This window comes from Vulpes lagopus, chromosome 21 (genome assembly GCF_018345385.1).
Source record: "Vulpes lagopus strain Blue_001 chromosome 21, ASM1834538v1, whole genome shotgun sequence".
In the NCBI taxonomy this organism is placed as follows: Eukaryota; Metazoa; Chordata; class Mammalia; order Carnivora; family Canidae; genus Vulpes; species Vulpes lagopus.
Genome location: NC_054844.1, coordinates 16,764,297 through 16,908,475, shown reverse-complemented (window position 1 = coordinate 16,908,475; position 144,179 = coordinate 16,764,297). Strand labels below are relative to the sequence as shown.

Here is a 144,179-nt window from a genome sequence, read left to right as displayed (position 1 = left end):
GCTGAGCCACCCAGGTGCCCCACAAACACAATTTTCAATGTAAGTTCCTTTTAGTCTGTTTGACAAAAACAGGAACTGAGATTAATTGAGATAAGTATAAATGATTAATTAATGGATTGCAATAATTTTTTCTTAGATTCTGATTTTTGTCATCTACTATCCACAATCCTTACTATCTTTAATTGTAAACATTGATTTATCTCTAATAATTAAGATATATAAATTTTAAGAGGTCTATCTGCTCTTGCTTTAATAATGATCATTTCTCTTCTTGCATAAAAGTGGAGCAATGAATCATTTGAGATAAGGACCAACATATCATCAACAATTATTTGGTCTTATGGCTCTTTGCAGATAATTACTTTATTGCTATTATAAGATTATGTTTCTATGATCTGTTTTCAAATGTCTTTGTCCTCCCTAGATTTAAGATCCCCTGAAGGGGAGAGAACATGCCTTAATAATTTTTGTATATCCAGAAGCTAACATAGAATCTGAACTGTAGTTGGCTTTCAATACATATTTTTGTAAGAGACACTGAAGAACATAAACTAATCAAGAAAAATTTTGCCCATAAGGACGTTAAAAGGAGATGCAGTCTATTGAGAAAAGTATTCCATGTATAGAATTTATTTTTAATGGCAGATGTTTATTAAGCCTCTAATAGGGGGATCCCTGGGTAGCTCAGCGGTTTAGCGCCTGCCTTCGGCCCAGGGCTGACCTGGAGTCCCGGGATCGAGTCCCACATCAGGCTCCCGGCATGGAGCCTGCTTCTCCCTCTGCCTGTGTCTCTGCCTCTCTCTTTCCATGTCCATCATGAATAAATAAATAAAATCTTTTTTAAAAGTCTCTAATAAAGTGATTGATATTGTACATACACAAAAGTGATGAACCTTTTTTGTAGCTACATATTAGGGAAAGGAATATTTGAAAGATTATTAGGGAAATTCAGCCTTTACACTCACAATACATTTAGATAACTGCACACATTTCTTAGTATAACAAAAATATTTAATGCCTGTGAGAATGGAATAAGAAAAAAGAAAAGTATTTTCTGACAAGATTTCACTAAATCAATGTTACATTGAGCAATTTGAGATAACTTAGTCTTTGGAAGCATTCCCAGTCATAAGAACTAAGGCAAAAAAAAAAAAAAAAAACCAAAAAACAAACAAACAAAAAAACCATCATCATTTTGCATAGCATTCACCTTCTTTGAATTCAAAGTTAATAAACCATAATTCTCCTAATTTCTTTTTGAGAAGTAAGGATCATCTCTTTCAGAACTTTGACTGATTCCGAATGTTGCTACAAGGCTCAAAATGAATTAAGGGTTTGTGTAAGGATGCTTTGAAAAATAATGTCTGTGTATGAGGTCTGTGTGAAATTAGCAGATGACACTAGCATGATTAGATGAAAATGCTAATTTTATGATGCTTGTATCCTGCTGTTTAACGGTTGATTCTGACAATATTGTAATTAATTTTTTGCATCTATTTTGTTGAGTTTTTAAAGCTAAGGGCATAATTTATACAATTAAATAAAACCTTGATGTTTTCAATCAAAAAAGAAAAACACTCAATATAATATGGATCAGACCCTATGAAAAAAGCAAGTTGTTCATAATATAGCCACTTCAGTCTGAACAGTTAGTATCACAGCTCTGAATTTCAATTAATGGTATCCTTCAAAAGGCTCATGCTTTGATAATTAGTTTGGACCTGTGTCAAATTCATTTAAATGAGAAATCAGCTTTCAAAGACAAAAGATGCTTCAATTTAGAGGTCTGCTTTTAACTTTTTGAAAATTTGTCTTTTATTTTGAAAAATTTCAAATGCTCGGGAAAGTTGAGTGAACAATAAAATGAACACCTGTGTACCCATCACTAACACTGACTAGTTGCTAATATCCTATCTACCTGTTCCACTTTCCTTCTCTTTCTAAAAGACTGCTGCAAACATCAAGACATTTTGTTCCTAAGTACTTCAGCACTAACCATCTAAGACAAGGACATTTTCCTTCCTAGCAACAATATATTACATTTTAGAAAATTAGTATGAATTCAAAATCATGATACAAGCAAAATTTCCTCAGTTGTAGAGAAAATCTCTGTATAATTTGTTTTTATTCCACTGAGGAGTCAGTCAATATTGATGAACTATCATTGGTTATGTCTCTTCAATTCCTCACTATCTGTAGAAGTCCTAGAATTGATTCTTTGAAGGGTCCTGCCTTTTGTCTTGCAAAACAACCTGCATTTTGTATTAATAAGTGTTTTTATAACTTGACTTAGATCAAATATTTTTGACAAGACCATAGCATGGGTGATGTTGGGTACCTCTTACTATATCATAGCTGGAAGCATATAATGTTGGGTCTTTCCACTAGTGGAAATGCCAGGAGTAACACACAGACCTTTCCATTGTAAAAGCACATTCTCTCCTTTGTAGTTAATAGATAGTCTGTGGAGTGATCTTGTAAATATACTTTTTATCCATCATCACAAATTGTTTTAGGTCCTATTGATTATTCTTGTTAGAATCATTAAAAACTACATTAGCAGATAGAAAATCATAATTTTTGGATTCTGTTATTTTTTAGTACATTCCTCCTAACCCAACATTTCTCCCTTCCTCTTTCTTTTTAATATTACTGTGGATCTATGTGTGTTTGTTTTATTCAATGTGTTATCTGTCAGTCATTAAGTTTTTCACTTTGATAAATACTCATTAGGACCCACATTTTGTTAGGGGGAAGTTTCTTCCAACCAGTTTCAACTTCCATGTATCCTGACACCATTAGTCTTTGAGTATTTTTTTCTTGACCAAAAAGATATCCTAGGCTCACTTTTATATTCTGCAGATCTAGAATTAATCATTTCTTCAAAGAATCTTGTTTTTTTAAATGGCGAGTAGTTTCTTCAAAGCAAGATGTGGGTACTAGATCTGTAAAAGTTTTTCAATCCTTATGCATAATTACTTTTCTTCTCCTTATTTTCTAAAGTAGGACCTCTGATACAAATCTAGATAAAAGTTATAATAATGAATATCTTTGTCTGGGTCTGACCTAAGGGAAAAGTACATTTTTACCTTTGAATATGATTTAAAATGTAGGAATTTTATAATGCTATTAATCAGATCAGGCAGGTTCCTTTCTATTGCTGTTGTATTGACAATTTTATCCTGAATAGGTGCTGTTTTATCCAATGCCTTTTCTGTACATAACAGAAGAACATATACTTTTTCTGCTCAATGTTTTGGTGAGATTACTGTATTTGATTTTTTAGAAGTTATTTCAAATTTATAGAAAAGTTAAAAGAATTAAAATAACACATATATGCCCTTTATTCAGAATAGCTTATAGTTAATATTTTATTTCATTTTTAATTATTTGATGCATATGTATTCTCTTCATAATATATACATAGTTTCTTATTGAACCATTTAAAGTAGTTTGAGTACATCATAGTCCTTTGTCCCTGAATGCTCCAGTGTCTATTTCTTAAGAATAGAGATTACCTAATCAAAGTACAGTTACCAAATGCAGTAAATGTAACATCATTTGAAATACTTTCATTTAAGCTATCGTTCCTACTCCAATTTTTTCAATTCACCGATAATGTCATTAGTGCTTTTGTTCCCCTGCAGTACAGTACTAGTCTAGTCATTACGCCACTTCAGCCTTTTAGAATATGGAACATTTTTATAGTCTTATTTCGCCTTTTGTGACATTGAAGAATACAGTTCCCTCACCATTTATTAAGAGAAAGGTTTTTAATTTTTTTTTCTGATTTGATAAAGGTAATGTATTCTTGAATGAAAAATTAGATATATAATGCTGTGTTTTTCTCAGAATATTACACCTGAGGGATACATATTTGTCATTTGTTCCTCATTGCTGTTATTTATTTTGATCATTTCATTAAGGCCTGATTTTTGCACTGTATAATTACTGCTTTTATTTCTGGCAAACAGTAAGCAGTCTGTGGGAAAAAGGTTTAAGACCATACAGTTATTAGATGAAGATGATTTCATTATTGTCAAGGGTAGGTTTTTGACTATGTTAATGCTGGTACGCTTCAGCTGTCCCTTATTACCATGGCATAAACCTTCAAAAATCTCAGCTGAAACCTGAGATCTTTATCAGGTCTCTTAAATTCCAACTGCTGTCTTCTCAGAACTATGAATGTGTTAAAAACTTCTGTTCTGGTCTTTAGCATCCCAGCTGCTGTTTTCTGGTTTTCTTTGTTTTGAGACATGCCCTTCCTCTGAGCATCTTTGAGATCCAAACCGTCAAAAGAAAATTTCATGCCAATTTTTGGATTCACTTTTCAGCGCTTTCTTCTCTTCCATTTCCAGCCACTTGGAAATCGTAGATTTCACATCTCTGTTTCCTAGCTCAGTGTGAGTGGAGCCTCCTATTCATACCATATTGTCCTTCACTGACAATTAGCAGAGTTAGAAGCAAAGGTGACAAAAAAATAAAAAAAAAAAAAAAAAAAAAAAAAAAAAAAAAGAAGCAAAGGTGACTATGGAACTCATGTCCATGCATTTACCTTCTCTCAAGGATCACAGGCCTCAAGTTCTAACTGTGCTGCTGATCTACAAAACATTCAAATAAGTGTTTCACGTATTATACATTGTTTTTATACTTGTTGTGGCAGACAGGTTACTTTTATATAATCCATTCTCTAATAGATTGAAAATCTAAAAGATTGAAAAAAAAGAAGAAATATTTATTTATTTATTTGTTTATTTATTTATTTATTTATTTATGAGAGAAAGAGAGAGGGAGGAAGAGAGAGGAGTGGGAGGGGCTGAGAGAGGGAGAGAGAGAATCTCAAGCAGAGTCTCCACTCAGTGCAAAACCTGATGGGGACTTGTTCCCACTACCTTGAAATCATGACCTGAGCCAAAATCAAGAGCCAGTCACTTAACCAAACTGACTCACCCAAGTACTCCTTACTTACTATTATTTTCATAACAGTTGAATTATGCATATCCAGCTTCTTTTCCTGTAACCTAAACTGTTACCTATTTTAAATAATGAAAGTGGAGCCTACTAGGTCCAGGTCAACGACCACCTGCTCCACAGCCCAGTCCCCCTCCTTCTTTGGGCCAGGGCTCCTGGGAAGAGGTGATGGCAACTCCGCACTTTTTGTCTTAAATGGAGACCCTCGAGCTGTGAACAAGTCTGAGAGCATCTGCTTAAACTGGGGCACGCTGATGGGCTTCGCGTCCCATGGGTTCTTCCTGTCGGAGTCACTGCCTGCTGCACACGGTGGCCCGCCTTCATCCCTCTGGCTCGCAGGCTCTTCATGCTTGTCCTCTTCCCCGGACGTTGTCACTTGTACTCCAAGTTGTCTGATTGTGATAACTTGAATTGTGACAACTGCTTTACTAGATTTGGTCAAACAGAGAAATCAGTAGTTTAAAAGTGTCCTGATTGGGGTGTCTAGTTGGCACAGTCACATCCAACTCTAGGTCTCAGCTCAGGTTGTGATCTCAGGGTCATGATTTCAGGGTGGTGGGATCTAGCCCCATATGCAGCACAGAGTCTGCTTTATACTTTCTCTCTCTCTCAAATAGATAAATAAGATAAATAAGATAAATAGAGAATCAAAGTGAATTGTAATATACTAAAGGTGAAACGAAAATGTTAAAATATGTGAGAGGAAAATGATATATCTACAAAAGTATGATAACTAGATTAAAAACTTCCTTCTCATTAACAATAATAAATACCAGAGTACTCTCCCAGGATATTATCTAAGTTCTGAGAAACTTTAACAGCCTAGTATTTTATGATAGCCAAGCTATCATTCACAAGTGGAAACAATGAAGACATCTGTGAGTCATAAAATATTAAGCAAAGTTTCTACTCATAGTGTTTCACAGAAAGAACTCTTACAGAACATTAATGAGCATGAAGAAAATGAATCAAAGTTGTGGGGTGGAGGGTGAACAGAAAAATGCTAGTCCTCCCCTCAAATTTGATGTTATAGTATTAATGTCAGACAAAAGAGATGAGAGATAGGAATACAGCTTAGTAATCAATTGAAGAATCTACAAAGAAGATATAGAAAAATTGAACTTGCATACATTCAATAACATGGCTTAACATTTATAAAGCAAATCTGAAAAATTAATAGGGAATTCTGAAATACAGAGTCAATAGAGAGATTTTAATACTTTACTAAAGAAAATAAAATATAAAGGAGATTAAGAAATAAAAATAAAGATTTAAAATGGATTTATCTAATAGAAATAGAATAATTTCTGAAGCCTAATATGGAAAAAAATACATTTATTTTATGTACAAATATACTTACAAAAAAGAACATGTGCCTTTCACAATTATGTCTCTAGAAATTTGAAACAATAAATATTAAAGAGACTTCATTGTTTGACACAATTAGGTTTAGTGAGACATGCAATAATAAATAATATAGTAAAAAAAAAAATGCTGTAGGTTGCAAAAGTTTTAAACGTCCTGAAAAAAAAAAAATCCATGTCTTTGAGAGGGAAAAAAAAATCAATGGACATTACAAAATGGAACTGAATGCACTAATTTTAAAAGATATGACAAGATTTTGGAACATTGTGTTTTCAATCATGAAAAACTGAAATTCTATGAGCTAAGAAGTTAATACAGGAAACTTACAAGGACAAGAATGTAGCTAAAAGAAAAGAAGAATGAACATAATAAAGATAACAGAATTAAGAAAAATAGTCAAGCATACAATATACATGTGAGGATCATCAAAACCAAAGCTGATTTTTTAGAAAGGACAATACAATAGAAAAATCTTTAGTAACATTTACCAGGAAAATAAAACAATAGCAAAAGACTTCATTAAAATATCAAAAGAAAACAATAACGCAGATATAATAGATTAAATATATATTTAATAATATAACATATATAATGGAAAAGTTTATGTCAATAAATTTGAAAAATTTTATTCAATGGATTATTTACTGAAATAACATCAATGATCAAAATTCTTTCAAGAAAAGAAAGAGATCTTTAGAAACCTCTAAGCACTAAAAATTGTAATTATTAATCAAGCACCCAAGACACCAGAACCAGACCATTTTATAGATGATATTTACCAAAGCTTCAAAGGACTAATTATGTCCTTTCTATAAAAACTAAAAAAAAAAAAAAAAAGATTTGAAAACGTAAGAATGTATAATGCGGGGGCGGGGGTGGGGTGGGAGGTAAACATAGATCTTATACCTTTAACAAAAAAATTACTCAAAATGGATCACAGACCCAAATGTTAAATGCAAAACCATAAAGCTTCTAGAAAATAATGGAAAAAACCCTAAGTGACCTTGGGGTTTGGTGATGATTTCTTCAATACAACACTAGAACCACTAGCTGCAGGAAAGATATTGGTAAATTTTAAAAAAATAAAAATAAAAACTTTTGCTCGTTGAAAGACACTGATAAGAGAATGAGAAACAAACTATAGACAGGGAGAAAATATTTGCAAAACAGCTGTTAAGTATTGGTATCCAAAATATACAGAGAACTTTTCAAAATCTACAATCAAAAAAGAATTAAAAATGGTCAAGAATTTGGAAAGATATGTCTTCAAAGATATACACATGGTTTATAAACATATAAGAAGATGCTTAAAACTATATAGCATTAAAGAATTGTATGTTAAAACCAACAAGATATCATAATATTTACATACTTTAATAGAATGGCTAAAGTTCAACAAACTTCTCATGAAAACCCAAAAATAAGTTTGCAAGAGTGTAGGCATTGCATGACATTAGAAATGTAAAATGGTACAGCTGCTTTAAAAAACATGTCAACAGTTTCTTTTTCTCCTCCTCCTCCTCCTCCTCCTCCTCCTCCTCCTCCTCCTCCTCTTCCTCCTTCATCTCCTTATGTGGCGGTGTCTTACAAAGCTTAACATAGTGTCACTGTAGGATCGAGTAATTACTGTACTAGATATTTACTCAGTTGACAACTATGTCTACACAAAAACCTGCATGACAATCTTTATAGTGGCTTTATTTATAATTGCCTTAAACTAAAAGCGACCCAAATATTCTTCAATAGGTGAAAAATTAAACATACTGTGGTACATCCATATATAAAGCAGTGTCATTCAGTAACAAAAACAAATGAGCTAGAAAGCCACCCCCAAAATAGATGAACCTTATTGCATATTACTAAATAATAGAAGCCAGTCTGTAATGGTTATTATATGATTCTAGATCTATGACCATTCTAGAAAAGGGAAAACTGTAGTGTAGGGACAGTTAAAAATCAATGGTTGCCAGGGGCTCAAGGATCTCGGTGAATCTCAAGGAATTTTTAGAACAATGAAACTATGCTGTATGACCCTGTAATGCTGAGTATATGAAACGATGAAAAAAATAAAGAAACTATGCATGTTATAGAACTTTACAACACAGTGAACCTTAAGGCAAACTATGGAATGTAGTTAATAATAGTGTATTAATACTGGATTCATTAATTATAAAAAAAAGGCACCATACTAATGCAAAATATTAATAATAGGTGATACTGTGTACAGGGAAGGAGAATATTTAGGAACTCTCTCTACAACCTGCTAATTTTTTCCATAAATTTATAAGTGTTTTAACAAGTCTATTAAGTGAAAAAAAAAAAAGTACCCACTTTTATGAAAACCATAGAAGTGATAGAAAAGGTAAAGGGTCGTAGTGGATGGGCAAATGAAATATATCTAGATTTGGGGAACGATTTGACTTCTAGATATAAAGGTATAGTATAAAGCTATATCAATTCAGCGGGGCTGGTATTGGAGAAAGCTTTGCTAGAGCAATTTAATGAATGAAATCTGAGAAATGGCTCCATGGACAAATGGAACTTTAATTTTATGAACTGGGACATTGCAGACCAGCACAGAAAGGATAGATTCTTCAATGGTGCAGAGAATACTGATTTTCTTTGTGGAAAAGAGAAAGTTAAAATCCTATGTCTTAGGACATATGAAAAAAATTCCTGATGGACAAAAGAGCTAAATGATAAAAACTAAGTTTTAAATTTTTAGAAGAAAATATATCACCTGTCCTAGTGAAGTAGTTCTTAAGTAAGATTCAATGTCAAAACCTGAAATGATATTTGTAAAAATTTGTCTATGCTAATAAATGTTTTTATAAAGGATAAAATAAAAATTAATTAAAAAAACAGACTGGGAGAAAATAATCATAACAAATACTTGACAAAGAACTAGTAACTAATATTTCTAAATTATGAAGAAAGAATCAACAGAATAAAAAAATAACAAAATATCTAACAGAAGATCCTAGTGGGCAAGAGTCATACGAATAAATACTCAACCATTTTATTTAGAATATTTGGGAAAATGCAAAGTAAAACAGTAATAATATTTTACACATAACAGAATGGCAAAATGAAAATATTTGCTAACCCACTAAGCTTTCATGGAATGTGGAGAAACCAATGTTTCTAAACCATATGTATGTGATACATAATTTTATAATATCTAATACATTGGAAAAATGCACATTTTTTATCAAAATATTCCACTCTCAGATTAAGAAAATTACTACCTATTTTATCATTACTATATTTTTACTAATATGTATGGATTTGTGTGCCTAATGTAGCACTCTAAAATTCCTTTTGGTTGTAAAAGTGTATTTTATTTTGACTTTGTGTCAAGACAGGTCTACCAGGCAGAGAAAGCTTGTTCATCACAAAAATAAATAAAATACACATTTCTAAAATTACCTAGTGTCTATTCAGGAATCTAACTATTCTATACTATTGTTACAGTTCTTCAGTATAGTTGAAAATATAAATTGTCCGTTGTAATTTACTAATGAAGACTAAACTCTTCTAGCTCTTTATTTACATAGTTTATTTTCTACCAAAAGAGAAACCAGTTTTGAAGGGCAAATAATATTTTATACTTCTTCTTAAGAATACTAGGTAATAGACAAAAATCCCACTGGCATTTCCATCATTCACAAACAAGCTCACTCCTTCTGCATTTTTTTTGTATGGACTCTGACAATGTAATGGGTTTGTTAGCCTTTTATTCTTGATCTTGAACAAGAATCCTGGTGTGCCTGTCAGAATTGTAAGGGAAAGTATAAAGAAATTATGCACCATGATGCCAGAAAATGAGAGGCAAATGAGTAATTTGAAATGGGAGATTTTAGAGAGACAGAACAGAATTTGCTCTTCTTAAGAAAATTTACTAAGGCATTTAGGATAAAAAAGAAGATCTGAGTTAATATATTTCTTTAACAGCTGGACCATAAATAAAACTTATTGATCTTTGTATTTTATAACCAATGTTTTTTTATTTTACCTTCAAATACTCTGAAAATTACTAAAGTAGATTATTTGACTGTTATCATCTTTTTCAAAATATACTTATTTTGTCAATATAAACTATGTTGTGAGAGTACATCATTCAGGTAGTACAATAAGAATTAAATTCATTCTGACAGTTTCATGAATTTTATGATTTTATTTAATATATCCATTGTGATATATTAATATAAATTAATGTATCACTATAAACTATATTACCATACACCATATCACATTAATATTAACATATTAATATTCCTGTCCCATGTCCAACTTTCAAGCAGAGAATCAAAAAATTTTAGATTAAGTATTTCTGGTATCTTAAAATAAAACTTGATTAAAATTTTCCAAAATCAAGCTTACAGTTGCTTGAATAGTACATATTGTGTTTAAATTGTTATTGTGTTCAGGTGTAAATTTGTCTGACATATATCATTATTTTACATTTTCATATCTTATGCAAATTTGTGAGAGTACGTATTTCAGCTAAAAAGGCTTATATAATTTCACCTGAGTGATAAATTAGTTTCAGATTTATGATAAGGTTAAGAAATCTTTCAGAAATGAGTCATTTTATTTTGAGACTTGAGTAATAAATGCCATAGAAATTCCTCTTGAAACCATTGTGAAAATATTTTCTTTAAATTATAAGTAATATTTATCTCTTATCCAGATAACATGCAAAACATACATTTTGGGGGATTATATACAAAAATGTACATTTTTTTAGTTCTTTGGCATCTTTGTTAAGCCAAACACCTTGTTTTAAAATTAATTTTCCCTTTGTGTTTTTAGAGACATCTAATTGGCACCAAAAGTATTTCAGATATTGTTTAAATCTAGTTTTGTCTCTATTGTTTCTTCTTTTCTCCAATATAAAGAGCTCTTCTGGGGAATAAAAAAGAATATAACAGGACAAATTCAAATAGCCTAAAGTCATAATCTTGAAAAGAGAATGGGAAAATGTTATCTTTGCTTTGAGACTAGCAATGATTAAAGGTGTGCATTTATATTATACATTGATGTTAGTAAAGTGCTTTTATGTAAACAATGATGTTATATTTCATCGTGAATTTACTATATGTCAAGCATTCTGATAAGTAGTTCATCTGCAGTATCAATTGAATACTGAAACAACCCTATGGGTATTTAGGTACCACTATTATTCCTATTAAATTAATGCAATACTGAATTTTCGGTAATATAAAATCACATAGAGAGCAGAGCTAGTGAGTGGCCTGATTACTAGTGTTTATCCTGAAATTCTTATCCTTGTTCCTATGTAGGTAAGATGTTTCTGCCCTTCTCACTGATTTCTTCCAATATTTTTTTCTCTGGTTCCTGTAGGTTGAATATAATATACAGACTAACTTTTTTTTTTCTTACTCTCGTTTGTGTTTTCTGAGTTTCCTCAATTTGTGATTTGATGTCTCACATTCATTTTGGAAAATTCTCAACCATTATTACTTCAAGACTTTCTTCAGCTCCCTTTTCTCTTTCATCTCTTCTCTTCTGTAATTCTAATCACATGTATGCTATAATATTCGATAATATTATAACATATAACACTTCTTATATGTTTTGTTCTGTTTTGTTCATTATTTTCTCTTTTTGTTTTCTATAGTCTTCAGATTAAATCCGAGTGTTTTAGTGGGTCCATTTATGTGGGCTCTGACCTCAGTATTCCTCCAGTGGTATAACTTTTTTTTTTCCTGTCTCTACTTCATTCCCAGACTATAGTCTTTTTAATCTACACCTCAAAGACCTGACTTTCGTTAGATTTTTTTCCATTGTAGGTGAGACACCAAACCCAGAAGGCAATATGGTTTGAGGAAGGCACTTCCCCACTCTAGAAAAAGGCTCTGGTACAGGTCTTTTCCCTGGAAAGTAGCTTTTATTATGGAGAAGTTTTGAACCTGTGTCTGCAGTGGTTGTTAATTCCCCTCTCCTGCCAGAACCAACCATCAGGAAATCTTTCTTAGATCTTCATAGTGATAAATTGAAGTTTGTAGCTGCTCCCTCCCTCCAAGATTCTAGCTCTTAGGAGTCTCTCACTTCCAAATTAGACTTCACTTAGTCTCCAATAATTTGTAGAATTTACCAGGAAGTTATTCCTACCAGTTAATGATTCCAGCTGTTTCTTCTCAACATATGTAGATGGTGACTGTGACTCTCTAGATTCACCTGTCCCTCCAGATTTCAGTTGGCAGTTTGCCCTCCAACCTCAGTTTTCTGATGAGTGCAGAGGAGTTATTGATTTTTAATTTATCAAGCTTTTACTTGTAGGGATGACAGTGACAACTTTCATCCTCTTTATATGCAGGAGCGGAACCAGGAATCCAAATTCAATCATACACACACACACACACACACACACACACACATATGCATACATATATGCCCACATTTTACAGATGAATTACTGAATTTAGATACTCCTATAAGGAGATATTAATTCAGGGCCTTACATCAAAGTCACATAGCTAGCTATAGGATGGCAGTACAAGACCTAAATCTTTAAGTCTTCTTACTCAAATTCAAGATGTTTTCTGCTATAACACAGTGCAGTGCTTCTCATCTCTTTTTCTTTGCCATAATTTCTATCATCTGGCATAAAATCAACAGCTTCTAGTCTGTGCTTCTCTCAGCTCAGAGATATTATATATGTTGCAACCTAATTTTCCACCCACAAAAATTAATGTATTCAAAGTTGCCTCAGGAACCATTTACGTTTTTAAAAATAGCTCCTAATTTCCTATATTACTCCACCTAAATGTAGGAAGATCACTTGAATATTCACAAACACTCAGAATAAATAATTTCTTCAAGTGCTCTACTCTGGAGCTCAACCTCTGTTACTGATGTTTGTCAGTAGCAGAAGTGGATTTAAGCACTGGATGGGGGAGATTTTATTTTATTTTATTTTATTTTATTTTATTTTATTTTATTATTTTATTTTATTTTATTATGTTATTTTATTTTATTTTATATTTTTTTATTATTTTATTAAGGTTTATTTATTTATTTGAGAGAGAGACCACAAGTGCAGAGGAGAAAAGCAGAGGAAGAGGTAGAGAAATTCTTAAGCAGACTCTGGGCTGAGCACAGAGACCAACACAGGGCTCTATCTCACTACCCCGAGATGATGACCTGAGCCAAAACCAAGGGTCAGATGCTTAACTGAGTGCACCACCCAGGTGCCCCAGGTGGCAAGAGATTTAAAATTTTCATTCCAATGAATAACTCAGTCTTTCTATAAAGAAGGTGAACCTCAAGAATACATTCTGGTTCTGAACAAAACGAAAGTACCAGAGTAAATGATTTAATATTGCATCAGCATCAAATAATTTGAGGATAACATTCTCTTAAGTTGTTGTTTGTGCCTATATTAAAACCCTCTTGTGTCTCACTGTGATTTCTGTAGCAGCAAACCATATCTTTTCTATTTCCCAATAGTAAGTACTTTACTTATGTAGATGCCAGCACACCGAGTTGAATTGAATATTAATACAAAATATTGTCATGACAATTATGGAAATAACTAATCTTAACATATTAACTTTTTACTTTAACTCAATGTTATAGAAATCTCAATGATAAACGGTTTTTATTTTAGAAAATAACAAAAAATTATAATTAATTTTAATATTCTTTTGTCAAAAGTAAAGTTTCCAGTTTATCTTAATAAACTAGACCAAAAGTTCCTCCAAGGCAAAGAAAGGGAGATTTTTATTTTTAAATGGATTTTGTGGGATGCCTGGGTAGCTCAGTTAGTTAAGCAACTGAGTCTTGATTTCCGCTTGGGTCATGATCTAGGGTTGTGGGATTGAGCCCCAAGTTAGGCTCTATGCTCAGTAGGGAGATTGCTTGTTCCTCTCCCTCCACTCCTGCCCCCACTCTCTCAAATAAATAAATAAAATCTCTAAAACAAACAAATAAATGGGCTTCAAATAAAGAACTGTTCCAAGCACTCTAAATGACTCTATCTCTTATTATTAGATAAATAGTGTCATTTCTATTAATTCCAGTTTTTAATAAAATCAACTGAGGTTTAGAGAATTAAGGTTTAGAGAATTTTCCAAGTGTGAGACTCTGGTGTCTCATGGTTATTTCCTGCCATGTGGGGATGAGTTAGGCTCATCCCTTCTGTAGAAGAAGAATGTGAGGGCAGCCCGGTGGCTGCCCTTCAGCACAGGGCATGATCCTGGAGATCTGGAATCGAGTCCCACGTCAGGCTCCCTGCATAGAGCCTGCTTCTCCCTCTGCCTGTGTCTCTGCCTCTCTCTCTCTCTCTCCTCTCTGTATTCTCATGAATAAATAAATAAAATCTTAAAAAAAAAAAAAAAAGAAGGAGAACGTGCAGAGAGGTGAAGACAAGAGATCGAGAAATAGAGGAGAATATATATAAGCATCTGATTTGGTGAATCGCATCTTTGCCTTTCCCATGGTTTGTGTTTGCACGGATATGTTTACCCTCTATATTTTGGCCAAAGCTAGTATGAAATGGGATTTTGTACCTTATAACTATAGATATGTATTTAATACTTGATCAAATATCTTATAACTGAAAATTATAAATCAAGCTTTATAATGTCATAAAGTTACGAAACTTCTTCTAATTTTGAATTCTAAAACAAGTAATATCCTATTGCCTGACTTTTCCATTGCAACCACGCTAATACAGCTTTCTCTGTGTACAGGGGGATGGGGTTAAATGGATGTTAAAACAACCATCAATACATCAAGAAATCAATAAATTAATAAATAAAACAACCATCAATATGGGGCACCTGGATGGCTCAGTGGTTAAGCATCTGCCTTTGGCTCAGGTCGTGATCCCAGAGTCCTGGGATTGAGTCCCGCATTAGGCTCCTTGCAGGGAGCCTGCTTCTCCCTCTGCCTATGTCTCTGCCTCTCTCTGTGTCTCTCATGAATCAATAAATAAAATCTTAAAAAAAAAAAAAACTCACCAATTTAATTCAAGAAAGACAACTATTGAGTACTAACCATGTGTAAAACAATGTGTTTACTAATCTCTACTCCTCTAACCCACTTCTGAAAGTAGAGTACTCAAGAATTTATTCCTTGACTCTTCTTTGTAAAAAGGGTGTTTTAAGATTCTATCAATAGGCTGATGACTGCCAACATTAAATTTAGCACACTGAATGCACATCTAAGCTTCACACAATTCATTGCAGTTCTTTCCTTGACCTCTTCATTTGTGTCTGCTTGGCATCTCAAACTTCACTTTTTAAAAGACAGAACTCTTAAACCCAGTCTGAAAACCTTTAAAGAATATATTTTCTTCTCCCCATTTCCCTCTGCTGTGACCACTTATACTCAAGCTCCTACCTCCTTTGAAACTAAGTTTCTCTTTTTAATTAATTATTTATTTGTATATTTTGTAATTGAAGTTCGATTTGCCAACATATAGTATAACTCTCAGTGCTCATCCCATCAAGTGCCCATCACCCAGTCAGCCCATCCACCTGCCCACCTCCCCTTCCCCTACCCCTTGTTCCTTTCTCAGAGTTAGGAGTCTCTCATGTTCTGTCATCCTCACTGATATTTTCAATCATTTTCTCTCCTTTCCCTTTTATTCCCTTTCACTATTTTTCATATTCCCCAAATGAATGAAACCATATAATGTTTGTCCTTCTCCAATTGACTTACTTCATTCAGCATAATACCCTTCAATTCCCTCTATGTCGAAGCAAATGGTGGGGAATTGTCATTTCTAAAGGCTGAGTAATAGTCCATTGTATACATAGACCACATTTTCTTTATATTCATCTTTTGATAGACATCGAGGCTCCTTCCACAGTTTGGCTATTGTGGACATTGCTGCTATAAACATTGGGGTGCAGGTGTCCTGCTGTTTCACTGCATCTGTATCATTGGGGTAAATCCCCAGCAGTGCAACTGCTGGGTTGTAGGATGGCTCATTTTTTAACTCTTTGAGGAACCTCCATATAGTTTTCCAGAGTGGCTGCACCAGTTCACATTCCCACCAACAGTGCAAGAGGGTTCCCCTTTCTCCACATCCTCTCCAACATTTGTTGTTTCCTGTCAATTGTCGCCACTCTCACTGGTGTGAGGTGGTATCTCATTGTGGTTTTGATTTGTATTTCCCTGATGGCAAGTGATGCAGAGCATTTTCTCATGTGCTTGTTGGCCATGTCTATGTCTTCCTCTGTGAGATTTATCATCATGTCTTTTGCCCATTTCATCATTGGATTGTTTGTTTCTTGGGTGTTGAGTTTGATAACTTCTTTATAGATCTTGGATACTAGCCCTTTATCTGATAGGTCATTTGCAAATATCTTCTCCCATTCTGTAGGTTGTCTTTTAGTTTTGGTGAGTTTTTCTTTTGCTGTGCAGAAGCTTTTTATCTTGATTAAGTCCCAATAGTTCATTTTTGCTTTTGTTTCCCTTGCCTTCATAGATGTATCTTGCGAGAAGTTGCTGTGGCCAAGTTCAAAAAGGGTGTTGCCTGTGTTCTCCTCTAGGATCTTGATAGATTCTTGTCTCACATTTAAGATCTTTCAACCATTTTGAGTTTATCTTTGTGTATGGTGTAAGAGAATGGTCTAGTTTCATTCTTCTGCACGTGGCTGTCAAATTTTCCCAGCACCATTTATTGAAGAGACTGTCCTTTTCCAGTGGATAGTCGTTCCTGCTTTGTCAAATATTAGTTGACCATAGAGTTGAGGGCCCATTTCTGGGGTCTATTCTGTTCCATTGATCTATTTTTGTGCCAGTACCACACTGTTTTGATGACCACAGCTTTGTAGTACAGCCTGAAATCTGGCATTGTGATGCCTCCGGCTCTGGTTTTCTTTTTTAATATTCCCCCTGGCTATCCGGGGTCTTTTCTGATTCCACACAAATCTTAAGATGATTTTTTCCAACTCTCTGAAGAAAGTCCATGGTATTTTGATAGGGATTGCATTAAATGTGTAAATTGCCCTGGGTAACATTGACATTTTCACAATATTAATTCTTCCAATCCATGAGCATGGAATATTTTTCCATCTCTTTGTGTCTTCCTCAATTTCTTTCAGAAGTGTTCTGTAGTTTTTAGAATATAGATCCTTTACCTCTTTGGTTAGGTTTATTCCTAGGTATCTTATGCTTTTGGGTGTAATTGTAAATGGGATTGATTCCTTGATTTCTCTTTCTTCAGTTTCATTGTTAATATATAGAAATGCCACTGACTTCTGGGCATTGATTTTGTATCCTACCACACTGCCAAATTGCTGTATGAGTTCTAGCAATCTTGGGGTGGAGGCTTTTGGGTTTTCTATGTATAGTATCATGTCATCTGTGAGGAGGGAGAGTTTGACTTCTTGTATTTGAGTTTTTTCCAATTTTTTGAGGGATCCTTGTATTTTGATGTATTTCCCTCTTAGGACTGATTTTGCTGTATCCCAAAGATTTTGAACAGTGGTATCTTCATTTTCATTAGTTTCCATGAATCTTTTTAATTCTTCTCTAATTGCCTGGTTGACCCATTCATCTTTTATTTAGCAGGATGCTCTTTAACCTCCACATGTTTGAGTTTCTTCCAAATTTCTTCTTGTAATTGAGTTCTACTCTCAAAGCATTGTGGTCTGAGAATATGCAGGGGACAATCCCAATCTTTTGGTATCACTTAGATCTGATTTGTTACCCAGGGTGATCTATTCTGGAGAAAGTTCCATGTGCACTTGAGAAGAATGTGTATTCAGTTGCATTTGGATGTAGTATCATTTAAAGTTCTTGTTTCTTTGGAGGTGTTGTGCTTAGAAAATCTGTCATTTGCATAAAGTGCTGTGTTGAAGTCTCCTATTAGTATATTATTATCTAAGTATGTCTTTGGTTATTAATTGACTGATATATGCGACAGCTCCCACATTAGATGCATAAATATTCATGATTGTTAAGTCTTCTTGTTGGATAGATCCTTTAGGTATGATATAGTGTCCCTCTTCATCTCTTACTACAGTCTTTGGGATAAACTTTAATTTATCTGACATGAGGATTGCTACTCCAGCTTTCTTTTGAGGAACATTCAAATGGCAAATGGTTCTCCAACCTTTCATTTTCAAGCTGTAGGTGTCCTTAGGTCTATAATGAGTCTCTTCTAAACAGCAAGATGGGTCTTGCTTTTTTTATCCAGTCTGAAACCCTATGTCTTTTGATAGGATCATTTACCCATTCACAATCAGAGTAACTATTGAAAGATATGAATTTAGTGTCATTGTAATACCTATTCAGTCCCTGTTTTTGTGGATTATATCTTTGGACTTCCTTTTTCTTTTACAGGGCCCCCCTTAATATTTCTGCAGAGCTGGTTTGGAGGTCACATATTCTTTCAGTTTCTGCCTATCTTGGAAGCTCATCTCTCCTTCTATTCTGAATGAGAGCCTTGCTGGATAAAGTATTCTTGGCTGCATGTTCTTCTCATTTAGGACCCTGACTATATCCTGCCAGCCCTTTCTGGCCTGCCAGGTCTCTGTGGACAGGTCTGCTGTTAATGTAATATTTCTCCCCATATAAGTTAGGGATTTCTTGTCTCTTGCTGCTTTAAGGATTTTCTCTTTATCTTTGGAATTTGCAAGTTTCACTATTAAATGTCAAGGTGTTGAATGGTTTATATTGATTTTGGGGTGGGGGACCTCTCTATCTCCTGGATCTGAATGCCTGTTTCTCTCCCTAAATTAGGGAAGTTATCAGCTATGATTTGTTCAAATATGCTTTCTGGTCCTCTGTCCCTCTCAGCGTCTTCTCGAACCCCAATTAAACGTAGATTTTTCCTTCTGAGGCTTTCATTTATATCCCTTAACCTTTCCTCGTGGTCTTTTAATTGTTTTTCTCTTTTTTCCTTAGATTCTTTCCTTGCCATCAACTTGTCTTCTATGTCACTCACTCTTTCTTCCACCTCATTAGCCCTCATCATTAGGATGTCCAGTTTGGATTGCATCTCATTTAATTGATTTTTAATTTCGGCCTGATTAGATCTAAATTCTGCAGTCATGAAGTCTCTTGAATATTTTATGCTTCTTTTCCAGAGCCACCAGTAGCTATATAATTGTGCTCCTGAATTGGCTTTCTGACATCGAATTGTATTCCAGATTCTGTAACTCTGAGGCAGAGAGTGCTGTTTCTGATTCTTTCTTTGTGGTGAGTTCTTCCTTCTAGTCATTTTGCTTAGTGCAGAGTGGCTGTTTGAACAGGCTGAGTCAAGAATATCAACCACAACCTAAGTAAGTTTCACTCTAGATGATTCTGATGAGGTAGAGACTAGAAATGGAAAACAAAGATCAGAATGAAATAAAACAAAAGGACCACTAAAGTGAAAAAAAAAATTAAAACAAACTAGTAAAAAATAAAAGGCCAAGAATCCCAGAGAAGAAGAAAGAAAAAAAGAAAAGAGGGAAAAAAGAAGAGAACAAAAGCAAAAGTGAAGAGGGAAATAAAAAGAGAAGAAATAAAGGAGGGAGACTAGGAGATGGTGGTGGTGACTGAAGTTGTAGTGGAGGGAGAATGTAGTCTACCTGAGGGATCCTAGAGGGTGATCCTCTTGGTTCTGGGTATATTAAGTTCTGTATGCTAGAAGATGCCCAGTCCCAAACTTATATAAATCAGCAACACTTGTAGAGAGCCCCAACATTGACCACCAAAACATAAATGAGATAAAAGAGAGGGGCAGAATGGAAATGAAGAGAGAATATAATCTCACAGAATGAACCAGCATGGTACACCACTTGGTTCTGGGTGCATGCTGCTGTTAACTTCTGCCATTATAAAACAAAATGAGGCAGAGAAAACAAAAAACACAAAACAAAAATATATCTCTTATATTTCCCAAAATTAAGTTGAATATGTTGAAGGGCATCTAGAAGTGGAAAATATATCTAGGACCTGTAATTGTAGAAATATGAAGGTCAAAAAGGAAGGAACTTAAAAAAGAAGAGGTGGTAAAATATTGTAGTTTAGGTGGGAAAAGAGAAAAAAATTGGAAATTTTTAGTCTGATAAAAAAATTTTAACAGAAAAAGTGGGGGGGGGGAGGGGTACCCTCTAGTTCTATATACTGCAAATCCCTTGACATCCCCTGGAGCTTTCTAGAGCTGCTTGGTCAGGAACTTGCTCTTCCCCTGTCCTTCCAGCTGGCCTTCTGGGGGAGGTGCTGCTGTGCTGATTCTCAGGTATGTGCACCTGGGGGAGCTTCCCTGATCCTGCTGGGTGCCGGGCTCAGTGGGAGCTGCTTACCCCACAAGGCCTCATGGCCTCGCTCAATTCCAGGCGCAGGGTGACACAGGAGGAGCAACCACACTGGCGGCAGCCAGGTCTCCAGCTCTGGAGTCAGCTCCCCGCAGTAAGTACCGCAGTCTCCCAGTCTGCACTGGCCTAGGAGTTCCCTGGATGGCAGGGGCGTTGACCTGCACAGCTTGGGGGTGCCTAGCGGCAGGAACATCCTCGCTGTCCTGTGCCCTCCCGGCCTTGGCCTGTCCCGGGGGGAGGGGGAGCGCAGGATCCTGAGCTGTGTCCCCCGGCGCCCTGGGATCCCGGGCCTGCGCTGCTGGAATCACGCTCCTGGGGCACAGCCCCCTCCGCCCGGAGCCCCTGCCTGACCCACAGCTTCTCCCCGAGGCCCCGCCGGTGCTCCAGCTCTTTACCAAGCTTGGCCCACAGTGTGTGTCGCGCTCTCCCCCGGGGCGCACTTCCCTATTAGTGACCCCGAGAGACTGGAGGCTCCACTGCCCTCCTGCGGTTCTGCCCGATTCCCTGCTGAGCCCCTATACGTCTGGGAAGAATCCGGTGTGGACTATTAAAGCTCCTGCTTCTCCAGGACTGGGCTTCCCTGTCCTGGAGGCTCCCCCCACCCCCGCCTTAGCCCGGCTCCTGGCGGGGCCCCTTCCCCACTGGATTCTTTTTTTATTTTATTTTGTTTCGACCTTCCTACCCTGTTAGAAGCGAAAACTCTTCTCTCTGTAGCGTTCCGGCTGTTCTCTCTTCAATTCTCAGGTCAAATTCGTAGGTATTCAGGGTGATTTGAAAGTTTTCCGGGTAAGTTGGTGGGACCAGGTGACTTGGGGATCCTACTCCTCTGCCATCTTGCCCTGCCCCCAAATTAAGTTTCTCAACAAATTCCTTTCTTCTGCTTTTATTTTCCCACAAGTTGTTTTCCATATCACAACTAGAATGATCTTTTAAACGTAAACTAGGTTATTCTTTCTCCTTGAATAAAGTCATCCTATAAATTATTTTCAATATTACCCCGGTGGCAAAAAACCATACAGAATCTGGTCTTCACCTTGCATGTTACAACACTATCATTTTATAGGCTATGCTCTGTGTATACCCGCTTTTCCATTCTCATTTTCAGCTTAGAATTTTGTACTCACTGTCTTGCGTGCCTAGAATGATCTTTCGAGTGATTTTCTTGCTATTCAACTTAGATTCAATGTTACTTCTTCCTCAGACAAAACCTCTTCTGGCTTCCCAACTGGAAAGAGTCATGTTGTATCCTATTTTGAGTCTATGTACCAGACTTAGCGATGTCTAATATTGTATTTTGTTTGTTTTCTTTCTCCTTCCTACTGGGATGTATTTTGCTTAATCATTAGACTTCCAGTATTTAAAGCAGTAGATCATAGTAATATCCAAAATAGCTATTGGATGAATAAATTAAGGTTTTCTTTTTCCTCAGATTCTTCATCTAAGTAAATTGTCCCCAGTTGCTTCAGATAAAACTCCCCAACCTAATACATTAGCAAGTATTTTGTCCCCATTTCAATTATTAACTCCAAATACTCCACTGCTATATATCTCCACTAATCACTTCTAAACCCAGACCATTACAAACTCTTGTTTGGAATATATCACATTTGGAAAAATGTATCAGATATATATATATATATATATATATATATATATCAGATCATGTTATATATGATTGCATATAATTGCATAAAATGATTTTTTGCATAATTGCAAAAAATTTTTTGCATAAAATCTTCATAAAATCTATGCATTGCATAAAATTGCATAAAATCTTCAGCAGATCATGAACAGATTTCAAATATAACCTATACTCCTCACCATGGCCTATAATGTCATCATATTCTAGGCTCTGCTGGATCTTTCCTTCTTGCTCATTCTGATGCAGGCACACTGGCCACCTTTTGGTTTCTTGAACATGGGGCTATGGACATGTTCCTGGTTTCTACCTTGGGGTCTTTGTCTTTATTTCAGGTTTGACCTGAAAACTATTTTTCTCAGAATTTCACATGATTAATTACTTATTATTCAGCTCTTACCTCAAATATCAGAGTCTGAGAGTGAAATACCAGCAACATTCTAACTAATATTTCCCACTGGCACTAAAATGATTCATTCTTTATTATGTTACCCTACTTGAGTTTCTACATAACATTGTTACTGATTTTTTTTCCTTGTATACTGTCAAACTTTCTTAGTAAAAGTTATCTTAGAGCCTTAAATCCTTTTGCTATTTTGAGTAGAACTGAGGGTTTGTGTTGTAGGGTAATAAAAGATAATGCTAGAAGATAGTTTAGAGATAGAATGAAATGAGCTTTAAATACCAAGATAAAAATATAGACTTGATCCTATGGATGATAAGAAGATATTGAAATTTTTAGAGCAAGGAATATAATGAAGCAAGTGGTTTTATGGAGATTAGTTTGCATTTGTAGTTAGTGCATTAGATAAATTAGTGGGATATTTTAATACTCCATTGTATCCATGTGTAGTAAATATGAGAATGAACAAGAAAGTAACTGACAGATAGTAATAATATGGAGCTGCCGAAGGGTTGGATTGAGGAGGAGAGCATGAATATTAAATCACCAGCCATAGAATTTTAGAATTTAAATGATCAAAACAAACTTGTTTCCTATGTAAGTTATTCCATTATTGAAAATGTAAACAACTGATCTGAAATCTTTTGTGAGGCTGAATTAATTTTAGCTATATAAAATAAAAAACAAATAACTTTCTATTGAAAACCAAATAAGATGTACTACTATTAATTATTGCAATTTCAATGATATCAGTTGCAATTACCATTTTATTTGCAATAAAATACTACACATGGACAGAAGCCAAAGTAAGAGATTGTAAAAACTAAATCATATATTCTCATAGTGATCTTGGATTTTCATAAGTACCTCATTATCATCAAAACCAGCTCAATAAATTTTTTTTGTAAGAGATGAGTAAGCAAAAATTTGATATGTATTATTTCAATATAAGAAATATATTACTATATTTTAAGTCCTGTTTAATTTTATATAAAAATAATTTTAGTGTTCCATTTCTTTGTAATAAATTATAACTTAAGCCAATGATTCTATGAACTGAATTTTTTCTTCCCTTAAAATACTCCAGCTAGAATATTTATGTGGAACCTGACAGCAAATCTATTAAATTTCCAGAAAATTCAACCTAACATTTCTTGAAATTCTTCTAATTCCCACCTGTGAAGAATAGGAGTATAATGCTTCACTATATCAACCATATAGAAGACAATTGATGCCTCCTTTATGAAACCTAGATCACTCAAGACTTAAAATGGACTTTCAATAACATAAATTTGCAAAAACTCTGTTTAAGTATTCAGTTTATTAAGAAAACATAAACATAACATAATTATAATTTCAAATTAAATTTCATGAGTAAAAATGTCAAATCAACATTAGAAGTACAGCATATTAAGTACTTCTTAACCTATAGTAAATGCCTTTTGTATTGATGTTTATCTTTTTAAACTAAAGTATTTTATCTTGTAATATATTTCTAAATTACTATCTTGAATATTATACATTACAACCATGTAACTGGTAAATAAATAGGATTTTATTTTTTCTCTTCAATTTTTTATGCCTTGTGTATATTGCTTTAACATAATTACAATGGTGATTATTACAGCAATGATAATCGAAAGTGATGATAGGGTTCATTCTTGTTTTATTTGTGGCTTTAAAGATCTATCTATCTATCTATCTATCTATCTATCTATCTATCTATCTATCATCTATCTATCTATTTATTTATTTATGATAGACACAGAGAGAGACAGAGAAAGAGAGGCAGACACACAGGCAGAGGGAAAAGCAGGGAGCCCCACAGGGGACTCGATTTCGGGTCTCCAGGATCGCGCCCTGGGCCAAAGGCAGGCGCTAAACCACTGAGCCACCCAGGGATCCCCTTATTTGTGACTTTAATGAGAATGCTGCAATCTTCTATTATGTGTAAAACTAGTTCCTTAGGTTGTATGTATCTGCATAATGTCATGTATACATTATGCTGGTAGAATCTAATTTCAGTTGCTATGCCATACAGACTGCATATATTCATGGATTAAGGAAAATACAAGTTTATGTCTTTTTTTTTTTAATTTTTATTTATTTATGATAGTCACACAGAGAGAGAGAGAGGCAGAGACATAGGCAGAGGGAGAAGCAGGTTCCATGCACCGGGAGCCCGATGTGGGATTCGATCAGGGGTCTCCAGGATCACGCCCTGGGCCAAAGGCAGGCGCTAAACCGCTGCGCCACCCAGGGATCCCACAAGTTTATGTCTTGATTGTGCGCTGAGAAGTTTTAAGGGGATTGACACGTGTCTTATTGCATAGTTTCACAATCTTGCCCTTGCCTGTCTGATGCAGGATGTTTCACAATCACGTCTACATTTCAGAAATGGAAGAAAAGGAAAGGTTGCATTTGATTTATTGCAAGCATATAGAGTAGAAGCAATCCAAACTCAGGTTTCTATGATCTTAAAAAACCCCAATGTTTTCAATATTCCCACACTGAATTGAGCTGTTAAGCACTTAGCTCAATTCCGATAGGAAAGAGGAAAGAAGAGAGCATAACAGGTGGAGTTAACAATGTAAGTGATGGTGCTAACATTTGTATTTTCCAGACACCTATGATTTTTTTTATACATATGGCTCATAGAATCCCATACTATTCCAATTCCAACATATGAAGAAGCATAGTGAGAACATATGAGGTAGAGAAAGCAATGTTTAAATTCAGTATCTTCATTAAAAAAGCATACTCTGCCCTAGAGCTGTGTTACACTACAGTGCTGTAATGGCTTGTGAATCCAACGATTCACATATTTTAGGTCAGGTGCATATTTCAGCACCTGCTACATATTTTATTCTGCTTGTTTATAAAAATAAGAAAACAAAAAACAAATCATCTGAAAGGCTTTCAATGTCTTGTGAAAGTAAACTTGAGGGAGAGAAAATGTAGAACAATATCTCCGAAATATCTTCGAGTGGTTTGAAAATCAGGAATAGCTTGGAACTCTAGCATGGTTCTGATTTACAACTTAATAACTTCAGTTTTTAGGATTAAAGTGGAGTTCTTATTTAAACACTGAAATACTACCATTTTCTCTGAATACCAGTAATAATTTAAATTCATGACTTCTGTATTCATCCAGCCCAATTTAATATGAACAGTGTTTCTCGTGTTCAGTGTTTATGTCTTGGGGGTATACTGAACTTTATAACAAACAGATGCTAAAAGTAACTATCTAGTGTGCTGCCCATATGAATGGAGTCTGATATATGTTACATTTCTTGGCAACCTGTATAAAAAAGAAGGTAATTTTTTTAATTGAGAAAAACACTGTAGCAAGATGCATATGTCAATAGCAAACACATAAAAGAAGTTATTGTTTATAAAAGATTTTTTAATAGTGAAAGTCATATTTTGAAATTTGAAGTATATTGATAGTGATTTTGATTTAGGCACTGATATGTTTGCTTATCACAGAGAAACAATATTTTAGAAAATATTACCAACTGAAAATACACTAGAAGAAAATTAAAGCTTTTATACATATATAATTCAGCAGGAAAATATAACATGTTGGGGATGCAATTTAAATGTTAACTATTATTTTAGATATAGTATTAAAATAGCTGTAGGAAGAACAGTGGGCATGGCTGGAGGTATTAAACATCTCTTGCATGAAATTGGAAATTGCTTTATAAAATTATATTTCAGAATATTTATATGAAGACTATTGTTGATTTTTATTTGTATGAATTTGGTACTTTTAAAAGCTTTCCAGATGAATAACATATCACTGTCTTATTAAAATTATATAATTTTCACTTTTGCTACACTGTTCTCCTCATTTTGATTATTAACAAACTTAACCAGGAGTCTTTGAAGAAACATGAGCTTAAAATTGTTATGGGTGGGTTAGATTTTGTTTAGAATCTGCTAGTAATTATTTTCAAGAGAGAATATTAGTTACTAAATTATTAAGAAGCTTAAAACTATCCTCCAGTATTATTATGAAAACTCTCTTTAGATGTTTTGAAAAACATCAATTCAATATTAGTTTAATCAGATATTCTGACAAATGTTGAGGAGTAATTATATGAAACATTTCTTATATTTTTCCAAAGGCTGTGAATGTTGGTAAGACTATAAATAAGTCTTTTTGGTCAGCATCTTGTGCTTAAATTCTTTTTATTTTTGACTGAAGGAATTTTGTCAAGTTATTTACTTCTTTTGAAGTAATCATTTTCAAAACAAAGATAATATCTAAAATAAATAAACATATTTCATGTAGAATAGATGAGATAATCTGCATAAGGGCTTTACTCATCGTAGGAATTCAGAAAATAATTGTTGAATAAATAGGTACTTTAATTTTTTTCCCATTTAAAAAGTGCATTGTGGTAACAGCAAAAACTATTATGGTGGCAGCAAAAAAAGTAACCGTTGAAGTGAAGACTTTGATTGTGGAAGAAAGTTTAAAGATGGAAAAATGGAGAAATGACCCAAATGGGGGGGTCACTGATGAAAAAAATTGAATTTATAGTTTAAACTATGAACAAAGAAAACTTATCACATTGATGGCTTCCCTGAAGGGTTCTTTAAAACACTTCTTTGAATAAGAGGATAGAACTGTTTTCATGTCACGGAATGAAGCTATCTTGCTATTGAAACTGGATAAAAACATTACAAGAAAAGAAAACTACAGACTATTATTACTCACAAACATAGAGGTAAAAAACTTCAATGAAATATTAGTATGTCAAATCCAAAATTATTCAAAAAGTATAATGTCTTTAGATTTGGATTTGGATTTGAATTTGGGGTTAGTTTTCTTACTCAAATGAGGGTAAATGTCTATGATTAGCCGGGTTGGCCACTATTCCCCTTGTCTTGCAGGAGAGTGTATTCATAACTCTGAGACATTTGTGGCTACTTAATCTACAAATCGTTTATTCATAAATTTTTGACATCTAAAAGATCAGTGGGTGAGGTCTCCATATAATCAATGAGGGGAAGGCCTAAACAGTCCTTTTATATAATCTCTAATGAAATCTCCATACTAATTAACAGATGTAGATTATAAGGGGAAAAGGAATTGGAGATTGAACCAGGAGAGGGCTTCAGATGTCAGTCAAGTGTAACCTGCATTATTCCATTATTCTATGCCCAAGTTTATTTACTGGGCTGGACTTAACTATGCCTCCAATGCTTCCATTGTGTTGGCAAGCACTGAAAGTTCAAAAGCCTACCCCTAGATTTCTTTTTTTTTTTTCTTTTCTTTTAAATGAAAGTGTACAGTACTTGTCTTTCTCTATCTGACTTATTTCACTTAGCATAATACTTTACAGGTCCATGTCTGTTGTTGCAAATGATAAGGTTTCATTCTTTTTTATGACTGAATAATATCACACAATACACACACACGGAGAGACACATTCATACATCTTCTTTATCATTTTTTTTCATCAGTAGGCACTTAGATTGCTTCCATGTCTTGGCTAATATAAATAATAGTGCAATGGACATAGAGGTACGTGTATTTTCTCAAATTAGAGTTTTCATTTTCTTCAGAAAAATACTCAGTAGTGGACTTGTTGGATCATTTGGTAGTTTTATTTTGAATATTTTTTGAGGTAGACTCACTGTTTTCCACAGTGAGTATATCATTTACATTCCCATCAACAGTGTGTGAGAATCCCCTTTTCTTCATCTTCATCAACACTTACTTCTTGTCTTTTTGATAATGGTCATTCTGACAAGTATGAGGTTGTTTCTCATTGTGGTTTTGATTTGCATTTCCCCGATGATGAATTATGTTGAACATCTTTTCATGTGCCTGTTGTCCATCCATATGTCTTCTTAAGTCAGTAGAATGGAGTAGAGCTTAATAATAAATAAATAAACCCATGCTTATCAGTTCAATTGATCTACAACAAAGGAGGTAAGAATGGAAAGCAAATGGTGTTCAGAAAATTGGACAGCTACATGCAAAGGAACGAAACTGGATCATTATCTTATACCATATACAAAAATAAACTGAAAATGAATTAAAGGCTTGAATGTAAGTCCTGAAACTATAAAACATAAAAGAAGAAAACATAGACAGTAAGCTCTTTGACATTGGTCTTAGCAATATTTTTTGGCTATGTCTCCTCAGACAAGGACAACAAAGCTAGAATAAACAAATGGGACTACACCAAATGAATTTTTTGTACAGCAAAGGAAGCCATCAACAAAACAAAAAGGTAACCTACTGAATAAGAGAAGATACTTGTAAATGGTATATCTGATAAGGGGTTGATATCCAAAATATATAAAAAACTCCTTCAACTCAATGACAAAAAACCCAAACAACCTACTTTAAAAATGGGCAGTGGATATGAATAACTAATTTTCCAAAATACTTCCTTACTTTGTAATATAAGAGTGTGGCTTTTGGAATTAGACATACCTTGGTCTTCCCAAAACATTTACTAATTTATTTAACAAATATTTGTTGAACACTTACTATGAACAAACTGTGCTAAATTCTGCAGATATAGTGGCCTATAAGTGTTCCTTCCCAAATGGAATTTCAGCTGGTGATGCTGAAATTTAATATTATATAATATTTTAGAGATTTCCTAATTTTTCTTTTTTAAAGATTTTTCTAAAAAGATTTTATTTGAGAAAGCAAGAATGAATGAAAGAGAAAGTGAGAGCATGAGCAGGAGGGAGGGGCAGAGGGAAAACCAGAAGCAGACTCCCTGCTGAGCAGGGAGCCCTACCTGGGGCTCAATCCCGGGACTCTGGGACCAAGATCTGAGCTGAAGACAGATGCTTAACTGACCAAGCCACCCAGGTGCTCCAAGATTGCCTAATTTTTCTGAGCCTCAGTTTATACCACTATAGTGAGGATAATAATATGGATCACAGGGTGTGCTCCAAAATTAAATAAGATAATGTACAAAAAAAGTTCATTTTTACTATATTAGGCACTCAATGGATTATGATTATTAATTTATTGTTATTATTGCTATTAATTTTTTATTGTGCTTTTATATACATATTCCTAAACCTCATGACTATTTTAAAAGTAAGTATTGCAATCTTTTCTTTACAGATAAGGTGACCAAAGCTGAGATATGTTATTATATTATCCAGGATTACAGTCAAAATGTTAACACAGAGTCTGTTGTACCCAAGATTGCAAATCCGAGAAACCACTAAGGAGCCGACACCGATGCAAACACACAAGGGTTTATTTACAAGCTCCAGCTTGGGTCCAAGTATACCCGACACAGCGGAGCAGGGACTTGGACCCCGAGGTGGGTTTTAGCTTAATTTTATGGGCTGGTCTGGGGGACCTCCAGAAAGGGTGGAGGAATTCCTCAAGTTCTGTTTACATTCTGATATAGGGCTTTCAAGGGCTTTGAGCTCTGTTCTTATTCTAATATGAGACTTTCTGCCACTGGCTTGGGCTCTGTTCTCATTCTAATATGGGGCTTTCTAGGACATTAAGCTGTAAGCTGTCTTCTTCCTGTAACTGAAGTAAATTGCAGCTCTTATTCACAGGGACCTGGGATGGCTGTACTTGTGCTAACGCTGAACTTAAAGTGGAATGGCCTTAATTTTCTCTGCCTTCACAAGTCCTAAACAGTCATGATCCATCAGGTGGGACACCACTCTGCCTATAGTCACTAACCTAGTAATACTCTATCTTTGCAAAGACACAGGCTCTTTTCTCTGCCTTCAGAGCTCAGATCTGACGTTATCTCATCCAGGAATGCTCCCTGACTTCTACATAAGATAAATTTCTTTTTATTCTGTAGTGATTCCACATACATATTTCAGTTATACTTTCCCTTTAAATCTTCAGATTTTGTTTACTTGCCTCTCTTCCTTACTTGGCCAGGAGCTTTCTGCAACCCTCAGTCTAACTCTGTATCTGTATGTTTCTCCAAGACCTTTCACAATGCCTGGCAGGTAATAGTTTCTTAATAAATGTTTGTTGAATTGAATTGAAAATAACCATGACATTTATATCTGTAACACTTTACATATTGATTAAAAGACATTATGCATCTTTATCTTTGTGGTAAACAGCAAGTCCCTTTCCACATTTAGATAGCTCTCCTTTTTTTCTACATTACATACTTGAGGATATCTTGGTTTATTCATAAGTATCTGTATCTGATAACTTGAAATCCTGACATTTCTTCTTTCCAATATCCTCCCACTCTATCTTTCTGCCTGGTTGAAATTAATAAATCAACCTGTTATCAGTCTTGTTAAGAACTGATAACTAAAGCAAGAAACTTGTAATTTAATCATGTTGTGCCTTCAATATCTAGTCCATCCATCAAAATAACTTAAACTCTGTGTTGTGAATTTACTTTGTGGCATACCATGGGGATTGTATGATACTCATTTACCATAGAAATGCTAATTCCTTATGTTTATTGTATACTAGATTTTGTGTAGAACATGATAGAACAAGAACTTTATATAGTGCCAGTATTTTCACAGACTAGCCTATTTTTCCACCAGTAGGAAAATATTTGTGACATATTTAACTATTTTGAGTTCAGGCCCAATTTAGTTTCTGAAAAGTGCTGATTTCACATTTTAATCTTTTTAATGTATATAAATTTTATTTATTCATGAGAGACATAGAGAGAGAGAGGCAAACATAGGCAGAGAGAGAAGCAGGCTCCATGCAGGGAGCCTGATGTGGGACTCAATCCCTGGACTCCTGGGATCACACCCTGGGTGGAAGGCAGACTCTCAACCGCTGAGCCACCCAAGCATCCCCAGGTTTCACATTTTAGACTTGACTTTTCCTCCCACTCCTTTACAAACAAATCAATATTAAGATAATCAAAATTTTTTCACAAGAAGGATTTTTCACAACCCTTCTCAATCTTCAATATAATTATGATTCTTATTAGAACTGAAAGAAATAAACTTTCACATATTTAGCATACTAACTTTAACTTTAGTCAGCTTTAAATATTGTAGGAGGTGGTATAAAAATATTTTGAATAAAAATTCTGTTTAAAACCATTTGAATTTGTTTTATGTTACAAAATTAAAACATCACTCAAATATATAGATGAATAATCAATAGAGAAATCATCACACATAAGAAACACAGGACAGTTGTATGAGATATCACTTTATCATATGAGCAAATTAAGCATATTTATGAGCAGATTAAGCAGAGTTATGTTTTGATTTCCTTAATTAAATAGATGGATATAATTAGTTTATATTTATCATTATTATATATACTGTTGGATTTATTTTGTCTTTTGTATTTACCAGTTTTAATTTCTACCTTTTATTTTTAATTCCTTACTCTCTTTTCTGTTATGCACCTGGATGGATAGATAATGTACTCTCTTCATCAGGCTTCTGTTGTTTTAGAAGTAGTAGAGTATATAGAGTAATAGAGTTCCTTTAACAGTTAGCTTTAAATATGTAATGTGTATCCTTAACTAATTTTTTTCTACACAGTGTAAAACTATGTAACATTATCTCTTCAAAAGAAAAAAAATTGTCTTAACCACTCTCTGAATAAACCCTCTCTTGCTGTTATTGATTTAGAATCTTTGTCATTTTTTTCCTCACCAATTGGCTACTATGTGTCTCACAAATCAATGTAATTCAATCATTTTTTCATCTTATTTTGCATACAATTATTCCTCACATCTGGGCTCAATTTTCTTCCAGTTTAAGTATACATTTTACTAAGTCTTTTAAAGTGTTTCTGTGGACTATGAACTCTCATTCTTTTTATGTCTGAAATTATCTTTATTTTACTGATTTTTTTGGTTTTAAAAAAATGTATTTTTTTAATTAAGTACACTCTACACCCAGTGTGGGGCTTGAGCTCACAACCCTGAGATCAAGAGTGGTATGCTCTACCAACTGGGCCAGCGAGCAGCCCCACTGGTATTCTTTTTTTTTTTTTTTTAAAGATTTTATTTATTTATTCTTGAGAGATAGAAGGAGAGACAGAGCCAAAGACACAGGCAGAGACAGAGCCAGAGACACAGGCAGAGGGAGAAGCAGGCTCCATGCACCGGGATCCCGACGTGGGATTCGATCCCGGGTCTCCAGGATCCCGCCCTGGGCCAAAGGCAGGCGCCAAACCGCTGCGCCACCCAGGGATCCCCCCCACTGGTATTCTTAAATAATAATGCAGCTAGAAATAAACATTTTAGCTAAATGTTATTTTCCTTTAGCACATCAAACCAATGTCATTGGCATTTATTACTGTCAATATTAAGTATTTGTGAGTCTGTCCCTCATTTTTTTTTTGTGATCTGATTTTCCTCTCCATTTGCATTTATAATTGTTTATCTTTAATTTCTTGATAACTTGCCATTTCAACATAATATAACTAGGTAAGAATTTATTTTATTTATCCTGCTTGGAACTCATAATGAAAATTTTCTCTTGGGACTCTGGCCTTTCACTCACTCTTGTTTTCTTAAATGATTTTCTACAATTCACCCATGTTTTTTGGATTTCTACTAGAGGTGGAGCATCTCGATTTATCCTTCAAGTCTCCTAATTCTCTTTTGTAGTTTGTACATTTCATTGTCCCTCAATACTGAATTCTAAGGAAATTCCTCATTATCTGCACTTCACCAAGTCTCTGTTCAGCTAGCTCTCTTCTACTGTACATTTTTCTTCTAGAGATAGCATTTTAACTAGTCAGATTTTCAATTTATTTACTTTTTCATGCCTATTTTTTTTAAAGATTTTATTTATTTATTCATGATAGACAGAGAGAGAAAGAGAGAGAGAGGCAGAGACACAGGCAGAGGGAGAAGTAGGCTCCATGCCGGAAGCCCGATGTGGGACTAGATCCCAGGACCCCAGGATTGTGCCCTGGGCCAAGGGCAGGCACTAAACCGCTGAGCCACCAAGGAATCCCCTCATACTTGTTTTTTATATGATTTCTGCCTTTTCCACTTTGGAGAAGATTCTGTAGTGATGCAATTCCTTTATTTAGCTTTCTAAAGACTCCAGGCATTTAAAAAAATCTTTTCAAAAACTTCAATTATTTATATTTCATCTTGAGTGAATCAGTGAATCCAGCTTCTAATTTCTGATATTTTGGGCTTCATTCTCACTGGTGGCTCAAATACCTTGATTCTTTAACCTCCTATTTCATTTAATAGATGAAACTTTTACTTGTCATTAAATATTCTACTAGATTTACTTTGTTAATATAAATATTATTGCACTCTCAGCTCTAACATGTTTAGGAATTTTATTAATATAGGTCACAATGCACATTTTTACACATAAATGTTACAGATAACTTGATTATTTTGCTTATTAATAGAGTTGAAAGGGTGATTGAAAGAATCTGAACATACTTAGAAATATTTTATTGGGAATAGTTTCAACTTGCCTAGAGAATTGTATTGATTTTCTCTTCTGTATTACAAATTTTATGCCAAACAATGTAGTGCAAGTAAAGTAGAACATGATGATAATAAGCATCAACAAGACAAAAGATTTTACTAGAAAATCATTGATAACTTTAGAGAATTTTCCATTTAAAAGCTGAAGCCAAATTGCTATCAAAGAGGTCAATTTAAAAATGAATAAAAGACCTAGGGGTGCCTGGGTGGCTCAGTCAGTTAAACATTCCAACTCATGATTTCAGCTCAGGTCATGATCTCATGGGTCATGTGATCAAGCCCTGAGTCAGGCTCCACATTCAGCAGGGAGTCTGCTTGAGATTCTCTCCCTCTCCCTCTGCCCCTCTACCCACTCACAATTTCCTTTCTCAAATAAATATTAAAAAAAAAAAGAATAAAAAAGATGCAGTTGTGGAGTTGTTATCTCATTAAAACCACGAAGAGATACCATCTCACACTTTTCAGAATGGCTGGTTAACAACACACAAAAAAAAAACAGGTGTTGGTGAGTATGCAGAGATACTTACTAGTAAGTATCAAATAAGACAAAGGTTGGTTTAAAGAAAAACTTGGGAAGACAAAATCTCAGTTAAAGTGATCAAAAAAAAGAGAAAAAACTTTCATAAAAAGAGTAAAAAGGACATATCACCATAGATAGTTCATATATCAAAAAATATTAAGAGAATTTTATGAACGAGTTTAGTCTAAAATATTTAAAAATTTAGATGAAATGGACACATTTTGTTAAAGAACTTGAAAAACACAAATAAGAGGAGGAAATCTCAATCATTTGGAAACTCTTAAGAAAATATGAAACCATAATTTAAGGTCTTCAAATATAATAACCCAGTCTTTCCCAGTGAATTTTACTGAAAATTTAAGTGATGTAAACTTCTTAAAGAGTAGCAAAAGAGAGAAATATTGAAACTTTTAACTCATTAGTGAAAGCAGCATTGTATATCAAGCAAAATTAGATACAAAAACTTGACAAAGACTTTTCAAGAAAGGATCATTACAAATCAATTTTTACTTAAGAGTAGAAGTGTGAGCACCTGGGTGGCTCAGTGGTTGAGCATCTGCCTTTGGCTTAGGCTGTGATCCTGGGGTCCTGGGATCAAGTCCCACATCAGGCTCCCCATAGGGATCCTGCTTCTCCCTCTGTCTGTGTCTCTGTCTCTGTCTGTCTCTCTCTCTGTGTCTCTCATGAAAAATAAATAAAATATTTTTAAAAAAGAATAAAATGCAAATCTCCTAGAAAAAATATTAGAAAAAAATATTAGAAAAAAATTAGAAATTTTTTTCCCCACAAAATGCTATTTTAATGGGGTCTTCACTTTTTTGCTTCTATCACTAACATTTTAGTTTTCTTTTCTGTCAGTTTTTTGAGTTTCAGCACACACATTAAGAAGTGGTAACAACGTGGGCAGCCCAGGTGGCTCTGCAGTTTAGCGCCGCCTTCAGCCCAGGGCGTGATCCTGGAGACCAGGGATCTAGTCCCAGGTCGGGCTCCCTGCTTCTCGCTCTGCCTGTGTCTCTGCCTCTTTCTGTCTCTCATGAATAAATAAATAAAATCTTCCTGAAACAGCCTCATCACGATCCCATGATAAGTTAACCTTCTCATTTGATTTTTCTGAAGGGTCAGAAGTTTCAGAACTCACAGTGGTCTGTCTTTCATCTGGACTGACTGACTCTGGATTCTGATTCAAATTCATGGTCTCTGAATTTATAACCTTACAGGCTGTATTACTGGTTAATACATTTGTTTCCAAGAAATTCTTTTGACATTGCAATACTGCTTTAATACGTCTTTGAAGTTTTGATATTTTTGCGAAGAGTTCATCAGCTATTGCTTCATGTTTATTCCTGCACTGTGTCTTCCCAATGCATTCGGTCAATTCTGTCAGTTTGCTATCAAATAGCTTGTAATTTGTACTATAGATCTCCTGTCGAATCAAATTGGCTAATCAAGCCACGTATAAAAAAGCATCATATATCATGAAAAGGTTGGGCTTATGTTGAGAATTTAAGGATTTTTTTTTTTTTTTACATTCTTTGACCAAATAATGTACTTCACTACATTAGTAGAATAAAGAAAAAAAAAAACTCATTTAATTATCTCAATAGATTGAGAAAAAGCATTTGAAGAAATTCAATATCTATTACTGATAAAAGCTTATTAGAAAAGTAGGAGCAAAGAGAAATTTCCTTAATATAAAGTATATGTGTGATAACTTATGACCAATCTCACAATCAGTGATGAAACATTTGGTAGTTTTGAATATAAGTGAGGTTTGGTGGGGTGAAATCCAGATCCAATGGCCAAGAAAGAATTCTTGACACATCTTTGGTGCCAAATGATGGTTTTATTAAAGCATGCGGACAGGACCCTTGGGCAGAAAGAGCTGCTGCCCTGGGGTTGTGAGGGTGACTGATTATATACTTGGGAGTTGGGTAAGGAAAAGGGATGTTTTCAAAACAAATTCTGTATGTTAAAGAGGGCTACAAGATATTGGAGGCCTTGCCATTGTCAAGTTAAGGTTGTTTTTCCTTCTAGTTAAGACAGTTGGGAGTTTCCTTCTGGAGTTAGGTTATTGATAAGGAGGCTTTTTTCTTGTAAATCACTAAGACATTTTGTAAACTGAGGGAGACTCATGTCTTGCTGGACTGTGACCTCTATTAGTTAATCATTTGTTTTTCTTTCCCATAGCTTTAGGGCAGCCAGGAGTGCCTGAGGAATGTCATACATATCCAACCTGGGATGGGGGGTGAGGGTGTCAGCTTGTGCTTTGTCCTCAGCTTGCCTTCTGCTACCTCATTGTATTGATAGTTTTCTCTTTCAACATTGAGAATGAATAAAGGATACATAGTTTCCATTCAATATTGTACTGATGAGTTAGGGACAAGGGGCTAGGCAGGGAAAGATAAGGGAAAGCCCCAGAGGCAGGGTCCCACAAATCTCTGGGCTTCCATAAATCCCAAGGACACTGAGATGCAACAGAGATAAGACAACAGAAACAGAGATAAGGAAGTAAATCTGGCCCCCTGGGTGCAACATACATACTAGGGAGTATCTCCCTTTGATGACTATCAAATAATCACCAAGACTCAAAACTTAAGTCATATGTCACTCACTCAAGACAGCACAAGAAATCTTATGTCCATCAACTCCTTAGTCAGGTTTTCTATGAAAGGCCAGCCAAAAAAGCCCTCAGTGGCAACCCTGTCAGGACCCCTCTCACTTCTGAGAGATTTGTCTGTATCTTTGCTTAATAAACTATCACTTTAGTCACTCTCCTTTGTCTGCGAGATTCATTCTTCAACTCTGACTTCAGAACCAAGCTCTTCCACATCACTGAGTGTCCCAGGGAGTGATATGAAGAAAACAAAAACAAATAAATTAATAAAAATTAAAAATTAATTATAACAAAAATAATATTGTCAGTATTTAGAAACAACATACTTTGAGTATAGACACTAAAGATAACTATTATAATTCATAAGAGAATATAGCAAAGTTTCTGATACCAAGCAATATAAAACTTCAACTATATTTTCATACATAGTTCATATATTTTCATATATTTCAGAATCAGTTCAGAAAAAGCAATTTATTAGAGATATCCTTGCAGAGCTGAAAGATATAATTCCTTCTGTTGTTCAAACAGAAAAAGATGCATTTAGAAATGCTCTGAGTACAAAGAATGACTAAAACAAACTACAAGCAAAATTTAACTCAAGGTTTGTTCAAAAAGTTCTTTATAGTAAAAACTAAATGGATCACAGTGGTCCTAGCAAATGTGTTCATTGCAGAAAGTGGCTCAGAACAGAAAGACTAAGAGTTTAACTCCCCCAAGAAAGCTAGGTGGCTTTAGACAGAGCCTTGTCTTGAAAATCATTGTAGGTTTTGGCCATTGGCACATTAGTGACATTTGATTAATTAGAATAAAATTGACAAAAGGCCAATAAGGTGTCCGAGAGCATTATACTGCCAGAGTGCAACTAGCCTGAATTAAGAGCGAGGCTCTGCAAGATGTGCAATGAATGACTTGAGGTTTCCTAAATTTCTATTGGCAAGAAGTGGCTGAGGAGAAAAAAGAAAAAGCAAGGGATACCCAGAGGGTGAAGTCAAAAGAACAAGGATTGAGGAACTACTTCTAGCAAGCAAGGATAACAAGATTCTAAGAACATTCTTTATCTTCCAGATAAGCTCTCTTGGCAAAACTTGCCAGCAGGAATTCACAGTTGCTATGGATCAGTGGCTGCTATGTTGCCTCCTTTTCTTCTTTCTCAATGGGAGGGCATGTTGTGATTATTATAACTGTACTTCTGAGGTTGTTATGTCACCTTATGTACTGTAGGCTGGTAATTCAAACATAGATACACACTTTCACATGATCGGTTCTCATTTTATTTCTTTGGAATTTATAGGAGTGTATCAGTGTGGGCCAAGTCAGGAAAACAGATGCTGCTCTATGTTTTACAAGAAATATTGGTTTTATTCTTTATTTTTAAAGAGTTTATTTATTTATTCATGAGAGACACAAAGAGAGAAGGCAGAGACAGAGGCAGAAGAAGAAGCAGTCTCCGTGCAGGGAGCCTAATGTGGGACTCGATCCCAGGACTCCAGGATCATGCCCTGGGCTGAAGGCAGACGCTCAACTGCTGAACCACCCAGGCGTCCCAGAAATATTGGTTTTAATGGAGGTTACAGGAGGTTTACACATCTGTTGAAATGGACTGGGGAGTAAAGATCAGAAGAATGCTGCTAGAGGTTACAAAAATTACATTGCAGTCAATAATCTCAGCTACAACCCTCAAATGGGTAATTTGCAGAAGTTCACTTAGAAGTTATCAACTTGAATGATATCAGGAAAACCTGCTTATCCCAGGTGCCTATAGCACTCAGATGGATGATTTATAGGAATTCATTTTGGAAGTGGCTGCATACCTCATATGTGCTGTGTGGAGGCCGAGAAAAATTAAGGCCATCCCACCTAAAGTTTAGCATTAGCACAAGTATAGCCATCTTAGGTCCCTGTGAATAAGAGCTGAACTTTACGGGAAAAACTGCAGAATGTCCTCAATGTCCTCGGCAGATAATCCCATATCAGAAAGACAACAGAGCCCACGCCCGTGGTAGGAAGTCCCATCTTAGAATGAGAACAGAGCTCAATGCCCTTGAAAGCCCCATATCAAAATGTAAACAGAACTTGAGAAATTCTTCCATCCCTTCTGAAAATCCCCTAGACCAGCCTATAAAAAAACCAGCTGTAACCCACCACTTCGGGGTCCAAGTCCCTGCTCCGCTGTGTCGGGCACACTTGGACCCAAGCTTGAGCTTGCTAATAAACCTTCGTGCGCTTGCATCGGTGTTCCTTGGTGGTTTCTCGGATTCGCAATCTTGGGCACAACATGCTGCTTGCCTGTATCTGTTTGCAGGTGCTGTTGGAAAATAAAGACTTCTCTTTTTCATCTTTCAGGTCTCAAATGAGAGCATCTCATTGGTAGATCTTAACCTAGGAGCACACTGGAAAGGGATTGCCCTGATTCAGAGGAGAATGGATGTAGAGTTGACAACAGGCAATCTGATAAATAGGCAAAAAATAAAATCTCATGTAGAGGGAAGATGTATATGGTTACTTTAGAGGTTTGGTGCAGATTCTTAGCTTTGACACTTATAAATATCAGCCTAAAATAAGTCATCTGGGAAGCCTAGTGGCTCAATGGTTGAACATCTGCCTTTGGCCTAGGGCATGATTCTGGAGTCCCGGGATTGAGTCCTACATCAGGCTCCCTGCATGGATGGAGCTGCTTCTGTCTCTGCCTATGTCTCTGCCTCTCTCATGAATAAATGAATAAAATCTTTACAAAAAATAAAAATTAAAAAATTAAAAAATGAAATAAGTCACCTGTTTAATGTAATTAGAAACCACCAATGCATCTCTTTTGATATCAAGATGTTTCAAGTGATTTTTGACATACTACCTACCATTCCACACTTTGTTATCAAGGACAGCCAAGGGAAGTCCAAGTAGTGAAACTCCACAAGAAGAAGATGTTGTGTGTAAGCATAACAGATGAGCCACATTAACTTTAGGTCAAGAATTTTAAAAGCGAAACTTCAATGTTTGCCAAAGTTCTGGTTGATGCATTATTCATACTGCTATTTAAAATGTCTCATGGATTTTTAAAATATTAATTTGGAAAATCAGTCTTTGATGTGATTTAAACAGTTATGTATTCTTGAAATCCCATCTTTTCTTTCAAAACAGTAAAAAAGAAAAACTGAAAAACTTCAATTTTTGCTTTAGAAAACTGAGTAATGTTCTAGTTGAACCAAAGACTTGTTCTTACAGAGTAATGTCACCATCTTGTGGTGTTTTAAGATATTGCTGCTGAAGGTATTAGTATTTTTATATCTACTAATATTATGAAGTTACTACTTTTTTAGTGCTTGTCTCTCAGTAGGAAATGTATTTAGCCAATGAATAAGCATTTGTATTTCAATCTTAATATAAGTATCTGCTTCAAAACAGTTTTAAAAATTATTTCCTGTATAAAAATGTGGATTACGTGGAAGCTTTTTAGTAAATTTAATACCACCTAAAATTTGTTGGTTTGCTTCTTCGAGTTCTTATGTAAGTGTTATGCAAGTTACATAAGACTAGAGACGTTGTCTTGTTCACAGACTCATCCCCCAGGCTTACAAAGCAGTGCCTGGCAAGAGTAGGCCCAACAAATGCCTGATGAATGCAAATATGAATGAATGGATGTTTTCCATGTTTTATAAGTATATATTTTTAAGATTTTATTTATTTATTCATGAGAGACACAGAGAGAGGTGGAGACATAGGCAGAGGGAGAAGCAGACTCCCTGTGGGGAGCTTGATGTGGGACTGGATTCCAGGACCCTGGGATTGATGAAGTTTTGGAATATAAGTGAGGTTTGGTGGAGTGATGTCTGGAGCCAACGACCAAGAAAGAATTCTTGAGATGTCTTTGGTGCAAAATGGTGGTTTCATTAAAGCCCAGGGATAGGACCAGTGGGGAGGAAGAGCTGCTGCCCCAGGCCTGTGAAGGGTGACTGATTATATATCTGGGAGTTGGGAGGGGTTTGAGGATAGTGTACTCTCTAAGGAATTTTGGAAGCAAGGTTTCCAGGACCTTGAGGGTGCTAGCTATTGTTGGGAAAATGTCACTTATTACTGTCTAATAAAACCCGACTCATGAGATCCTACAGATGTATATCCATGGGCCATGTGCTTGGAGAATGATCGCCAACATGAACCTTGGGGGTTTAGAAATAAAGGAAATTTCTAAAGGAATTTTTATATGTTAAAGTAGACATAGGATCCTGGGGGCTAAGATTGCCTTTTGCCCTTAGCAAAGTATTAACACTGAGGTAGTTGAGTCTGTAGAACAATGTCCCTCTGCCTATTGTAAGGACTTGTCAATGTGCCACCCCTGGCCTTGTGTTTTGTCCTCAGCTAGTCCTCTGTTCCCTCATCAGGACCTTGACCTGAGCCAAAGGCAGATACTCAACCACTGAGCCACGCAAGTGTCCCTCTTTATAAATATTTTAAGACAAATTAACTCCAGAATTTTCCTAGTTTTCTATCATGCAAATCAAAACTTGTTTTTGTTTTTGTTTCAAACAACCAAACTCATATTTGAGTGGTTTTGTTTTTTTATCAAGGCTTTTATAAAGTGACTTAGTTCAGAAATATATTGATAAGTTGATTTCATTTTAATTAATTCCATTAGTAAAATATACAGGTATGTTACTGAATTATTTTGGCTCACTATGTGTGATAAAATGTACTTCAAAGAGTACAACCTTTGGAGTCAAGAAGATCATTTTCTACTTCTGGCTTTGCCGGCAGGATGATTTGGGGAAACTAAACTTTCTGAGCTTCAATATTCTGATATTGGAGATAATAACTACCTCTTTCGTAGTATATAGGCAAACTAGAAATGTGAGTTTCTGTTAATTCGAATATTTGACTTTTCAAAACCAACAGACTGCCTCCCCAAAGTGAGTCAGTCACCAAACATTTACAAGTGATATATTTTGTCAGATATCATGCAAAGCTTAAATAAAGGAAGGATAAAGAGAATATGTTCTTTTAATACTTGTTGAAAAAATTTTTTATGAAATAGCAAATAAATATTATTTATTCTGGGTTGAAATTCCAGTTAAGTCCAACCCCTGACATTTATTAAAATAAATCCTTCAACAATTATGTCATCTTCATGCTGAATAAGCAAAATTCATGACTTGTTCTTTTTGTCAGCCATCATCCCTTTAAAATGCACTAAATTGAGGTAAAAATTGCCTGTCTCTGTATGAGAGCTATGATTGGTCTCCTGTTTCTTCTGTTTGCCTATACGTAAGTCTTTCAAGGCATTTTAATTTTCAAATGCTGTCTTAATCAAGTAGTTGGAATTTCAAGTTCTTTACAAAAATAAAAACCTCAAACTTGACTTGAGGTTTGCTCTTCTTGCCTCAGAGTTACTCTAGATTTTCCATGGATAGCTTGAATTTTGCCTTCAATTTTATTTAAGGTAGAGGGATGGAGGAGATGTAAGGTAATTGAATAATCTCTATTTGTGGATTCTTTCCAGCTTTCCATCCCTGGAAGCTGGGTAAAGCTAACTATCTCCAGGGCTCTTTGGTGGATTTTTGCTGTCTTTCCCCCTTGAGGTTCACTGATGGATAACCATTTATAACTCCCAAGATATCAGGAAATATCCCTCTAGCTTCTTTGTGGTCCCCAGGTATATGAGACTCTCATCTCTAGAAAACATTTGTGCAACTCATATCTGAAAACTCCAAATACAAACCCGTCTCATGGCAGTGGCCCTCCCCTTAGATCTGCCACCAGTCTATCAGTTTTTTTTCTTGGTCTCTAGATTTTCCACGTAGGAGTCATATCCCAGGTCAAAGGTAGCTTTGACTTTATTGGACATTAGACAGGCCTCAGTGTCTCATGTCTGCACATCTTGGGGAACTTATACCTGGGACCTCCCAGAAAGGCCTCCCATTGCTTGAAGGGAGCAAGTTCTCACATCTCCCATCTAACAAGGGAGAAGGCTGAGAGGGAAGCCAAAGCTTTCTTCAAAGAAAATTTCCTTGTGATACTTCCACTTGATTATTTTATATTCTTAAAGTAGGTGAGAGTCAAACATCCTAGACACAGTTTCATAATTATCTTATGGAAGATTATATTTTGGTTTGATGACTTATATTAGAATTTCATATCCATGACAGTTTATGCTTCAGTATAAAATTATACATATATTTTTATACTTGGTTGTACATCTTTTTTTTTTTTTTTTTTGGTTGTACATCTTCTGATTTAAAGTTTCAAACTGTGCTGTGGGAAACTAATACCCCAGTAAGCAAAAAGCTGCTTTAGTATTAACATCTCCAAGATCTGGGCAAAATGAAATCCAAAGAACATAATTAATTTTTAGCATTATCTTTTAGTAATAGTTATTTCTCAGCATCAGCATATGTGCAACTGAGGTTTGATTTTAAGTTAAGTGATTTCACACACCATGTTATAGATGTCAGACATGTGAAAAATCACTTCTGTCCATTTGAAAGAAGAGATCGATTGCAAAAGATTATCAAAGGCTAAGTCAAGAAAACATACTTGATGTTTATAAGAGACTATCAACTGCATAAGTAGACATTTAATGATGTGTGAATCGGGTAGCAGAAGTGAGAAAATTCTGTGTGAAATGTAATGATATAAATTAAATTACAGAATAAAAATAAAGGAGCCTAATCAGGAACATTTATAAGTACAATGAGTCATTAAACTGCCCAGTGACTGAAAGAGCCAAGGCTGCAAAGACATCTTTTGCCCTTTTTATAGAATTCTCTAGAGACAGATCTTATTGAAGAGATTTTAGAAGAAAAAAAAATCAATAGACATTTAAAATTCTGAAGTGATTATTAGGCTGGATTTATATGGTTGTCTTTTTAAGAATTTAGGGCAAAAGATAAGGCAACTTAATTAAATGATCACAAACTTTCACAATAATAAATATTAACACATTCTGAGATGATCTTAACTGTCATCATAGGACCATCTCTCTTTCTCTTTCTCTTTTTTTTTTCTGTGATTTTTTTCATATTGATCGAAATATATTTTAGGACAGGCTGATGATGAGACCAAATTTGTACTAAATTTCTTCCATGTGCATTTTTCTGACAAACCCCAAAGTGTGTCTCAAAGGATGTTGGGTAGTAAGAAATTTTGCAGTGGAGTAGGCAGAATCGACTTATTTCAACAAAACTGAATCCATTACCTTTATTCTCTATTAAATAAGAGGCCCTTTATGCAGTGTTACTATGAAAATTGAAATGTACAATCAAGGTAAACAATCAGCATATTCAGTGGTATAAGTGAGTTTTGATTAGTCGGAGGGCAGCCCTCTCTGAGCTCTTGCAGATGAAAGCTGAACATGAACATTTATAAGTGGGTCATCCGGATCATCATTCCTATTTAAGACAAGGAAAATCTTGAGACCTGTTTAAGACGAAAAAAATTCAAATTGTTCTCTCAGAACTATTCTTAAGGCCAAATCACCCTTTCAAAGAACAAAATTACAATCTGTTAATGAAAGTGAAGACAAGACAGTTATGATTGTTTAATGGTAAATTTTAAAACTGCAGTGCTAGATAATTATATGTTCAACTACTTGTTGCAGAGGATAGCTAGGCAGGCTACATCCTCACTTTACAAAATAGGAGAAAAAGGAGAGGATGTTTCTGGTCTTCTTCATGGCTTGGCCAAGATAAGATAAGGGAAAGGACGGGAAGGGAAGGGAAGTTAGAATGTGAATGGGGCCTTGCTCCATGTTCATATGTTACAACCATAGCACACTTTTCCAGTGATTAGATGAGATAGAAACTCCTGTGACATGTAGAAGAGGTCACTAGGAATAGTCTTCAGCTTATTTTGCTTTGCATAAATTATTTTTAAAGATTTATTTATTTGAGAGAGAGGGAAAGTGCTCATGTGCATGCATGGGTGAGCAGACTGGGGAATGGGAGGTGAGGAGGAGCAGAAGGAGATGGAGAGAATCTATAAGCAGGCTCCACACCCACCTGACACAAGGCTCATCTCATGATCCTGAGATCAGGACCTGAGCTGAAACCAAGAGTTGGATGCTTAACCCACTGAGCCACCCTGGTGTCTGTCCCTTGCTTTCCAAAAATTTTAAAGTCTATACTTGATAGGGCTAAAATGCATGGTAATACTTTCTTGTGATCCTTTGTACTCTACAATCCGTACCCTAGAAAACTAGCCTTCTTAGATAGCTGTCTCAGACTCTATAGCCACTTTTTTCTCCTCTATTTCAAAAAATAAGTTGCAGTTTTTCTAGATGTAACTACAACTATCTCAAGTACCTCCCCAAATTCCATCCTCTTCATCAGTGGAATTGCTGCATGGCAGTTACAAAATCTCAATGCTATAATTATAGCACAATCAATGCTTAATATTTGCAGCACAGTTGAGGTAGCTCAGCTGGTCTTGGCTCAGATGGATAGCCGGGTGTTAGGCTGTCTGTCTGCCTAGTTTTGGCTCCTTGCTGCTAACCAAATTCTGTCCTGCTCTTTGTGTTCATTCGCTACCCACCTATAAAGGGTCACAAATTTCTTCTCCTCACAGTATCAAAATTGCAATAGGGCAAGGTCCATTACACAGGCCCATTTCAAGAATTTTTCTCTGGCCAAAGCAAATCATAAGTCTAAGTCTAATATCAATGAAAGTGAATATTTGCTGAATAATCCAAATGATCACTGCTTTCTTGTTTTAATTACTAATGACACATAAAAAATTGCCCCAGAATAAGTGATTAGAAAACAATTTTCTTTTGCTCATGCTTTTGTATGTCACAATTTGGGGCATGCCTTGTTTGTACTGTTTTTATTTGAAGTCGCTCAGGGGTCATAGTGAGATGGTAGCTGGGGCTTCAGTCATTTGAAGATGGATGGATGGGCTGGAGAACCCACAGCTTATTTACATGATTGGCCACTGACTCTGGCTGTTGGCTAACATCTCAGCTGGGGCTGTTGTGTGGAGATCTAATATGTGGCCCCTCCAGCATGGAGATCACAGGGTAGTGAGATTTTACATGACAGTCCAAGCAGGGTCAGAAGAGACTGGAGAATGGAAAAGTAAGGAATAGAAGAACCTTACCCATTTGCCTTATTGGTTCATATGTCCCTTGGAAATTTCTTGGGTGAAATGTGAAAAGATCCCTGCTCATGGAGAACAGGGAGAGACAGAAGGAAAAGCCAGGCCACTCTAGATTAGTAAGTGGTGGGTTTGACAAGCAAAGGAACTTACATATGAGGCTTATCTTGGGCAGCAGCAATACAAATAGGTCTCTGTACCTACCCACTGAATCTTAAACGTTTTATATAGAGGCCCTACCTGGGTTCAGTCACATATACTGGCCAGAGGCTTTCAACACCACATCACTGCGTCAAGGCTTTGTCCTTCATGAAGCTTCTGGGAGTGGGGAAGGCAAGCAGAATCCATATTCCAAGGACAGGTAGTAGGTGAGGAGCCACTAATTGCTGGATTCAGCTCACAGGTCATCCAGCCAGGCACATCCTCTCAATGACCTTCCTTGCGATTAGATATTGGTACCCTTTTGTTCTAGTAAGTGGTTAAAGAATTAGTCCAAGGTGCCCTTTTTTGAGACATTTTCAGATTGTTAGGAATACTTCAGTGTTAGAAGATTTCTTTTAAAGGTTTATGATTGTCCTCTGGAAGGCACTTATAATACCCCACTTCCATCACTTAATGTCTACCGAGGATATTGTTCTTTATGCTGAGAATATGTCCCCTATTAGAAAACCCTTCAAAAATGACCTCTTGCTGAGAATATGTCCCCTATTAGAAAACCCTTCAAAAATGACCTCTTGACAATCTCCCACAAGGTCCAAATAATGAGCAAGGTCTACGGGAAACAAAAGCCTGTGACATGCTGCAGGTGGACAGCAGAGATGGCCTCTCTTTCACTCCTGATCACTTTGTGGGGTCCAACAGAGCCTTGACATTTCAGGGATGAGTCAAAAACACTGTTGCCCCAAATACCAAGGTTTTGGTCCTTTTGCCTCAGGACTTTGCCTTCTAGTTAATTTCTTTCTTTCTTTCTTTCTTTCTTTCTTTCTTTCTTTCTTTCTTTCTTTCTTTCTGATTTTATTTATTTATTTAAGAGAGAGCGAGAGCAAGCATACACAAACATGGGGAGTGGCAGGCAGAGGGAGAGGGAGAAGCAGACTCCCTGCTGAGCGGGGAGCCCAATGCAGGACTTTACCCCAGGCCCCTGGGATCATGACCTGAGCCGAAGGCAGATGCTTAACCAACTGAACCACCCAGGCACCCTGCCTTCCAATTTCTAAATCTCCTGGCAACTGTGATTTCCAACCTATTATCTTTTCACACCATTAAGACCCAGTCCTTTCTGTTTCAGCTCTATGCCATGGTCCATGCAGCAAACTGGAAAAGTGGCTTTATAGACAAGATTAGGTAAATGCCTACCTTGTACTGTGATTTGAGTTTTTTCAGTCATGACTACACTTGCATATATATTCAATGTTTCTAAACTTTGTGAAAATATCTTTAAATTCAGAGTGCAGAAATGTAACACATATATTTTATGCCATTTCTTGGTGACTACATCCTAGTGAACTTTTTTTCAAGTGATACATCTAGTTGATTAGTCCTATGGCAGTTAGCTTTTATTATCTAATTTCTAATTGTGCTTCTCTTTCATCAATATCCTTAATCCATCTTTGTCATTATATTTCCATTTAGTCCCCTAGACTATTTGATTGCTTCCAATACTCATTAGTATCTAATTTATTCTATTGTTACACATAGTACAAGCATTTTTACACATCTTAGAGCTTTAAAAGCTTACTTAGTGATTTTATGCTGAAAATACAAAAAATATGCAGTTACCTTAAGTAGTTACCAATTTTTGTAAATTGCAGGCAAACATTTTATATACGTACATTGATAGGATTGAATAATCATATAAAATACATGCCTACTTATACAAGATAAGAGTATTTACAAATCACGATTTAAAAATTTCTGTAACTGTCAGGTTCTCAATTATTTAAGAGTTGAGATAAGTGTTTTTTAGTGGTTTTACTTTATTTTGCCTGCAAATGTTTCTCTAATGCATCCAACCCATGCTTCTGCTTGATATTTCATTAAATTAAGATAATATAAAGTAACAGGTGTAGTAAACATGATTATTTTTACCAAAATCTCAATTTCTAAAATGAAAGATGAAGGTAATACTGTTAAACTTTTATTAGCGTCATTGTTTTTCTTTGCTACTCTTTGCTTATATATTTTTATCCTGAAAACCTCATAAAATAAAATCAAAGTGTTTACTTACATATAAAGCTATGCAAATAGTTAATAAACATATGGTATCAAACTTGAAATCTTTAAATTTAAAAATTAAAATAAATATAATTTAAGGCACAATGACAAAATTTGGGATGTAAAATTAAAACCAATTAGCTAGTTTTCAGAATTGTAGGTTCACAGACTTTAAGTGATATGGCTTATTTTAATAACCGTATAATAATCATGCAAACCAAAGAAAAATGCAGCTCAGTTAAACTTATTTAATTATAAATTTTGCTTAGCATACTGGAATTGAAAATAAAAATAAACCATTAACATAAAAGCACAAAATTTGGTATGAACAAATAATATCATTGTTTATAAACAAAATTAGGGTTTAGAAATATGTGGTGAGAAACCAAAATAAATCAGAGATATAAGATACACAATGGACTATCTAGTGAATGCAGGTACATTTTCAGTCGGATTTGATATTAGACATTTCACTAAATGAGCTGAAACTTTTTCCAGATACATGTTATAAAACAAGTTCATCCGCAAGTAATTTAATTTACTTATGTGAAAAAGCTCAGCAATGTTCTGTGTGACATTAGGTGCCTGAGACATATCACAAAAGCAATTAGATCATACTGGAAACCAGCTGTGCATCAAGTAGACTGCTTTTATCTAAGTGATAAAAACCTTGTAGAGTGTGAACAATATTGGGTATAAAATTGTAACATTTTAATGAGCAACATAAAAGAGGAATAGAATGAACAAGAGAAGTGGCAAATTTGCACAGGGTATGTGCACCTGGAGGAAGGGAAAGAGAAAGTGATAAAGATATGTATTGGATTGTGATAAATTGTTCACCTATTCTTTTAATCAGAAAAACTTCAACATCATTTAAGTAATTTATCAAATATGTGATCCCAATTTGTAGTTCAGTTACTCTAGGAAAATTCAGAGTTTATAGAATATATTCTGGAAGAAAGCAGACATGATGTTATCAAAATCTGTTCTTTACCAGGGAAGGTTTAGAGGAAAAGAAGTGAGAAAGCAATAAGGAAGGAAGGGAGAAGGCAGTATAGACAGAGTAAGACAGAATGGGGTTATTTTGATGGACATACATGATTAAGAAGAGGGTGGTTCAGAGAGATCAACGCATATCATGCACACTGGGCAGTCATATTAGAGTCACTGAATAAATGTTAGATGAATGAATTAATGAATGGATAATTTTTCCTGAGTTAGAGATATAAATTTCAAGCCAATGAAAAGACTAGTCAAGAGTACCACAAAGTTTTCAAAGTATTATGAAGGAGGACAGTACTTGTCTTACTTATTAACTTTCTAATTTAACTTTTAACATGTATGAGTCAGTGTATTACTAATGAGATTTTATATTTTAAATAGTTCCAACTTTGTTGCAATTTAAGAACACAGCTGCAAACTACACCTGATTATGAACAATCACATATCTGGGGACAATAGAGTATTATTTCCCATTCTAAATTATTTATGATTGTTAGCATTTATTGAGCATTTACTATATGCCAAGCTATCTACTAACCATATTATGTTTATGAGGTTACTTTTTATTAATTCAAGTGACTTTTTAATTTTTAAATTTTTAGTTATATACTTTTAAATATTTATTTATTTATTTGAAGGGGGCAGGGCAGAGGAAGAGGGAGAGAGTCTTAAGCAGTCTGTGCTGAGCATGGAGCCCCATGTGGGGCTCGATCTCATGACCCTGAGATCACCACCTGAACTGAAAACCAAGAATCGGATGCTTAATTGACTGAACCACCCAGCTGCCCCTGCCATATATTTAAAAACTTCTTTGATTTGATTGTGATGTGTATCTATTTTCACATAGTGATGTGTGGACTGAAGAGCTAATATAAAATGATAAATGGTATTTGAATTGTGTTATTTGGAGACTGGTATTAACTAAATTGAAGTCACTGAAATTTTTGCCTATCAGAACCATACAAAGCAAGAACTACTCTGTGTGTGAGTGTGCATGTGTGTGTCTACATTATGTGTCTAGAAAGATTTCTTTCAATATTGAGTCATTTCTTACAGTAAACATAAATTACTTCACTGGAGATTTTTAAAAGGCAAGCATTTTACAATAAAATTGAATAGATCTTCTGTGTTTTTTCCTAGATAGTCCATAATACGTTGCTATTTTCTGAATGACATATTTTACTTTCAGCTTTTCTAACTGGTAATTTCTGATACACATGAAGGATATTTTTCGTAATATGCTGACCACTTTTAAGATAATTTTTTTTTCTTTTTGTTTCTTAGGTTTCTCAAAATGTGATTATAACATCTGGAAATAATTTTATGTTGCTTTTACTTTCACAGCTATTATAACTCATAAATTATAAAATTATTCAACATTATAAATGTATAATTTTTCCTATTTTCCTGCATCAGCTACTATATCCAGATTTGTCTTTCTGTGGTTCTAAATTAAATGTAAAATCTACTATTGCATACTTGACAAAGTTATTGATTATTAGTTTCTCATCCTGGTAAGGAAATTTTATTACATTATTAATTTTTAAATAATACTATAAAATTAGATAATAAACCATCAAATATAGATATATTTACCTTTTGACTCACTGATATAATTATTTTTATAGATTTCCAAATATTACTTTCTGAGGATACTGACTCCCTACTGAAGAAAGAGTAACTTTATCCAAAACATTTTCTTCTATTTGATAGGTCATAGCCCATATATAATCACAAATGTTTCAACATGTACCTCATATGTTTCCGTAATTTATAAATTGATTCAGGATTTTTTTTTTACCTAATCTCTTGGTCATCAGAATAGAGAAATAGAAGTAAAAAAAATCTGTATCTTCACTCAAGTCAATTTTTCAACCAAAACCTGAATGTCTGTATTTTTTTCATAACCTGGTCACATCATCAGAGATGGAAGAAAAATAATATTACAAAAATTAAAATAAGAAATGATCAATATAATTACTGTAATGTACTGCACAAAGCAAAATGGCTAGAAATAAGGAAAACTCAAATCTAGAAAATTTTTGTCATTTACCTTTCTTTCAGGGCCCCAAAGTCACAATCATGAACATACCTACACTGTTTTGTCAGTAAGTTTTACATTACATTTCACTCCAGAAACTAAAATATTTCCAGAATGATTATAGGAAACACAAAGAATATTATTTTTGATATTTTATGTTTTATGTCACTCTTCTTCATCTATTTCACATGCACAGTAGAATGAAACTATTGAGCAAAAATCTAAAAGAATGAATGCTTGTGTGGCTGTGTTTTGGCTAAGAGCAATTACATTTTAAGAAGAATAAGCACAAGTGTATGTATTTGTTTTCTGTATACTTCTTTTCTTTCTTCATTTGCCAGTTATTCTGGGTTAATGATATGCAAGTGTGTTTCCTTATAAGAAGCTCCATAATGGTAGCTACTTATTCTAGTAAGAATTATATTTTAACTTTGGACAAGCCTAAATTAATATGGGTTTGGTTATAAGGAGAACTTATTAATATCTGCCATCTGGCCTATTTAATTATCCTTAGCTTTCTAGACATTGGGAAAATTATTATTTTTATCAATACCTTCTCAAATTTACATAGATTTTGAAGGAACTTTAAAAACAATGTATATACTGTTATTCATAAGATCACATGACATTGAAATGTAATTATTTTATATGTTGCAATTAAGATTCATTTTAAATCTTAATAAGAGCTGCTGGATGACATGGTTGGTTAAGCATCCGACTCTTGGTTTCAGATCAGGCCATGATCTCAGGGTTGTGAGATTGAGGCCTGCATTGGACTCTGTACTGAGTGTGGAGCCTGCTTGAGGTTCTCTTTCTCTCTCCCTTGCCCCCCACCCCAACTTGCATGTTCTGTCTCTCTCAAATAAAAAAATAAGTAAATCTTTAAAAATACGGCAAATTATTTTATTTTATTTATTTTATTTTATTTTATTTTATTTTATTTTATTTTATTTTATTTTATTAAGATCTTATTTATTTATTCATGAGAGACACAGAGAGAAAGGTAGAGACATAATTAGAGGAAGACCTGGTGTGGAACTTGATCCCAGGACTCCAGGATCATGACCTGAGCCACAGGCAGATGCTCAACCACTGAGCCACCCAGGCACCCCTGGCAAATTATTTTAATATAAAAAAACAACTGTTACAAAAGAAGTCAAGTTATTGGAAACCTATTATCAATAAATTATAATAGTGCTTAAATGAACAGAGTTCAGTATTGCTATAAGAATAGGTGAAAGATAAATGAGATAAAATACAAAGTATGTATGTAAATGTAAGTTACATGCCAGCTGAGGTCATCCCTCTGCTACTCACTAGCTGTGAGTCCATTGCTGGCCTCTTAATTCCAGTGGCTTATGTTGCATAATCACTTCAGCCTCGGAGTTCCTATCCCTGCTTCTCTTTTTATATTCTGTATTAGTCTATTGAGGGATGTAATCCTTGTTGCTTGAAGTATTAGACTTTGTAGTAGAATATATAAGTTTGAGGATAACAGAGTTTTATGTGACAGCAATAGAAATATTTTAGAAAGTCTTTCCTTTTTTTTTTTTTTTAAGACTTTTTATTTATTTATTCGTGAGAGACAGAGAGAGAGAGGGAGGGAGAGAGAGACAGAGACACAGGAAGAGGGAGAAGCAGGCTCCGTGCAGGGAGCCGATCACACCCCGGGCTGAAGGCAGGCTCTAAACTGCTGAGCCACCCAGGCATCCCTAGAATGTCTTTCTTAACCATCCGTTCCATCTCACTGTCCATATCAAACACATTATGTCATTTATCTTATTTAGTGTTTTACTTTCTAAATATTGGTCTTAGAAATTTTTTTTTGTCTTTCTTTCCCACCAAAATGTAAAATTTCTAAGAGCTGTTACCGAATATCTACAGAACTCAGATCAACATCTTTGCCATAAGCATTCAATAAATATTTGTTGAATAAAAGAGGGAGAAATCTCCATTTTTTAAAGTTCTTATGCCACTAGGCCAACTATTCTAACGTTTCCTGGGACTTGCTCTGCTACTTGCCATTCTTTTCTCCCCTTTTTTCTACTACCATCTTCTTTAGGAATTCTGCTCCCTCTTTTTTAGCTTATGTCTTCAGAGCATATACATCTTGCCTCATGATTTCAAAGAACCATCTTCCATCCCTAAGCAATTGTCAAAATAGTCCTCCTTAAAGAAAATTCTGGGTATGCCTGGCTGGCTCAGTCAGTAAAGCATGTGACTCTTGATCTCAGGGCCATGGTTCAAGCCTCACGTGTGGCATATAGTTTACTTTTAATAAAAAAATATTTAAAAAGGAGAGATTTCTGTACTAAAAGGAATTCTGTTGCTAGCAGTTGAAATATTGCACATTTATTTTGCCTCTTATAAATTAAGTTGGTAAATAATGAATATTATTTTTCAAACCATTTGAGAAATCATTCATATGCAATTAAAATAAATAAAGAATCAATAACAGAATTATTAATTATTAAGGAGGAACATATAAATACCTCAAACTGTATCAAATTTCAAATGGGTTGAAGAGTCGAAGATAAAAATCTCATAAACAATTAGATGGCTATATAGAGGTTATTAAGTATCTAAGCTACTGGTGGCAAAATATTTTATCACCACTAAAATACATGAAAAAAAACCTGTGAATTAAAATGTTTGACAAGAATTATCTTTTTTTTTTTTTTTTTTTTTGCCAATCAAGGTTTTAATGAGTAAAAACAAAGTAATTATATTTAGTGCTTATGATTCAGGATTACTTTCTTTTTTTTTAAATTTTTATTTATTTATGATAGTCACAGAGAGAGAGAGAGAGAGGCAGAGACACACGCAGAGGGAGAAGCAGGCTCCATGCACTGGGAGCCCGACGTGGGATTTGATCCCGGGTCTACGGGATCACGCCCTGGGCCAAAGGCAGGCGCCAAACCACTGCGCCACCCAGGGATCCCCAGGATTACTTTCTATCAGTATGTTAGCTAGACAAATTTCCTCTGCTGACGAGGTGCCTGAAGCCTGCATATTTATATAGATTGAATACTTTAAAAATTTCCAATGTACCAGTATTCTCAAACAAGAAATACTAAGCAGTGCATCAGTGGAATCTTCTAGTTTTCAAGTATGTCTCCTTATCCTTACTGAGTGGCTCAATTTCATCTGAGGACTGTTACTTTGCCTTCTTAAACCTGCACGGAGAGCCCAAAATGGCCAGCTGCTATTTCAGCTTCCAATTTAATAGGACCATAACTGTGCCCTCATGGAAACATTTCTCTCTTAAGAACTAGAACCTTCTAACCAACTGATGAAATTTATAGATATGGGAAAGTGGTTTATTTGCTGTGACAGTGGACATTTTCTTTGCTGTTCCTTTGTTACTGGGGTAGATGTTCTAGAGTGGGTGGTCTCATGCGTGGCCTCTGCTTTGAGAAATATACTACATCTTATAGGAGAGCATCCCCGATGTACAGTTTGTGTGTCCCAGATGATATAATTGAAAAAAGTAGGTTGTCCTACCATACTTTTGCTTTGAAATGACTTTCTTTCTTTCTTTCTTTCTTTCTTTCTTTCTTTCTTTCTTTTTCTTTTCTCTTTTTTTTATGAAAGGACTTTCTTGATAATGTGTAGAAGTTAAAATAATAGATGAAGAATGAATGGTGGTGCTGACAAAAATGTTCCAGTTAGGGAAAGCAAATTTGATTTTAATCTGGTATATGAATCTATTACTCTGTAGAAAAATCATTACTTCTTACATGATGCAAGTGTATAGTGGAAACAACCTGTTGCCATGGCTGATACTGCCAGGAAAGTATGACAGATCAAAGATTCCTAGTTTGTTTTTGCTGTTGTCAGTTGGCTTCTTAATAGTCATAGGTGACAGATAAGCCTTGGTGAGGGATGTTCTGTATTTTGAAACCATGCATAGCCTTTCTCCTAGCTGCCATGAACTCTTTGTAAGCATGTAGATAGTGCCTGACTGAATTTCACAAGATAGATCATCTTCATTATTAGGAGTCTCCTCTTCATCGGTGCTTTTTGGTCAGCATATTACAGGACACAAATATCCTCAAATACTGTGCTCGGTCCCAGAGACCTATTCATATACTTTTTTCCAAGATCACTTTCTCATCTATCTTCTTAATCTTGTAAAGATTATAATTTCATGTATATATATATGGATCTTTAATCCAAGACTAAATTTTTGAAGTGAAAGCTTCAGTAGAGTTAAATAAATTCAAAGTAGTAATCAAGGCAGAGTGTAGTTAAATGCTATAAATAAGAATAAACAAAGTCTATTTTTTTAAGATTTTCTTTATTTATTTATTCATGAGAGACACAGAGACAGGGGCAGAGACATAGGCAGGGGGAGAAGCAGACTCCTTGTGGGAATCCTGATGCAGTACTTGATTCCAGGAACCTGGGATCATGACCTGAACCAACAGCAGATGCTCAACCACTGACCCACCTAGGTGCTCCTGAAGTCTTTTTTTTTTTTTTTTAAGATATAACTGACATATAAAATGATATTAGTTTCAGGTATACAAAAAATTTTTTGATATTTGTGTGTACTGTGAAATGATCACCTCAATAAGTCTAGTTAACATATGTCCCGATACATAGTTACACATTTTTTTTCTTGTGATGAGGGCTTTAAAGATTTATTTTCTTAGTGATTTTCAAAAATTCACTACAGGGGATCCCTGGGTGGCTCAGCAGTTTAGCACCTGCCTTGGGCCCAGGGCATGATCCTGGAGCTCCAGGATCGAGTCCCGAATCGGGCTCCCTGCATGGAGCCTACTTCTTCCTCTGCCTGTGTCTTTGCCTCTCTCTCTCTCTCTCTCTCTCTCTCTCTCCCTCTCATGAATAAATAAATCTTTAAAAAAATACACTACACTATTATTATCTATAGTCATCATGATGTACATTACATCTCCATGACTTAGTTATTTTATAACTAGGAGTTTGTACCTTTTGATTCCCTTAACCCATTTTGCCCATTCCCTACTCTCGGCTTCTGACAACCACCAGTTTATTCTCTGTATCTGTAGGCTTGGTTGGTTTTAGTTTTTTTAGTTTTTTTTTTTGTTTGTTTGTTTTGTTTTGTTTTTTGTTGAAATCATTAAGCAGCAGAAAGATTAAATATATCTGGATATACCAGGATAAAATGAAGGACAAAGTAAATTCGAAGAGGGCTTGATGAGTACTAAAATTTCAACAACAGAAATATTCTTGCTCTTTTTTAAAAGAAGAAATGCATATTCCAACTTCCTAATGTTCTTTCAACACATGCCAGTTTACATAGACAAAGCACTATTCTTTCACATATATTTATTTTTAAGTCTCAAAATCTTAGACAGAGAAGACACACATAGACAAAACGAACATGTAGTGGAAATGATAATTTCTAGGTTAACTAGGATTTAGTTAGCCAGTCTCGTAGTTCCATAATAGACATTTTGTATTATTTTTAGAAAAGAACATTCTTCAGAGTTTTTAGCATCAAATAGTCAAAATAACATCAATTTTTATCATAGCCATTCACCATGGCTATAAAGTGAAAAATGTATGGACATCAATCATATCAAACTCAGGGTAAAGTTCCTAATTTTTTAAGTCCCCAAAAGTCATGTGAATGTTTTCTTCAAAACCTATGCCTGAGAAAGGTCAGCTCTGTTCTAAAAGTAGAAACAGTAGAGTCATGAGTAGGTTCAGAACTTTTCAACCTCTATTTTCTCATTATTGGGGAAATGCTGAGGTTTAAGGAAAAATTCTGGTCATACAGTAAGGGCTTCTTTAGGTCAGAAGATAAGAGTCAATATTAGGAAGTCAAGTCACATAACATTTTTTAATTGCAATAAAACCTCAAGAATTCTAGAACACTTTTTCGTGGATTTGTAACCATTTTACTTTAGTGAGAATGTCAAGTTTGTAAATAAGATTAGTTTAAAGAATAGATTTTTTAAAAGAAAAAAATTAAGTAATTTAAAATAATCAAATACAGATTAAACTGTCAAAATATTTGCATGTTCTGTAGAATGGTTTAAATTATAAACCTTCTAAATTGAGAAACATCTTGAGCTGTGAGAAATAGATTGCAACATGTGAAAGATAATGATGAACAATTTGGATTAACAAAGAAACTATTATACCTGTCTCTATGCCGAAAATTTCTTTAAGTCCCTTAATGTTTATTGATTGCAGTTAGTTCAATTGTTGGAAAATACACAATGTATACATTTCAGATTTCTCAAAATGATTCTTTCCCTATGTTTTACCAATGCCTCTAAATATTTAAGATAAAAAGGCATATTTCTTATTGTAATAAGAGTCTGACTCTATTTCTAATGTTTCACTGATGATAGTTTTCATGTTATACCATTCCCTGTCCTTCTACTGCACATCTGGGAAAGTTGAGAGGAAAGCCTGGTGCTTGCACATTTGGTGCCAGCAGAAAGTCTAAACACTATAAGCCCTCTCCATGTGCATTGGAGCCTTCACCCTAGATCCATCCTGTAATCATAATAAAATTCCAGATAGTCTCCTTTTTCTGATCACCAAAAACCATTTTGGATCTGTTTGGAAGCCTCACTGCTCTTCCCAGAAAGCATCATTATGTGAGCAGCAATCCTTCTTAGAACCCCTTGGTGTGTGTGATAGGTTTCAACATCTAAACCAAATTTTTGGTTGGTGGTATATTCTATGCCTATGGTGATGACTAAAACATTTATGAATAAAAAATTTAAAAAATCTATAGCTATTCTTTTTTTTTTTTAAGATTTTATTTATTCATGAGAGACAGAGAGAGAGGCAGAGACACAGGCAGAGGGAGAAGCAGGCTCCCTGCAGGGAGCCTGATGTGGGACTCGATCCCAGGACTCCAGGATCACACCCTGGGCTGAAGGCAGGCACTAAACCGCTGAGCCACCCAGGGATTCCCAAATCTATAGCTATTCTTAATTTAATTAATCTATAACTCATTTTGATATTTATATTAACTATTCATATACAAAAAAATGGTCATTTAGTTTTATAGTAAAAAGTAGCTTTTAATTTAAAAAGAGTTTTTAATGAAAATGACAATTGTAGAAGTCAAATTACATTATAATATTAAAGAATAATAATAAAAGTAATTTAGAGAGAACTATACATAGCCCCAAGCTTATGGATTTATATTTACATCATGAAACAAAGAAGTTGAAAAGAGTAGTTGAGAAACAACAAGTGGTCTGGAATTAAAGTGATATAAATTCATAACATCAAACAATAAACAGAAAATTCTTTCAAGAGCCCTTCCTGTATTTTATGTATTATTTTTCAAGTTTTTTAATTTAAATTCAAATTAGTTAAATACAGTGTGATATTAGTTTCAGGTATAGACTTTACTGATCATTCAGTGCTCATTACAAGTGCCCGACTTAATCCCTATCACTCATTTAACCCATTCCTCTGCCCATCTCACCTCCAGTAACCCTGTTTGTTCTCTGTGATTTTTGGTTTGCCACCCAAGAGTCACCTTTAAAATATGTGATAGCTAAAAGGGTGACTTAATCTCTAAAATATCCTTAGTTACACAATTTGTGATTCTAGATGAAAAATTGCTCTTTGGTCACTTGCCTTCACTTGCCTGTTGAGGTTCTTCACTTTCCCCTTAAGATACTATATACAGACATTTATGTATAAATCCTAGATAGGTATGAGAATGTGTAGATGAAGAAAATATTATTCTTGACCTTGATATAGACCATGCACGTCTTTCTTACTGTACCAGTTTGCAAATCCTATTGCATAATTGTGTGTAGCAGCAGCAGCAGCAGCAGCACACAAATGCATATTAAAGTTTGATTAGAGTTGTTTTAAACCTGTGGAGGCCAGGTCAGAGGTCCCAGCTCCCCATGTATAGTGATAGTAGTGTCTTTCCTTAATTCTTTTTCCTCTTCTCCACCACTCCATAAACTAGAGTGGTATTATCTTATACTTCCATGTGCATATACATGACTTAGGAATTTCATTAAAATATAGATACTAAGTTAGTAAGTCAGGCATGGGCCTGCAATTCTATATTTCTAACATGTCCCAGGTTATGCTGACACTACTGGTGTAATGGCAAAAAGTTTCTCAGAAAGAAAACTCTCCTTTCAAATGAAATTTTATAAGAAACAATGCATAAACTAGATAAACAGCAATAGTTGTTTCTCAGGCAGTTCAAATCTCTGTGGATTGGCAGAAGTTTCCTTTTTTATAGATCCTCCATTTTTATGCTGCTGATTCAAAATATACATCTTTATCCAGATATCTTTCTGAGAGGCTGACTCATATCTAACATTCTAAACATTGAGAGATTCAAAATGAAGTTCTTGATTCTCATATCTTTTAAGTTGTTCTAAGATCTCACCAACTTTTTTTTTCATCTCAGCAATAATATCATAAATCCTATTTCTTAACTCAAAATCCTTAAAGGATCTTGATTTCTTCCTTTACCTTTTTTCATTATTTCAACTTATTCCCAAATTCTTGCTTATTCTTTCTTCATACATCTTGAATCCAAACTCTTCTTTCCATTTCTGTTGCTTCATTTTAATCACACCATCTGAGTAGATTGCTGAATTAACTTATGTCATTTCTCTGCTTCTACTCTTTCCTCTTATAACACATTCACCACACAGTGGCAAAATTGGTCATCTATAAAGGCTTCCTCTAGCTCTCAATATACAATCAAAATTATTACTTGTAGGTTAAAGTTCTGTGATCTTGGGATCCCTGGGTGGCGCAGCGGTTTGGCGCCTGCCTTTGGCCCAGGGCGCGATCCTGGAGACCCAGGATCGAATCCCACATCAGGCTCCCGGTGCATGGAGCCTGCTTCTCCTTCTGCCTATGTCTCTGCCTCTCTCTCTCTCTCTGTGACTATCATAATTAAATTAAAAAAAAATAAAGTTCTGTGATCTTCCCCATGTCTATTTTTACATTATCTAATATAAATTCTCCTTGGCTTACTACATTAAGTATAAATTCTCAGTCCCTCAAACATGCCAAATATGCAAAATAGCTCACCATTCCTTTTTTTTTTTTTAGCTCACCATTCCATAGTGCATGGCTTAAACTTCATGCTCATTCTACAGAATACATCTGAGGAGCATAGGCTCCTCCACCCAGATGCATCATCTTCTATGACAGTGGCCATAGAATATTCTTAGACAGGCATTACTTTGGAATGTGTGAGGGGTTGGCCAATCTCTGACTACACTGGATTAACTGATGAAGAAGTTCATTAGGTTTCTGTTATGCATCTCATTTACTTGGGGTGTTAGATATAGCACCTTGGAAAGTATTTTCCAACCGTGTTGTAATCAACTATCATCTGCCTCAAGATTACTTAAGGTACATGTTAAAACACATTCTCTTGAGGGAGATCTTCAAAGAAATTCTTATTTAGTACCTTTTATTGTGCCCCTGGAAGCTGCATTTTGACAAGTCTTCAAGGATTTTAGGGACACTAGGGTGCTAAGACCACTAATTAAGAGGAAATAATCTTTCCATGTATAATCTTGGCTCAAGATTATAACTCAATTGCACAGAAGTTGACAGAGCCTTCATCACAAAAAAGTCAGCAAAAATTACACTTAGTATATACTTCATGTCACCTGGGACAGATAATACAGATGTGTCATCTGCTAGTTTTAATATATGAGTAGATTCTACAGAAATGCTCAGAATCCAGAACCCAGAGTGAATATGTGTTTGTTTATAATTGTGGATTTTGATACAACAAGTTTTTTGCCCTTCACTAAAAGAATGAAGGACAGGAATACTCTATCAGTCTTCCATAGAAACTTGAGGTTTGGAGAATAAAAAAATTCCTAATTAGAAAAGGAACAGTGAAATCATAATGAGGGGGCACTTATTGTGTGTTTATGTATTAACTCATTTATTCCCCCATCACCTACTTGACAGAGTCACTATAATTATACTTATTTTATAGATGAGAAAACTGCCACACAAAAAAGTTTAAAAATTTTCCAAATTTGTATGGTTATAATTGGGAGACACTGAGAATTAGGAGTTCAAACTTTTAGCCACTACAATTTTTTGTTGGATCTTCTATTATCTTAGGGGTCATTTTATCACATATAGGACACTGTCAAGACTGCCCTGCTGTAAAAGTCAACTTTATCTGCATATTCTCTGTAAACTCCTTAACAGGACATTTTCCACCCACAGATAAGATGCTTTCTCTAGAGGAGGCAAATTGTCAATTTGAAATGACATTAATGTTTTAAATTTGTTTTCCAAGCTTTACTGATCTGTGAAATAGAGGGCTTAAAAATGTCAAAAATCTGAGTCTATTAGACTAAAGCTGAGGGAGGTTTTGGTTTTAACATGGTGACCTGTATTCACAAAAGCCTCATTAAGGAGAACTATGAGAGTTGCCAAAGGTGAAAGCTGATAGGTGGATTAATTAGGAATTTAGTTCAAATATGAACAAATTTTGAAGAGAGATGAAATACGGGCAAGAAGGTGAAAATTAGGTCAGAAATAACATATACCAGAGCCAAGGCCAGAAACAGAAATGTTTAAAAAAAAAGGTAAGCAGGATTCTGGAAAGAGGAAATGGGAGGCCTGATGTGATATAGGTAGCAGAAAGGGTAAGGTCTGAAGAAGCACAGGATATATTTAAAAAATGAGTATTTGGAACAATGGATCCTGAAATTTGCTCATGTTCTTTGGCTCTTCCACCAAGGTTGGGTGGGGAATTAAAGAGATAGCCTCCTATTAGAAACCATGGAATTTTAATCCACAATTTCTACAAAAATGAAGTTAAATTACTCAAGATTATTTAATATAAATTAAGTGGTAAAAATAAAAAAAAACCAACACATATAGGTTATACATCTAATGTTAAGCCCATAATGTCCTTTTACTCTCCACAAGTCTTTCAAAATAATTAAATTATTCTTAGGTTCACTTTCCATGAAAAAAATCTACTATAGTTGGGAATTTCAAATATTGGAACAACAACATTGATAGACTAATTTTCTGAGCTCTAAGTTTTTGAGAACACTATCAAACTGAATTTAATTGGCATAATTTTCTCTTTACAGATAGATTTAAATTGTTTATTTGGATCAGAGTTAAAAATGATCAGGGAAAGAAGGGAAGAACAATTAGTTTCATGAGTCCAGATTTTTTAGCTTTTTTGCAACTGAGTAGAGACTATTTAAGGATTATACTTCTAAACTAATAAATTGCCACAAACTAGAATTTAAGTCAGACACTAAAATTAATTATCCTAATTTTTATCTGACATTGTCTAAATTATATTACATGAAAAAACATTGAAATGCTTTTCTTAAATTTAAATTCAGCCACAGAGGTTTTGAAAATCATATATATTTTTTAAGATTTTGTTTATTTGTTTGAGAGAGAGTGCATGCACAAGTAGAGAGGGAGGGACATAGGGAGAGGCAGAAGCAGACTCCACATTGAGTGGGGAGCCCTACTTGGGGCATCCCAGGCTCCTGAAACCATGATCTGAGCCAAAGTCAGACGTGTAACCAGCTGAGCCACCAAGATGCTGAAGAGTCATATTTTTAATGATGATAACAATGATGAGAAGAGCAACTGAAGGAATGAATAAAAATGAAAATGAAACAGGTGAATATTAGATTTCTATATTTTTGCAAAAGGAAATTTTGCTATATTCACTCCAAGATTGAATGCCTCAAAGAATAAATCTAATATCTACTTTATTCTCAGTACTTTTTAAAAGAAGATTATTTATTTATTTATTTGTGAGAGAGGACAAGTGAGTGGGAGGCGAAGAGAGAGGGACAAGCAGATTCCTTGCTGTGCAGGGAGTCCAATTGGATGTTCAATCCCTGGGACCCCAAGATCATGACCTGAGCTAAAGTCAGAAGATTAACCAAGTAAACCACCTAGGCACCCGCAGTCTCAGTACTTTAATGACCCTTTTGACTTCAATGGTGAGGGAAAATATTTAGGACTGTATCAGATTTCTGTGCTGAATGACTAGCATATTTCTAAAGAACTTTACCCCAGGACATAGTACAATGGCAGCAGTGTTTCTTGTTTTTGTTGTTGTTGTGCCTTTGTAAAGGACAGTTTAAAAAGTAATCACATTTGGGATGCCTGACTGCTCAATTGGAAGAGCATGGGACACTTGACCTCAGGGTTGTGAGTTCAAGCCTCACATTGGTTATAGAGATTACTTAAAAATAAAATATTTTTTAAAAAGTATAATCACTTATAGACCTTTAATTTAAAATATTATCTAGACTAAAATGATCATAACATATTCTATTGTTCTGGATATTTTCTCCTTGTCCCTCCACAGAGATATTAACTAGGATGAACTGTATTGGTTTGCCCACCCCCAATTGCCTCCTCACTTATGGTTGGGCCTCTCCAATGGGACCCATTGCAGGAAACTGGAGCATGGTAAGCAAATGAAGCTGAAAAATTGTTCTTCAATATCCCTTTCTGCTGGGTCAACTTTGGATTGGCTATATCTTTCTACAAAGATCAGAAATCTTGTTAAGTGCTGCTGTCCAAACAATTTTCTCTCCAGCTTCTTATGACTCTTGCCTCTTCTTATGCCTTCAGGTTCAGGTATAGCAATTGCTCCCAGCTACTGCTTTCTCTAAAGTACTACACAATTCCTTCTTGTTTTCCCTAACTGTAAAAGTAATATATTTATTAATATCTCATGAATCATCCAATTTTAATATTGCATTCATTTTAATAGAACTGGATAAATAGCTGAAGAGAAAATTAATAAACTGGAATAAAGATTGAAGGGACTACACAGAATCCTGCATGTTGGGCAGAGATTGAGAGAGAAACTATATGAAACAGAGATTAAATGCTATAGTGTATCTAAGAGAATGTTCACATATATTCAGTTGAGTTCCAGAAGAATAAAATAGAAAGTTGAGAGGCTGTGACTAAGTGGAAATTATCAGAAGACTTTATAAATTGAATAAAAACACAGAAATCTCAAACATAAGAAGTTAAAAAAATGTGCACATAAGCACATTATTCAACTGAAGAACAGCAAATACAAGATAAAGATCCTAGATGAAAAACAAAAGCTGGAGAGAAAATAGAGATTACCCACAAAGATCGACCTTTGAGTAGCAGTATCAACAAGAAAGACAGAATAAAATGGTATAATTATTTCAGAGGGCAAAGATTAAATACATACCAACCAATATGTATTCAAAGAAATTATCTCTCAAGAACAAAAGAGAAATAAAGACAATTTCAGACAAAGTAATCATACTTCCAATAGATTGTCAGTAAAGGAATTTATAAGGATGTAATTTCAATAGAAGGAAATTATTCTATTGGGAAAACATGAAATACAAGAGACAATGGTTAACAGTTGTATTTTTTTTAAGGTTTTATTTATTTATTTGAGAGAGAGAGCAGGGGAAGGGCAGAGGGAGAGGGATAGACTCATTGATGAGTGTGGAGCCTGATGTGGACCTTGATCTCACAATCCTGAGATCATGAGCTGATCCAAAATCAAGAGTCAAACACTTAATGGCTTCAGCCACCCAGGTGCCCCTGAATATTTGTACTATGAGGATAAATTTTTTAAAAAATCACCTGGGGGATGCCTGGGTAGCTCAGTGGTTGAGCGTCTGCCTTCGGCTCAGGGCATGATCCCAGGATCTGGGATTGAGTCCTGCATTGGGCTCCCTGCATGGAGCCTGCTTCTCCCTCTGCTTGTATCTCTGCCTCTCTCCCATGAGTAAATAAATAAATATTTTTAAAAAAGTCACTTGGACAGCAAACACTGAAAACAATGACATATAATTTTGAGGATTAGTAAAAAGAACTGTTATTAATACCATTATTGTGAGGTTTGAATGATCTAGGGTTTGCAAAAGTTGTGTTTTTACCTAACACAATATTTAGTAAGGGTTGAAGCTCTACAATCAGATTCTTTTCAGGATAAGTATATTTATTTTGTTCCCATATGTTTTATTTTTAGCTTGTTTTATAATTTATTTTCAATTTTATTTTTGGTAATGTATTCCTTTTTCATTTTTGGTTTTCTCTGTGAGATATTTTAGTCCTGGATTTGAACCAATAGTTTAAGGACATAAATTTTGTTTTTTTATGTTTAGGTGCATTCAAAATTATTGGAGATCATAGTCAAATTATGTTTTATATCATGTTAAAAATTGAAAAACTTACAAGATATCCTCTTTATAGGAGGGTTTTAAAAACTCGTAATATGGGGCACAAGCCATCTAGAGAATTTTAGTTTGTTATTTGTTCTAATTTTGTATTTGAACACCTCTAAATGGAGTGGAAATTCACTCTTCAGTTAACTGCCATGTTCAGAATTTCCTTTTGTTTTGTGTCTATACATCATGGCATTTCATACATTCATGTTACCTGCCTAATACTGCTAAATGTATTTGAGTTCTTGATTAGTGGCTTACAAGATGACAAATATCTAAAATATATGTATTCCAGTTTTAAAAATGCTGGAAATTCCATAAACTTGCTTTCACTTCTCTAAGAAAGGCATGTAATATTAATGCCAAGACTTATTTAAAGCATTCATTTACCAGTTGTTGATGTAAAATCATGACCTATTTAATAGCTCTGAATCTGCTTGCCATCTGTAAAATAAGTATCATAATAATTACCCTGTCCATTGCAACCAGAGTGCTATGTGTATTTCTGTTACCACATTCCCCACCCCCCCAAATAAAACATAACTGCCTGTTATATAAGGAGTTTAGAAGTTGTCCCTTACTCCTAACAACAAGTAACAAGTTGAACAAACTGAAAAATTAACGACTTTTCTTAAATTCATCAGAAAAGTGAGGTCACAGGTCACCATTAGACCACAATTGGAGAGACAGACAAGCAAATATGGACAATCACAATTTACCAGGGCAGAAAGCTCTGTGGGAAACAGTGCCAGGATAGGAAAACCTGAACTGGAATTGATAAATTGCTGGAGACAAGTGTGAGTGTTAAAAATCTCCAGGGGGAGAAAAGTAAAAAATAAAAATAAAAATCTCCAGGGGGGCCCAGTTATAGGGAGGTCCTACATTTTTGTGAATTTTACCTTCAGGTACTTTACCAGATAGAGTGTCCATCAGAGGAAAAATATCCTCTTACTTCTTTCAAGGGGAGAGGAAAAGGAACCATTTTTAAATACCCCAGATCATTCTTCTTCTTCTTCTTTTGTTTTAAAAATTTTGTTTATTTATTCATGAGAGTCACAGAGAAAGAAGCAGAGACATAGGCATAGAGAGAAATAGGCTTCCAGGACCCCGGGATCACGACCTGCGCCAAAGGCAGATGTTCAACCACTGAGCCACCTAGGTGCCCTCATTCTGTTCTTAACAAAGCCTGACCTCAGGAGAAAATGATGTTACAGAACCTAACCCGCTGGGACGGAACATCACAGGGTAGTAACTAAGGTTATATGGGCACTCTAAGGGGGATTGTGTTTGAAAGTTTTAAAGTAAACATATCTTTAAAAAAATGAAACAGTTATTTCTCCACATGGACTAAGAGATAGCTGTTCAAAATCACATTCAGACACTCTTGTTTTCCCCTTTCTAAAACTAATATCACAGATTCTGGGTAATGTATTTCTTACCTAACAAGTTTAATAGCTATCTTAATAATAAGCTTACTCTCAAATGTAATATATCCTGAAACTAAAAATATATTTTCTAGTCTGTTTCTCCACTGCTGTTAATAAGGTAGTTAGTACCCCAGTATTATAGGTCTGAAAACTTTTCATCATCCTTAACCCATTCTGTTTTTGCAAACAAATTTTCACAGATATTTTTCAGAATTTCTCATTCATTTTCCTTACCACTCATCATCCCCAAAGTTATTACTATGTATGGCTGTGTTGGAGATTTTTGAATATTTTATTGTTTCTAAGACATAATTAATTTTATTGTACTTCACAGATACTGTGTTTTTATAAATTTAAACTTTGTGGCAAATCTGCCCCAAGCAAGTCCACTGGTGCCATTTTTCCCAACAGCAGATGCTGTTACAAATACTTTGTATCAAACTTTGGTAATTCTCACAATATTTCAAACTTTATAATTATTAATATTATTATATTTATTATGGTGATTATAACTCATTGAAAGCTCAGATGATGGTTAGCATTTTCAGCAATAAGTATTTTTTAAATAAAGTATGCACAAGGTTTTTAGATATTATGCTATTGTGCACTTGATAGCACTTATAGTGTAGTGTAAACATAATTTTTAAATGTACTGAGAAACCAAAAATTACTTTGATTTGGGGTACTTGGGTAGCTTGATTGGTTAAGTGTCTGCCTTTGGCTCAGATCATGATCCTGGGAACCTGGGAAAGAGCCCCAGGTTCAGCAGGGAATCTGCTCAGCAGGGAATCTGATTCTCCCTCTGCCTCTGCCTCTCCCCCCACTTATGTCCTCTCTCTCTCAAATAAAATCTTTAACAGCAACAACAATAAAAATTACTTGACTCACTTCATTGTGATATTTGCTTTATTGTTGTGTTCTGGAACACAACCTATAGTATCTCTGGGGTATGCTTGTATATATTAATTCTGTTTGAGGTTCGGCTTCTCTTGATTGATGTATTAAAGCATATGTGTTATAAATAATCACTAAAGAATAGAACACCTCAGACTGAGAGATATACTGGGTTAGGATAGAGGCAGGCATGTGGAGCCCAACTCTGAAGATGAGTCCCTGAGGAGCAGCTGGCCTGTCCAGGCCTAAAGCCCAGAGGAGCCTGATGCTCAACTTGAATTCCCCAAATGGTCACTATTACAACTTCAAATCTGGTGGACAGGGAATATTGGGAAGAAATCCAAGTTCTTAGGAACCAAGCTTGTGGTGGAAATGGTTTTTAAATGTGTGTCCATATAGGGCAGAAAACCAACCAAGGCATTGGTGATAGGAAAACAAACCAAACCAAACAAAACAAAAAAAGCATTTTTGAGGAAAAAAATTGTCAACATTATTTCTTATTCAAATATACTTTTTTATAGTGTATTTTCAAAGGTTCCTAACAAAATACAGTTCCCTTTGCAACTAGAAAAGAACATAGCTAAATATTGTCACCATTGAAGAAGAAAAACAAGTGTAAGAATAAAAACCACAAAATTAAACAGATTTGCAAAAGGAAATTCTACTTCACATTCTAATGGGGAGGTTTCTATTCTCAGCTGGAGTTCCTAGGGGAAGAATTTAATTATTAGAGTGACCGAGACCAAGTCTTTGCTTAGGTAAATGATAATAATAATAATAATAATAATAATAAAACAAGTCTATCAGATACAGATTTCTTTGTAATACAATGTATAATAATAGTTTGACTTTACACATCTTACCATCTTTTAAAAAGAAAATTTAGTAATTTATCTTGGTGTGATTGTATGCAATCAAAATTGTCAGCCAACAATTAATACATGACATTTGGGACACCTACTATATGTTTAGTGCTGTACTATACATCATAAGAGTGTAATTTGTTTTGAAAATTAATTTTCATAGTATTTTCAGTTTTGTTATATGGTACTACAAACTGATTAAAAAATCAGCTGCTTTTTAAAATACTTTTTAAAAAAGATTTTATTTATTTATTCATGAGAGAGAGAGAGCAGGCTCCATGCGGAAGCCCGATGTGGGACTCGATCCCCGGACTCCGGGATCACGCTCTGAGCCAAAGGCAGATGCTCCATTGCTGAGCCACCCAGGTGTCCCAAAAAATCAGTTTGAACAAATGCTAGGAATAAAAATCATTTAGCTTTGAGAAGAGGTATATTAAAAGCAAGAGATAGCAGGATATAGAGGAAAAAATATTGTATGTATCAAAGAAACTGTAGCTTAAATTCTGGGTTCTGCGTCCTAAGAGTATTTCTCTGGGTTGCATACTTAAAATCCCTGCTGAGCCTCAGAAGGCATGCCTACAAACTGGGACAAATGTGATCTATAATGCTTATTTATGGAGTCATTAAAATGAGCAGAAATATTTTATTTAGTGTTTCTTTCGAAATTCCAAAATATCTAAGGCATTTTGGCTTAAGCAACCATCTAAATAAACAAATGTGGAAAAATCTATGTAAATAGCTTTCTCTCTTCTCTAGAGATCAAAGTGGATTTTTTTTTCTCCAGAAAATCACATATCAATTTGCAATCCTTGTCATAAAAACAAGCTTAACTCTGCTCTGAAAGTGTATTGAGAAGATGAACTACTTTTCCTGTCAGTTCTACTCCTTTTCTCATGTTAGACATGTAGAGCCAGCTCACTAGTGGACACCCCCAAAGATATCTCAAACCAAACACGTCCAAAACTGGAAGCATTAGCTTCTCCCAACTGCTTCTTATAGTGAAATTGAACAACAGTAAATAGTCAATTGACAGCACGATTGACTTAATTATTTTAAGTCAGACTTGGTACTCATCTTAGGTTAAGTCAGAACTTAGGTACTCATGCTTTCATACTACCTCCCTAGACAAATAATCATGAAATCCTGCTGATTTAAACATTTTTTTTTGGCTAAGTATTTCTCAAAACAATATTCCCCTGATCTCATTGCCACTCTAACACAGACTCCTTGAGAATATAAAATAGCCTTATAATAGGTGTTGCTGCTTCCACTTTAGTTTCTCTTACCTCCTCTATTTCTCTACTTCTAAACAATATTTAATATTACACTCTAGAATGGAACATTTAATAATAATAATGCATTACTCTACTTAAAAATTATTTAAAAAAATATATATATTTTTTAATTTTCAAGTAATCTCTAACCCCAAGATCAAGAGTCACATGCTCTGCTAGGCCAGCCAGGCATCCCTGCTGCTTAAAAGTGCTTAGTAACTATTTGCATTCTATTGGACAATGTGCTTAGCATGCCACAGAAGGCTGCCATAGTTTCTCTTTGTCTTGTGAATGAGTGCCAATTCCCACCATTTCTACTCATTTCTTGCTCTCAGGTAATGAGAAGTATTTCAGTGTCCAGTATCTATCATCCACTTTCTACCTGCATGACTGTTCAAGCTGTTCTCTCTGTGTGTAATCTTCTCTATTAGTTTCCTATGGCTTCTGTAAAAAAAATCACCACAAAATTTGTGACATAAAACCACATACAAGTATCTTCTATAGTCTCCAAAGTCAAAAGTTAAAAATAAGTTTCACCGGGTTGAAATCAATGTGTCAGCAGGGTCCTGCTTCTTCAGAATCCCTAGGGGATAATCCATTTTTTGTTTCTTTCTGCTTCTAGTGGCTGTCCGCATTCCTTGGCTTGTGGCTGTGTGCCTCCAATTTCTGTCTTTGTATTACATTGTCTTCTCTTTTGTGTCAAATACTTCTCTGCTTCCTTCTTATAGGGATGTTTGTCTTTACAAGGGTGTTTGTGGTTGCATTTAGGGAACACTCCAATAATCTAGGATAATCTCCTCATCTAAAGATTCTTAATTACATTTACAAATGCGTTTTTTTTCTACATAATTTAACACTTATAGGTTCCAGATTAATTAAAACCTGATATCTTAAGAGGCCGTTATTCCACCTATGACACCTACCCTTTAGAATTTAACTAGGCTTCTCTTATCTGGGCATCCATGGCACCCTGTGGTTAACTCAATTTATGTTCAATATACAAATATTAAATCTTCCTCACTAAAATGAAATTTTTTCAAGGGCAGAGAATGAATGATTTTATTCATTTTCCTTTCTTACTCTCAATGCCTTAGTATGATGTCTGGCACATAGTAGGCACTCAGTGTGTATCTCTTTATCTTTTGAAATGAAGGCAGCCCTGCTCTTTTATTTTCAAAGTAGAAGACTTACTCAGTGGGAGAGAACAAGAAAGTATATGCTTATCTCACTGTCTGAAGCACTCTTAGCCAGTGTGGCTTGCTTCCTGACCCTATCTAATGAGATAATGCAAATAAAAACACCACCCAAATGATGGCTTACTGATTCATTTTCTTAGGATAAAAATTCCAAGACAAAACTGGCCAATGGGATTATACGGAGAGCACAGACTCAGAATTATATGTGACACATTAAACAATAGTTATGTCCACACATGCTTATTTATTAATGTGATATGTTATCTAATCAGCACCAATAATTCTTGCATCTATAAATAAAACAAAATAAAGATATACTTTGTTTAGGACAAGTATCAAATAAAGAGTTGTGGCCCATGACAGACACACCCCATGGTGATCCCCATGAGTCACATCTTATGTAATTCCCTCCTTTGAGTACATACAGGCAGGGCCTATGATTTGCTTCTACTAGAATATGGAAAAAATGATAGAATATCAGTCCTATAATTAATTATATTACAAGGTAAATATATATATATATAAGATACACACAAACAAGATCAATTTCTCTCTCTCTCTCTCTCTCTCTCTATCCATCTATCTACAAAGGCATATGGACAAAGCCAAGTGACAAGGAACTATATCAGCCTTGGCTGACAACCACTGCCACTACCACCACCACCACCAACAACAAACAGAAGAATTGGAGTTCTATAGCCACAAAGAGATTGGAAATAGCTTTTACTGGGAGGCTTCAGAGAAGGTCACAGCTCCAGCTGACATCTGGATTGTTGTCTAGTGAGATCCTAAATCAGAAAATCCAGTTGAACAGTACTCCCTGGATCTGGTCTACTGAAGTTCTGAGATAATGAATGTGTGTTAAGTCATAAGTTTGTGGTAATTTGTTAGGCATCAATAGCAAACTGATGTAAGACGTAACTTTCTTTGTAATGCAGAATTGGCAGAAATGTGACAAAGTCATTGCAGAATCTCTGAGTAGTAAAAACTGTAGAAAAAAATACTTGGTATAAAGCAAAACTGAAAAAAATTACATTTACTTCAGATGAGAAAGAAAATAGGTATCTTAAAAATTAACCATGGCTTTATGCTTATGAATATAAAGGGATAGTCCTCTAATGGGCTCAACTTTTGAAAAAATAACCAAGGAGATGAAGTAAGAAAAAAAAGTCACGTATAAACTTGTATCATAAACCTGTTGGAATAACACCATTGAGGCAAGATTTGCACCAAATCTTGCAAAAAATGTTGAAAAGGGAAAAGTCTGTTTCACATAAGAACAAATGAGCAGGGAAAGGAGGGACTTGTTGTGGATGCTGATGTGTTCTAGTGGAAAGACTCTAGGCTTTAGACCAGTCTGCTTCACTGTTTACTCTTTGCATAACCCTGAGCAAATTACACTTTGAAATATGCCATTAGAGAAAACAAAAATTTAATCTTGGAAATTGCATAGGGTTCTCCACAGAAATAGAACTGATAAGACCTGATATCCATCCATCAAGAAATATGTGTATATATATATATATATATACACACACACACACGATATAAACATTGTGTACATGTATACAAATATATATAATACATAATTATACATTGTATAAATAATATAGAATATAAAATATTGTTATACTGATATATATTATATAATATATAATTATATAAATAATATATAATAGATAAAGAAATGTGTAATGTGTATATACAAATAATGCACAAATACATTATAAGAAATTGTCTTATAATGACTATGGAGGCAGAGAAATCCTAAGATCTATCGTCAGCGAGCTGGAGATCCAGGACAATCAGTGGTGTAGTTCCAGGCCAAGTCCGAAGGCCCAAGAACCAGAACTAATGGCCTGATTTCTAGTCCAAAGGCTAGCACATTTGAGGCACAAGAGGAGCCAAAGGGCTGATGTTTCATTTACAATTCAGGTTTCTGTGAGCAGAAGTGAAACACACCTATTCCGGGCTAGCCCACCCAGACCTCCCGGCATGATTTGTCATGCTTTTTCCCTTCCCACTGCCCTGAGGCAGGATGTTTGGAAGCTAGGCATTAAAGATGTTGGAGGAGAGCTGTTTCACTGATCAGGAACACATATTTAGTATTTTATATGAGCAGGAAATATACTTTTCATCTTTTTGGACATTACATATTTTGAAGTCTATAACAGTCTTTCAGAGGAATCATACTTTTTATTCATTCTATTCCATTTAATTGTCAGATCAGCTCAAATTCCAAAAATTTTATTTTGGAATATTTCTAAAGGGTAAAAAAGGAGTTGAGAAAATATGAATAACGTATCCTGCTCACATCTACGTTGGTCAGTCTTTGAAGCTCCTATTTCTGCAGAATGTGCACTCTACTGCAGTAAACCATGCATTCATTGCTCACTCAAGCTCCTGTTAGAGCACCTGCATTACAGAACAAGCCTGCTTCCTGAGACCATAGTCTAACTTTTGTCCTACTGACCAACTTCAAGTGATTAGGAAAGAGCTAAGAGCTAACTAAAATTTTAGTCTACTTGCAAACTTTTGACAAAAACTGAAGTAGTTTCGAAGAAAATTACCAGTGTCTACAGGAAGACTGTATACATTTTTAGAGAAGAGAAAGAGGGAGAATAGCTGAGTTGTAATTACAATTAGCTATCATGTTTCAACTATTATAAACATAGCAGGAAATTAAAACCTTATAAAACAATAAACACTTCAAGAATAATTTAAAAGAGTAAAATAAATACTGAATCATTTACCTTGAAAAGATAATTGCAATTATAAGTATACACGCTGAGAAAAATTAGCGAAGGCATTCAATTATTTAGTCTCGCACATGCTTTGAAAACCTTTGCAAATTGATGAGGTATTCATTATTTTTCTTAAAAAAAAAACAGGCCCATGTAATTTAGTCAATTACTAACATTACATATTGAATAAAATTTTTCTCTAGAATATGATACCAAAATGAAAGATTATCTTTCAAAACTTGTTCTAAAAGTGATTAAGAATTATAAAGGCATAACAGTCATAGGTCAATTCTATTCATGATGTCAACTGAGTTTTTAAATTGTTTGGGAATGATATAACCTGTTTACCTTGTTTAATTGAAATTCACACACACATATATATCATATATTAACAATCATGTATTTATTATGTATTATTACACTGTAACCTAGAACAATCCTGGTTCATAAAGGTGAAGTTAATCATGATAGGGATTATATATTCAAGTTCTACTGCAGAATGTATCAAACTTTATCTTTTTCTTTGAATTGAAATTAATGTGTACAGTAGTACAATTGCTAGCAAATAAGAAAGCACTCTTAAGGGCAGCCCTGGTGGCTCAGCAGTTTAGCGCCGTCTTCAGCCCAGGGTGTGATCCTGGAGACCGGGGATCGAGTCCCACATCAGGCTCCCTGCATGGAGCCTGCTTTTCCCTCTGCCTGTGCCTCTGCCTCTCTCTCTCTCTCTCTCTCTCTGTATCTCATGAATAAATAAAATCTTTAAAAAAACACTCTTAAAAATTGTGTGTGTATATATTCAAGGTAGAATTATGAACTAAGCTATAAAGGAAAAGTTAAAGATATAGGACAGGTCAATAGGAGAAAAAATGTCAATTTTTAACAATCAACCTTGTAATTTCAAAATCTGATTAATGTGAGTTTCAACCAGGAAAGTACGCATAAGAAGAAGTACGCATAAGACAGAGTTTAATAAATTGTTAAAGGATTAATATGAGAATGATTCCTAGAACTGAGAAGCAGGGATCTCTAGATTGAGAGGGCCAAATGAGTGTCTGTACAATGATTGGAAAACAATGACATGCACTAGGAAATAACGTTGTGAAGTTTTAGAACACTGCTGATAAAGAAAAGCACCTAAAAACTCCTAAAAGCAGCCAAAAATAAAGGAAGAAAGCAAGCAAACAAGAGACACATTGACACGGAGGGGGGGGGGGGGCAGAAAGGGGAGGAGAGGGAAAAGAAAAGATAAACAAAGATAAACCAAGATTAGTTGCAGTTTGTAGACTAGGTTAGTGTTTGGTATTCAGATATGATTTGTTAAATTTTAAGCAAAGACACTCAAGAGGCTATATGCCAAGAACTGTAACCATAAATAGGTGTAGACTCTAAAAATAGGCTTCCCAGATCAAATAATGTGGGAGTCATTTTGTCACATAGCAACCTGTTTCATATACTGGTTCAGATAAATAGCCAATCCATTAAAGGAATCACATATACCAAAAAGGAATTTATGTAGGAAAATGTAAAGAATAAACTGCTACAATATACATTGATGAACTAAGCAATTATCAGTTCTAGGATACATACATTATAGCCAAAAAAGTATTGGATTGTGAACTAATAGAAGTTTTTTGTGTGCTAGTCACTATTAATAGTAATAGAGATTTTGTATAAGTAGCCACAAGTGCAACAGCTTCATCATTTGGTTAGGTAAATGTCCAGGTTTGAATAATTTCTTTGCAACAGATTTTGGAGGATCTGTGATTACACAGAAATTGCTTCTAATCTCTGGCTGAGAACGCTATCTGTGATACATGGCATAAAGTGCTTTTGGAACAGAAGAGAGATAGAGCTTAGCAATGAAATGATCTTTTTTTTTCTGTAAATTTTCCCCTAGATTGCTTACCTAACCCCAACATAATGTGAAAACACCTGAACACTCAATGTAGTTTAGATCTGTTAGCTGTTTGAAAACATGTGCTTTGTGAGATTAGAAGAATACCATTTTCTTCTTTTAAAAAAAGCTACTCTTTCATGAAAAATTTCCATATTATCACATAAAAGGATCCAGAAGTAATTCAATTTTAAAAACATTTGTTTTCTGCTAGAACTTTATTTCCTTCAGTTACATGATGTATATTGAGGTGAAACAAATACCTCAATTCTGATGAAAAGAATCCATTTGTATCTAAATATTTATTTTGCTATTAGTAAATCTACAAATTCACACATGTTGGTCAATAATCCCATGGGACTAAATAACCAACATTTGAAGACCAATTATGACATCATTAGATTGTTTTTTTCTGTGTATATTTTTCTTTATATCTTTGGGTTTTTTTCTGAAGACTTTTCCCTCCCCACACTTATTTGGAAGATTGCTAAATATATATTTCAGATTATGTAAGCTTTTTTCAGTTTAATTTTCACACTAAGATTTTTAATAGTCACAACTTATTTTTCTGCATGGTATAAGTACACACATAACATTATTCTATGATTTTTTTCTAATAGCATCAACACAACTTAAAGATAACACATATTAAAGACATTATATTCCTAATAAATTTCTGTATACTCAGTTTCTATAATCAAATTAGTGACCATATCAATCCCATTCTAATAAAATAGTATTTAATTATTTTTAGTATTATTTGGTTCATGAAAGATATTTTGTCACTCTTTTATCTAAAATTTTCTCAGTTATTCTTGCATATTTTCTTTTCCAAATAAGCTTTCTACATTCAATTAAACCATCTATGTTGGTATTTTAATTATCCTTGCATTTTACTTTTAGATTGATTTGGTAGTAATTACAACATTGGGTCTTTGTATTTATGTTTGTCCATGTAATTTTATAAACGTCAGTAACCTGAGAATTCATCAGATAAATATTATACATTCCTTTTTAGTTTTATTCTTTTTATTTCTTTTTTTTCCTTTGTGAAAAGGACTGGGTTTCTATTATAGTATGTTAATAATATACCTAGCTGAAGTTTCTCAGAGGATTAAATGTAGTATATCTGGAAAACATTTTATAAATTATATGTTATACATTGTGTTAAACATGTTAAACATGTTAGTTGTTATTTTTATTACTTGGAATTACTATTTTTATGTAATTTTATGTTTATCTTTTGTTGACTATCTTACTGAATGTTTTTATGTATGCCAATAATGTAGATAATATAGTTAATGAAAAATAACATTTGTAGATCATTATCATTTGTCTCCCCATTTTCATATGTGCTATTTTTTCTCCTCATTGTATTGAATAGGACTACCAAATTCTGGGCTAAAATTAACAGACAAAATACTTTTATTAGGAATATGAGTAATAATTCTATAGGTATTTGTTATTTTCTGATATTTGGATTAAAAAATAACCTTAATCAAGTTAAGAAATCTGGATTACAAAGTATTTTATTATTTAAAGATTTTATTTATTTGAGAGAGAACACAAGCTTGTGAGTGAGAGGGTTGTGAGGGGAAAGAGGAGCAAAGAAGAGAGGGGGAAGGACAAGTTGATTCCACACTGAGTGGGAGCCTGCCACGGAGCTCTATCCGTCAACCTTGAGATCATGACCTGAGCTCAAATCAAGAGTCGGATGCTTGGGGCTGCTGGGTTGCACAGTCTGTTAAGGGGCTGGCCCTTGTTTTCAGCTCACATCATGATCTCAGGGTTATGGGATTGAGCCTCATATTCAGCCTCAATCCTCTTCCTCTCCCTTTGCTCCTCCCTGCCCCATGCTCGATTATTTTAAAAAAAATCTTGAAAAAAAAAAAAAAGATCCTTAACTGACTGAGTCACCCAGGCACCTCTGTTTATTTTAAGTGGCTATTAAATTTAATGTAATGCTTTTGGATGCATATTATTCATGCATTTTTTTTCTCCTTTATCTTGGTAATGTACTGGAATATTCTACCAAATTTCCTGTTGTTTCATTGTCATTCTTAGAATAAATTCTACTAGCTCATGACACTTGGCTCTTAAAATAACATTTCTGGATTTGATTTGCTAGTATACTTAGGAACTAGGATCTATATTAGTTAGCATTGTATTTTTTTTTAAGAAAAGATTTATTTATTTATTTATTTATTTATTTATTTATTTATTTATGAGAGATCCAGAGAGAGAGAGAGGCAGAGACCTAGGCAGAGGGAGAAGCTCCCAGAGGGAGCCTGCTTCTCCCTCTGCCAATGCAGGACTCCATTCCAGGACCCCAGGATCATGACCTGAGCCAAAAGAAACAACCACTAAGCCTCCCTAGTGCCCCTTAACCTTGTATTTCTTTGTTTTCTGTTTGTTTATGTACGCCATTCATGTCTGGTTTAGATTATGATAGACACAGAAAATGACATGGAAGTAGCCCATCTTTTCAAGGTTCTAGAATAGTATATGGAACAAAATAGATATTCTTTCTCTTTGGAGATTTTTTTAAAATCACTCCACTTTTGTGAATCTGAAACTTTTGGTGGAGAAATTCTGCATCTATTCTCACAGAAATTACAGGGAAATATTAGCTAAGAAGGGGTGGTTAACCTGACCTCAGAGAAATAAATATTAAACAGATAAAATTATAGCATTAATGAACACCTGATATGTAGTTTGTTATTTTTTAATATTTAATGTCCATCTCCTACGAGCAGAACCTACTTTTTCATTAATATGTCTCTAACACTGAAAATAGTGCCAGACCCATAGTAAACAATAAATTTTTATTCATTCAATAAATGAATAAAGTAATAAAATAATTTTGTTTCGGTTGTGAGAGGATTCTAGATAGTAGAAGTAATATGTCTATCAGAATATAATATTTTAGCATCCTTTACCTGAGGCCAAAAAATATATAAAAATTCTGTTTTTTAGAAAAGTATGTACATAATTATGTTCTCTCCATTCAGGTTTATAGCTTCACTCTATTCCAACACTCGACTGCTTTTTTTACTATATTTATTTTTGGAATTCAGTGGAAGTGAAGGAGGAGGATATGGTGTAAGAACTATATATTATTTTCAATATCATGTATGCTATGAAGTTAAGCTTTTCCTTTCTATCAGTAGGTATACTAAACTTCCTAAAGACAGTGATCAGAACCTTTCTAAGAAGATAAAAATAGAATTTCTCCAAATACAGGGGAAAAGATTCAATTCCATAGTATAGTAAATCAGCTGGTACACTTCCTTAATAGAAAAATAATCGCTTGTTACTTTTAATATAGGTGCATGGATTAAAGAGAGAACATAGCTTATTTTTAATTTTTAAAATAATTTGTAATGAAAGGAAAAATTTGTTTCAGCTGTTACTTTGTTGATCTCATAAATTTGCCATACTTTCTCTTGCCTTTTTTTTTTCTCTTTACAGTGTCTAATTCCTTTTTTTTTTTTTTTGGAATAGACACATCTCCCTAACCCCCAAACACTCTTTCTTTCCTCTGTAGGGTTCTGCTCATGTTTTAAGTTTTACCTACTTTTTGAAGACCTTTCCATTCACTGCTTTGCTTTCCCCAGCCTTTGGTTAGAGCCCTGTTTTAGATATGTCATGTTTATTGTCATTCTAATTGTTTCAATTTTCATTTTAGTAGACTATATACTTATTAATGCAGAAGAATTCTTTATTTAATTGTTGATCTTGTATAAACTCAACACAGCTTCAATAAAAAGTGGCAGTTACTCAATGTTGGTTAAAGACATGCATTTTTAAAAAGCATATTATACCTGTGATCAACCCAGCTTAGAAATGAAATTCCCTTAACTTGGGCGTCAAAATTTAGTACACAAAGTTGAATTCTTGTATTTGCTGTTGTACTCTTTTCTCAACCTTCCAATATATACTTTTACAAATGGGGAGAGAGAAAGGGAAAAAAAAATAATGTGGCGATTTGTAGTAGGGGAAAATGGTTAAAAGAGATATGAAAGACTCATCATTTTGCATATTAAATTTACATCTTTATGTCATAGCAGGAATGAATTATGTCACAATACCCCTTCCAAATATTATTCCTTTTTTGATTTTTTCCCTAATTATAAAGTACTATAGAAGGGAACATGATAGATTTTTGTTTATTGTTCTTTAAGCAACATAAAGCTGCTTGCTTTATTTTTTTTTCTCAGAAACCTTACTGTTTTCTATTGGCATAAAATTTAAGAGAGAGAGAGAGACAGAGAGATTGCTTTTTAAGAAAGACATTGGAAGGGTAAAACCCTGTAGTGTCCATCCATATATCTCATTGAGAGCCTCCCAAGACTTGGAAACATGGGCTGGGTATTTATGTGCCCTGCTGTCAAACCTAAAGTAATACATATGAAAAGCCATCGTCCTCCTTCTCTCATTTCTATTCATGACCAAGTTTACTTCTTCCCTTTGTCTTTCACAGGAGAAGCCCAAGAAGATGTAGGCTCAGGTATTAGGAGAAAAATCAAAACTGATCCAATCTAAGTAGGTTTACAGGAATGTATATTCATTCTCTAAAAACTTTCTAAGAGAAATCACTTTTCTAGGTCCTAGGGAAAAGTAGATTCTGTGTACATAAAATTAGAGGCTTGGGGGCTAAGCTTTCTTAGCTTAGTTAAGAAATTCTGCAAAATTTCTGTGAAATTCTTAACTATTGACTTAAGAACTATTGACTTTATGTCTAAATAGTAACTGCAGTGTTTTTTTTTTTTTAATGGGATATATTTAAAAAGACTCCAGGAAAACATTTATAAAGTTATTATTGGACGGTAAGAGTGTGGGGCGGAGTTGGCCTTAGAGAAATGATAGCAGCATTATTAAAAAGTATTTTAAAAGCACATGCTGGGCTCAAGTCAGTATAGCTCCAGAAGACAGGAGCAGAAAGACAAGATGAATGATGTGAAGCTTGCTGTCTTGGGTGGTGAAGGAACAGGCAAATCTGGTGAGTTATGTTGTTTCCTTTGGCATGGTTCAGAATGCAAAAAGAGTGAGAAATATATTGATCTCATAGATATAGGTATATAACGTTATTTTTCATTAAAAGTTTTTATTTTTATGAGTAATAATGCAATTAACTGTATATTTATAGAATTTATAAACAGTTTGAGGAAGATAACTGAAGTATTAATTTATGCTTTTTAAAAATTCTTTGGAATAATAGTAAATTCCTCCTTCATTGTCCCAACTACTTCTTACTCTACCACACCTGCCCTCACATCCACTAGTGGCAAAGCAGTAGTCTTGAACTGATTCTTCTGCTCTGAGACTAAGGGCAGAGAAGAATTCATGGAGACCTGTGTATTTTTTTAAAGATTTTTATTTTATTTTATTTTATTTATTTTATTTTATTTTATTTTATTTTATTTTATTTTATTTTATTTGAGAGACAGCATGAGCAGGGGTAGGAGCAAAGGGAGAGGGAGGGGGACAAGTAGACTCCCACTGAGTGTAGAGCCTGACACGGGGCTCAATCCCAGGACCCCAAGATCATGACCTGAAGTCAGACGCTTAATTGCCTGAGCCATCCATGTACGACTGTGGATTATTTTTTATTTTTTATTTTTATTTCATTAATTTTAAATTTTTTTGTGGATTACTTTTTAAATGCAGTATTTTTGAAGTGAGAAAACTTAGGACAGGCATGGCTTTATAGGTGCCTGGGGACTGAGCAACAGGTGCCCTGATTTTTTTTTTTAAATTTTTATTTATTCTTTTTTTTTTTTTTTGATGCCCTGATTTTGAAAGCCATGGTTTTGTTTTATTTTACTGGAATTTGTTTTTGGTTCCATTATGATGGTGGCCAGGATGCCACCAAAGAGCTACCTGAACTTCATGAACCATACAGCTGGCCAGACCCAGGAGCTGCAACTGACCATAGAGATCCTTTTTCTGGTTTCCTGGATTTTGAAGTCCCAATATCCTCACAAACAACTGTAGAAGCTTGATCTTATCTTTGTCATTATAGCACACAGCACCTTGGAACCAGATTTAGTACAATAAAGAATATAAAGAGATGATATAGTTCTTGAGTTTCAAACCTAATGAGAGCTCTGATTCTGTTAAATAAGGCAAGCTGCTTTACCTGTTTGCATTCATGAATTAATTACATAGTGATTTGAATAGACAGATCACTTTCTTTCTAGTCTTTTAATTTTTATGGTTGTACAGTGAAAATCTTGCTATTATTTAGACTAGAATTTAATAAAGCTTTAAGGTCTGTATTAATGCTTGGTAATTTTTTAACTGAAAGATAAAACTTCATGTACATAGCTAAGTTATCTGTGTCCCAAAACAGAAGAGACCCTAAGTCCAGCATGTTTGTTTTGCAGCCCTTACAGTAAGGTTTCTTACCAAACGATTCATTGGAGAATATGCCTCTAATTTCGGTAAGTCACCACTTGAGACTTTATCACCTTTAAAATGTCAGCATTTTAATTAAACTACAGTTAAGATCACTGAAGCATTTTGATAGAATTTTCCATTGTTGCACTTTTAAGCAACTTATTTATTCAGATTCTGGTTGGAAATGCCAAAATAGGTACTTGAATGTTCTTTTATGATAAAATTCACCCAAGTTGATGTTAGGTAAGATGGATTAGAAAGTCAGTTTGTTTCAGGCTAAAATTAGAACATTAAAACTGAGATTCTCCTCCTGCCAATATTATAAAGCATGTATGAATATTTTTGCAAACTATAAAAGATTTCTGAAATTAAATAAACATCTGTTAAAAGATAAGGACAAATTAATTATAAAAGCACTAGAATGACAAAATAAAGCTTATGTTAATTGTAAAACTGTGTGAAAATAACGGGACAATTTTACCTGATTAAAGATTATACTTATCTAGGTTGCTTAACTAAGTTTCTTAAAATCATTTTACTAACTCTGCTCTAAATTTATTTTGATCAGAATTAGCATAACATATGGGAAATACCACAGTGGGGCATTAATAAAAAGTGAAGAATTTTGGCAGAGTTTTGAGTATATTTTTGGCTCAGCAATTAATCAATATAATGGTACTAATATCTCACCTGATTTAAGGCATGGGGGAAAAGTGTTTTGCTCTTTGTTTTTTAAACAAGAACAATAGATGTCTAAAAAAAAATATGAGAATTAGGAGAAAGGGGAATGATTTTTTTTCAATAATTTCTACTTAGAGTAATAGGAAGTTATCATTGCCAGTGTGTTTTTCGATGAGAAATAACTCCCTTCACAAAAAAAAAAAAAAAAAAAAAAAAAAAAGAAAAATAGCCTCCATTCATGAGGTAGCATTAGGTAGCATTATTGGAGAATTTTAGGAAGTAACTTTAAAGTATTGCATTGTGTTGCTTTCTACATGTTTCTAATATACTATTTCAGTCCATATGACATTGTGAACATTTTAGGGTAAGTTCTTGGAAACTGATTAAAGAAAGAAGAAATACATAGAAAGAGAAATTCTTATTGCTTCATTTCTCAGGTCAAATACTTCAGCCAGAAAAGTCAATATAAAACAAAGTAGGAGCCAGGCAGGAGAAAATGTTTCAGAATAACAAAACATAACATAAAACCACACCCAAAAATAACATCAACAAATCCCCTTAATCTTTTATAAGAAGTAGTTTTATAAACAAATGAAGTGCACACAATTCTGGCTGGTACATATCCATTAAAAAAAAAGAGAGAAATTTTGAAAAGACAACCGAATGAACAAAAGGTCATCCTTGCATGAGAACAAACTAGCAAAAAAATGACTCCATTTTGTAAATGAAGACCAGAAAGGGAAGATAATAAAATTCTAAAAAGTTAAGAGTTAGTGACCCCTGCGGGCAGTTTTTGAGTTTTGAGTAGATACTTTTAAATGTCTAAAAGGAACTTTTATGATTCACAGTCAGTGGTAAATCTATGAAGTTAGAAGGAACTGTCTGAAAATAGACTTTAAGGCTTAATGAAACTTGTTATAGTTTCATTAAATGTAACCTCAAAGGATTTTAAAATTCATCCCTAACCCTCTGAGGTTGGCTCCCAAAAAGCTTGCTACATGTCTTTAACTATGTGCTACATTGCTTGAATGGGGCATGATTTTTTGTCAGTGTGCCATTTTGGAGAGAAGTAGGCCTTTTATTAAACCCCGAGGAAAAGTTACAGAAAGATAGGCCTTTATTCATTTAACAAATATTTATTGAGTACCTACAATGTCTCAGGTACTCTTCTAGGTAAAAAAGCTATAGCAATGAATGAAAACAATAATTATCCAGGCCTCCATAAGATTTATATTCCAGAAGGAACTGTCCATTAAAAAAATTAAGTATAAGTTATATCACATGGTGATAGATGCTATGAAGAAAAAGGAAACATCATGGGGGAATGGCACTATTATACTATTTGACCACTTAAAATTGGATAATTAGGGTTGAACAGACACATGCTGGTGGTAAAAACTGAGCCACGAAAATATCTGGAGGATTACATTTCTCACAGGAGGAATAATTACCGAAATTCTGAGGCAGGAAATTTCTGGAAGAGGTAAGGAATGGTATGGAGGATGGTGTAGTTTGAGTACGAATAATTTGAGGAAGAATAGCCAGAGAAGTCATGGAGGACTAGACAATGAGGGCCATTCTCAGGCATTTTAAAGGCTTTGATTTATTCAAGTGAGATGGGGAGCCACTGGAGAGATTTGATCAGACAAGTGATATGGATTTGGCTACAAGGTTCACTTTTGCTCCTGTGTTGAGAATAGAGTACGCATGAAAAGGGAGTTAGGAGAGGGTAAAGCAGAGAGCTGAATTAGGAAGTTTGGTAATAATCTAAACAAAAATAATGATGTGTTAATAATGGAGAAGATAAGAAACAAACTCAAAATATACTTTAAAGAGAATGAAAAAGGAATTTTTAATAGGATAAATATGGTAGGTAAGAGAAAGACAGGATCAAGGATGACTAAAAGCTGTTAACCTGATCAACTTGAGTTATCAATATGTCACTTAATGAAATGGAAAACTGTGGAAGATAGAGTCTTTTCAGGGAAATTGGGGTTTCAGTTTTAAGTATGTTCAGGTTGAGATGTCTATTGGGTGTCCAAAGGGAGATGTACAATAGCAGTAGTTGTTTGCATCTGAAGTTCAAGGAAGGGTCTAGACTACAGATATAAATTGGGTCCATCAACGCTAATTGTTTTATAAAACTCTGGATGAGATTAACAAGGGAGTATAGATAGAGAAGAGATCCATAAACTGGACCTATGTTTGAAGTGTGAGAATACATGATGGGAAAAATAAAAAAAAAGATTAATACAGAGCAACAAGGAATAAAGAAAAAAGCATGGGAGTATGTTGCCTTGAAAGCCATGGGAAGGAAACATTTTAAGGAGGCAGGAGTGATTGATTATAGTAATGCTACTGAGGCGAGTAAGATCAAGATATAGAATTAGTCAGTGAATCTAAAATTGTAACCTTGATAAGAACAGTTATTTGAGCTAAAGCTTGATTGGAATAACTCAAAGAACTTGGGGGAGAAAAATTGGACACAGGGGTTGTAGATACTCACAAAAAGACCAGCAGAGTAATAGGGCAATTACTGTAGAGGTTGGGGGGGATCTAAAGGATTGTTAAGTTTGGAGAAATTCAGCTGTTAGTAATGATATAGTGAAGAGGAACAACTTATGATTCAGAAGAGAGGGAGAATTGATGGGGTAATGTCTTTAAGTAGATCAGTAGTAAAGGGCAACCAGTTCATAATGAATAGATTGGCTTTAGAAAGAAACATAGATACCTACGTTATAGGACAGAAGATATGTATATAAGCACAATAGCATGTAGTTGAATAGATATGGTGATAAAGTTTATTTGTAAGAAACATATGAGCAAATATAACAAATACATGTATTTAACCACTAATAATTTTAAAAAGCCACTGTAGTATTCTACTAGAAGATGACTAGTTGAATTTGCGAGACTGTGATCCAAATATATGCTAATTTTTTAAGAAAAATTCTGGAGTATTTCCATATTGACAATGAATATATACATTTTTAAATTTTTATTTATTATTTATTTATTATTTTTTGCAGAATCTATCTATAGTAAGCATTTGTATTTGGAAGGGAAGCAACTGAATCTAGAAATATATGACCCCTGTTCTCAAGTAAGTAAAACAGATATAATTTTATTTTTTCAGTCATGATTTGGAGAAGATTGGGTAAGAGTAAATGTAAATAAAGTTGCCAGTCTTAAAAGCGAAATTTATTTCCAATTCTAATTAAAATTTAAAATTAAAATTTACGATTATTTTTAATATTATAAATTCCATTATCTAGCTTCTCCATAGAGTTTTGACAAAAATGTAATAGTACAAATATTTTTGAAATAGCAATATTAGGCGCATTTATATTTCTAGGAGGTCGCAGTATATAGCTATTAGAAGTTAATAGTTTAATGGCTTCTCAGTTCAGTTTATATTTTCATCAAGTTGCATTTGTAACCATCCACTGTCAATAAACCATGAGTAAGGTAGATTTTTAGTACAAATTCCTTTGTCTATTCAAAGACAAATAAGTTAAAATAAATTATTATTTTTTTAATTTTTTTAGTGAAAAGTGAGATAGATAAAAATTTATTATACTTCCTCTGTATTTTAAAAATTTAATCACTTTTAATTAAAGAAAGAGTGACAAGGAAGAAAGAACCAAGGAAACTACCTTTGAGAAAATATCAGTCTTCAGCTTATTAAAGTCTCTTTTGGTGACACCTGGGTGACTCAGCGGTTGAGCATCTGCCTTTGGCTCAAGTCATGATCCCCGGTACCTGGGATCAAGTCCCGCATCGGGCTCCCTGCATGGAGCCTGCGTCTCCCACTACCTATGTCTCTGCCTCTCTCTCTCTGTGTCTCTCATAAACAAACAAACAAACAAACAAATACATCTTTTTAAGAAGTTCCTTTTAGGTGAAATGGGTTTCCATTAATTAATTGTCTAAAGTATAAAATACACGTGGAATATCCACCAATTTCAATTTGCTTGATTCATTTTCAGCCACAGAAAGCAAAATTTTCCCTCACAAGTGAGCTGCATTGGGCAGATGGGTTTGTTATTGTGTATGACATCAGTGACAGGTCCTCATTTGCTTTTGCAAAAGCACTGATCTACAGAATTCGAGAGCCTCAAACTAGTCATTGTAAAAGGTAAGATATTCTTCATTCCTCTCTCCGTTCTTTTTAGTAAATCATCATATAGCTATAAGCATCATTAGGAAGAGTTTAATACAGCCTTCCAATTACAAAATTTAACAGCCCTGAACAATTCACCTTCCATTCCACAGGAGTTACACATGTAGTAAAAGGAATAAGATGAGAATACTTTATATCCTGGCTGACATAAACAGTTACTTGCTCTGAGTAAATGGCTATTTTACAAGACAGCTTCTATTGTTAACATGACACTCACTCGCAAAATAATGGTCCTCTGTACACAAGACAGTTCACTTTCCAACCTTTCCTTTTCATTCCCACAAAAATGTTAAGGATACTAAATAAATCCAAATTTATTACAGTTGGCATCCAATTCGTAGTCATTGGGTTGTTCAATCTATCAAAGCAAAATAGACTGAATAATTAAGCCATTACAAATTCTGAGTATGAGAATACATTTTTCTCTGTTTCACCTCCAAAAATAAGGAGCTGATCAATGATTTACCATTGTTAATGGTTTTGACACAAGTAACTATGAAGGAAGACATAACTGTGCCTTAAACCATTCTTGCATTAGTAGATATAAGTTTAACCCTATCAATTTCCCACTTAATTTTCTTATTTTTTGCTTTAGCCTTTCGGATTTAAAATATGTATTTTTATTCAACATGCTGATATAAAGGATTCTTTGTGCTCTTGATCAGAGTTGCCCTTAGAGTCTGAAATAACATTCTAATATGGGAAGCACAAACACAATGCTAGTACTGAAAATTTGTATATGTTTTTATATCTATTTAAATATTAATTATCAAGAACTATGAGATGATAATTAACAAAGGGTATTTCCCTGGAGTCAATTGATGTAAATTCTTGTTTATATCTGATTGACTTTAGGTAAACCACTTTAATCTCTAGACCTAATTTTTCTGATTATAAAACTATTGGAAACATGGTAGGAAAAAAGGATGTGATTTTGCTAAGGTACCTCACAGCTCTGATTTCCTCTAATATTACAGGTTTTGTTTTTTGTTTTGTTTTGTTTTTTCTGAAATAAATTGTTTTAAGCATTAAATGGCCTCATACTTAAGCAGCATGACTTAGGTAAGAGATAGTAATAAAATTCCTTTGCTATTCCTCCAAATCAAAAGAATCCCTTACGAATATTGAAAAACATAAAAATAAAATCACCTATACTTGACATTTTTCAGGCAATTTTCTTGAAATACTACATAATTTTTAGAGCATTTCCAGTTCTCAATCTGTAGATAGACTCGGGTAGCAAAAATATATGCCTGTTTTATAAAGTTGCATCTGATATCTGTGACTCATACTTCAAAATATTTCACTTCATATTCCCCATTAATAATAGTTTTATAAACTATATAGAAAAAGATATTAATACCCTCAAAGTCTAACACATACAGTGCTTTTTTCCCTCACCACTCACACCATCTTGGAAATGAAACCAACTTTGAGCAGAATCTAAAGACAACATCTCTTCAGATTGAGTTGAAGACTGCATTTATCCATTTTTTCCTCTAAAGTAGATAACTTGGCAGAGTTCCGTGGCATTTGAGGACTAGTTGTCTTACTACAGCCTTCAAATGAAACTCTGTTTTAGAAATGTGCCACTATAACCAAGGAGAATATATTGATATTTGCTGAAGAAATTATCTTAACAAAGAAGCATATTTCTTAAATACATAGAAAAATTGTACAAGGTCATGAGATCATAACATTTTTCTCTAAAGTGTAGTATAATGGGTATTAACAAAGAACAAACAGCACTGAGTATTGAGTAATATTTTCCTTGGGAAAATTATATCTAAATTGTTCGAGTACAGTTACTGTTCAGTAAAGAGACATTAGTTAGTCCTTCTCTTTCAACTGATAAGGAAATGAAAAATAATACTTGGTAAGCATCTTTTGTTGCCTGTCACTGTACTAGATATTTTTATATATATCATTTAGTTTAATCTCTATAAGAATTCTATGTAATGACTGCTATTTTATTATTGTTTTACATACAGGAAAATTGAAAGTGGGAAAAGTAACAATCATGCCTTATTAGTAAACAGAGCCAGAATTCAAAAATAGGTTTATATTAATGCAGATCCTCTGCTTTAAGATTCTTGCTGTTACAGTGTCACACATCACATTCTATATAAAATAGCTTTTGTAAGTAAATGGGGATGTGTCATGCACATACATATGACTATAAGGAACACATACATGCACAGTATTTTTTTGGGGGGAGGTCATAATTCATTTTGATATAAACCTACTTAATGAGAAAAAAAAAAAGAGATGTAAAATAATAATTCCAGAGTTATGTTCTGTATTTCAGAGCTGTGGAATCAGCAGTGCTTTTGGTTGGTAACAAGCAAGATCTCTGTCACATACGAGAGGTTGGCTGGGAAGAAGGGCAAAAACTGGCATTGGATAACCGATGCCAGTTCTGTGAATTGTCTGCAGCAGAGCAATCTCTGGAGGTGGAAATGATGTTTATCAGAATTATCAAGGACATCCTGACAAACTTCAAACTCAAAGAAAAGAGAAGACCCAGTGGATCTAAATCAATGGCTAAATTGATCAATAACGTTTTTGGAAAGAGACGGAAATCTGTTTAGCAGACATGTAATCCTAGGGAATTTATCATATTAGACAGTTTCGGATATTTACATGATATTAAATTTACCCTTTGTATGCAATTAAAAAATAATTCTTTTAGAGATATGAAATGACTGAATATAAGCCACAGCCGTGTTTTCAAATATATAGTTTTCCTTTTTGGTTGTTTGTATCTTTGTATCTTGTATTGTGACAAGATACAAACAACCAAAACTATATATTAAACCTTTTTCTTTATTACATGGAATAGCACTCACTATAATTTATTGATGCATTGCTATGCAGTTAGCCTTGCCGAATAAACTCTGCTTAATAATTTTATTAAGCTACCTTCCCATAGACCTCAAGTGACCTTTATTTTATTTATTTCTTTTGAATGAAATATGTAGTTGTATTTCACATAGTTAATATAGTGCTGAATTTATAAACTTGTGAAAGTTCACAATTTAGTAGAAATGCATGAATTTAACTTTGAAAGTGCCTTTCCAGTAATTCAGTGAGTTCTTGCTTACATCTTGGTATTATTTATTACTCATACTACTTATTTTACTTATAATTTAGGCCATAAGAAGTTAAGTTCCTTGCCTGTAAGTGCTGTTTTTTATTTGGTCTGATGATGAAAAATTCTGCCTCTGCTTGTAGTCTTTGCTAAGAAGGGTAATCCTCACAAATTCACTTACATGGCTTTTTATACAAAACAGATCAGTTGTTTTTAGTGCATAGAGAGATCCATACATCCCAGGGAAAGAAAAAGAAAAAGTAAAAGCTGGTTGCTAAGTATATATAGCCTCGAAGACCTTATTGTCCTTAAAGAAATATTGTATTAGACAAACATTTGGGGCCTTCTCAGATTTCTTTGAGGACAATTTCCTTCAAAAATCAGCTGTTTACCCTCTGGACCTAAGTACCACTGCTGCTGACCTCATTGCATTTCAAGTTACGGTCTAGACCTAACCTCAGCCGAATCACTGATAACTAAGTTTAGGTCTCCAGAAGTTAAACTGAGAGTACAAGCAATGCTACAGGTGCTGGTTAACATGTATTGGCAAGAACCTGGGGGCCAAGGTGGAAGAAGAGCTTGAGTGGAGGGTGGTAGGCAAATGGGGGGACAGGTGACACAGAACATGAGCCTGCAAAAGGGAGGATTCATTGACATGGTGTTCCTCACCATGAGTCATGATTCCACATTATAGGAGCCACACCTAGAGCTCATCCATGTAGCTTTGCTGTTCCCTGGAAGCCTGGCCTTGATACACTACAGTAAAAGTAGTGGAAATAATAACACACTGTGTGATAGAATATAAAGGAGCTCAGAACAGTCATAAAGATAGGGGAGTTAGAACTGATATGGCAGGTTGGCCCAAAAACCCACTGTCTGACTGTGTTGCTTGGAACTATTCAGAGGAATTTCCTCTGCTGAGGAGGTGAGGAGGCATAGACAACTTTGAGAAACTTAACTGTGACTGTGCTGTATAGATCAGAATTGGCAGTAGGGATGTTGCCATGAAACTGTGCTTCTCACTATCAGCCCAGTGACAGAATCCTGGAAGAGCAGAATCTGGATGCCAGCATTTAACTTGTTTCCTGTTATCCACCCACCCCCAAAGAAGTGCTGCTATATCTGGGGCAGAGGCTCCTTTCCTAATCCTGGCTGATTGGAAGTGACATACTCAATCAGCTAGATGGAGACAGAGTCCATATAAGCCCATGCATTGCTTCCATCCATGCCACTGTGACCACTGTTATCCTGGATCCGTTTTGTAAGCACAAAGATGGCCAAGAAAAGGAGCAAGGTGATATCTGCAGGACAGATCATCCTGTCCATCTGGTTGTATAGTGACTTTTCCTTGGTGGATGCACTCTGATGGGCAGTGACATGATACACAAAGATAGGTATATTTTATGCCCTCTCTAAGAGATCCATTCATACATTTTTTTTCTCTAGTCTTTCTTGTCACTGTCTTCCAGTTTTACTTTATACTGGTCTCTGACCAACTGGCAAAATCACTGATTGCTTCCTAGAAATCTATACCATGTGCCACCTTTCCTAACATACAAAGGGTAGATCACCAAGTATACATCTTGAAGCTCTGGCAAATGGGATAATTTGCTAATGAAGTTCATGGTAGCCTCCATGTAATAAGGCCCAGTCCTCTTATGACTGGGACTAATATCACAAGCTTAAGAAAGCTTTCTGTCAACTAGGGACATTCAGGTTAGATTGCTATGTAAATGGGAAATAAACTCTTATTGTGTGATGTTATGTTAGAAAATTCAGTGATATAATATTTTTAGTCAACTATTTACAATGATTAAAAAATAATAAAAAAACTATTTACAAGGATTTTATTAATCTTTTATAGTCTCAATATTCAATGACATTATATGTATATGTTTATATGTAAATACATACCAGTTTAATCATTATACCTTAATTTTTTTCCCTCATTCTCTTGGATAATCTCCGTTTTAGAGATTTAGTCTTCATTCTTTAGAATTATTTTCCTACTTTAAGAAAGATTCTTTTGGGATGATTTTGTATGAAAAACAACATATTGATTCATGTTATATGCAAGAACTCTTAATGTCAAAATGGTAGGAAAATTTCTTAATAGCTTAATCCAAGCTTATGTGTCTGTAATGTTTCAGAGTTCAAAATTCCTGTTAAGGATACTAATGTTCATATGTATTTTTAAATTTTATTTATTGTACCTTGATTTTTTTTTGTCAAGATAATTTGGGATAATGCATCTCATTATAAGGAATCAGTGGAACATGGCAATGCAAACAAACATTCTTGTACAGACAAACACACAAAAGATAACTATGTGAGGTGATAGATGTGTTAATTGATTGCAGTTTGATTGTGGTAATCATTTTACAATATATATGTATATTAACCCATCATATTGCAATTTTGCTTTTCCATTTACCTCAACCTGGAAAAAAGCAGTTTTACATTAAAAAAATTACATTTTAAGTGCCGTGTCTGTGAAGCAACTTTAGAAATGCACACCTGATTATTTCCAGAGTGATATTTAAAACTACTGGATTAATTTCCTCTTTTATGATGTGACAGTTTTAAAACATGTTCACACACTTTTGACACTTCTTCCATCAAAAGGTTAAATCTCATTCCCCTCTCCATGATTGTGAATCGCCCTTATTGACTCTCTTTTAAAAAACGGAATAAGGTGGAAGTAATAGATAGGACTTAGGAGACCAGGTTGGGAAAGGTGCTAGAGCTCCCATCTGTTCCTATGTTATCTGTTCTCAAATGTCCCATGTGTGCCTCCCTGGGAATAAGTTTTGGGAGCCATGAGTCAACATGTATGAATCTGGCTTCCCTGAAAGCACCTGACTAGAGACCCAATGTGTCAGCAAATCTTCAGGTGATTCTAGTTTCTAACCTTGCTCTAGCTGATGCTGAATAGAGCAGAGATGAGTTAGCCCAGAGAATCTTGCCCCAGTTGCAGATTTGTGAGGATAATTACCATTGTTGCTGTTTGGCTGTTGTTAAACCATTGTCTTGGGGTTGTTATGTGATAATAGATAATTAGAGTAGATAATTTATTAAAACTTTTGGCAATTCAGACAATACAAAATATTTGGCTTTCTTACTGGGGATAAATGGTGAAAAAAAGGATTCTTCCAACTAGCTTCAAAATAGTCCAGACCTGAAGTTGTCTCAACTATAATTTTCTTGTGACTATAATTCACATGTTTTCTTGTGACTATAATTTTTGTGACTATAATTCACATGTAAAAAAACTTGCAAAAACCTAAAAAATAATAAATTACAGTTTTCCAAAGTGAGAAAACTACATCTGCTTACAGAGAAACAAATACATCAACATTAGACCATAGAATATTGTAGGTGGAAGATAGCAAGTGTGTCTATAAATCTCTGAGAGAGTTAAGCTGTATCACTAGGCTGGGAATTGCCTATGCTGCTTCTAGTAAAAAAGATGCTGTCGTTCACTTTGGATGAGCTTCAATGAGATAACACAGAATGAGGGGCAACAGCCCAGGAAGGGAATGCCAAAAGGGAGGGGCCTTTAAAATGGCTTTGATTTAATACAAGGTATGCACTATTAATAAAGAGGTTGAATGATACCTGTATGTTTTATAGGTTTATAAATTGGCTGTAGTAAAATATTTTACATCTTAGATCACTAGGTATTGTTTCAGCTTATTATGGGAGATATCTATCTAGAGTTGACTGAATTGTATTAATCTGAACCTAGTTTAATGATGCCTTAACATTTTTATGGGGGAATTTAATGTTTGCAATATCCATGTTCCTTATTTGAAAGCGTGACTTATAGGTTTCTCATCTTCCTTAAATTATGAAATCCTTCAGCTAATAAAGGAAAATGATTATAGTTTGCAAAAAAGGCAAAGTCATTTAATAATCCATATAACTGTCTATTGTAGGACTTTGCATAATAATTGTAATTTAGCTATTAGGGATTCTAAAGGCAGTTATCAGTCATACTCTACAATTCTGGGGGAATCAGGCAAAGCCCAAATTATTTGAAGTATTTTAAATTCCCAAGGAAAAAAAAAGACACACTATAAATTGGCAATATACTTTATAATGACAATATATTATTTCAAAGCAAAGAAAGTCATCATAATTTTCAAATGTATAAACTACCAAACAAATTGTTTTTCTTTCTTTTGGATAGAAATACAATTTAAGTTTACTTTTAATAATGGAAATAAATGTAAGTTCCTCTAAGGAGGGAATTAGCAGACGATGAAGTACTAGTTGCAATGTGGAATTTCACCAACATTTAGTAATCCTGGAACTACTAAGACAAAAAGAATTAAGAAAGAAACAAAAACAAAAAATAAAAACCAGAACACCAAAAACGAGTAAAAGATGAAATTACTTGCCATTTATGGAAACATGACCATGAGTTACCACTGTAGTATCCAGACCATTTTATAGGACTGAAGATGACTACTTAATAACTAGACACTTGGAAACATTCAAACACATATTAGACTGGTATTTTTCCAGATATAAATTTACTTTCAAGGTAATAAATTAACCAGTTTTGCATAATTTGGGAATAGTTCTATAGACAAACACATCTGTGGGTTAAAATTCTTGGGTTGAGGTGGAAGCAGAATGTGTAAGTCATTAAAATGACAATTATTTTATTTTTTTTTTTTATTTTTTTTTTTTTATTTTTTTTATTTATTTATTTTTTTTTTCTTTTTTTTTTTTGACAATTATTTTAAAAATAACCAGTTGGTTGACTTTCATCAGAAAGTTTTAAGCCCTAGACTAAAAGAAGTCCATATTTTACTTATACAACATTCTCCACAATAAGAGAGGTTTTGAGCAAAACCTGCTAAGAAGGATTTTAAAAATTATGGGATTTGATCATTCTAAATTATTTATTATTTTTAATAACATCTTTTTAAAGTTTAATATATTTGTAGAGTAAGACTAACACAATGTGTGTTTGTGAATCTGTGCCTATAGATATATTGCTATGCATATCAATATATAACTATATCTATGTGTTTGTGTGTTACTATGTAATCTGATAATAACCCGTTCAGTCAGAAGGAATACAAAATATCAAGTGAACTAAAAGCAGGGAAATAATAGAAATAGCAAAATAATAGAAAAATGGAGGACTAACATATGTGATAAAAGTTACATTCAAAATTGTAAAATTGGGGACAGATTCCAGATGGATCCCTTTAGATGAGAAAAAAATAGTGCAATTATAAAATGGGGAATGATAGGATACAAGTAAGTATTAGAACAATTGGTTTGTAGCTACAAAAAATGAGTAGCTACTTGTCAATTTAGCATTATAGTTAAAATAAGTGGGCATGAGATAAAAATGACATTGAATAGTTCAGAAGAAACAGAAATATAACTGAAATACTGTGGGATAATATTCCTATTCTTCTCAGCAAACATCACAATTCAAAGAAGAATTGGTGGACCTCTATAAAGTATTTGAAAATTAAATCAAAAAGAAAAGTTCACAAAAGGAGAATTTTGTACAAAAACAAAATATATGCTCTTTGAGTATCTTATTTTATAATAGTGAATAACATGTAACTTAGACACTATATGTAAAGTGAAAAAAATAGTTTGGAAAAATATTTTTTCTCCTAGTATATTTTCTCTTGTTAAAATAAATATGTTAGTTTGTGACACTCAGTATTCTAAAAAACAGGAATAGAGCAGCAAATGCTTCTATTACTTCTTTTTCTTTAACACCTGCTGCTGTGTCAGTTATCTAGTAGAGGACACTCACCAGACGGAAAATGATGTTGACGGAAAATGATGGAAGATAACCACAGAACTTTGATTAATGATGTTCTTTTACTAAATATCTTTAAAAAAACAAATTTCTTCCATAAGGAAAATATAAAACCACGTAGCTTTAAGTAATTTTATTTTACCTTTAGAGAACTACGAGTGATATCTAGAAAAAACTTTAATTTGAACACATTAGCATATATTTTTTAATCATGAGGGTTTCACTGAGACATTGACTAGTTGGGTTGACTGAATCTGCCACTTTTCAATTTTCTATTAAAATTCTAATTTTAATTTGAATAATGATACTTTATAATAGCATTGAAATTTCATATAACAGCACAGCTTTGCACAGCCAGAAAACTGGCCATCTTTCTTTCCCTCTCATGAGCAAGGTTTTCTGAAATAGCCACATCCCTTAACTTCTATCACTCAGGACCCACTGCCAACACCTTCGCTTTCTTTAAACATTCACAGAAGAATAAGAAAAGTGGCAGTGGCAAACTGTTTCATAGCCGGTACAGTGCTTATAGGTAATAGCAAACACAGAGGAGGTAGAGATTTGGTTGTCGGAAATGTTAGGGCAGGGGCTCAGAGATTTTACTTACTATGATTCATGTGTAGTATTTGTTTAAAAGGAAAAACAAACAAAACAATTTGTATCGTGTTACTCACTACATATCATTTCTTCCCTGTAATATGAGAATGGCAAGTTTGGGAACCACTTCCACAGCCAATTAAATCCATCTTGATTATGCATAGAAATTATGCTGAGATGCGCTGAGTAGCTAGACTTCTGGAGTTGAGATATGAGAGAGCTACACCATTCCCTTTCCAGAATAAGCATTGAGAGAGTGATAAAGATAAGGATAAGACAGGTCCACCATATATTGGCAATCCAGACCATATCGCATTTTCTTTTTATAGAGATCAAGAGACATAAAATAAACAGGTCAATCCCCCTGCCATACATGCACATTAAAAATATGGATTTTTAAAAATGTTTCTTAAGACAAAAGCATAGCAATATTAATTGGAAAGGGGGAAGTATATATCTGACAATAATTTTTTAAATGAAAATCAGAATACAAAGTTTAGAGCAGACTTTAAAATCTACATTTTTGGCAATGAAGAGTCAAATTGACATTGCAGAAAATTGGGTAAATGGCATTCATATAAAACAAGAGAATATTTTTAAGAACATGAAGAAGGAAAAATAAGTGAATGTATTAGAACACATCATATTCATATTATAGATATATATAAGAATATAATTAAAATAATAGTAAATAATACATATTCCTGGACTATAAACTCAGAAATCCACAGAAACAATAATCCCTATCCTGGTAGTGCAAGGAGATACAATTCTACATCTCGAATATGATTACTATGTGAGAGAACCATACATGTAATCTGTTCTTCATCTAAAATTTGCAGTTGCTTGTGTAACTCACTCACTGTCTTCCACCTTGTGCAGCTAATGACCTCTGTGTAGAGGTAGTTTTCTAAGGAACTAGTGAATCTGTTAGGTCCTAGTACCTGTGAAACCTACACATACACTCACTTTAAACACAAATAATGTTGACCAAGAATCTGTTATGGGCTAGGCCTTGTTCTAAGCTTTGGAGATAGAGCAACAAACAAAACATATAAAACTCCACACATAAATAAAGTTCATATTTTAGTGGGTGATATTTCCATATTTTGTTTACTGATAAACAAAATATGGAAAATATGGAAATTAGACAGGATGCTGGACAATGATGAATGCATAAAGACTACAGAGAAAAATCAGTCAGCCGAAAAGGACAGGCATGCTGCAGGAGTGGCAGTGGGAGGAAGACCTGTGGCTATTTTAAATGAGGGTTAGGTATGCAATATTTGAGATCTTTTGAGCAAAGATGCAAAGATCCCAAGAGAAGTATTCACAGGAACAACAACAACACTTTTCCCCCGGTCCAAAGCCATGTGGATAGTGGGGGACCGGGGCCATGCAGGCTGTGGTGGGTCACAGTCCTCAGGGTTGGGAGTGGTGATTAGCGAGGGATGCAGGCCACCTGGGTTGCAAAGCTTCTGCCGCACTGTCTCTGGCCCACGGGAACTGCGAGGCCTGGCAGCCCTGGGCAGGCACTTAAAGGTGACCTTGGCTGAGTCCAGCTCCAGCTCTACATGTGGCTGGAGTGTCCTCACCATCATCTTCATCTGATCTTCTGTGATTAGGTCCCAGGGCTTCTGCTGTGGTGGGCTGTAGTTCTCCATCTACTCTTGAAAGTCCATGTGCCTCCACAGGTGCATCCACCTGCTAGGTAAGCTTACAGACACTCGGTGCACTTGAGCTTCCGACCCCATCCCCCTGGCCTTCTGACCTGTGCTTGCAGCTTCTCCACCGCTTCAAAGGTCCTCCCATAGGTCTGGCTGAGGTGGGGGACCCTCCCTCGGTGGCTGCTGGCCACTGTGGCCTCAGGACCCGTTCTAGGGGAAGGGCTGCTCGCTGAACTCACACCTGTGCTTGCCCGGGGTTGGCTTGGGGATGGAAGGTCTTGCCGCAGAGGTGGCACTGGAAGGGCCTCCTGCTCACGTGAACGCGCAGGTGCAGATTGAGATGGGCCTCCTGGGTAGCGGCGGCTGCAGAATTCACAGACAGAGGCCTCTCATCTGCAGGCCGTTTCTGTTCGAGGCTCGTGCGCCCAGTCCTTGCACATAAGCAGCTTCTCCACATGGTGCTTAAAAGCGTCATGCTGCTACACTTCCCTAGGGACATGAAGCACTTGGCGCTGATGGGACAGACAGCTTGGTGCAGCTTGATCATGTGGCTCTGCAAGTCCTCCTTCCTGAACTGCAGGGTGCGGGGGGTGGGGGGGGGAGTGGGGGGGAAGACACCTGCTGGGTATCTTTCTTCCCGGTGCAGGATGCCTGGTGCAGCTACAGCTCCATCCTCCAGCAGAAGGTCTCCTGGAACCCCCAGCACGTGAAGGCCTGTTCCCAGACGTTCATATAATTTCAGGCTTTATGCTCCAAGAATTGCTTCTGAAAATAACACCTTGCACCTTTGAGACCCTGGAAGGGTTTCTCCCTAGTGTGTTTCCTTTTGAGGACTTTTAGATTGCATTTGCTAAGGTGCTTTTTGACAGAAAAAGGAAGGCCTGACTGTCCTTTTCTCACCTTTTTCTCAAGTGCTTTGAATTCAGAATAATTAATATGCCAAAGTGGCATATTTTGAAGTGACACATTAATTTCCTTCAAAAGAATATCGATATCTTTGAGGATTATAGGGGCTGGGTGCCTATTTCTATGGTACAGAATATGGTGGAGGGATAGTACCTGAAGAACGTATTTCAAGCCTGGTGAAACAATCCTCTGTGCATCTGAGAGCTGACTGAGAAGTCAGGATAGGATGGCAGTCAGAGGGAAGGTGATCGTACAACGTGTGGAATAGAATGCTTGGCCTCAGTGATTGTGAAAAATATAAAGAAATTCGCAATGTGCCGGGGATCTGCCTAGAATTACCAAATGAATGTTTAATATACTACTTCTAGCCCAGAATCTTTTATGTTTACAGCTGTTTGATAAATATCTCACCACGAAAACTCCTAATCCATTACCCAATTTTAGGATAAAAGATGTGCGTGTGCATCTGGAATTATGAAGACAGAGTGTATGCACTTTGCAAAGGCAGGCTCAATCCAATGCACAAATGGAAGAGAAACCATGTTGGCAGTATGCGTCAGTGGCTCTGTCTCTGGACTTTTTAAGCCTCTTATTTTGTTATTACTTTTGTTTTCGTTTTAAACATTAAAACTGCTTGTGTTTTTACTTCTAAATATCTAATATAAAAGTCATTATCTCACATTGCTCCTTTAAAGCACAGTTATAAAAGCATTTCTTGTATCACCATTAAATTTATTACATTTCAGTGATATTTTGTTCCTTGTACGTTAGGAAGTTAATAGGCCTCATGAACTGCATCTAGAATACAAGTTGTACTGGTAGCATATTCCAACCTCTAAATGCCTTTCATGTCAGCATGAGAGATACCATCAGGCATTTGAAAGCTCCAGCCTATTTATAAAGATACCATCAAAACCTGCCTGATGTAGCTGACTTATGAATCAATTATCTGAACTACACCAAGTGATGTATCTATTCTGAATTTTAGAGTCATATATTTGAAGCTAAACTACAAACAGATAAACTATTCAACAGCCTATCATGATTCTTATCTTCATGTTTATATCTGTCAAATGTGGGGAGAATAAGAGCAACACCATAGAGATTTTACTGGGAAGCATTTTTAAAAAATAAATCACCCACATACAAATTTTCTCTCCCTCTAACACACATGCACGTACACATGCATATGTACACAAAACTGGCTATCAAATTACTTATGACTTATGACTTATGGCAAATGAACACACATCAAAAAGTAAAATTTAAATGAAATCAAGGGCACAGGAAGGATCACTCTTGTAGTAAAGGGGAAAAATAGCAATAGGTAGAATTTGTTCTCCTAAGTTTTATGTCTTAAATGGCTGGGTAAAACAGCCATTTCAGTAAACAGAAATGACTTTGTTATAAAAGTTACAAAGCCACTGGATACGGAGAGGGAACGGTCCTGTTTCGTCCCCAGATATTGTTGAAAATAAGCCAAACGGGATCCCTGGGTGGCTCAGCGGTTTGGTGCCTGCCTTTGGCCCAGGGCACGATCCTGGGGTCCTGGGATCGAGTCCCACGTTGGGCTCCCTGCGTGGAGCCTGCTTCTCCCTCTGCCTGTGTCTCTGCCTCTCTCTCTCTCTCTCTCTCTATGTCTATCATAAATAAATAAGTAAATAAGTAAATAAATAAATAAATAAATCTTTAAAAAAAAAAAAAAGAAAATAAACCAAACTTAAAGAGCGATGTGTTTCCTCTCTGTTGTGTTTCGAGGTGATACTTCACAAGACATATTCAATTTAAGGAGCTACACTTCATCTGTAAATATTAATTACCTCACTTGTATTGCTTTGCCTGGTAGGATGGAGATTTTAGGGAAGTTTTGTTCATGCTAAACAAACAAACCCATGAGAAATGGAAACATTAAGGTAACCGTGTGTTAATATGGATTGAGAAATCTAGTAACTTTACTTAATGAATTATCTTCTCAATATAGAAACCTGTGTAAGATACCAAATTGATATCAGAAGATTTGCTTTTTCTGCATAGAATTATAATAAAAGAAACCCAACAACTTACTGCTTCCTCAAAAGACAGTAACTGCCAAGGTGAGTAAAAAAATAAGAGGCAGTTAAGCAAAAATTGCTGATAAAGGCATTTGGAGTTTAATACAACATAAACCAAGATTTCTGAAGTTATGTTCCCTATCGCAGAATCTCCTGGGGGTGGGGGGGGCGGTTGTGAGGGGATGGAGTTCATTTAAAATGCAGAATCTTGTGTGTGGAAGTCTTGAATCTCTGTGTTGTGCACCTGAAGCTGAGCTTACTGTGTGTGTTAACTAACTGGAAATGAAGTAAAAGCTTAAGAAATGCAGTCTTGGGCCCCACTCTGGATTTACTAAATTAAAATCTGTAGGCATATCCTAGGAATTAGCCTTAATATCTTTTTTCAGTATTTCTTAGGCTTCAAGTATTTCCAGCTTGAAAAAACTTTTTGTTAAAGGGAGAGTCAGGAAAGCTGGCACAGTAAGGAAACAGGTCAAGAATAGCCTAGGCATGGGCGCCTGGGTCGCTCAGTTGGTTAAGCATCTGCCTTCAGCTCAGGTCAGGATCCCAGGGTAGTGGGATCGAGTCCCACATCAGGCTCTCTGCTCCGTGGGGAGCCTGCTTCTCCCTCTCCTCCTGGTTGTGCTCTCTTTCTCTCTCTGTGAAATGAATAAATAAAACCTTAAAACAAAAGAATGGCCTTGGCATCATGATAAGGGGTTTGATATTTATGCTGAACATTGTGGGAGCCACTGACCAGGAGAATGACGTGCACATATTTGTGTTTTTGAGATACCTCCATACCTGCAGTGTAAAGAAGGGCAATGAGAAGAAAAGATTGCAATCGGGGAAACCAGTCAGGAAGTGGTCGTGGTGATCTGGTCCCACAATGGTAGTGGGTTGCACTCATAATAATTAAAATAATATTAAAAGCCATAGCTAACATTTACTGAACCATTATGTGCCATAAAAATGCTTTATAAGCATTTTCTCACTTCAATTTTAAAACTACCCTACAAGGTAGGTGGGAACTTATACAGATAAAAGAGAAAACCTCAACTCAGTAATTAAGTACTATTTATAATTGCTAAGTAGGAAGACAAGGATTCTAATCCACATCTCTCTGACTCAGCTGCCCATATTTTTAACTGCTGTGTTACTGTTTAAAAGTGAAGCAGGGGCACATGAGTGGTTCAGTCAGTTACGTATCCAACTTTGGCTCAGGTCATGATCTCGGGGTCCTTGGATTGAGACCCACATCAGGGTCCCTGCTTAGTGGGAAGTCTGCTTCTCCTTCTGCCTGCCCCCCACCACCCCAAGTTGTGCTCTCTCTGTCTCTCTCTCTCAAATAAACAGAAAACCTTTGAAGAAAAAAGTGAAGCAGCAGATCAGGGAGCCTACAAAGTAGATAGAAATGACAGGATCAATGGTTGCTTATATGACAAAAGAGATAGGGAGGCACGAGATGAGGTGGATTGTGATGCTTTCCACTGACATGAGTACAGTAGGAAGAGAGAGATATATTCAGTTTTGGATTTTGAGTTTATGATGCTTCTGGAACATCCATGCAGGCATGTCCAATAGGCAGATGAATAGAATAGTTTGGAGTTCAGGATACAAATCTCTGTAAGACTGTAGTTTGAAGAGTCATATGTCCATCTAAGAAACTCAAAGTCTTAAGAAGGGATGCTAATGCCCAGAGGCTTGAAGAGAGTGAGGAGAAGAGAAGGTCTACTACAAGAAACCTTACTTACAAGAAATAGGTAGAGGAGGAAAGGATTAAGAGTGTTACCACATAATATCTTCCAACCTGGGTCTTTCTGAGAATGACACTAGTAATTATTACTAGTGATGAGCATCAATGGATTCTGACCCAGGCTGGCCAGAACATAAAGCCATTCTCCTCTAAGGAGATTGAGAAACAAACATTTTCCAAGGCGGGAGGAAAACCAGCCAAGTGTTAACATGGAATCTAGGAGCATCTACAGTATCATTGTAAGGTTTATGTGTGCATAAACGTATTTGCTCTCAGGAAGCCCATAATTTCAGTCACAATTCAGTCTTCACGGTGAGTGCACAATGAGTGAGAACAATCACTTAGAATGTTGGTTTGTCTGGCTCTCCTAAGTGTCATATTACACACAGGGGTAAAACTTCTAACTGGATTTAAATGGCTGTTTCGGTGAAAATGTCACCTCTTTTTTTTCTGCAGTATTCTTCATTTGTGGTGAAAACTTACATAACACATTTTTTTTATTTTTTTATTTTTTAGAAGTAGGAGTAGGGAGGGGCAGAGGAAGAGAGAAATGTTTAAATGTTTAAGAAATGTTAAGAATCTCACAACCCTGAGATGACCTGAGAGGAAACCAAAAGTTGACACTTAACTAAATGACCCACTCAGGCACCGCCCACATATTATTTTTTTGAAATATTTTACAATATCTTCATTCTGGGGACATACTAAGGAAGCATGATAAAGACTAGGCTGCCCCCTTTGTCATCTGCTATCCAGAAATGATCTCACATTTACACCTCCAGGAAGATTTTTACAGATCTAATCTATTATTAATTTTTGCAGTTATTTCAGAGAGTGGTGTTTTTACAATCCTGACTTCAAATTTTGGGTCAAGCCATATTTCATCTTGGTATACTGATATGAACTTGGTGATATGATTTTCTTACAATTAGTGGAGATAATGTTCTCAGGTTCAATTATGTCCTTTATTGGAAGAGAAACATCACCAGTTAATAACTCCATTCAATTTCCTCTTCTTCTATAAACATCTCCAGTATATTCTAGCCAAATAAGCTCCTGTTTTTCCCTTCTCCTTCCCTGTAGTATTAGTGGTTATTTTTTTCTACACAGCACTTGGGGTATTTTATAATCGTCTCTTAACACATGAAATATTCCTTGTTCATCATGCTAGTTTGTACTCCATTGTGTATATACTCAGGTTTTCATAAATATAAATGCAGAAAAAAATCTTTGATATATGTATTTTTGTCCATAACAATATTGTGAAGTCCATAATAGTGGAGTACATTAATATGCACAGTTTAAGAGCATAATAAACACTCAAAAAACATTTATTGAAGGGATTAAATTTCAGGATTATTCAAGTGCAGAATAGTACCTTGTATAAAGCCGATACAGAAATGTTCAATTGGTCCTGATAACCTACTGTGGGTAGGTTGTAGAACCATGCTTGATATTAAAGTACCCCATTCTTTCTTTTGCATTTGTTATTGTTATTTTAGGGGATTTTCAAAATGGACTGTACCATCTTAGGTAATTGAGTAAATCTTAGTAAAGAGATAGATAAATTGGTATTATTTATGGAAGCATTAAAAGTACCATGTAAATAAATATACTTTAACAAAACATATGATTAAGTCCTCTAACTTAAAGTTTATTATATCCTTAGAAATATTAAAAAATATAACAAAAGACATTATAATAGGTTTACCTTTGCACAGAGGCTGATCAGAAAGTATTCTTTCAGGGCACCTTGGGTGGCTCAGTCAGTTGAGCAACTGACTCTTGGTTTTGGCTCAGATCATGATCTTGGAGTTGTGAAATCAAGCCCTGTGTTGGGCTCCCTGCTGGGCATGGAGCTGCTTAAGATTCTCTCTCTCTCCCCCTCTCTCTCTGCCTCTCCCCACCTTCTCCTTCTTTAAAAAAAAGAAAACAAGTATTCTTTATCACCTATGTATTAAAAAATATTTAAACAAAATATAAAGGTCTAGAGCTACAAAAAAATACAGTTAAAGATGTGTTAAGAATGTAACAAAAATGTAAATATTTGATTTGTGTTATGAAAAAAATGAAATTTGTGACTCTCCAGATCATATTTCTTTGGATGTAATAAGTGTGATATCTTCAATACTTAATGTTATCTCATAAATCAAAGGAAATTGAAAACAGTAGTTACTCCATATAAATGAGTAAATGCCACAAAGAAGAAAATATAAATAACCAATGAACAGATAAAAAATTATTCAAGTTTCTAGTAACCAAAAATATTAAAATAAAAATACTAAAATATTTGGCCTGATTTATCATATTGGTAAATATTAAGATGAGAATAATGTTCAGTCCCCAAACCAGGATAGCGAGGCTGGTATTTTCTGCACACCTTGCTGGTAGCACACACATTTAGTAAACTTTACAGAAAACTAAATTTGTCAATATGTATCAAGAAAAATCTGGTTTCTTCTATCCATATTCATGGCACTATGTAGACTTTTTAAATTAACAAGTAAAATCAAATTAAATTCATAGAATAATGCTTTGGATAACTCTGCATTATTCATTTCTCCTGACACATTTAATTATCATTAAATTTGTTTTTTTTTAAGATTTTATTTATTTATTCATGAGAGACACACAGAGAGAGGCACAGACATAGGCATAGGGAGAAATAGGCTCCTTGTGGAGAGTCCGATGCAGGACTCCATCCCAGGATCCTGGGACACAACCTGAGCCAAAGACAGATGCTCAACTGCTGACCTACCCAGGTGTCCCTTATTATCACTAAATTTAGAGAGGGAGAGCACAAGAATATATATGTGTGTTCCCCTTTTCCACATGTGTATTCAGTTCTGTGAAAGTTATACATCCTATGATTTTTCTCTAAGATTTTCAAATTTAAAATAGTCAAAAGTATATCAAAACATAGGTTTGTTTACATTTATACAATGTTTTCTTTTAATATTTAAATTATTTCAGTTATGTCTTTATGTGAAAAGTTATGAGAAATAAATTCTAATTTTCTTGTACCATTATATGTCGTTATATTCCACTTGATTACAAAAGACAAATTTACGTGAAAATTTGTTTTTGAAGTTTAAATGATATATTATTGAGTGGGCATATACCTAAAACTAAAGAAAATGTTTTCTTTTTTTTCCATAAGACCCATTGTTTTGACAGACCCATTGCTCTGACCTGGGGCTGAATTGTGGGCAGCATTTTGTTCATTGTGTCTCTAATTTTTTAAAATATAAAGATAAAAAAACTAATGATCATGTTTACTTCAATGCCTAGTCTAAGCTGACATTTTGGTAAGAGCTCTTACTCCCCCTCGGGTACTCCTTTATTATTTCATTGGCATATTTTAAGGGCTAAATGCACTACTTGAAGGTTTTAAATTTCTAATGAAATTGGAAGGAAAGAGAAATAATTCATACAGGAGTTATGCTTCTTTAATATAACTCCTTCAAGACACAAAGAGGTTCACACAACTCAGTCTTTCGAAATAATATTTGTATCTTTTTGCCATGACATACTTAGTATTTCACGCTTCATTTTACAAGTTGTTTTTATTTAATGGGACTAGTAGGAAATTTTAAGGTATTCAACTAGTTATTCAATTAATACATATTGCTAATTTTATAGATGTGCATATTTAGCATAAATATAATTCTTTATTTCAGTTTTATATATTAAAAAATTCCACAAAGTGAATTATAAAATTTTATTTAATGATTTTAATCATCGATTTGACAAATTGTCTTCACATGATCATCTTAATTTGGTTATTTTGTTTTATAGGTATTACACTTATTTATTGAATGTTCTATAGGTACGTTTATGTTTTTTTCAATTTTGTTATAATATATACTGTTGTTATATGTGTTATTAATGCACATATTTTTTCATAGAATTATTATATAAATAAGATAATATCCAGAAGAGGAAAAATGTCAAATAATTTTAATGTTTTAAGATTTTTGATACCTATTGCCAAATTACGTTTTAGGAGAGTCTTCCTACTTATACCATCTGGTACAATTGAAAGTATGATAGTACCTTTGCTTATCCATTATTTCTTTTGTTTTTCAGCATCTTCTGCATATAGTCCTTAGGAGATTTTTCCTGTGGCAAAATACATCTTCTATATTTGAGAATATAGAATATTTCCATTCTGCTATGGAAGAAAGGAAAATGAAAGGAATAACCTACGTGTTAAACTGTGGTGCATGTTAGAAAGATAAAGTGGATCATATATCTGTGAATATAGAAAGGGATGGGAGAAAGTAGAAATACCTAACTAATATTCACAAGTCACTAAATATACATGAGGCACCAGGGGCACTAAATATTCATGACTTACTAAATATACATGAGGCATTCAATATTCTTGCAGTCTTAATTCAGCCAACATTTGATGACTGCCATCATGGCCCCATGAGTCCTTTGCCCTTGCAAGGAACTTTCAGATCTCAGTCTTTGTCCTCATGTCCATACCATCATCACACCACGAACCCTGCAAACTCCAAAAATCAGGTAGCATGCTTTCAATTTAATTGCATTCTATCCTCGGCCAGTTAAGCACCCATCTCTTTCAATTGGCTTTGTGCTGTGTGCTCTAAATTAGCTCAAGTCATTCAATTTGTTTTGTGAGCCTTTCGGTTCCCTAATCTCCGGGGTAGTTTGTCTGGTAGCACACTTGTACACGAAGGCTACCTTTGTGTGAAGGTAATTTTTCACATGACACTTTCTTACCTTTGCAACTGTATATTTAAACACTTTTAATAGATTTTAAGCATTTTTAGGTTTTTTGTTTTTGTTTTGAAAGAGAGTGCGCATGGAGTGAGTGGAGGGTGGGGAGGAGGGGAGGAAAAGGAGACATAATCCTAAACTGGTTTATTGTCCAACATGGATCCCCAGGCAGGGCTGGATCTCACAACTCAGATCAAGACCTGAGCTGAAATCAAGAGTGGGACGCTTAATGAAATGAGCCACCCAGGTGCTCCAGTCTTTTAATAACCTTTTAATGGTGCAGTATTAGTAACTAAAAGCACAATATTGGACAGTTGGTCTTTATAACTTTTTCACCTTGGAGAAGTCACCATCTTTTATATCCCATAAGAGTTCTGGGCATTCAGGAGTACAGTAATGGGAGTATGTTTTGAATGTCGTAATAGGCTATATGAGAGTAAGGAATTTTAGTATTTTGGTTGTCATATTTTTTATTCTTGGCTTTCTGTTGGTGCAGCAGTTTTAAATATAGATAAAATACTTCCTCATTTTGTAGTAGTATAAATGCTGTAGTGGTGAATGGATAATTGAACTAGTAATAGTTAAAGATAATGGTGTTTGCAGGGAAACTCCTTAAAAAGACAGTTTTATTTTGGATATATCCATACATAAGGCAGAGTACATGATTCTAGAGTTCTTCTTTACTACCGTTGAGTTACCAGAAGCACGTTGCTGCTACTAGAATCATCCATGATATATGCGTCATACATGGAGATTGGGAAGCACGTAAGGGAAAGTACTCTCAGCTATGACAAGTGAGGATGACAAGCTATGGGTCTGTGGGTGGCTGTCTCAGCTTGGGAAGAATGATCCTCTGGTATTTAGAGTAACACTTTTCCCTTCCTAGGCACCAAACAGTTCCCTTTCACCCTTTCCAACTGAAACAGGGACCACATACTTAGATAGTAAAATTAAAGTTATAAGACTATTAGATCAAATGAAATACCTTTATAAATATACTCACCGAACACAATCATAAAAGAGATGAACACCTAGTGTAGTTGCCACAAAACAAATGGTATTGGCCAATAATTTAACTGTAGTCTTGAAATAAGAGTGGTTTTATTATCGGTGGAATGTATATTTCTTTAAGAATTGAGAGCTTGGAATTAAAAATAGAACAGATGCCCTGGAACTCATTTAATCTATACATTCACTAGGTTTTAATTAAAATCTTATATACATACTACTTGCAAAAATATTTTTGTGGTGGCCATTGTATGTATGTTTGGTAGTTTATGGTTTCACACAAACTAGAACCCAACAGATTCACTAGTTCCTTAGAAGAATACCTTGACATAGAGGTCATTAGCTGAGCAAGGTGGAAGACATAGTGAGTTACATAAGCACCTGAAAATTTTAGATAAAGAACAGATTACATGCATGTGCGGTTCTCTTACATAGTAGTAAGAAACCCTTGGCAGTCTTAAATTCCTATAGATGGAGGTCATAGTTGGGGCTACCCCTGGATATATCTGAGCCTGCAAGAAGGAATTGCATCACTTATAGTATAAGAGAAGAAGGATTAAGAAAATAGGCTTCAGGGCAGCCTGGGTGGCTCAGTGGTTTAGCAGTGCCTTTGACCCAGGGTGTGGTCATGGAGACCTGGGATCGAGTCCTGTGTGGGGCTCCCTGCATGGAGCCTGCTTGTCCCTCTGCCTGTGCCTGTGCCTCTCTCTCTCTGTGTCTCTCATGAATAGATAATAAAATCTTAAAAAAAAAAAAAGAAAAGAAAATAGGCTTCATTACATCTGACACCTTAGATTATCAATGGATTCACTGTCCACGGAAGCACATACACCTGATCCTAATGTAACGTCTCTACTGCTGGTGTAGGTGAAGAGCCATCTCGAGATTCATTTCAGCACCAAGTGACAAACAGAGTCATCATTTTGGAGTCTCCAGAGCACTGATGATCAATGAATACCTTTACTAAAATTTCTCAGGTAAGTTGGCAAGTAAGTTCTGAAATAAAGTATGTAACCTGTCACAGAGTCAAATGTTAAAAATCCACCTACCTCTGACACTCCCTGAAGTTCTAAATGTTACAGAAGTCCCCACTCCTGACTAACCTAATTTCATCCAAGACGTCTCTTTCTCTTTCAAAAACACAAATTCCAACTTTATAATATTATCTCCTGTTTTTTTTATATTATTTTGTAGACTGATTTAATTACTCTCTGATGAGGAAAATTCATCATCCATTATCACAAATAACTCAGTAGTTTCAGCTAGAAACCTCCATATAAAACAGTGAAGGGGAAATTTTCACTCTTTTTTCATGACATACTAGTGGTAGAAAAATGCGTTGGGATTGTAACTTTCTCTTTTTTTGGTTTCCTTTCTTTCTTCCTTTAATCTCCTATTCTTTTTTTTTCCCTTTCCTTTGTCTACTTTCTTTATGTCCTCTCTTCTTTTCTTTTTTGTTTTTTTTTCCTTGTGTGGTTCACAAAAGCTTTGACAGAAGTGAAATGCAAATTAGCCATCACTTAAGATAAAGTCAATAATCCTTACTGTAGGATACAGTCAACAAAACTAAAAGACAACCTACAGAATGGGAGAAGATATTTGCAAATGACATATCAGATAAAGGGCTAGTTTCCAAAATCTATAAAGAATTTATTAAACTCAACACCAAAGAATCAAACAATCCAATCATGAAATGGGCAAAAGACATGAAGAGAAATCTCACAGAGGAAGACATGGACATGGCCAACATGCACATGAGAAAATGCTCTGCATCACTTGCCATCAGGGAAATACAAATCAAAACCACAATGAGATACCACCTCACACCAGTGAGAATGGGGAAAATTAACAAGGCAGGAAAGAACAAATGTTGGAGAGGATGCGGAGAAAAGGGAACCCTCTTACACTGTTGGTGGGAATGTGAACTGGTGCAGCCACTCTGGAAAACTGTGTGGAGGTTCCTCTAGAGTTAAAAATAGACCTGCCCTACGACCCAGCAATTGCACTGTTGGGGATTTACCCCAAAGATTCAGATGCAATGAAACGTCGGGACACCTGCACCCCGATGTTTCTATCAGCAATGGCCACAATAGCCAAACTGTGGAAGGAGCCTCGGTGTCCATCGAAAGATGAATGGATAAAGAAGATGTGGTTTATGTATACAATGGAATATTACTCAGCAATTAGAAACGACAAATACCCACCATTTGCTTCAACGTGGATGGAACTGGAGGGTATTATGCTGAGTGAAGTAAGTCAATCGGAGAAGGACAAACAGTGTATGTTCTCATTCATTTGGGGAATATGAATAATAGTGAAAGGGAATATAAAGGAAGGGAAAAGAAATGTTGGGAAATATCAGGAAGGGAGACAGAACATAAAGACTCCTAACTCGGGGAAACGAACTAGGGGTGGTGGAAGGGGAGGAGGGTGGGTGTTGGAGGGGAATGGGTGACGGGCACTGAGGTGGACACTTGACGGGATGAGCACTGGGTGTTTTTCTGTATGTTGGTAAATTGAACACCAATAAAAATTAATTAAAAAAAATAATAATCCTTACCGTAGCTTGAAATGCTCTCTATACTGCCCACCTGTGTCAACCTATTGGACCTCATCTAGTCACAGGATGCAAAGTCCCTGAGAAGGACTGAAGTTAATTCTTGGTGTTAAGTGATTGTAAATGTTGTAGTCATATGAACTCCACTAAATATATCCAAAGCATTCACACACACAGACACCCTCTTTTCTCTGCCTGTGTATATGTCTTTTTCTTCCTCTACTCCACTTCTCTTTGTTCATTCCTGATGGATGCTTTTAAGTAAAATGGACCATATATATAAAGACTGAAAGAAAAAAAGGTGAAAAAATAAACAAATGATCATTGGCTTTCTGGGATCTAGTGACCTGCCTTACCAGAGGGTTGTGAAGATAATGAAGCTGTTTTGAGGCTCTCTTTCTTTCTCTGTGTTCTTTGACACTTTCCACCTTCTATTTGTGTCTGTTACTTTCACATTTAATGCTTAGGGGGTGGAAAAATTTAGACACACCTCTTTTCAAATTAGAGCTGTACACTTACTAGCTACGTTACCTTTCTTTGTTGCAGTTGTCCTATCTTGAAAATAAGAATAATGTCGATTTCATAAAATTGGAGGCATTAAATCAGAGAGAATATATAAAGTACTTAATGTACTATAGAGCAAACAAAAACTAGTTGATACATGTTTCTTACATATTCACTCTCTTTTCTTCATTGGAATGTACTTTCCTGAAAGGGTCTAATATCAGAAAGCTACACTAAAGGGAGAAGTTCTGTTAGTAAGTTGCTTATCCTAGGAGACTTCAAATTTTAAGCTACATATGTAATAGAAAAGTACCAAATTTATTCTATATTAAAGGGCATTCTAGAATGTTTGAGCTGGTAGGATTAAGATATAATTTCTTTCAGTAAATCTTATCTGTTGGAGAGGATAGTATTTGCATAACTGGTTCTATTAGTCACAAAGCTTCTTTCATTATATGCTTGTCAATAAAATCATTTAAACATATGAAACATGACAGAAAAGTGAAGCATTATGGTTTCCAAATCTTTACCTGGTTATAGATTATCAACATCTGAATATCACAGTTTTACTTTATTTTATTTTATTTTTTTTACAGTTTTACTTTAAACATAATGATGTTTTATATCCTGTACTCGATACCGTTGGAACTGTTAATCTCTATTTCTAATAAAACTTCATAACTAGTTAAGTGCAGTTGTTAAGTAATTTCTTTTTATAGTAAAAGCTTTTACAATTAACAAGCCAGACACTGATTCAAGTCATTATCAATTTCTCTGTGATTATTATAGCTTCCATAATAATCTGCACTCTATTAACATGGATTTGGCCGCACTTTAAAGAGCAGCATCATTAGCTTTGCTTTCACAAAAAAGAAGAGGAGAAAGTAGATTTTCAAATCCATGGACTCTCAGAGTTGCAAACTAACACCAAAGTTCTTGGACCAAAGACACAAATGATGCTGTGTTTCCTTTTGAACTTGACTTATTTTTGGTCTGAAATGGACTTTGGGAGCTTGCAATTAATTAATATATTTTTAACAATTGTCGATGTCTCATTTAGATTTCAAATTTGAACAAAGAAATACCTAGAAATTCATGCAGTTACACAGCAGAAAACTTATTGACTTATAATTAATGTTTATCATCCAGAGAAAAAAAATGGTCCCAGGAGGAAAGCCCAAGATGTAACAGTCATGCATCAGATACATTGTAAATGCGGTTGAATCTAGACAAATAATGACAGTGTAAAGCAATAATGATATTATGTTAATTGAACACATGAAAGTTCAAGACACAACTAAAAATCTAGAAAACAGCATGCTTTTCCAGAAGAAAATGACTAACTTTATACATTGTTGCCCATGCATTTTTAATTTCTATAGTAGGAGCTTTCAGCTCTGATGGGGATAGAGTAGTTATTGGTGGGTCAGCATCCTTACCTGGTATAGAGAAATATAAATCAACTTCATGTAATTAAATAAATAAAATAAAAATGAATAAAATACATATAACAAATAAAATGCAGAAAAAGTTTTTGAAAGGAGTAGACAGTCGCTGGAATAAAAAGAGCTAGAGAGAATTTTGAAGGGACAAAAAGACATAAAGGATAGCTTTTTGCACACTTAAAACCCCAGGACATCTGCTAGACCCAGGCATTAGAGGCAGCTGGAAGTCTCCCACAAAGTCCAGAGGAGGGTTACTGAGAAAAGACAGGGAAAACAGAAGAATTATGGATGAAAAATTAGAGACTTGTGTACATAGCTAATTTTCCTTCAGTACATTTGCCAAATGCTGAGGCTACATGGAGTGCAGGCCTAAAATGTTGCAGAAAAAGTCTGAAGAGCAGAGGAGAGTGTTACCATTCTCATGAGGATAGAAATTAGAGGTTTTTACTGATAGAGGAAAACCCACAGAATACATACTATTTTTTAGTTAAAAACAAAAACAAAACAGGAACCTGGGAAGCAGTATAAATCAGAGGCGGTTCAAGTCTTACTAGATCTTTAGCCCAGTTTGATTTATCATCATCTCTGGTAAGATTAAGATGATACCCGTTTCTCTATCTGAGCTGTGAAATGAAGGAGAGTATTTTTCCAGATACAGAAAATAACATGAATATAGTACGCAAATGTCTATAATATTTTAGAAGCATAGTGCCTGGAATCCCATCAGAGGTTAAAAAACAAAGCAAAAAAAAAAAAAAAAACCAGGATCATAAGGAAACAGAAAATATAAATGGACACCTATGTAAATGCAAATATACATATATCGATGGATGACAGATAGAATTAAGTAAGTGCTGTATCTAATCTAATGCTAGACACAGCATTAGATTAGATACAGCATAAAATAAGATTATAAACTAAGTGATAGGATGATGGAAAATATTTGAACATTTGGATAGGGGAAAAATTATGAACATTGAAAAAAAAGTGTCACCCAAACAGACTTAGAACATTACTGTGGATGAAGTCCAGAATTAGAAGGCATAGAATGTGGGGCAAAATCAATTTTGGAGCTGTCAGGATTCAAACAAAATTAGAATACTTCAGATTGGAAAGATGAGTTGAAACACATTCAAGAAGTACTGAAATACTCAGTTTATGAATTTAATGATAACTATACCTAGGTACATTCCAGTAGGAGCACTGAAAATCAAAGATAACAAAAAATAAAAGCAGGCAGAGAAACAGAATCACATTTCCTTCAAAGCAGCAATAAGGAAGCTGCTGGCTGACCTTTCCTTGGGCGAGATGAGAACCACAGGAAATTGAACCAAGTCTCCAAAGTGCTGATAGGAATCAGCTCCCAACCTAGGAATCATCTATATGCATTGAAAATATTTTTCAAAAGCAAAGGTGAAATAGTGTTTTTGGACAATTAAAAACTGAAGGATAGTTCATAAGTTTAGAAAAACAAAAATTGAGACCAATTGTCACTAGCTAATCTGTACAAAAGAAATACTAAATGAAGTAATTCCAGCAAAAGAACTTTCCAACAGAAAACAGAGCATGCAAGAAGGGATAAGAGCCCCCAGAAAGGGCATATATCAGGGCAAATACAAATGAACATTGATTGAATACCGATTTATAAAACAGCATAATGCCTTATGAATTTTAAATCTCCTTGAAATATGACAAAAAATGGTAAATGAAGTTGAAGTTTTCTAGGGTCTAGTATTACTAAGGAAGTGAAAAAAGGAAATAAAATAATTGTATTAGACTTTGAAGTATAAAGTATAAAATATTTTTAAAATCTGTAGTGGCCACTAAACAAAATAAAAAATAAATTGGAAAACTAGCATGATAAATCCAAGTAATAAAAAAAATGTGGGATTTACATATAGAGGGCAAGAAAAGAAAGGTAAGATCATAAGACAGATGAATTAAATACTACAAAAGTTTGGATGTATTTAAAAACCTTAATAAATCAATATATATGTCTTATGTAATTGAACCAAAGGTAAAAGACTTAGATTGCCAGACTTCATAAACAAAAGACACCTATGTCCTACTTATAAGAGATATCTATTGAATGTCAGAACACAGAGTGACTGTAGTAGGATGGAAAGCAACAAATCACGCGAACACTAATCAGAAGAAAGCCAAACACCTGACAAAATCGACAAGAAGGACTTCAATTGTTATATAACACAGTTTCAAAATATGAAGAATAAAAATTGACAGAAAATGAACAAAAAGAAACAGACAAATGCATAATTATAATGGAAGACTGCAGTAAGCAGATAAAAATGAGAAAATCTACAGAAGACTATTATAATTAAGACATTCAACCTCTTAGACATATGGAAAATATGTGGATTCTTTTCAAGAGCATATATAGTACTTCTCTAAGTTAGCTGTGTACTATCATTAAAATTAAAATAATTTATATTACTTAGGGCATATATTACTTATATCTCTTATGCTAGTGAAATTTATCTAAGAGAAAATCAGAAAACTATTAATTGCTCATAAATGAAACAAAATATTAGTAAATAACAGAGGTCAGTGGAGGATATTTGAAAAAGTTAAAGCAAATGGAATGACTATATGCTTCTTTAAATAACTGTCGCACAAACATACTAAAGAACACTTTCTAAGTTTCTGGGGCCAATTAAGCCTGACAAAGGAATTTAAAGAAGAAAATTACTGACAAATGTTGCTGAACAAAGCAAATGCAAAATAAATCTCAGAAAGAGTAGCAATGAAATTTAGAAATATATATGCATATATTTGAAGTCTGTAAGTATATGCATTTATATGCACTGTATGAATACTTACTTAAAATTTACTATGTATGTGTATACATACACACATGAAAAACTGACAAACTAAGGTTTATTTTAGGCTTAAAGGTTGGTTTAACATTCGAAAAAATAATCCATTATTGGATTATTCATTACGCTTTAGAAGAGGACAAAACTTGTTCAATCAACTTCATAGTTATAGGAAAGAGAGTTGACAAAATTCAGTATACTTTCCACAGTGTACTATCCCCAAAAGAAAAACATCCACAAAAAACTTTAACAAATCAGGAATAGTAGGGTACTTCTTTAACTTTCTTTCTTGTAGAAAGAAAATTTCTACAAATAACTTGTACAAAACAGAAATATACATTTGGTGAAGACTTCATGAAAGGAATGGCTCCTGCTCTTGCCCTTACTGAATATTGATTGGAACCATGTCTATATAGAAAAAGTCATGAACAAAAATGTTCACAGCAGCAGAGTTCTCAATAGCCACAAACCTGGAATCATTTTCAATGTTCAAACATACTAGAAAGTATAAATTCTGGTTTATTCATTCAATGGAATACTGTAATATTCCATAATATTACATGAATATTAATGTATAAATAATAATAATGAACAAATCACATCTACCCACAACGACATGAAAGGATGATTACCCACAATGACACACAGTGGTGACATGAGGGATCTCACAAACAGAATTTGAGTGAATGAGATATTACACAAAACTGTGTACATATATTGTACACATTGTATGCTATTGTAAGTGAGGAGAGTGTGTACACTTGTGTGATGGAGCTGGAAGACAATAGAAGGAGTTTTGGGAATTTAGATAATCAATTCATTTTTTTTCTGGGTGCTGGTTACATTATGGTTTAATTTCTGAAAATTCATCAACCTGTATGCTATTATATTATATACTCTTTCCATGTGACTGTTAAATTAAGTTTATTTAAAATAACATAAAATAAATATTCTGAGGAAATAGACTGTTAAAATTCAAATGCATCAGATTTATAGGCTAATTTCATATTGTAAAGGCTTAAGAGGAAATACAATCAGCACACTTATTTTGTGTAATTATTCTACATTAAAAGAAACAGCTTCTTTTCATTCTATATCTCTTTGTATATGTGTATGTATATCTCTTTTTGGTGCACAAATCATTCCTCCTTTCTGTGAAAAAACACCATTTTAAGATGAGGGAAACCCAATTACTTTAATCAAATCATAATTCAAGTTTAGATCTGAAACCTATTTACTCTGGCAAGATGGATGATGCCATTGTGAATTTCAAACTATTTAATATTAGCATCATTACATTTCTCAATAGTTGGGCTTGAAATATGAGGCAATGTTTTCTTCTTCCAGTGCTCACAATAAACATTTTACAAAATTTAATTAGAAAATTTTAAGGAATTTTCATCCCAAATCATCCTGTTCCTTATTCCTTTTCAATGGAATGTCCTAGCATAGCATATACTAGAAAGTAAACTTCATATATATATATATATAAAAGTATATATACTTTTTTCTTTTTTCTTTTTTTTTAAAGATTTTATTTATTTATTCATGAGAGACACAGAGAAAGAGAGAGGCAGAGACACAGGCAGAGGGAGGAGCAGGCTCCATGCAAGGAGCCTGACGTGGGACTCGATCCCGGATCTCCAGGATCACACCCTGGGCTGAAGGTGGTGCTAAACCGCTGAGCCACCTGGGCTGCCCTATATATGTATACTTTTATCTTCAGCAATAGAAAGCATTTTCGTCTGTATTCCAATTGTAAAAAAAAAATATGTGTAAAATTAGCCATTAATGTAGTTCTTTATGTTTTTGGAATAATGTGAAAAATACTAGAATTTCAAAAGTATGATGAATAATGGTCTCTGCTTTAATCAAAACATGTATTTAGACAGTTATTAACCAACCATACTAAATTTTCACCTAATAAAATATTCTAAGCATGTGTAAAAAACTTTAATGATAATGAAATGCTTTTCATCTAAAGCTTCTCCTTAACAATAAGACTAACCGTGTAATAAATCTGTTCTACTAATCCTATTCTATTTTTTGCCTTTTTTTCACATCTCATTAAATTTCTCTATGTATATCATGAATACATACAATAGCTATTAATACAATTTCACATAAGCAAATTAAAAATTATATTCAAGGATATGTCAGATATTTTTCTCAAGTACTTTTATGTTTTTATAATGACTTTTAAAAATTAATTGGAATAATGCAAAATTTTGTTATGTCTTCTATAATAAACTATGATTAGCACTTCTGTTTGTTATATGTGTTTTTAAATTATACCAAAGATATATGATTTCTGAATATTAATAGAGCATTCGAGATAGAAGTAGAATAATATGATGACATCTTATAAAGGGTAATCCTGTATATTTTTCCCATACCATCTTGCTCATAAGAAATACTTATTCATAAAATAAGGTAGAAATCACCTTCAGAGAAAATTCTTGCATCAATGCTACTTGTATATGACAAGAACGTACTTATAAAAATGATATGCCATCGAGCTAAAAAAATTAATGTATTTATTGATACAGGTAGGGATTCACAGATTTTTAAGGATGTTTGAACTCTGTCATGAAGACAAGTAGAGATGCATTTATGGGTTTTAAACAAGATGCTAAAACAGTAAGTTGGCATTTCTGAAGATTTTTCTCAGACAAGGTGACAAGTTGATTGAAGATCTAAATGATTGAACTAAAATACACTTTAATGGTAATATGTATTTGATAGATTAAATTAAATTTATGTCTGTGGAATAAAGTATTAAAAGTAGTAAATGATATGTTTATAGATTGGGAGACTGAATATAGTTAAGTTGTCCCTTCTCTTTTATTGGTAAAAATACTATAAGTTTTTATGAAAACTTTTTTTTAAAAGATTTTATTTATTTATTCATGAGAAACACAGAGAGAGAGAGTGAGAGAGGCAGAGGCACAGGCAGAGGGAGAAGCAGGCTCCATGCTGGGAGCCTAAAGTCTATGAAAACTTAAGCAAGTTTTTTTCTTTTTGTAGACATAGGCAAGGCTTTTTGAACATTTATATTGAAAAAGAGGCTCTACAATAGCCAAAGCGATTTTGAAAAAGAGGAATAAAGTGGGAAGAGTGACTTTCCCTGAGGTTGAGGCTTACTGGATACTAGAATAATGAAGAGAATGTGATATTGGCAGAGAGAGACATATAGGTCAATGCAATATAACAGAGAACACAGAATAGACCCATATGATATGTTCGAGTGATTTTTGACAAATATGCAAAAGCAAGTCAATGGAAGAAAGAGTCTTTTCAGCAAATTATGCTAGAGAAACTGGGCATCCATATAAAAAAGAACAGAACCTCAACATAAACCTCACACCTTATACAAAAATTAACTCATAATGGATCTTGAGTGACCAGGTGGCTCAGTCGGTTGAGGGTCTGACTCTTGATCTTGGCTCATGTCTTGATCTCAGAATCCTGAGTTCAAGTGCCATGTTGGGCTCCACACCCACACCCAGGATGAAGCATACTTAAAAAAAAAAGTGGATCATGAACTTAAATGTACAATAAAAAAGGAATAAATTTTCTAAAAATAATTAGGAGAAAATCTTTGGGACCTATGACTAGGCAAAGAGATTTTAGATTTGTTACCAAATGCACAATCCATAAATGGGAAATCTGATAAATTGGATCTCAGTAAAATTAAAAGTTTTGCTCTGTAAAACATTATGTCAGAAGAATGAAAGGACAAGATAATATATTTGTAAGTCACATATCTGACAAAAAATCCTTTTAACTATAACATATAAAGAATTCTCAACTGTCAACACTAAAAAAACAAATATCTAATTATAAAGGCAAAAGGTATATGCAGACATTTCACAGAGAGGATATACCAATGGAAAATAAGCATTTGGAAGTACGTTCATCATCAGCCATTAGAAAAAGGCAAAACAAAATCACTTAACATTCACAAGACAGAGAACAAAAGAGAGAACTGCATCAAGAAACTCCTAAAAGGTCTCTAGAGGTAGTCAGCAGAGCACTGATTGATGCACATATGTAGAGAAACTGTTCCTAGAAAGGACAGAAACATATGAAAGCATTAAAGAGCACATGGTGCTCACATGGGGCCAGGAACAGAGCTTATTCCCACCAGCCAGACTAGGAGATCTCATAATTCACAGGACTTTTATAGAGTGTGGAGATGGGCCTTGCCTTAGTAGTGGTGAATAATTCACCCTAAAGTAAATACTGCTCTAGTCTTGTCAAACAGACTTAAAAGGCAAGCCACAAAAAGATCAACTATTTTTCAGTAACACTGCATACCAGCGTGAAACTCCAGAATATTTTAAGAATAAAAAACACATCCATTCTGCACCCAACAAGGTAAAATCCAAAAAGTCTGGCACCTAATTAAAGATTATCAAGCATGCAAAGATTCAGGAAAATATAAGCCTTAAAAGGGAAAACAAACAAGCAAACACAATTGATTGAGAACTGACATACATGCTGGATTTAGTAGAAAAGGATACAAAAACAGTTATGTTGAAATACTTAAGTAGAGACATAGAAGAAATAATAAAAAGACCCAAATAGAAACCTCTGAGATGAAAAATACACTGAGTGTAATTGACAGCAGATCTGACACTTAAGGAGAAAAGAATTAGAGAACTTGAAGACATAGCTATAGAAACTTTCTAAAATAGAACACCCAGAGGAAAACAATTAACAAGTAAAAGTATAAAAGTGAACTTTGGACAACTTCAAGATATGTGATCCCCAATAGAAAGGAGACAAGAGGAAGGCAGAAAAAACACTTGAGAATTAATGAGTGCAAATTTTCCAAATCTGACAAAAGATATAAATTTGTGTTTTCCAAGAAGCTTAATAAATCTTAAGCACAGAAACATAAAGAAAATTACATCAGGGTCAAATTGCTCAAGATGAGTGATAGAGAATCTTTTTTTTTTATTTTTTAAGATTTTATTTATTTATTTTAGAGGTAAGAAGGAGGGTCAGTTGGAGAGTAAATAAAGAAGACATAGGTTATTGTATTAAAGGCAGACAAATACCATTTAGAGCACATTCATATACACTGATACATACATACCCCCACCCACACAGATTTTATACCTTTCTAACAGAGGCAAGAGTTTTTAAAACAATATTTTGTATGCTTCTGCTTCTCTTGAGCCAGAGAAATTCTTTTGGGATTCCAAAATCTTGGCTTTGGTAATGAAGGACCAAGGTTTGGAGAACCAGAAGCCCAGAGTTTCTAATGTCAGCCATTAGGCAGAGAAAAGGTGATGTAAGAGCAGTTTTCCTACCACTAGAAAAGGAGACACTGGTACTCTCAGCTTGTGGTGAAGAAACATATCACAGGGGAAAGAGCTAGGGTGGTGTTTGTTGGAGGGGAGAACAAAGTGTGCTCACACAGCAATTAGAAGAGAGCTAGAAGCTAATTGCAAATTTATAAGAACACAGAGATGGCACCTCCTGAGTGCTACAACTAAAGTTTGAAGTGACGAAAGAAAGAGGAAGTGCATAATAAGTAAAAGGAAACTCAGTCTGAGGTAAAAGTATAACCAGTAAGATTATGTCTGGGATATAGTGAGGAGGTGGTCATACATCTCAGTAAACTTTAAATATTTAAATTAAGTTTACAGTTGTCCAGAAGCACTTTCATGCTAAAATTCAGAATTCCTGAAAAATCAATCACTGTGAATGTTTTCCATCAGGAAACTTATTTAAAATAAGGATATGTGGGGAAAAAAATGACTTGCTTTCACTGAGGGAGTGTTATTTTAGGAAGTTTTCTATGTGGTTAGATATTTTTACATGCGCAATAGTAATCATAGTTATTATAGTAACATAATAGTGAACACTTGGAATCGCCAATGAGGCACTGGGGTAGTTAATTTACATGTTTTCCATTTTATCCTTCACCACATGTGTCAAGGGAAGTATTTTTATCTCCATTCCACATATGAAGAAACTGCTACTCAATGACATATCTAAATGGTTTGACTAGAAAGTGGCAAATTAGACTCAAACTATTCTAACTCCAAGCCCTCACCTTTTTAACAGGATGACAGATCATGAGCCTGTAACTAATAAAACTGAAAGAAAATAGCATAGCCAAAACAATAGTTTCCTGTATGAACAGTAGGATCACTTTTGCATGTGCAGCTGAAGGCAAAATTCATCTAATCTAGTTTCCAGGGACTATATAGGTAGTGAGAGTTCTAACTAGAATTTCTGAGAATTGAATTCCACCTTTAGGCTAACCTTAATTTCAACCTACCTCTTTCTCCTCGTTGAGCTGAAACAAACTGATTTTGACTAGCTGGTTCTTTCTAGGTTCCATTTTTCTCATGTTTTTATTTAGTATCACCTTTTCTTTCTTTCTTTTTTTTTTTTTAAAGATTTTATTTATTTATTCATGATAGACAGAGAGAGAGAGGAGAGAGGAGAGAGAGAGAGAGAGAGAGAGAGAGAAACAGAGAGAGACAAGCAGAGGGAGAAGCAGGCTCCATGCTGGGAGCCCAAGGTGGGACTCGATCCCAGGTCTCCAGGATCACGCCCTCGGCCAAAGGCAGGAGCTAAACCGCTGAGCCACCCAGGGATCCCCAAGTATCACCTTGTCTTTGCTGATAGTCACACTCTGATTCTGGCTCCTATTCTGAGCACAAAGGCTGCCTATCTGGTACCATAGACATCTCTCTTATCCACCATTTGAGATCTAGGTAGGGTCATTTGGTTACAAAAAAAGAGACTCATTCAAGCTGCTTAAGTAAACATGTGATTTATAATTAGGAGTCACATGGGCTGAATTGGGAATTAGAATTCCTTTAGTAAAAAGGGGTGCCTGAGTGGCTCAGTCAGTTAAGCATCTGCCTTCAGCTCAGGTCATGATCCTGGGGTCCTGGAGTGGAGTCCTGCATTAGGTTCCCTGCTCAGTGGGGAGTCTGTTTCTTCCTCTTCCTCTGTCTCTCCATCTTGATCATGTTCTCTCTATCTCTGTCAAATAAATAAATAAATAAATAAATAAATAAATAAATAAATAAATAAATAAAATTTTCAAAGAATCCCTTCAGTAAATGAAGCATCTCTGGAGACCAACTTCACTCAAGAAGAGAGGGTACAGGCTATTAGTGAAGACAGTTTTGATACGGGAGAGCTTGATTCTTATCTCATGGAGTTGAAGAATGAATCTCACGGACAACAGAGAGTGAGCAAAGCAATAGAGGTTTATTAAGCAGAGATACAGAGAAAGCTCTCAAAAGTGAGAGGGGTCCCGACAGGGTTACCACTGAGGGCTGTTATGGTCTGTCTTTTAAAGGAAACTAGCTAGGGAACTTGGTCTATTTCTTATCAATATCAGGGTGGATATTTAGAACAAATACAGTGGACTAATAACTATCATAATAACAAAAGATTTTTTAAAAAATATTTTATTCATGCATTCATGAGAGACACATAGAGAGAAAGAGAGAAAGAGAGAGGGGGAGAGAGAGACAGAGAGAGAGAGACAGGCAGAGGGAGAAGCAGGCTCCATGTAGGGAGCCGAAGTGGGACTCAATACCGGGTCTCCAGGATCAGGCCCTGGGCTGAAGGCGGTGCCAAAACACTGAGCCACGGGGGCTGCCCACAAACAAGATTTTTTTTTTTTTTGTAAATAACATGAGCCCAAACAAGGGGTTCCCTTCTCTCTGGTTAATATCTCCTCCATAATATTTCTCTTCATCTGAGATTTCTGTTATTACTTAGTAGCCATTAAAGGAGGATGCTCCCTAATATTTTGGAGCTAGAGAGCCAGGTTTATTTTTGTTTTTACTGTCTTATCTCTGTTTCCTTGGGATGGGTTGGAACCTGACTCTGGGGCCTTTCCTATATTTCCCTGCCTAGCCCCCTCTGCCCCTAACTCGTTCCTATATCAGTTTCACTTCACTCCTCAGTGGAATGACCTATGAGCTATGTGTTCTTGGAAAATTCTCTTGTTTTCCTCTTCTGTAAAATATAGATCATAACAGCACCTACATCATAGGTGTGTGATGGTTAAATGATTATAGCACATGTGAGCTATTATATTTTGGCTGGACCTGGACCTCAATACCCCTTAAGTATGTGTGAACTTCACTATTACTTTGAATAAACTGCATAGTCACTTTAATTTTTTTTTGAGGTGAAATTCACATAGTATACATTTAACCATCAAAATTGTGCATTCTTGGGATGCCTGGGTGGCTCAGCAGTTGCTGCCTGCCTTTGGCCCAGGGTATGATCCTTGAGACCCAGGATCGAGTTCCGCATCGGGCTCCTGGCATGGAATCTGCTTCTCCCTCTGCCTGTGTCTCTGCCTCTCTCTCTCTGTGTCTCTCATGAGTAAATAAATAAAATCTTAAAAAAAATAAAAATAAAAATGTACATTCTCCATGTTGTGTACCTATCACCTCTATCTAGTTCCAAAACATTCTCATGTCTCCCAAAGAAAACCCCATACCCATTTAAGTAATCTATCTCCTTTCTCATGCCTCCCACCTAGGGCCATTTTTTAAAAAATGTGGTACAAACACAACACACAACTAACATACAATTTACATCTTAACCATTTTAAGTGTACCATTCAGTAGCATTAACTGTGTTCACATTGTTGTTCAACACATCTTTAGACGTTTTCATCTTGAAAATTGAAACTCAATACCCATTGAAGAAAAGCTCCCTATTTCCCCCTTCACCAGCCCTTGGCAACCACCATTGTACTTTCTGGTTCTATAAATTTGACTATTTTTGATACCTTATGCAAGTGGAATAATACAGTATCTAATTTTTTGGTGACTAGCTTATTTCACTTACATATATCCTCCATGTGCATCCTTGTTGGAGTATCTGGCAGGGTTTTCTTTTTTTTTAAAGTCTGAATAATATTTTATGGCACATAATACCACATTTTCCTTATCCATTTATGAGCCAGTGGGCATTCATGTTGCTACCACCTCTTGGTGATTGTGACTAATGCTACTATGAACATGGGTGTGCTTATAGTCACTTTTGACTTTTTATTTTATCTGCAAGCTTTCATTGTTCTCTTCCTACAACACACTTGCATATTGTTTTTCCAATTCTTAATATCTTTCATTACTTCATAGATTTTGCTTATAGTAATGACTATTTTAAATTAATCAGTATAAGTCTGAATTCATTAGATGACCTGATGAAGTATCAAATTTTTGTGATTGTTTCAGTACCAAAATAAAGAAAAATGTGATTCAACCTGGGATTTGTTCACATGACCAAAGATCATAGAGCAGAGGCTTATGAATGAGACTTTTCTGTGAATCTCAGCTTTGCCCTCCAATTTGAACTGGTTTTATCAACATGGTAAGAAGAGGACTCCTGGGGGCAGCCTGGGTGGCTCATTTTTTTTTTTTTACAACAAATACTTTTATTGCACATTTATAAAATCTGCATAGTTGTATCAAGTGTTCTTCCTGCCTACTATGCTCTCATTCATGTTAAAATTTGGTTGAAACACCATATCCAATCTGGAACCTTTTAAAAATGGTCAACAGGGGATATATTTCTCTCTACATATACATATATATAGATTTTTCTTTTCTATTTACAAACTCATATCCCTTATCTTTTTGAAGCAAAAAAAGGGGAGGGGTAACCAAATGTTTTTTTTTTTTTTTTTTTTTTTTTTTTTTTGGGCCAGCAGCAGCCTTAGACATCTGTTGTTGACGATTTTTGCATGCTACAAGATTTTACTGAAACGGTGAACAACTCTCACAATGCTATGGTGACTCAATCATGCTTCATGGCTCTGTTCTGTCTACAGTCCTTAGTGCTTTCTTTTCTTTCACTCAGGCCCGAGTGTGAGGTTTTCTGGTTTAGCGCCACCTTCAGCCCAGGGCGTGATCCTGGAGTCCCATGTCAGGCTCCCTGCATGGGGCCTCCTTCTCCCTCTCCCTATGACTCTGCATCTCTCTCTCCCTCTCTCTCTCTCTCTGTCTCTTATTAATAAATAAATAAAATCTTTTTTTAAAATAAAAAGGAGGACTCCTGGCAATCCAAAGATAAAGGCTTTCTCCTTCACAGAGAAAGAGATGACTTCTTTATCAACAACAAATGTTGAATATTCTTTTGACTGGTTTGGAGAAGGACAAGTATGTTGACCACCCTTGCACTAGTCACTGCAGCAAAGGGGTTTTGACACACTCCAAAGGACATAGACTAGTCAGGGGGAACCCTTGGGAAATTCAGGGCCTTATTAAGAAGAGAGAAGAGAGAAATGGATGTTGGAGAAGCAGCCGAAAATAGTCTCTCTGCTTGGGATTTTTCTCCTCTGAAGATAGCTACTAATGTCTTATTGCTGTCATCTTGTTCCATCGACTATCCTAAGTCCCACAGTAGTCCCAGGACATCATACTTTTATTTCATGTCATAGTTCTTCAGGAACTATGTATTCAGAATGCTCTAATATTTTACAGGAAAGAAACACCTTGTGTGTAAGTATAAAATAGCATACTCCAATCTTGATATCAGGATTGAGGCAATTTAGGGGAGCCTGGGTGGCTCAGGTGGTTAAGCATTTGCCTTCAGCTCAGATCATTAGCCCCGGGGGATGATGGGACCCAGCCCACATCAGGCTCACTCTCCACGGAGAGCCTATATCTCCCTCTTCCTTTGTCTGCCACTCCCCCTACTTGTCTCTATCACTGTCTCTCTCTCAAATAAATTAATAAAATCTTTTAGAAGAAGAAGAAGAAGAAGAAGAAGAAGAAGAAGAAGAAGAAGAAGAAGAAAAAGAAGAAGAAGAAGAAGAAGAAGAAGAAGAAGAAGAAGAAGAAGAAGAAGAAGAAGAAGAAGAAGGAGGAGGAAGGATTGAGGCAATTCATAAACGAAGTAACACTGCCTCCTTCTACCTTGAGCATTTCTGATACCTCCCAAGAACATCTTCATAGGAAAGTGTGGATTTTTTTCTCTCTTGGGATCCAAAATTCAGTACATAATTGATCCTCATGTATCTGGGAAGGGAACACATGAGGTTTGCATATAGATTTCAGAAAAGTGAATATACTCAGGTGTGAAGATTAAATTCTAACATAGCTCTTGGGTTACACTCACATCTGTGTTCACTCATACTACTTTGAGTTAAATGATAAATTATAAGTATGTTTTAGGTTATTATTTTCAACTTATTCACCAAGATACTGAGGCTCAGAGTTAGAACTCCTGATACAAGAAAAAAAAAAAAACTTAGGTTGCAATAAATGAAGCAGTAATTAGAACTTAAGTCTTTCTGATGTCCAAGTTCTCTTCTTGCATGTTTCAGAGGAATTTCACTCTGGGCTGTCTCTTTGTATCATGTTTAACAGTGGAATTGTATTTATAGTCATCTGTTGTCTTACTTAAACCTGTAGATTACCATTTGGGGAGATATTTTTTCTTTTGGATGCTAGATACTCCCACAGTGCACTGGGCGTGGACACATTCTCATCACCAGCTATTTTCCGTATCTGTCTTTAGTATGCTAACAGGGCATATCAGAAACTAGTTTTTAAAATATTATTTTGGAGAAGATGCCTTAACTAGCTATTGATATCCTTCAACGAGTTAAATTATATAATAAGCATCAATCACTAGAAAACAGTTAATCTCAGGATTTTAAATTAATAACTCCAAGTGAATTTTCCTAACCAGCATTTGAAGCTGGAAAAATGAATTCTTGGTTTCAAGTCACAGTCCTTAATTCTGACATTTTAATGTAATGCTGACTTTCATGAGGGAACACAATACAAATATGGCAATCTCTGAACTTAAATTGCTCTCCTTGGGCATCATTTCATCATTACACTTCATAAGAAAGACTAATTTTCTTGTTGGTAAGTTACAAGACATTTTAAAAATATCTTTTATGGGATAGAAATAGATTTTACATGGTTTTGTTTCAGACAATTTTGTATATGATGATTTTGTTTCTGATTTTGTTGCATACATGTGGTATGCATATACATATGTCTTTGATCCTCTATCTTTTTGCCTTTGCCAGGATTTTATTGTATCGTGAATATCATATTGCTGATTATCTCCAGTTGCAACTTACTATTTATCCATCTGGGATCCAAGCCTATCAAACTTTTCCAACCTATTCTTCCCTTATTTGAAAGACTTTTCCTTATTTACTAATTGTCTCTTTATCACTTTTGTAGATTCAGTGACTTCATTCCACTAAATAACTTGTTTTCCAATTTAAGACAACAACAGAAAGTTAGAGAATATTTGAAATGAGATGTACTGGTCTCCAGCTTCAGCTAGACTTACACATGTGCACACTGGTACATACAGTGAAATATATATGGCCACTGACAAGATATAACTTCAATTAGAGATAATATTAAATAAATGTTCTACAATCATTGTGTAAATGCATATAATTAAATACCTATGAAACAATTATTCTGCATATGTATGTGTGTGCATGATTCTTAGCTTATTTGAACTGAACATTTAAAAAAAATTTTTATTTATATATTTGAGAGAGAGAGGGAGAGAGAGAACGAGCAGAGGGAAGGTGTAAAGGGAGAGGAAGAGAACAGCAAACTCCCTGCTGAGTAGGAAGCCCAATGTGGGGCTACATTCCATGACCCAGAGATCATGACCTCAGCAAGGCAGATGCTTAACTGACTGAGCCACCCAGACTCCCTTGAACTGAAATTTTTGTATAGTACTTAAGTTATTGTCCATTTTGCAACTTCACTAATTCAAAATATAGCCGAGAATTATAAGTTAAATGAAGAAATCATTTATGTATCATCAGTTCATCAATAGAAAAGTGTGCCTTCCCATCTAAGCCTATTCTTTAGACACACTCTGTGTTGCTGAGTAGCTGCCATTAATTTGAACAGGTACACTGAAGAGAAATCCAAACAGTAAGGATTGGAGACTATCTGGAAATATATATATATTTTGTGTGTGTGTGTGTGTGTGTGTGTGTGTGTGTGTGTGATTTGTGCACATGAAAGTTATGGACACAAATGGAATGAAAGTATAATTAATTTTAAGAAAAAAAACCCACTAGCCATGTCAAGGAAATCACCACTGAGTTTAAAAAAAAAAAGATTTTTAGATTTTTCAAGTCTTAAAACCTATTCAGGTTACCCAATTTCTATAAGTTAGAATGAGGCTGCAAAATTTGAGTGACATTTTGTTCAGCTGTGTCTAAGAAGAGAAAAGATGACAAAGAGCCCATGAGAAGAGCTGGGGACTCCACAAATTTCTACCAGAGAGTGAACTCAGTTCTAATCAAGTGACTTTCTCCAGTGATCTCAATGTTCAGAGCCCCAATAACTCCATGCTGAAATAAAAGACATAACTTGTCTTTTCAAGGTACTGGCCATAGGATTTGCTTCTGAACATGATGGAGAAACCCACACATCACCAAGTGATTTTGAACTTGAGCTACATAGGACTTCAGGTTTTCTCCTTAAAGAGGAGAGTCAGGGATGCCTGGGTGGCTCAGTGGTTAAGCATCTGCCTTTGGCTCAGGTCATGATCACGGAGTCATGGGATCGAGTCCTGCATCAGACTCCCTGCAGGGAGTTTGCTTCTCCTGCCTATGTCTCTGCCTCTCTTTCTGTATCTCTCATGAATAATTAGATAGAATCTTAAAAAAAAAAAAGGGAGAGTCAGTATATTCCAGATATGGGAAGTATTGTACATAGATATATATAGATATATTTCTATCTAGAAATCTAGAGAGACACAGCATATAACTAGTTTGTATCTCCCAGTTTCTTTTCTACAGGTAGTTGTGGCCATAGAAATGAGCCATTGCTTAAATGCTGGACCACGTGTAGGTCTGACATGCTTTTCCCTTTCTGATTGACTGAAATGATGCCCCAAAGATCTTGGATGTCCCTTACTGAAGAGGAAAAGAAGGCATTAGCTTGGGTTCCTGAAGAACTATAAACAGATCACTGCCCTGAAGTATTAGTTATGAAAGAAAATAAACCGTTTGGTCTTGAAATAATAATTTTGGTCCTGGGGCAGCCTGGGTGGCTCAAGTGGTTTGTTTAGTGCCACCTTCAGCCCAGGACGTGATCCTGGAGACCCAGGATTGAGTCCCATGTCAGGCTCTCTGCATGGAGCCTACTTCTCCCTCTGCCTGTGTCTCTGCCTCTCTCTCTCTGTGTCTCTCATGAATAAATAAACAAAATCTTTAAAAAAATAATTTTGGTCCTTAAATGAAACACCTATAATTTTTCAGTAATTTAATTAATTTTGTAACGTACTAAGAGCTTATTATCCTATTCAGCTGGCAAAAAAAAAAAAAAAAAAAAATGGGGCTTCTGCCTCTCATAGAGTACCACAATCCATAAGATTAAAATCAGTGTTAAATATCATCAGTTCTTACTAAAAAAAATTCCTAGGTTATCTGAAAATAAAAATACCCAAATTTTACTTCTTCTCTGGTCCCATTAAAATTTGAAAAATGACTCATTTTTCAAAGTAGTAGCTGCATAAGAATTTGGAAAACAAGCTATTTTCCACAGTCTGGAGTTCAACAAAGATAGAGCACATTTCAATATTTCTAATTAAACTGACAGAATAGATGATGATAACATCTGGGGTGTTTTTGGTTATAAAACCTATTGATGTTGCTGACCTGAATGTTTCTTATCTGTAAAAGACAACAAATGAAGATAAGCCGAGTTAAAAAAGAGGAAAATGGGAATAAAGTCACCACTAAATAGCTAATTCTGTAATTTCAACATGAGCTCTCTGTTAGAAATTTTTTTCTTCGGGAAACTTTTATAATAAACATTAAATCAATTAGTCAATCTGAGTTTTTCACAGTGTTTGAGAGATACTCGGATATAGAAATGAAAGGTGTTAGAAAAGTCTGCTCATCTCTCAAAAATTATCAGATAAAAATGTAGTCTTCGGAATAGAATGCAACTCTGAAGTTACAAGTAAATAGAAAGTTTAATCATTTGCACTCACTAGAAAAACTTTGAATTTTGTTTTTAGGGCGTTTGTAAAAATAAAAATAAGAGCATACGTGAATGGAGATCTAGATAGCACACTGTTAACTTGATGTGCAGTAAGAACAAAGAAATCACCTTGTGTCTAACCCTTAACATTTGACCAGAAAAGTCCATTAAAAGAAGTAAATCTGGCTATAAAAGAAAACAACACGGTTTGCAACATTTGAAATAACAGATTTTTGCAATATGGAAACAAATGTTTCTTTGCACGCAGTCTTATTTCTTTTTTCTTTTTCTTTTCTTTTCTTTCTTTCTTTCTTTTTCTTTTTTTTCTTTTTTGGCAGTCTTATTTCTACGCAGGGGATTGACTGTGCAATCATCAACTTCTGTAGTTTACTATAAGACGGAGGCAGTGTCAACAGATGTGCCTCCACAAAACAAACATACTAAGAGTTGGTCCTTTTAAACAGCTCAGAAGTAAATTAAGCATGAACAACATAGTGCTGCTTAAGTTGTAATTTTGACAAGTGGAACCAAAAATTATATCCAGGCTGGCCAAGTAGCATGTGTTCTGCCTTTCTTCCTTCTCTGTAATTATGCCGCTTATTTTCTCATTTTAATACTCTTTTCGGAGGGAAGTATTCCATTTAGTAATTGTATTCTTTTTGTTTCTATAAGGCCTGGTTTTGTTTTCCAAAGTACTTAGTTTGGACATAATATTGTCTTACCTTTTGACCTTCTGAGCGGATTGTTGCAAGTGCTTGATAGGAGTAATTTATGCGAAGATAAATGCGGGTGTCTGCCACTGGGGGGAGAGCAAACACAGTTCTGTGAGAGTTGAGAGGGCTAAGGTGTATAGAGAATCTATGTTCTGCAGACCTTGAGGCTGGCCATTTTTACATATGTTATACGCAATTATGAAATTCTTAACGAAAGCTTTGAAGGTCGAGTTTCTTTATTTAAGGATAAACAGCCCATCTGATACTTCCAACTGCTGTGATTGGCCCCAGGCCACAGAGCTAGGAAGCCTGCATTGCGACCAGGCTTGTATCATTTCTTCCTGTGGGGTTGCTGCTATTTTCTGATAGTTGTAGGGAGCAATTGAGAAAAATTACCATGATATTGGGAAGAAAGAGTGTTCTGTTATGTCTACAGCTTTCTGACTCTCCCATAACACACACAGACACACACACACACAGACCCCAAAGTTTCTCAGGGTGGATAGTGCAGAAATGAGCAGAGGTGGGAGCAAGAGCACTGTAAACCATGAGCATGACTGGCTAGAGCTCCTCAGCTGTGGTATCTCGTGCTGATGGGCTGTGTGATCACTGAAGTCAGAGCTGGAGAGGACGAGGGATAGATGGAAAGACACAATTGTGAGACATGCAGAGGCATATTTATTTAATAATTGAGAATCTTTACACATTTAGATTCTATTACACCTCCACTTTTTTTTTTTAAGTTTGTTACATTATTGTCTCCAATTTTGCTTTAACAAAGGTTATACACCTGTAGTTTTGGGCTAAGATGGCATCTTTTCCTACTTTTTCTAGGTGGAATTCAATTTTAAGTGAGGTCATCTATCAAATAGTATTATCACCTACTAAAAAGGCTTACATGGATTAAGGTCAGCTTGACAAGGAAATGTCCTAAAACGTTTTGTATTAGCACACGAAGGAGTTTTCTTTTAGTTTTAATGAATGGAGAATATAAGGATGTATCTGACACCTTATTGCTGACACATGATGACTGCCTCAATGGCTAACTTACTTTTCCCTATATTGTATCATGCTGGACTACAAAGGCTTTTTGAGCTATTGCTTTTAACTGGAGTTATTTTTATCATGCATAAATTACAAAAAAACCCAAAACAAAATCTGTAATATGACTGCCATTCCTTAGAGTTCAAAAGCAGATTGACACTTTGCTCAGCTACCTGGAAGTTCAAAGAAAGATATATTTTTTAAAAATTCTGATCTCTGGTTTTTATATATTAAAAATGGAACATCTTTCAGAGAATTCATATATGACATTACTATTATAAAGTGTTATAGAGGCAAGGTTTAAAAAATATGTAGTGTTTGCAATATAATACTTTTAACTTGCGTAAGGAAAAAGTTTAATTAAATAGAGAAAAAAATAAAGAATGTTTGCTATTTTCTTGTCTCTCTAAACATCTGGAATGTGCATATCAAATTCTGTTACAAAAAGTGTTAATTTAGTGAAAAATTCCTCTGCTAGCAGAACACACATACACACATTTTAAAGAGAACCAAAAGAAAGGTAAGTCTGAGCCAATCTCTTATTTCAAACAATATTTCATGCAAAAATAACTTCAGGATAGTAAGATATTGTAAGCAATGTCTATTACCTCTTGCATAGGATTCAGTCACCATGGTATCGGTTCTCTATCCTCTCTTTATTTGCTGTTAGATAATAGCCCTGACACTTAAATACAGTGTAATATTAAAAAAAAGAATAGCCTCTACATCAACTTTATTTTGGAGATTTATTGCTGTTGCTGTGATAATCACATCCTCATAGTCAGGAAGCCCTGTTTGAATACTGCAAGATATGTGCCTCATGAAAGGTAAATAATCTAGCTCAGCACATGTTCCACTGCCTTGTGGTCTTCCTTAAGTATATCAGAGGCAAAAAGCTAATGACTGCATTCCCAGGACTACCTTGTAGCAAGAGTTCTGGATGTCATTTAGGTTCTACTGATCATGTGCACTCAGGTAAGTCTTGACTTTAGAGCTAATCTAAGTGGAGAGAGGAGCCCTACCATTAATAGGTTGGTGTAGCAGAGCCTGGAGCCAGCCATTCTGGCAGAGTCTCTTCAGGCCTGGATAACAGCAGGTGGTAACGTTCCGCAAACCAACAGGTGCAGTGGTTGATCTCTGATCTCCAGACTCCAGCTCACATTCTGTGATGTCACATTCTGAAGTCACAACATAGGGGAACTGTGTTCTTCAGTTTTCTGATTTTGTCTTGGGCAGGTTAGTGGTCATTTTTATGATGTGATTCTGGAATTACTCAAGGATGCCCAAATACTGATTTGTTAGCGTTGAATTCCTTTTAGGTAACTTTTTGCATGAAATAGCCAGAGCAGTTTCTGTTAGCTACAACTGGACCCTGACTGATGTTTTCATAAATGATTCAGTGGTAAAATGAACAAAACATAAGAATTTCTGAAGGCTTTAAAAATTATATGTTCGAAGAATAGGACAGAAAGAGAGAATGCCAGTATACTGTATCTGGACTAGAGTAGAGTAGAGCAAGAGAATAAATCTGAGACTACTCAAAGACAAGACTAATTAAGCCTTCGTGGCCTAATTTCAACTACCAGGAATGGCAAACCCTCTGCCTACTTACTATGTCTTAAAACCTATTATAACAAAAAACCTTGTGATTTTCTTCTCTACAAAAGGGGAATATTGTTCTAAACAGTCTTTCTTTGTGGGTTATTTATTTATTTTTGCTTGCAGGAGCACTAGAGTGGTTCAGTTGTTTAAGTCTCCAACTCTTGATTTTGGTTCAGGTCATGATCTCAGGGTTGTAGGATCGAGCCTTGAGTGGGGCTCCATGTTGGGCAGGGACCCTGCTTGGGATTCTCTTTTTCCCTCTCCCTCTGCCCTCTGCCCCTCTCCACCTTCTCTCTGCCTGTCTCTCTCTCTTTCTCCCTCTCTAAAAGAAAAATGTTTGCAAATATATGACTTTAAAGTTAATGTTCTTCATCTCAGCATCATAGATTTGCAAATTCCTTCAGGTGGACTGATGAGATGCTTTTTCTTTCCAGAGATCCATATCTACACTTGGAAAAATCTAATACTTGATAAAATGGTATATATTCTTAGAATAATAACGGCTCTAAAAGACTAAATTCCTATAGGTGAAATCTCAGCTATTGACTGCAAAAAGGACTACCTAGCCTTTTTGCAGTCAATAATGACCTTTTTTTTTTTTTTACAAATCTTTTAAATTTAGTGATACCTATAAACAACTATTAGTCCAAAACAGGATTGAAAGAAATACACCTATCTATGTACAATAAGACCCCTCATTTGTTTATCTTAAAATTATATTTATTTATTTGATGGCATATATTTGAGAGAGAGAGAGAGTGTGCACAAGTAGGGAAAAGGGACAGAGGGAATGGGAAAGGCAGGCTGGACACAGGGCTTGATCCCAGGACCCCTGGATCATGACCTGAGCCAAAGCAGAAGCTTAACCACTGAGCCACCCAGGCACCCATTAGATCCCTTTTAAACACATAATTAGAAACAATCATAAAATCTTCAGCTACAGCTTAATCTACCCTAAGGTGTTTTTTTTCTAAGATGATCACAATTTAATTGAAACTGTATTTGAATATAGAGAATCTTATCTGTAAGAACTGCCGATATAATTATATCAAAATCCTGTCAAGTAAGTGCTCTCCATTTATCTTCTACCCATTGCAACCACACTAGTTACTCTTTTTACATTATCATCTGGTGAATGACATAAGCTAATTTGCTTTTCCTATCATTACTAATCAGAAAAATTGGCAATCCCAAGTAAAGTCTAAGGCACATCATTCCTTTTTATGAAAATGTGATTTTGAATTCAAGTTAATTTCGGAAACCCTGCAACCCAAAACTGACTTTTGAATACTTGCAAGTCATATTAGTATACTAAAAGTTCCAAGAAGTTTTTCAGAAATAACACTTGATTAACTTTCATCACACATTTAAAAAAATGTATCTCCTATCAAAATCTTGTTTCGTGTGACATTTAAGATCCTACTTATGGGCTCTGGCAAAAAAACACTTTGAGTAACTAATATAGATCACTGAAGGATCATTACTCACTTTGCTATTTCCCAAACACTGTATAGTGGGGTGCAGGGTTCAGAGCTTCATGTCATTGCATATATCCTCATGTGGCTTTCTTGAACTTATGTTTTTTCTTTCACCTTAAGGCAAAGAAGAAAGTCTCACCCTTTATAGTATGTGTCTAAGTCTTGCATAAATCTTTTCCTTCACCATAATATCCAATTTCTCTGATAACAAATAATTGTGATGATGAAATGAGAGTTTCTACTTAATAATTTTAAAACATAGGCAAATGTATACCTTAGAAATTTTTCTAGTCTTCTTAGTTTTTGCTTCCACTGATATTTTGATGGGAATTCCTCCTTCCTCCGGATACACATCTAAGCTTTCCAATGTATATTTAATATAAACATTGTAGAATTAAGGTATTCTTTTTCAAAACATTTACACTTTTACTTACATTTCTTCTAGCAGTGAATAGAAAAATGGTAGAGTGTGTGGGTAAGTATTTAACTACATACCAGTCAGAGCAGAAAGCAATAGAATTAGGGGGGAAAATATAAGCTGTTCAAAGTATTTTAAATAAAACAATGACCTTCATGCTGTCTAACCCAAGGGAGTTTATTCACATTATTTTCTATGTTCATGTAACCCTAATGCAAAGGGCATTAGACTTGTCAGTGTACTGGAAATATTCATAATCTTTGGAAGGAAAGATTACCAAAAATATAATAATTCAAAGGAAATATTCATAATCTTTTGGGATAGTGTCAAAGAGAAATTTCATAGAATGGAGTGATTAAGACTATGTACCCAATTCTTGGTTCTGAGAATTACTGGTTAGTAGAGGCACTCTGCTTCACTTTTCTGATCTGTGAAAAGATAATAGTAATGGTATTTAAATAATTTAATGCCAAGTAAATAACTTGATATAATGAATACTATTTTTATTATTTCCAAATGCTTTCTATAATTACTGATGCTTAGAACATATTTGGGGTTGTAAGATGACTTGATAGCCATTATCTATTCATTAGAGTAACAAATGCAAGGTGCTTACAATGTGTTTTGTAAAGTTCTGAGAATTTAAAAGACCACTGTGATCAATATACCAATGCTCTGCTCTCAGACAGTTCACACACTAGTTGGAAGTAGGTAGACAATAAATAATCTGAATGTGATAACAGAATTAAGACCCAAATGATAAGAAAGTGTCTCCCATCCTGGAAAACAGCAAATCTAAAGAAATATCTGATTTTACAATGGAAAGATAGAAAAAGGGAGTATGTGGGGGAAGTATTTAACTACTTCTAGCCAGAGAAAGCAGAAAATTACTAACAGGTGTATTTGAGAATCAGGAAGTCCAGTGTAGCTGGGCATTACTGCGCTTAATGAAATGAAGTCATTAGTGAATAGAACAGACATGATTCTATCTTTGTGGATGTCATGGACTAGTATAATATTAACACTTTAATTTTAGGAAGTTTCATTGGGTTGAAAGAAAGCCAAATGATGCTAACACATTGGCCTGTGGAGCTATTAAATTAAAGGGTTAAAATATAGTCTGGTAGGGGAAAATTAATACAGGTGTTGTTTATGACATTTAATTTCTTCAAATGTATTTTCTCATTTATAACATGATAGTCACAATTGTCCTGCCTACTTCTTAGGGTTATTGGGAGGACTGAATCTAATAATATTTCAAGAACATTTTACAAAATAAAAAGTGGTAAGCCATTGGAAGTTATTGCTACAAATGCCTCATTTTTTTTCTTATCATGTGGTTTACTACCTCATCTCTTTCTAGTATGTTACTATGTCATTGAAGCCTATTCCACTATACTTTTTAACACTAAAAGAAATCCCTAGCAGTCTTCTTCCACCTTACATGATTTTCTATTTTTTTCCATAGCGTTTACACACTTATTACCTTCAACAGAATATAGTGAAGATAGAAATTCTTGTCTATATTATCCTCCATATCTAGAACAGTATGTGACATGAAGCTAGTCAATTAATATTTGCTGTAAGAAAGAATTGATGGAAAAAGGGTTTAGTTTACAGATCACCATTAACTTCATTGTAGGATTTTTTTTTTGCATCATTCATTAACATATATTAAAAGAGGCAAGCAAGACAGAATTATTCTCAAGGTCAAAAGCACACAAAGCAGAGAGGAGAGAGGACTGGCCCAGGGAACACTTCTCTTGATTCTCTTTTCAGGACATCAAAGCAATTTTTTGGATCTCCTCTATCTGTCAATTACACAGAATTATACCTTTTTACTCTACTTTGTGATCAGCTAAGGGGATGCAACTGATATGGAGTATGAAAACTCTTTGAAATTACCCAGCTTATACAAATATGAGGACTGTTGCCATAAATAAAGATAACTAAGCTAAAACAAAAAGTAGATACCGAGATATCTGTGCTGAGCGGAAGTCCTCTCCTTAACAATTCTCTGCTTAACCTAAGTTAGCCTCAGCACAATTTAACTTCATATGTTGCTTAAAAGAAAGACAAAACTACTTAATTGAAATAGTGATCTTATTTTAAAAATTATTTAGCATATACTGTGTTTCAACTCTAATGATTGGATTTTACTCCTTTAATCAAGATAGTATATATTAAAAGAATGAGCAGGATGTTTTTATGCTAAGCAAATTATACCAGAAACTAGTTTGTAATTTGTGATTGTGCATGATTCTGATAGTGAAGAAATTTCATTACAGGTAGGTTGAAAAACCAGAATGCATGTGCATTTGCATGTCTGGATGCAGGTAAATAAATAGTAAAGCTCATTGATAACAGAGGCCATTATAATTTGAATAAGTTATATTCTCTCTAGGAGAGATAAAGGGTAATGGAAGACAATTCAGAGCTAGTTTGTTATTACTTCATCAAATACCTCAGCCTCAAGCTGATAAAACTCAGTTGTATGGTTCCCTTGAGACATTAACGACGACGATGCTGCCAACCATTTGTAGTGATTTCTAAAATCATTAATATCACCATTAAATGAGTTTGTGATGTAGTATAACACAGGGTAGAGCCAGAGGTGAAACTACTACATACACTTCCATAAAGCCATAAGAAGTGAGTTATGGGAGACAATAAAATGAATTGTGTTCATCCTGGACAGATGCAATGAAAAGATAATTTCCCAGTGAAACTAACAATGGGTCTTAACGACATATTGTTACTTATAAAAACTCAGACTTGTATAGTAAATTAATTTGCTTAAATCTTATTAATCAAATTTTAAAGTAAGTACTTTTGCAAACACTAATTACATTGAACTTTTATAGATTATGTTAATATTTATTGTCTTTATTGCTCCTTAATACATCAATTCATTGTGGATAAACTTTCCTGACCCTAGATCCACAGACAGTTATTTCTTATATAAATGACCTACTCCAGGTATGGCATAAAGGGTCATTTTGCATTTTGTCTTGGTCACTTTAATGTAGTATCTGGTAAATAAAAGGGTAGGTTTCATTGGGCCAGCAGTCATTTGGATATAACATAAAATATACAACATTTTAAAAAAGTGCATAAATAAAGAAATAGTGATGAAACATCTTATTGAAGCAGATATTTAATATTAAACATATTAGCTTGAATCTAACATCCGGATACTACTCTGAAAGTTGTTTTTATTTTAAATTTCCAGCTACTACTATTCAGTGATTTCCTGTACTTTACTGTCATGATAGCTTTTAGCTCTTGATTTCCTTCCTGTTGACTATTGCCTGTGACTATAACTCAATAGAACATATCACTTAAAAGTGTGGATTTTTGGAGGAGGAGCAAAATACCAAGTTTCTGAAATAGATGAGGGTAGTTGATGGAAAAAATCAGAAGGATATCTATAAGATAAAATATTCCTATAGAAGATAAATTTTTATTGGCATCAGTTATTTCAATAAAAATACTTAGTCACATGTGAAAATAAGTAGAACTGCTTAACTTTTTACATATGACTACATAAAATAAAATAATATTCTGGATATCTTATGTAGCAGACAGACCTTATCACATAGCTACCAACACTTATTTTGTCATTTTGTCATCTTATTTTTTAAATTTTATTTTTCTGTAGCTCTCATTGTATGTAAAAAATAAATAAATAAATAAATGACCATGGGTCTACCAAAACCCTCTGCCTCTGCATAGACTGCTTTTGGATGTAGCTGTTTGTCTCTGTGTGTGTGTGTGTGTGTGTGTGTGTGTGTGTTTATTTTATTTATTTGTTTATTCATGAGAGATACACAGAGAGAGAGAGAGGCAGAAACATATGCAAAGGGAGAAGCAGGCTCCTCGCAGGGAGCCCAATGCGGGACTCTATCCCGGGATCATGACCTGAGCGGAAGGCAGGCACCCAACCACTGAGCCACCCAGGCGTCCCACTGCTTGTGAATCTACAAACCAATCTGTTAAGTTTGGCATTTGACAGTTTACTTTTTTGGGTAATTTTTTAAAAATTATTTATTTCTTTTAGAGAGAGAGTGAAAGAGAGAGAGAGAGAGAGAGAGAGAGAGAGAGAGCAAGCAGGGGAAAGGGCAGAGGGAGAGAGAGAATCTCCAGCAGACTCTCTGCTGAGTGGGAAGCCTGACACAGGGTTCAATCTCACGACCCTTAGATCATGACCCTGGGATCATGACCCTGAGATCTTGACCTGAGCTGAAGTCAAGAATCAGAGACTTAACCAACTAAGCAACTGAGGCACTCCAATTTTGGGTAAAATTTAACGTTAGTGAGTAAGCACTCAGTTATTTTGTCTTACTTCTGTCTGCTTCTTTTCTTGTCACTCTTCTGTGGTCAGGAGGAGCTTTTCAATCATATATTTATCCATTTTATTCACAAATGCTCTCTTCAATGTCCCTTGCCCCAGCAGGGAGTCCTTGATTTTGTTTCTCCTGTGCTTTAGTCCAATTACTTATTGTATCATCAGCTCATTCATCGTGTTTTCAACCTTTAGCCTCAATAATGAATTGTTCACCAGATTCCAGCTCCAGTTTGCTGGCTCTGACACCTGACTCACTGGGCAGCTCATACCAGGACATTATTGCAGAACTTGGCAGCCTGTCCCTATTGCCCTACATGTGTCTGGTCCAAACAGGCTCCTGATTATTCCATGCTTCTCTTTAGGCATACACTTCATAGCACTGACATTAACATTGCCTGATATTTGTGTCTAAGAAACTCTACTAAAGTTACCTTGCAATTCCTTCCACACACGTTATGATCTATTTTATGCTATTCCATCATCAAAGAACACATCCCAGTGTCTTCTTCATTTCTGTGCCTTCACTTATTTGCCTTTATTCTTCTGAATCATATTTAGTATCTAGTTGTTTCCTCCTTGTTTTTCTTCACCATTCAAAACTGATGGTTCTTTTGCTTCCTAAACACCTCTTGAAATGATTTCTTCTCCACAACCCTGTCTATGTCACTGCCATTCCGGTCCTTATCGTTTCTCACTTAGATTGTTTCAGGGGTTCCTTACTTGTTTTTATGGCCTCAGACTTACTCCTTTGAATGTCATCTGCCACAGGTGCCAGATTTGTCTTTGTAAATGGTTTATATACTCAATCAATATTTATAAATAACATCTAAAGGCTCCTTATTATTTGCAATCAATTAATAAATCAATATCAGGAGTTAGTCTTAAATTACAGTGTCCTTTGAATTTATTGTCCAAAATGGGACACATCTGAGCAAGAGGGAATGCTATTTCTAGTTGTACCTGCGCAACTGGAAAACCCTGATAAATGAAAATACATGGTTGCCCAGATTAAGATGTTTTCCAGGTTCTGGTATCTGACTTCTGTTCTAGTCTCAACTTTTCTGATTCTAGTCTCAAAATTTAAGTTCTGTATCTCCCTTTACTAGCTCATCTCTCAAAGTAGTCTTTCATGCTGTCCCATCTGCTTGGACCATTCACCTTCATTCATCCTTTACTTTGGTTACTGCCTAATTATTCTTTAACACTGCATTTAAGTGTCACATACACTAGAAACTTCTTTTGACTCCCTCAGGGTATGGTCTCAAATAATAACATCTACTTGTGCTTATTATATTGCTGCTTAATTATTTTTTCTTGTCCATCTTTTCTGCTTTTCTTTGAGATCTTTATCTCCCTATGGGAAAAGACTTTATTTTTCAGTTCTGCAAAATTAGAATAACACTTAGTAGTAGCAGCATTTATGTATATGTATGCAATGATTATACAGGCATATTTTGTTTTATTGTGTTCTGCTCTATTGTGCATCTCAGATATTGCATTTTTTTTCAGATTGAAGATTTGTTACAACCCTGTGTCAAGCAAATCTTTTGGCACCATTTTTCCAACAGCATTTGTTCACTTGAGTCTCTGTGTCACATTTTGGTAATTTTGGGAATATTTCAAAATTTTCATTATTGTATTTGAGTGGCTGCAATCTCATGATAAAACTTAATTAGATGAGGAGTTCTTATGGATGAGCAAAGTGGTTTCTTGAGTTGGAATCTACTCCTGGTAAAGATGCTGTGAAGATTGTTGAAAGGGTTTAGAATATTCCCTAAACTTAGTTTAAAAAAAAAAAAAACAGCAGCAGAGTTTGAGAGAACTGCCTCCAACTTTGAGAGAGCTCTGTTGTGCATGAAATGTTATCAAATGGCATCATATGTATAGAGAAATCACTCATGAAAGGAAGAATCTATTGATGTGGCAAACTTCATTGTTGTCTTATTTTAAGAAATTGCCACAGACACCCCACCTTCAGCAACTACCACCCGGATCAGTAGCCATCAACACAGAGGTGAGACCCAACACCAGCGAAAAGATTATGACTTGCTGAAAGGCCAGATGATAGCTAGTATTTTTTAGCAATAAAGTATTTTTCCTTAAAATGTATACTTCTTTTTTAGACATAATGATACTGAACCCTTAATAGACTACAGTATAGTGTAAGCATAACTTATATGCACAGGGAAGCAAAAAGTTATTTGCCTTGCTTTATGGTGATATTCATTTTTTGCAATAATCTGGAACCAACCTCATGATGTCATTAAGTTATGCCTGTATAAATGTGAAAAGGATACCATACTTGAAGTAAGGAAATTTACAGTCAATTGGAGAGACAGATAGATAACAATGCAGTATGTATTAGTGGAGAGCATATTCTAAAGCAATCAAAGAAGGTTTAAGAAAATAGGTAGAATCTGTACCTTATCTTGAGGTGGAGCAGGAGTTTGATAGAATAAGTAGAGGAAGCCATCAGTATATGTGTTCTCTAGGCAAGGGATGAAGAGAATCTCCACTTACTTGATCAAATCATCAGACTCACCCCTGGTCACCAATGAGGTTGCACTATGTAGGTATTATTCTCTGTCAAGTTGAATAATAATGTTTAACAATTTATTTAAAAACAACTTGTCAAAAACTTTTCAATAGAAGGAATTATTGACTCACAAAAACTTGGAACTTGTGAATTTCAAATATATTATATTGCCTATCTTGAGGAATCAAAGGGACGAGATGCAGGGACTAGATACGAACTTTTTTCTATCTTTTAGAAAATATCTATGGCAAGAATGTGTGCACAGAGAAACACACACACACTCAGATTCTTGCATATTAAAACCAAACTTGGCTTGTCAATATATCAGATGGAAGTTTAGTCTGCATGTATTATTCACATATCTTAGACAACTTAAAATTTTATTGTGCATATAGCCTATTAAGCATATTTTGTGTTTGGTAATCTTACTATGGAACATGTTTTTATTTTTCTGTGTTGTAAAATTTTTGGATTAGCACAAATCATACAACACTGGCACTTTAAAATGCAGAGCATAATTGCTATTTCTTTTAAAACTGTAGGATTTATATATTATAGCGGAGAACAAGACATTTTACTAATTTAGTAGAATCTTACAGATTCACACACTAGGAAAGATGAACTGGATTTAAAATGGTTAAAAGAAAGAAATTCATCACCATTTATAAAACCCTTGACATTTGTGACATGCACAACTCAAAAAAGAAAATACACACAAAAATGTCTATCCAAAAATAATGCACTAAACTTTGGACATGAAGTGGCACATATGCAGCA

General features: G+C 34.8%; 1 protein-coding gene and 1 long non-coding RNA gene across 4 annotated transcripts; one reads left to right on the top strand and one right to left on the bottom strand.

The window, feature by feature from the left end:
- Window positions 1-28,395: 28,395 nt before the first annotated feature.
- Window positions 28,396-141,043, bottom strand: LOC121479647. Of its 3 annotated transcripts, XR_005984789.1 has the most exons (4): window positions 140,864-141,043; window positions 131,986-132,062; window positions 127,193-127,294; window positions 123,237-123,284 (listed from the first exon to the last, which is right to left on the bottom strand). It is a non-coding gene; the product is annotated as an uncharacterized LOC121479647 (long non-coding RNA). The 3 variants fall into 3 exon arrangements; XR_005984788.1 differs by lacking the exons at window positions 123,237-123,284; window positions 127,193-127,294 and adding an exon at window positions 28,396-28,558; XR_005984790.1 differs by lacking the exon at window positions 127,193-127,294 and having other exon boundaries at window positions 123,062-123,284.
- Window positions 80,956-93,872, top strand: RERGL (RERG like). Its single transcript, XM_041735341.1, has 5 exons — window positions 80,956-81,062; window positions 82,450-82,506; window positions 86,173-86,246; window positions 87,133-87,281; window positions 89,635-93,872. The coding sequence occupies exons 1-5, from the start codon at window positions 80,960-80,962 to the stop codon at window positions 89,915-89,917; spliced, it is 666 nt and encodes a 221-aa protein (XP_041591275.1). The 5' UTR covers window positions 80,956-80,959; the 3' UTR covers window positions 89,918-93,872.
- Window positions 141,044-144,179: the final 3,136 nt, after the last annotated feature.

Coding starts and splice junctions, on each gene's coding strand:
- RERGL (XM_041735341.1), top strand. CDS start 80,960: ATGCTGGGCTCAAGTCAGTATAGCTCCAGAAGACAGGAGCAGAAAGAC. Junction 81,063..82,449: donor TGAAGGAACAGGCAAATCTG/GTGAGTTATGTT, acceptor TTTGTTTTGCAG/CCCTTACAGTAAGGTTTCTT. Junction 82,507..86,172: donor AGAATATGCCTCTAATTTCG/GTAAGTCACCAC, acceptor TATTTTTTGCAG/AATCTATCTATAGTAAGCAT.